The 123,795-nt window shown below is 45.3% G+C and overlaps 3 protein-coding genes and 1 pseudogene across 11 annotated transcripts; 2 read left to right on the forward strand and 2 right to left on the reverse strand.

The window, feature by feature from the left end:
- Window positions 1-7,658: 7,658 nt before the first annotated feature.
- On the reverse strand, window positions 7,659-7,777 carry LOC120593327 (uncharacterized; annotated as a pseudogene).
- Window positions 7,778-14,258: 6,481 nt separating this feature from the next.
- DLGAP3 (DLG associated protein 3) lies at window positions 14,259-67,856 on the forward strand. 3 transcript variants are annotated; one of them, XM_039850961.1, is made up of 12 exons: window positions 14,283-14,475; window positions 33,796-33,878; window positions 35,345-36,502; window positions 40,829-41,034; window positions 41,353-41,425; window positions 51,552-51,765; window positions 52,016-52,329; window positions 52,728-52,813; window positions 64,417-64,901; window positions 65,820-65,911; window positions 66,188-66,331; window positions 67,009-67,856. In XM_039850961.1, exons 3-12 carry the CDS (start codon window positions 35,396-35,398, stop codon window positions 67,225-67,227), a joined length of 2,940 nt encoding a protein of 979 aa, XP_039706895.1. In that variant the 5' UTR covers window positions 14,283-14,475; window positions 33,796-33,878; window positions 35,345-35,395; the 3' UTR covers window positions 67,228-67,856. The 3 variants fall into 3 exon arrangements, with proteins under 3 accessions (XP_039706896.1, XP_039706895.1, XP_039706897.1); XM_039850962.1 differs by lacking the exon at window positions 33,796-33,878 and having other exon boundaries at window positions 14,259-14,475; window positions 67,009-67,227; XM_039850963.1 differs by lacking the exons at window positions 14,283-14,475; window positions 33,796-33,878; window positions 67,009-67,856 and having other exon boundaries at window positions 35,396-36,502; window positions 65,820-65,986; window positions 66,188-66,326.
- Window positions 67,857-72,020: 4,164 nt separating this feature from the next.
- Window positions 72,021-79,425, forward strand: SMIM12 (small integral membrane protein 12). Of its 6 annotated transcripts, none has more exons than XM_039851087.1 (3): window positions 72,021-72,168; window positions 73,593-73,796; window positions 74,776-79,425. In XM_039851087.1, the coding sequence occupies exon 3, from the start codon at window positions 74,781-74,783 to the stop codon at window positions 75,057-75,059; it is 279 nt and encodes a 92-aa protein (XP_039707021.1). In that variant the 5' UTR covers window positions 72,021-72,168; window positions 73,593-73,796; window positions 74,776-74,780; the 3' UTR covers window positions 75,060-79,425. The 6 variants fall into 6 exon arrangements, with proteins under 6 accessions (XP_039707021.1, XP_039707023.1, XP_039707020.1 ...); XM_039851086.1 differs by lacking the exons at window positions 72,021-72,168; window positions 73,593-73,796 and adding exons at window positions 72,180-72,393; window positions 73,323-73,525; XM_039851088.1 differs by lacking the exon at window positions 72,021-72,168 and adding an exon at window positions 72,193-72,401.
- Window positions 79,426-114,935: 35,510 nt separating this feature from the next.
- On the reverse strand, window positions 114,936-122,687 carry GJA4 (gap junction protein alpha 4). 2 transcript variants are annotated; one of them, XM_039850985.1, is made up of 2 exons: window positions 122,589-122,687; window positions 114,936-121,493 (listed from the first exon to the last, which is right to left on the reverse strand). In XM_039850985.1, exon 2 carries the CDS (start codon window positions 121,474-121,476, stop codon window positions 120,478-120,480), a length of 999 nt encoding a protein of 332 aa, XP_039706919.1. In that variant the 5' UTR covers window positions 121,477-121,493; window positions 122,589-122,687; the 3' UTR covers window positions 114,936-120,477. The 2 variants fall into 2 exon arrangements, with proteins under 2 accessions (XP_039706919.1, XP_039706920.1); XM_039850986.1 differs by lacking the exon at window positions 122,589-122,687 and adding an exon at window positions 121,589-122,522.
- Between the last annotated feature and the right edge of the window lie 1,108 nt (window positions 122,688-123,795).

A 123,795-nucleotide genomic window follows, 5' to 3' on the forward strand; every position in this document is an offset into this window, starting at 1 on the left:
TAAATATTAACATACAATATTATTCTTTTAAGAATGTCATGCCGATGTTCTATATTAAAGTTTATGTTTATTTAGTACTATCAATTGTATTATCTTTTTTAGCTTCTTTTTTCCCCAAACATAATTATAGCTCTAGATCAAGAGCAACAGAGGCATACAGGTGTTCTTTAATAAATTGTAGTGTGTGTGTGTGTGTGTGTGTGTGTGTGTGTGTGTGTGTGTGTGATATGCAAGGCTCTTCAAAGTACAGAGACCCCATTTGCCTCAATTTAAGGAGGCTACTGACTGAGCCCATCTGGTTTCTTTCCAAACACCTGGTCTGTCCTAAGAAATTACAGAGTCTCCTAATGTTGAGAACAGTTTTTCATTTCAAATATTTAATCTTATTGTCCCCATAAGTGGGAATAGCTAACACTTACTGAGTGTTTCCTATATCTCAGGCTTCATTCTAAGTATTGTATATTGATTTACTCATGAAATGCCCAATATTTACTCACAAAAACTCCATAAAGTAGGTACCACTATTATCTCAACTTTACAAATGAGGATAGAAAGGTTAAGGAAATAATTCAAAACATTGAAATAGCCCAAGAATTTCAATACTTTGGTATTAAAATTTCTCTCTTGAATCTTGGAAAAGCACAAAGATCCAATGCAAACTATGATTCCCAGTTCTTGTTTCAGATAATATGGTCATCAAATCTCTCTGTCGATTCCCAACGTTTCCTTGGCATTCTGATCCCATAGTTCCAACTGGGTACTAGAAATAATCTCCTGTGTGTCCCACAGGCTTCTCCAACTCACTGTGTTCAAAATCACACTCATAATTTTCTCTTCCAGATTTGCTTTTCCTCTTGTGTTTTTTATTTCAGTGAATGGCACCACAATCTACTCAGTCATCTGAGCCAGTCTCTGGGGCGATCTCAGGCTCTCCCTTTCTTCTCCCACCAAATCCTCCTTACTTAAACATACATTTTCATGCTGATAATGTGTGCTGTTTCTTGATTAGGACTGATTATAGGAATACATTTACTTTGTGATATATAAATTAAGTGGTATACTTATAAATTTATGCACTGCGTGGGTAATATATATGTCTGCATATGTATATGCATTCCACTTGCAATTCAATAAAATTATTCAAAATTTTAATCTATTTTAAAAAAGGAAAATGTACTTTACAAAATTATTTTAAAAACTGATTTTAAATGATATAAATGTAACAGAATGCCATGGTTGGGTATGAACTAAGGTTCAGGTGTTTCTGAGAAAGGTGGGGCAAATCCTCCTCCCTTTGTATCTACTGAGTCATTTATATCTACTGATTTACTCAAGGCCTGAAGAGAAGTCCTGAACTCCTTTCAGAAATATATAAATATGATTGATGAACTAGAGTGACCCCAACAGAAGCCTGATGATAGTGAAGGATCCACTGAGAGAGAGCTACAAATGGAAAAAGTTGCTGAATATATGAATCCGTTCTAGCAATAGATCCTAAGTAATGGAGAGGAGTGCTGGTTCCAGGTACAAGATAGTGTCCGATACCAGAGGACTTTCTAATCCAGACACTCTGGTGGCAGGTGTGCAACCTAGAAGACATGCATTATGAGCTTGAATTAGAAGAGTTAAATTACTGATCTCTAAAACAGCGGTCCCCAACCTATTTGGTACCACGGCCTGGAGCTCCTATGAGAATCTAATGAGGATGATCTTAGGTGGAGCTGAGGTGGTGATGCTAGTGCTGGGGAGCGGCTCAAATACAAATGAAGCTTCGCTCACTAGTCCACTGCTCACCTCCTGTCTGGTCCAGTTCCTAACAGTCCACAAACCTGTACAGGTCTGCAGCCCAGGAGCTAGGGATTCCTGCTCTAAAACACCATGCAGCCAAGTCAGCCTAGTGTGGTTCTCCTACTCTCTTTCACTGAACATTCCTCAGGAGAATTTCTTTCTTCCAAGGAATGTAGACATGGACTTTCTGCCTTGAGTGTAATGCAGTGTCCAGTTTCATGGCCTTCAGGCTACAGTTGAATTCCAGCTCCACCAGAAAGTGGCATGGCTGAGTTCCTGCTTCACTCATTCCTAGTGGTGGTGGTGGTAATGCATCAATAGGAATGGAGTTTTCAGCAGGAGTCTGACTCTTGTGGAGTCATTAGGGCCCGTGGTTATGGAGTCCCTGCCTGGATGTCCATGACAATGAGAAAATGATATAACTAACAGCTGAAGCAATTTTATTGCAGGACCTCTCCAACTGAGCATAACATAGAAAAAGCATTCTCTCCATTTCACAAGAGATAACTTTAATCTCAAGCATCAAGCCAACACAGCAGCATTTCAATTTCACTAACAATGGCACATGGCAATAATGGGAGTCAACTGCCAGTGTGGAGTGGCACTTCCACTGAGCATGCAGATTTCTGGCTTGGCTAGCCATGGCCTAAAGGCCCCACTTTTTGCTTGCTTGCAAAAATTCTGGGTTTGAAGCTACCAAGATTTAGTTGTGAATGCTAACGGGGTGACGTTTGTATTTACCAACTGACAAAGTTTGAGTTATCTGATTATCTTTCTGAGATTTCCTGTATGTGTGTGTAAACATATATATATATATATATATAAATCTAGTCTAAGTCCATACTATTGTTAGAGTGCTGTTTCTTAAAACAAATCTGATCATGTTAGTCATGCTTAAGTTAAAACTCTTCATTGACTTCATATTGCTCTGGAGTCCAGCTCCTCAGCCGGGCTTACCAGACCCTTCATAATCTGACTCTTGCCTATATCATTAATCTCATCTTCTGCCACAATCCCCATAGTACTTGGATTCCCACATTCATTGAGTGTCTCTTACTTCAATTTTTCTATCACTATTTTTGAAGTTACATACTCTATTTTTATTCTATTATTGGTTACTCTAGAAATTTTAACAAATATACTTAACTTACCAAAGTCTGAAGTTAATCAATCTCTTTATTCTCCTCCTCTCAAATACAAGGGTCTTAGACACTTTAATTCTATTCTTTCCTTTCCAGGGATATATGCTATTGTCGTCATGTTTTAATTCTTTAAAAAAACCCAGCAGACCTTATTATTACTGTGTTATACAGTGAAGGTTTATTTATATGTATCCATGTAGGTACCCTTTTCTTTGTTCTTCATTTATTCTTGCATCCTATATCTTCCACCTAAGATCATTTCTTAAAAGAGATTGTATTTTGTCAAAGAATTTCCTTTACAAGTTTCTTTAGTGATAATCTGCTAATGGCAATTTCAATTTTTTTCCTCTCTGAAATGTTTTATTTCATCATGATCCTTGAAAATTGTTTTTAACTAGGCATAGATTTCTAGGTTGACCGTTTCGTTTCCTTAGCACATTGAACATACCATTCCACTGTCTCCTGGGTGTCTGGTGTTGCTTTGTGAAGTCCATTGTCAGCTTGTCTATCTATTGCTTTTTTGAAGGCAGCTGTCTTTCCTCTGGCTGCTTAAAAATATTTCTTTTTATCTTTGGTTTTGCAGTTTTAATATGATGCTGTGGGTGTAGATTTCTTTCTACCTATTCTACTTGAAATTTTGTTGGTAATCTGTAGCTTGATATCTCTATCAGTTCTGGAAAATCATCAGCCGTTATCTCTCCACATATTGCCTTGTCCTATTTGCTCCCTCTTTTTGGGGGGCTTCTGATTAGATATATGTTAACCTCTCTCTCAGAGCTTTATCTCTCTATGATGCCGTCTGCATATATTTTTCAGCTCTCTCTGTTCACTGATACTATTAGCACCTGCATCCAATTGGCTGTTCCACCCATTTATTCAGTTTCTAATTATAGTTACTATATTTTTCATTTCTAGAAGTTATATTTAGTTCCTTTTCTTATCCGCTTGGTCATTCTTTAAAATTCCTTATTCTTTGCTCATATTTCAAAATTGTCTTTTATTTTTTAATGAATCTGAGACACACAGAATTAGATGAGTCATAATCCTTGCTACATGGTCACTGTCATCATTGGACATAGACCTCTTATGTTGTGTATGAATGTATGTATATATTGTTTATAAAAGAATGTAATGAATACCTACAAGCCTACTATCTAACCCGAGAGCTAGAAGAGCTACCCGTTTGCTTCTCCCAATCCCAGAACTCTGTTTCCCTTCCTCAGATTTGTAATTATTATTCCCTTTCTTTTTTTGTTTTTATAGTTTTACCAAATATATATGTGACCTAAATATAGTGTTTGGTTTTAGTTACTTTTGAACTTTCTGGAAAGAGTATTATGATGTATATAATCTTCTAGGATTTTAAGAAAATTTGACATTATATTAAATAAGGTTTATCCATATTTTTGTATGTTCTATATAATATTCCATTGTGTGACTATTCCATGATTATTTTATCCATTCTTATGCTAATGGAAATTTTGCTTGTTTCTAGTTTCTTTCCCCCCACTGCAAATAGTTTTGCCATGAACATTTTTGTGTGTATCTTTTGATAAACATGGACAGAAGTTTCCATTGGGTACATAACTAGGGGTGGAATGCTGGGTTGTAGTGTATGTAGGATGAGTAGTAGAGCTACTGGCATCCAGTCTGGTTGATTGGTCAGACAGCTGTTCTGATTGGTCAGTACCCATGTGGTTGGTGTTGGTTATTAGTACTTTAAATATTATCATTGAGGATCTGTGAATGGTGGTAACCTTTGTAAGCTAATGACAAATTATTTTTTAATGGTTGTTCTAATTTATACCTCCACCAGAACTATGTGAAATCTTGCTAATCTACATTCTCTCCAACATTTGAAATTGTCAGATATCTTAATTTTTGCCTATTAGATGAATGTATATTTGTATCTCATTCTGGTCTTGATTTGTATTTTCTGTTTTCTGATAAGTTTGAACATATCTTTAAGTGTATGTTGGTCATATGTTTTCCTCTGAGATTTCCCTGCTCATACATCTTGCTCATGTATCTTGCTCATGTATCTTTCTCATGGATCATATATTTTTCATGTACTTGATTGTTTCTCTTTTTCTTATGGATTTGAAGGAGCATATACAGAAATTTAAAAATTCTTGATACCAATTCTTGGTCAGTTATACATGTTACAAAAATCTCCACCCTATTTGTAGCTTATCTTTTCACTTTCTTTAAGATGATTTATGCATAGAAGTTCTTCACTCTAATATAGCCAAATGTATCAATCTTTTCCTTCCTAGATAGTGCTTTTCGTATGTCTTGTTTAAGAGAATCTTCCTAATCCAAGGTCGGAAAGATATTAACCCATACTTCTGTGATGATTAATTCTATGTGTCAATATGACTAGGTCATGGGGTGCTCAAATATTTGGTTAAATATTACTTCTAAGTATGTCTGTGAAGGTGTTTCTGGATGAGATTAACATGTGAGGAGAGCAGATTGCCCTCCCTAAATGTGAGTGGGCCTCATCAATCCAGTGAGGCCTGAATAGAATAAAAATGTTGAGTAAGAAAGAATTCTCTCTGCCTGATTGTTTTCAAGCTGGGCCATCATCTTTTCCTGCCTTTGGACTTGAACTCCAACTGGAACTTACACCATCTGCTCTCCTGGTTTTCAGGCCTTTAGACTTGGACTAGAACTCTGCCACTGGTTCTCTTAGCTCTCCAGCTTGCTTATTGCAGATCTTGGGACTTCTTAGCCTCCATAATCACATGAACCAATTCTTTACAACAAACCTTTATATACGGATATATAAATTTAAATGTCTAATTCGCAACTCTTAATAGAAGTTATGCTAGGGTTCTCCAGAGAAACAGAACCAAGAAGAAATACACACACACACACACGCACACACACACACACACACACACACACACATATATACATATACACACACACATACACACACATATATTTATTATAAGGTAGATTTATTAAACATATCTTTAAGCATATATTTAATGTATATTTAAATATGTAAATATATGCAAATATCCATAAATTATATATTTTAATAAATGTAATTATATATTTTATAAATATATAAAATAAATTCTGTAATATATAGTTGTATATTTTATAATTATATATTTATAAAATATTATAGTTCCATTTATTAAAATACATAATTTGTAAATGTTTACATATATAAAATACATATTAAATATTTACTTAAAGATATATTTAATAAGTGTGCCTTATAATAAATATATATGTGTGTATATATATATTTCCTATTGGTTCTGTTTCTCTGGAGAAATCTTGCACAACTTCTATTAAAAATTTTGAATTTGACATTTAAGTTTTTAATCCAACAAGAGTTGAATTTTGTGTATTGCGTGAAGTAGAAATTAATTAATTACTTTTGTAAATAGATAATTTCCCCTCCTTCTCCATTTATCTGCCATGCCACCTCTGTTATATATCTAAATTTCATATATAAATCTGTTTTCGAACTTTTTAGTCTATTGTGCTGATCATTTTGTTTCTGAGCCAGCACCACATGGTCTTGATGCTATCTATGCTTTCTTAACAAGTCCTGATATCTGATAGGGCAAACCACATTTCTTTATTCTCTTCTTTAGAAGTGTTTAGGGTAATTAATGAGATTTCTTGTACCTAGTTTGGAACTTTTAATACTATTGCAAATTAAAAGTTCCCTGGATCCTTGAAAAAATGGTTATTTTTCAAATCTGTACAGAAAATGTACAAAATGAGTTGAAACATTTTTTCATATTAGAAAGTGAGTAAATTACCAATATTTCTGGGGTTACAAAAGACCCAGCCCATAACTCGATGAGGCTCCCTTTGGTCAAAGATGGGAAAAACAGAGCATAAATAGAATGATAACTTTAATAATTTAAAATATATAAAATATGTTTAAATCCATGAGTTTGGACTGATACTAACAAAAACTCCTCTTCGTCATCTTTGGAATATGCTTGTGAAGCAAATCATTGCTTTTATTTGATTATCTTAATTTTGTATTGAGTTAAAAAGACAAGTAAAGTACATCTTAAACATATAGATCTTAATATATACAATCTAAATGTACAGATTGATATTTACATTTATATACATCTATGTAACTAACACTCAGAAGAATATACTTAAGAATAGTGCTTCTCAAATCTTAGTGTGCATATGTATCAACTGGTGAATTTGTCAGAATGCAGATTCTGATTCAGTAGTTGCTAATGTGGGAACTCAGATCCTGCAGTTTTAGCAAGCTCCCAGGTGATGCTGATACGGCTGGTCTGTGGACCACACTTTGAGAAGCAAGAATATAAGTTCTTTTATGTTGTAGCATGTAGCACTAGTTTGTTCTTTCTTATTGCTGCATTATTTCCATTGTATTGATATTTCAACATTTATTTACTTATTTTACAATTGATGGGCATTTGTGTTGTTTCCAGTTTGGGATCATTATGAATTAAGTTGCTATGAACATTCTTATACCTGTTTTGGATGGACATTTGTATTCATTTGGAGAGAGACTATATCTAGGAGTAGAATTGCTGGGTCATTGGGTAGGTATGTTTAGCTTTAGTAGATATCGTCAAACAGTTTATCAAAATGGTTGTATCATTACACTCTTACCAGCATTGTATCAGAGTTCTAATTACTCTATATTTCATTAACACTGGGTATTGTTCTTTTTATTTTTTTATTTTATTTTGTTATTATTTTTTACACCTACAGCACCTGCTCTTCCTAGGTGGTCTCCCATCCAAGTACTAACCAGGCCTGACCCTGCTTAGCTTCTGAGATCAGACAAGATTGGGCATGTTCAGGGTGGCATGGCCATAGATGTTCTTCTTAAAATATAGCCATTCTGTTTGATGTGTGGTAGTATCCAGCTGAGGTTTTTGGGTCACTAGGAGATCTTCTTTTGAGAAGTGCTTACTCAAGTGGTTTTTTTTTTTTTTTTTTTTTTTTTGTTTTTGTTTGTTTGTTTTATATCAATTTGTAGGAATTCGTCATATATTCTGGACATCTGTTGCAAATATTTTTCCCAGTCTATGATTTTTATTTTCACTCTCTCAGTGGTGTCTTTTGATGAACATTAAGTTTAATTTTAACAAAATCCAATTTACTAATATTTTTTCTCCAATATTTAAAAATTATAATAAAATACATATAAAATTATAATTTTAAGTGTCTATTCAGTGGTATTAAGTACATTCATATTGTTGTACAACCATCACTGTCATCCATCTCCAGAACTCTTTGCATCTTGCAAAACTGAAACTTTATACTCATTAAACAATTACTCTTCACTCCCTTTTTCCCCTTCAGCCTCTGGCAATCACCATTCTACTTTCTGTCTTTATGATGTTGACTACTCTAAGTACCTCACGTAAGTGGAATTATACAGTATTTGTCTTTTTATTACTGGCTTTTCACTTAGCATGTTTTTCTTTGCCTCATGCAATATTTTTTGACCTAAAATTTATTTTGTCTGATATTCATATAGCCACTCCTGCTCTTGCATTACTGTCTTTTCTTGTGTTTAGTTGCTTTTCTTGCAGTGAAACATTTAAATTCTTTTCTCAATTCCTTTTGTGTATATTCTAGAGCAATTTTTTTTTTGTGGTTACTATGGGGATTTTATTTAAAATCCTAAAGTTATAGCACCCTATTTTAAATTTATATCAGCTTAACTTAAATAACATACAAAAATTCTGTCCCCACCCCTTTTGGTTGTTGATGTCACAAAATCACATCTTTATACATAGCGTGTCACAAAACGTAAACTAATAATTCTTTTAAATGCAGTAGTCTCCTAAATTATGTAGAAAACAGATTTGGAGTTATGAACCAAATTTACAGTAATACTAGCTTTTACATTAATTGTTTTAAAAAATGTTTTAGTCTCTTAAATCATGCAGAAAACAAATAAAAAATACAGTTATAAATCATTGTTATAATAATACTAGCTTTTATAATTGCTCAAATATTTACCTTTATTGAGAGCTTTATTTCTTCATATAACGTTGAGTTACTTTCTAGTGTCTTTTTATTTCAACGCTTGAGCATTTCTTGCAGGGCAGGTCTGATAATATAGGATTTTTAATGGACAGTTTTTTCTTTTAACATTTAGAATACATTGGCCATTGTTTTCTGACCTCCAAAGTTTCTGATGAGAAATCTGCCTGTGATCTTTTGATGATTCTTTGCATGTGACAAGTCACTTCTTTGTAGCTGCTTTCAAAATTCTCTCTTTGTCTTTGAAAGTTTGATTATAATTTGTCTTAGTGTGGGTCTCTTTGAGTTCATCCTACTTGGAGTTCATTGAGCTTCTTGGATGTTTACATTCATGTCTGTCATCAAATTTGGGACAATTTCAGCCAGTATTCCTTCAAATACTATCTCTACCTCTTTCTCTTTCTTGTCTCCTTCTAGATCTCCCACAACACATTGATCTCCTTGATAGTGTACTATAGTTCCTGTCAGATGTACTTAAAGTAGTTCCTCAAGGATAATGTATAGCCTTATATATTTATATTAAAAAAGAAGAAAAGCTGAAAGTTAAGAAACTAAGTTACCAATGTAAGCAGTAAATTAAAGAATAAGTAAACCCAAAGATAGTGGAAAGAAGTAGATAATAAAAATAAGAACGAAAATAAAGAAATTAGAGAAGATACTATGGAGAAAATCAGTGAAGCTAAGAAATGGATTCTTTAAAATGATTAATATATGGACAAATTTCTGGCAACGAAAATTAAGAAAAAGAAAGAAGGCGCAAATAAATATTGTAAAAGAGGGCACAATTACAGAGGAACCAGAGATTCAAATGGTAATAAGAGAATTTTATCAACTACTTTATGGCAATACATTTGCAAACTTAGACAAAATAGATATATCCTTAGAAAAATATAACTTATTAGGACAGACTCAAAAAAATAGAAAGCCAAAAATAGTTTTTTAAATAGTTCTATTTTAAAGAAACAATAGTAAAACAAAACAAAACAAAACAAACAGCTTCCCATAATGAAAACACCAGTCTCAGGTGGCTTTATTGATATGTTTCACCAAACTTACAAATATCATATCATCCAATCTTATACAAACTTTTACAGAGAAAAGAAAGATATATAATACCCTCCCAACTCATTCTATGAAATAACTTACATACCAAATCCTAGATATCGAAGACAGGAAAACGTTAGGCTTTTTTTATTTATTAATATAGATGCAAAAATCTAAAACGAAATATTAGCAAATTAAATCCAATGATACTTGTGAAATAAATCATAAGGCTGCTTAAGAAAGTTTGGTTTATCTCAGGAAAGTAAAATTTAATATTAAGAAATACTCTAAATGTAATTGATCTCAACAGATTAAAGGAGAAAAGTATATGATCATGTCTAAAGATGAAGAAAAAGACTTTGATACAACACACTTTTGACTAAAACTCTTAGTAATTTAATTAATAAATTAAATTAGTAAATTAAAAATAAAATGGAACTTCTTATAGCTGATCAAGAGAGGTCTCCAAAAATCCTACAATAAATTTCTTCTTAAAGAAGAAATATCAGAATATTAAAGTTATGAGCAAAACAAACACACCTACCATTGCCACGTCTATCTAACTTTGTACTCTAGGACCTGGCCAGCACAATAAGATAAGGAAAATAAATCAAAGGCAACAGAATTATTTCATTTTTCTAAATTTATATAATATATAAACATACATATATATAGTCATTTTATATTGTGTCTCATAATTCTAATAGGTGAGTTTCTGCTATTTATTGTTTTTGTTGGTTCTTGTTCTTGGTGCCATGTTTCCTTGTGTGTTTGGTGTTATCCATGTGTTTATTTTCTTTGGAACTTTTTCTGTAGAAATTATTTGAGGCCTGAGATGAAGGTGAATTCCTCTAACAAGGATTTGCTTCTGTCAGGCACTACTAGTCTGGGACTATTGTATACTAAATTCTTGATTTGAGGTTTTTCAGATCACCTAAGTAGAGTAAATTTGATTGCAGATGGTGTGAGGTCTAACTTGTAGTTATGGATTCTCAGGAGGTGATTCTTCTCCCTACACTCATTGCTATTGACAAGGTTTAAAACAGATTATTTTTCTTGCAATTTCCTAGGTGTGGGAATGGGATGAATTTTTTCTTGTTCACCTGTACATTAGAGTAGGGAGAGCCCTTTAGGCTTCTAAGTTTATGCAGGGGAGCATTTGCCCAACTTGGGCAGACCTTGTGCTTTGTCTTCTTTCCCACATGCCCTGAGAAATTATGAAACCGAAGTTCAATTTCATCTGTTAGCAAATACCCCTGTATCGGTTATTTATTACCACAATATTGTGGCATACTACATCATTCAAAAATGCAGTGGTTTAAGTTAATAAGCATTTATTATTGCTCAAGAGTCCTCAAATTGGCTGGATGGTTCTTCTCATTCAGCGAGTTGCACTTAAGTATTTACAGTCAGCCGTGGTCAGGTATATATCGCTGTTGCTCTTGGCTGGGCTCTCTCACATGTTTGGGGGTCAGATGGCTATCAGGTGGCTTGGCTGGCATAGCATGGCTCTTTTGCACCTTGTCATTCATCTTCCAAAAGCCTATTTCAGGCTTGTTATCACAGTGGAGGCAGGAGACCAACAGAAAAGGAAGTATGTACAAGCCTCTTAAAGCTTAGACTTAGAACTGGCACACCATGACTTCTTCCACATTCTATTGGCCAAAGCAAATCACACTTCACTTAGATTTAAGGGGTGAGAAGATAGAGTCCACCTCTTGATGCAGGGAATTGCAAAATCATTGGCAAGGGATATAGATTCAGGGAAGAGGTGAATTGATGCCATTTTTGCAACCAATGTATCACAGCCCCCTGGCTAAAGTTAGCTTCAGTGTTGTGCTTACTTCTCTGGTTCTGCCTTCACTTAAATTTTGGCTGGAGTGATTTTTATTTTCTTGCCAGCTCATTGATGCATTTAAGATTTAAAAATATGTTTTATCTACCATTTTTTATCATTTATCACATTTTCAGTGAGAGGATCAACCAAGCGTATAGTCTGCCACGCTCCTTGATTGACATTTTGATGAGCTTCTGATTGTACATGTATGGCTCTCTACCCTAATTCTCTCTCCCAATCTTTGAGACTCTACTCAAATACCTCCTTTATGCTTCTTTACTTCTTTGACTGCCCCTCTTTATCTAGGCAGAGCTGGGTATTGCTTGTAGACTCTAAAAGTATTTTGTGCCTATCTCTATTAAGGCATTGGATTTCTAATACAGCAATCATAACTTGTGGAATGCAGGACCCTTTGCTAAAAAAATTATTATGAATTTTAAGACAGTGACAGCAGAGCATTAAACCAAGAGTGGGGCCCTTTTAAATGTGGGCTCTATGTGACTGCACAGTACACACTCCTATGAAGCTGGCACTAATAGTAATTATTGGTTTACATCTCCATCTCCCTTATACATCTCTGGATGGGTGTGAGAGAACACTATCCAGGGTAAGCCTTTCTGCTTAATCTTATGCCCCAACAGGCTAGCACGGTGCCAGGTACAATCAGTAAATGGCTGTTGAATGAACAAATGAAAACGACATGATCCTAAAACACATGAACTCTCTGATAACAACTTTAAAAAGTAGAAAACCACATTAAATGTCCCTATCCATTCTAAGACGCTTTCCAATTTCGGAATACTTAACAAAATGCACATCTTAGAACTGAGAAAACACAATTAGCATCCTACATGATGGCCATTCTTAATGCTTCATGGAAAGTGACATGCTTCCTTCAGTTTTAAAGTGGGACCTTAGGACCAGCTTTCTCTTATTTTCTCTGGTATCTGCTCTTAGCTGATCCTTGGGCTGGGAATTATTTGCCACCTTAGCTTATGATTCAAAAGTTTTGATTGAACTGGTTTTGTAGGCAGCAGGATAGGTGACCAGTTTGCCAATCTCCCACCAGACTTCGAGGTTTCCTTGGGGGAAGGGTTCTCCAAACTCTTTTATGCCATTTATGTTCTGTGGTATCTTTAAACATCTCCCGGGGGAGAGGAGAGAGGGCTTGACTCCCAGTTTTAACTCTTTGAGGCCTGTAACTACCACTTTCTGTGTCCCGGTTTTCCTCCTTTTATACAAGGAGGAGAGCCAGTGACCCCAAAGGGGCACAGGGAGAAGGGAATTGTTGGGCGAGTGCTGAATCAGAACTACTTCAAGGTCTGTTCCTAGAAAGGAGGACAGCGGGTCTTCCAAACCCACACCCCACCACCCAAAAGCTTTCAAGATCAGAAAAGGTGGAGGAGGGGAGAGAGGAACAGGGTTTCAAGGATGCACACTACTCTCCACCCCAACTTTCATCATCTGAGGCAGTGTTCTCTCATACTCACCTTGAGAAATCAGAATCTAGAACAAGCCCTTTCCCCACATCTTCGGCCCCTCCCCTTGCAGCTTTTCGAATGAGGCCCCCTCCCCCCTATTACAGCATCGCTCTGGGCGCCAAGACGGATTCAAGCCAGGAACTGCTGCAGTCAGCTTTCCTCCGCCTCTCCTGGCTCCTGCAGCCTGTGTCCTGGCTCTGCAGCCTCCGGCTGTGCCTCGGACAGTCCCCTTTCCCTCTCCACCCCGCCCCCGCCTGACACAACCCCTGGTTCAGAGCCTAGAGGTGGGCGGGCACAGGTTGGGGGCCCCAGCAAAGTCGGCAGGTACTTCATCACTGGAGGTACCTCGGCTGTGCGGACAATGGGTGGGGGACGCCCGTCAGTGGCTCGGAGGCCAGACACAGCGCCCCACCTTGGCAGGGGCTGGGGCAGACCAAGGGGGCTACTTGAACCGAGGCCAGGAGCTGAAACCCGGTAGTTGACCGGGAAAATCTGAAGGAGAGTCTCCCAAGCGGATGTGTCTGGGGGGCTGTGTGTGACATTCAGGGTGTGACTCCCTCGATGGGGCGTGAGACCGTCTCTGTGAGACTGTGAGATTGTCTCCCCAACAGCCCGCCTCTGGCCTTCGGTCCCCTAGGTCAGTCGTGCGTGGCCGTGACACTGGGTGCCTGTTCCTGGGTCTCCGGCAGACACTGACCCGGTGGACCCCCAGGAGGGGACGCTTATTCACACCCCCAGGTCGGCCTCCCCAGTGCTGTAGCTCAGAGAGGCGGGCGCTCCTTGGAGACCCGGGTGGCTGCCCAGCGGCTGCGACCTCGGCCTTCCGGAGTTCGGTGCGGGGGCGGGGAGCTCGGTCCCCCTCCCTCTCCGGACTCCGGGCTCGGCAGCCCTGCGCGGGGGCGGGGGCGGGGGCGGAGCGCGCGGGCGGGATCCCCCCGCCTCTTCTTCCTGGTCCCCGGGAAATCCAGCCTCCGTGGCTTGGCCGCCTCCCGCTCCCGCTGCTGCTGGGCGCTCGCTCGGGGCTCCGCAGCCCGCGCGGCCCCTCCACTGGGGGCTCCGCAGTGCCGGGCCCCATCTCTACCCACCTGCCCGCCGCCGCAGCGCCCTCGACCCGGGCTGCCGGCACCATGTAACCCGGACGGAGCCCGCGCCGGGCCAGGTAAGCCGCGGGGAGGGGTGGGGAAGGGCCGCGCTCGCCGCGCCCTCTGCAGCGCCCCCCATCCTCGGCCTGGCTGCGGCCACGGCGCCGCCCACGCTCCGGGCTCCAGCAGCCTTAGCACCCGGCCCCGGGAGGGGCGAGGGCTGGGCCTCCTCCGGCGTCCCCTTCCCCGCCCTCCCCTTGGCCTGGCGGCCCGCGGGCCTGACCTGAGGGACGGGCGGGGGGACCACGCGGAACAAGGACCGGCTCTCCTGGTTAGCGCCGCTGGGGCTCACTCGCCCCAGCCCGGCCAGGGCTGGCAGGAGGCTTGGGTCTGGGAGGGAGTAGCCAGCTGGTGGGGGGGTGGGGGGTGGGGTGGAGTGGTGGTGTTGGGGAGATCCGGAGAGAAGTTTCCTTTGCAGGTGTGTGTGTGAGTGCGTGCGTGTCACTGTGTGTCTGTGATGAGTGTGTGAGTGTGTCACCCTGTGGGTCTGTGGGTGATTGTATGTGCCAGTGAGTGCATACAGTGAGTGTGTGTGTCATTGTGGGTGAGTGTGTGTGCGTGTCAGTGGGTGTATGCAATGTGAGTGTGGAGGGTGTTACTGTGTATGTATCTGTGGACATGTGTGTGAATGTGTGTGTTGTCGCCGCATGTGCCTGTGTATGTCTCTGTGAGTATGTATGTGAATGGATGTGTGTGTGCTTGTGTGACCCTGTCTCTGTGAGTGGGTCCAGGTATCTATGGCCTGTATGAGTGTCAGTGTGCGTGTGTATCTGTGTATGTGTGTTGGCTGTGTGAGAATGCATCTGAGCCGGATTCATTCTGAGTCACCCACACATGAGCTTCGTCACCCCTCCCCCAGGGGATTCCTGGTGGTTGAGGGACTTGGGACAGGGAGATCAGACTTTTCAGAGGTCAGATCATCCCCTTTCTCCAGGAACTCCTCTACTCCCCCCACCCTCAGGCAAGAGCTGCATTGCATGCCTCACCTTGGTCCCCACTTTCAACTACCTCAGGGGGTACTTTCTGCTTTGCTCTGGTTGTGTCCTTGCTCTATGCTGGGGCCCCTGGTGCTAGTGGGGCGTGAAATGAGCTGAAGTGTATGCTTCTTCTTGGGGCCTGGGAACTTGTGTCATCTTAGTAATGTTTCTCCAAGAGATGTTTAGAGCCAGGAGCTGAAGAGGCCAGGTGGAGGCTTTTGCCCTGTTCTTAGTTATCAGAGTAGGTGGCTGTCCCCTAGACTTCCAAGCCCTAAATTTCCAAGTTGTGGGTTATTGATTTAGCCTACTGGCTTTAGGTGGGTCTGTGCTGAAGCTCTTTGAAGTAATAATAATTAAAAAACAAAACAAAACAGTGCCCTTATCTCAGTCCAGGGCTTTTGAAAAATGCTCCCCTCTCAACTCCTTCTTCTTATCTCCCCAACATCCCTGAGAAGCAGGCAGGCCAAGTTAAACCATATGAAATTACCAATACTCGACTGTTTTTGTCTTTCACCTACAAAAACAGCAATTCCATGTAGTTCAGCCTAATATATAGATGAGGATGTTGAGGCTCGAGAGGTGAATTGCATTTCCCATAATCCTACACTGCTAGTCAGTGGTACAGAAAGATTCCAATCCTTCTCTTCTGATGACTCAAGGAGCTAGGCTGGGCCAAGGTTAGAGAGTGTTACTCCCTGCTGTGCTATCTCTGACGCTGGGGGCATTGATCACTACCTCTGCTCAGCATCCCCTGAGTGCTAAGGCTACTTCTGCACCCAGCTGCCAAGGCCTAAAAGGGAGAGAGGAGGAGAGGAGAGGAGGAAGGGAAGGAGAGGCTTCGTGAGTTGGCAGTGAATCAGGGTCTAAAAAGGGAGCTGGGAGGGCTAGGGTGGCAGGTGTTTCTAAAAGGAACATGAACATAGAATGAACATCCTCAGATACCACCCCCGCATGTCTGACCCCCGCTGCCCCACTGATCTGACAAGCAGCAGTACCCACTGCATTTTATGCCAGGGGCTCATGTTTAAGGAGCGAGCTTGTATGTAGCTATAGAATGATGGCCAGGGGAGGAACCTTATAATTAACTCGGTTCAACCTCTTAATTATAAAGTGAAGACACCGAAGCCCAGAGAAGGGAGGGGACTTGCCCAAGGTCACACAGCAAATTTATGGGTTCTTGGCTAGTCTCAGCCCAGGAACTTTACAACCTCTCTGTTGCTTTCCATTCCTGGAAACCCCTCTTTCCTCCCCATGCCCATCAGAACTGAGCAGAGGAGATTTGGGGAGAAGAATTAAAGATTCAATAAGCCTAAGGGGTACAATCTTGTACCCCTTTCCAAAAAGAGGGAGCTGCTGATGTTCCTGGGATGGGGATTCCTAGCCATACTTACCACCAAGATAGGCCATGAGCTTGTCTTAATTCCTGCTGGTGAGGGGCTGGAGCTGTTACAGGCCAAACTCTCAGACTTTCTTTTGTGGCAGTGCCTGGTTTCAGTTGCTGCCTGGCACTTCACATCATCTCTCTCTAGCTGATGTTGGGGCTTGAGCTGGCTGAGCTCCATTTTCCTTCATGCCACCTAGTTTCTGATGCATTTTGCCTCTAGCTTACATGACAATTCCTTACTTTAGGGTTCCTGTTCGGAAGAGAAGCTTCTGGAGCTTGTCTGACTTTTGAAGGTTGTCTGTAGTTACTGTTAAACCCTTTCTAATTGAACCTTCCAGGAGTCTGGGGTAAATGATAAAGAAAATTGTTCCCATTCGACAGATGAGAAGACTGAAATTCAGAGAGAGGCCTCTTGTTTGGTTGGTTTTCTTTTAATCTACTAAGATCAGTAGAGGAGGTTCTTGGAGTGAGGGGATAAAGGGAGCAAGTGACGACAGAAGCTTTTGTCTAGAGGGGACTTGTACAGACCCCCTTCCAGTGTCTTACCATCCCATGGTCAGGAAACCTGTCCAGAGTCTGATTTCATTTCCATTTGGTGGATTCAAAGCTTTGTCTTTCAGTGGGGCTTGGAAGAACAGCTGTGTACCCTCCACTATACAAGCATTATGTCTTGATTCTCTCTCTACCCACCCTCCCTCCAGTCTGAAGGCTGCTGGCTCAGCGGGCCTCCTGCTGTCTGGGGAGTCTGGGTTTGAGCTGGGGTGAGGCAGTGGCACCATCGTTATGGTAACGAGCTGCCAGCTCATCGTTGTTAATAACTTGTCAAGTCCCTGGGCTCAAATGTGGCATGCCTTCCCACGAGCCCTTCTCCCCATGTCACAGAAAGAAAAAGTAAGGCTGTTAGGGAGGGGCCTGTGAATAAGGGAGTTTGGGGAGGTTGGTGGCCTTGTCCTTGGGGTTGTAAGTAAAGAGCTGAGGGAGATCGCTTGGGGGCTGGTGTACACACATGATTACATAAGTTTGTGTATGATTGCATGGGCTGTTAACATGTCAATACACTCAGAGCATACTTGTTTAAACCTGTACATGCTAGATGACATGTTCATGTGCTTTTACACAGCAGCCCACATGCACACATGCTTCCAGGCATCAGAACATGTTTGTGCATGAATACTGTCTCTACCATCTGCACATAAGGCACCCAAGAAATCTGGGTTTGTGGGGGTGTCCAGGTATGTGGGTTGGGAGCTGATCTTTTTCTGATGCAGCTTCAAAGTGTCTTGTTAACAAAGGGACAGAATGGTCCCAGGATTCCTTCTTCCTTCCAGTAGAGAGCTTAGAATGGGAGAGGGCTGGGGATGGTGTGGGGGCCCCAAACTTCCAGCTCCCAACGGCCCCTGCCTCTGTGCCCTTTGAGCTCAGATACCCTTCTGCCCCCCTCACTCTCTATTCTTTCTCACCCTCTCCTCTTCCTGTGTGTAAATATTAAAGAGCTGAGCCTGAAGGGCTGATGTAGACATGGGGAGAGAATGAAATTAAAAAGGATTCCCTCACCCCATCCTGACACCCCCACCCTGCAGTCCCCCGCTCCTGCCTCCTTCCTTTTCATTTCTCCCCTCCCCATCACTCAGTGCTTCCACATGTCTCTCCTCCCCCCAGTCCAGATGGGAGCTGGCTCCTTCAGAAAGGGGGCTTAGAACAGGGTGTGGGGAGCTACCTTTCTCTGCCTCCCCTCACCACATCTGCCTACAGGGCTGGGAGCCCCCACGTGAGTATTTCTTTTATTTTGGGGGTGGTGGTTAGGAAGGAAAGTGGTTTTTAGAACCAGCTGTGAGTGGCGTTGTGAGGCGCAGGGCTGAAAGGAGGTGGGTGGGGTCCTGTCTCTAGGCTCCCTTAGGGAAGCCTCGTGTCTGGGTTTCTTTTCTCTCTTTGGACATAGACTGAAGGAGGGGTACCAGATGCCTCTGGTGGATGGAAGCGAGTGTGAGAAGGGCAGGGGAGAGGGGCTTCTGTTCTAAACAGGGTGTGTGTGGTTGGTAGGGTAAGCCTGTCCTTTCGGGCAGGCTGGGTTTCTGGCAACGCGCCCCGCAGTCTCTGGGAGCTGTCCTGAGTGCTGAACGGAACTCGGAGGGTTTTTGCGCCTTCGGAACTGTCCTGGGTCCTGAAAGGGGCCGCGTTGGGGCCCGATCATTGAAAGGCGGTTGTGCAGTCCTGAGGACTCACTAGAAAAATTCTCCCAGATGACCCACTTTCCAAGGACAGAGTTCTGGATGGAAAGACAGATTTGAGAGTCTTCCCTATGGCTTTAGGCCTCACAGGTAATGATGATATTTGGGAAAGGGACTCCTTTTTCCCCGGTTCAGTTTCCCCACCCTTTCCCAAACCACCCTAATGTTAGTGTGGGAGTAGGGATGGAGGATGATATTGTGGCTGTGACCTCTCTTCTCATAGATAGTTTTTAGTAGAACAAACTTGGGTGTACTGGCACCAGCCTTTCTCCTACTGGGTTCAGGCTCAAGGCAGCTCTAGATTAGGAGAGCTCAGGTTTTACTGGTTAGGCCTGGGGTAGATAGAGCTCGAAAGTTCGGGATAATTTTTATTGACTATGTGGCATCCCACCATACTTTGGAATTTAGAACAGGGAACGGTAAAATATTCTGCAAGCCCATCTTATGCTCTGTCCGCCCAAACCACAGCTCAGAGTAGCATTTGGGAGAGGCTTTTGTTGGGGAGAAAGATTTCCAAGTAAAGGATGCAAGGAGTGGGCAGGATTGTTCAATATCATGGAGCAGAGATGAAGGAGGCTACTGGAGATGGGGCAATGGGAAAAGAGGAAGATCTGGTGGAGAAAAAAATATTCAAATTGGGGGATAAGGTCTGGGTTTTGATCCTCAGTTTCCTTGGAAATTTTTCCTCCACTAACCTAGGGTCAGGGTCATCTCAATTTTCTGGGTTCTTATACTCTGTCTTTGTAACTCTGAAGGGAATAGAGCAAGGAGTTATTTCTCCAGGTCCCTTCCCTTGTCATCCCAGGGGATGAGAGCCAAATGTCAGGACATGCAGATGAGACTGTGGGGGAACAACAGGCAGGAAAGGTTGATGGCAGCTTCACCTCCCATCCCCAAGAGCACAATCAAATATTCAAATGGGATCCTTCTTGAAGGGAGAGGAAGGAAAGGTTTTCAAATGATATTGGGCAAAAATAGGTGTGGCAGGAAGTTCAAGAAAAGGAGTGGGTATCTAGGGACCCCAAACCAAACCAGTTCATCCCTTCCCAAATGTGACTTCTAGTTAATAAGGAACCCCTCACCAATCATGTTTTTGATGTAACTTATCAAGATGATTCCTCCCATTCTCTAGCTGCTTGGGAGGAGCTGAGTTTGCCTATGCTGTGGGTGCTGGGAGGTGGTGGGTGTGGGTGTGGGTGCCTGTTTGGGGAGGGGAGGTGTTTGTGCTCCACTCAGCTCTCTTGGTTACATAACAGATTTGATAAGACTTTACTTTGGAACTGCTGCTACTGCCTGAAGCAGTTACCCTTCCACTCCTACATGGAATGCTGGGTGTCTACCCCCTTCTCCCTGGCCTCTTGGAGAGTCCTGCTATTCATGATCCAGTGTTCCAGCAGCTGCTTTCCTGCTGGGAGATGTCTTCAGCTTGGCTCCCTGCTCCCTACCCAGCTCCTGTTTTTTAAGTACTTGCTTCTTTTGTTATCTTGAGCCCAGGTTACCCCCTTTACATTTTTTAGCCTGCAGAGCTATGCTTTTCTTGGCAGGGCCCTTGGGTTGGGATGGGAGGGGTTCACTGAACATGATGAAGCTGCCCTCTATGGAAGAAAGAGACATCCTAGGAGGTTTTTGAGCCCAGGGATAATTTTCTTCATTTCTTTCTTTACTCCAATAACTGTTTCGGAGTCTGAGAACAGTGGACCATACCCAGAGGTACTGGGAGGGAGAACTCTGGCCTTGATATTTTCTCTTCATTTTCCCTTTTAGAATTAAAAAGGTTGTGTATATACGGGAGGTGGGGACTGCCTCTTGGGCATATTCTATTGATAATAGGAACAACTTCCAAATGGAAAATTGGGAGACTGGCAAGAGGAAAGAGCAAATGCAAACTTGTGATGTCACTTGGAGAGACTATGGACTCCTGGCTTTGTGCACAGAATAGAAGCCAGAGGAAGGGCTGGATATCTCTGCTATTCCAGTACATGTGGGCATGTGTATTTCTGCCTGTGAGTGGATATATCACTGTGTATATGCACGTACATATGTGTGAGTGTGCTGTATGAATGTGTACAAACACGTGAGTTTGTATATAACTGTGGACACATATACATATGTACATGTATGTATGACTTATGTATGCATCCATGTATATATGTGACTGAAGGTAATTTCATAATTAAACCTATGTGTGTATGTGCATGTATGTGAGTGTAAGTATGCATGTGAATGTATATGCAGAAATATGTCGGCATATGCTAACACTGGCCTGATTGCAACATGTGCACCTCACTCATCCAGTTTAATAACAGCCTGCAAATATTCTTTTTTCCATCACGTGCCTCATCCAATGCATGCATTCATTCAACCAGTATTTATTTTATGCCTGTGATGTGCCATGTACCGTGCTGGACACTGGAGATGGTCCTTGATCTCAGGTAACTTACAATCTAGAGAAAGTATAGAAACTGAAACCAAATAGGGAGAGTGTTAAGGAAGGTGAAAGGGCATAAGTGTCCATCACGGGCACTGGGGACCTCTGACAGATTGGTCAGTTCTGGAGTGGGGAAGGGGGGTGTTTGGTAAGGGATCCATAGGAGGGGAAGCCTTTGAGCCAAGGCATGAAGGTTGAACACATGTTTACTAGGTAGGCAACTGTAGGAAAAGGTGTTTCAGTGACAAGAAATGTCCCAACTGGTCTTCCTACTTCCACCCTTGACAGCCTCTCCTCCATAGATTCTCTCCCTAAAGGCAGCCAGAGAAAGATGAGGTCATGTCTTTCCAATGGTTTTCCATCTCACTTGGAGTGAAATCCAAAGTACTTAGCAGGGCCAGAGTGACATAAATGCTGTGAGTAAAATAACCCCTAGTGACCAGCCTGGTCTCAGGTGCCACCTCTACACAGGCTTTTATTCAGTTCTGCCTTGAGGCCAGTGTACTAGCTTTCCCCTCAGCCTGAGATGCTCTTCCTCAGATACCCATGTGACTTCTCCCTCAGTTTATTAAAGATTTTGTTCAAAAGTCCTTTTTTTTGGGGGGGGGAAAGGCCTCCCCCAAAGTCTATTTTAAATAGCCCCTTGTCATTCTATTCCCTCACTCTACTTAAAATTTTTTTTCCCCAGCACTTACCACCTCCATTATTTCATATATTTGTTTATCATCTCTCTTTTTCCACTAGAATTTTCGTGAGAATGGGAGCTTTATCTGTTTTGTGCATTGCTGTACATAGTGTCTTCAGAGGAGTCCCTGGCTTGGAGTAGGCACTCGATACATATTTGTTGAATAAACAAATTTTGGGTAGATCACACTGGCACCCAGTGGGGAGAATGGATAGAGCTAGGTCAAGATGCGAGGCAGGGAGACTAGTTGGGGACCAGTCATGATAGCTTTGGTGAGAACTTAAGACAAGGGTGGCCTGATATAGAACATTGGCAGTGGAGGTGGAGAAAAGGAGATAAAATGTACAAAGCATGCGTGCACACACACAGACGCACGTGCACAAGTATATATTTTAGCCAGTTAAATCTACTGTCTTAGCAAGGGAAGGCTTAGGAAGAAAATAGAAGTGCCTTTATATGCACATGTAGTATGTAATGTTGTGTATGACAGTTGTCTCCAACCCCTGGGCGGTGGACCAGTACCAGTCTGTGGCCCGTTAGGAACCAGGCTGTATAGCAGGAGGTGAGTGGCAGACAAGTGAGGGAAGCTTCATCAGCCCCTCCCCAGTATCAACACTTCGGCTCCACCTCAGATCATCAGGTATTAGATTCTCATAGGAGCATCTGTCCCTGGTGCCAAAAAGGTTGGGGACCGCTGGTGTATGACACCCTCCAGCTAATCCTGGCTGCCGTTCTCTCTTCCTTTTGGATTTTGTCACCACCCCCCCCCCCCGACATATGCCTACCCTTGCCAGTTAGGCTGCAGGGGGCTGTCATGTACGGGTCCTTCTAGTTCCATTAGGTTAATGATACAAGGCTCCCAACTTAGGGAACAGGGGTAGGGAGCAGGGTCTTGAACAGTGATGGGGGGAGGCGGGTCTTAGGAAGTCAGAGCCATAGAGACTTAGAGACACGTAGAGGCATAAGGACCCTGAGAAGAGTGCTCAGAGCCAGCAAACTCAGGCCTGGCCCAGGCTTCCTGAGGCTGGACATAGTAAGAGGCAGGACAGCATCCTTAACATACATGGTCTAGCCCCGCCCCTTCCCCTCTCTTCCTCGCCCTGCACCACTCCCACTCCTCTCTCCTGATAGGGTGGGTGTCTTGGCCAAATATGGGCTTAGTAGGGAGTGAGTGGTCCCCCTCCAGGCTGTGATGTGAATGTAGGTATGGAGGACACCCAGTGAAAGGGGACCCAATTTCCAGAGGACAGGCTGAGGAGTTGGCAGTATGGGAGGAATCTCTTTCAGTCTCAACTTTGGCTGTTTTCTTCTCCCCCAAGAGAGCTTGGAGAATTGAGCTTGTGTTGCAGAACGAAGAACTAAGTTTAGACCTAAGCTGGATCAATCAGCTGCTAGTGTGAAGGGACTGAGACTTGGAATGTGGGGAAAGCTGGGATGAGAAAGGTGAACGAAGTGGGAGTTGTGGGTCAGCCCCCTCCCCCCCAGCCACTCCCTGACCTGGGGCGGGGGGAGGGAGGCGTCAAGACCGGTGATCCTCTGTGAGAATTCCTCTCCCAGACCGCCAAGCCTGCGCCTGAGTTGCCTCATTTCCCGGAGGCCAGTGCTAGCGCCCCTTGCAGGTTCTAGGGTGTATGGGGGTCTTCTGCCAATCTTCCCTCTCGTCTGGACTAGGGGCTGGGGCGCTGCATCCGCTCTCTCCCCTCCCACCTGGGCTCTGAGCGTGGGGGTTGGGACAAAACAGCCGCCAGAGCCGCCCACCTGCCCGCGGTGTCATGGCAACGACTCTGCCCACGTGGACGATGAGGAAAGGGAGAAGAGAGGAGAGGAGACATCACGACAGACGTGAGAATGGCGGGAGGGGGGTGGGTGTTCCTCAGAGTCCTGCGTACTGGAGCCTCCACCCCTCCAGCTTGGCCAGACCTTAGCTTCTTTCACCCCAGGGCCCCCAGGGCATGGTGGGGCTTGTGCTCCAGTCCCGGCCTCAGAGTGTGCATGTCCTTGGGTGTCTTGAGTATGATGACCTTGGTCTGCTGTGCTGGGGACCCCGGCGGGTCCTGAGGAAGATGGGGCTTTGCATGTGCAGACCTCTCCTCTCCCCACCCTGCAAGTCAGGGATGGTGCCTGGGGCCGAGGGGATGAGAGCCCGACCTACTTCTCCATTTTCTCACTATTTTTCAAAAGGAAAATGACCCACTTTTCAGCCAATCGGACTGAAGCCTGTTCCCAGGCTGATTGTCTTAGCCCCCACTGCCCAAGCCTGTACCCCATCCTCAGCTTATTAGCCACGTGCTGGACCCACTTCCTGAGGGAAGCAGGTGCACTAGTGTGGAGGGGTCCTTCCCTGCCATCTGTGCCAGGCTGCGGAGGGGTCTGTTCTGACTGGGGCAAGGGTGGGCCTGGGCCTGACTGATCCTACATCAGCTCCACTTTGGGCAGACCCCATCGATGGCCACAGTCCTGGCACTTTGAGTGTCCTGTCCACCATCCTCATACTCTCCAGGACTCACCTCTTGGAGGGGCAGGAAGGGCTGAGGCGGGGCGGGGGGTGGGTGTCGGTGGGAGGACTGTACTCCTCCTCTCACTTTGTGTTAGTGGATAGTGGTGGGCTGTTATCCCAAGTTACTCTATTTCCTTGTGGAAAGGGAGAGCCATGTCTGTCTGTCTATCTGCCTGCCCGAGCTCCTCCCAGAGGATCCTCCTAGAGGGTTCTATGCCTCTCTTCCCAAGCCCCTTCCCCCTCTCTAGGATATTGGTCTGGGCCTCAGAGCCCCCTCCTTCCTTCAGCTTTATTGGCCTGGCTGGCTTGGGGGGGTAATTAGAGATTTAATTATTTAGTTTCTCCAGCTCAGTAGATTAATTCCATCCATCACAGGCAGGCTGAGCCTTCTACCCCTCTCAGGACTGCCTGGCCAACCCCCGAGGGAGGGTGCATCATTGCTCACCTGGGCCTAGTATTGGATCTGGGAACAATGGATAAAGTTCTTGTTGGGGGAGGATTTGGTGTATGACATTGAGCAGATGTGGGTGCCCAAGTGATGTGAAACAAAAATGTATATCTGTTGTATGAGGATGAACGTGATCATGTATATATGATTTTATATCTGTGCAGCTTCTGTGTGCCAAGCACTGGTATCCATTGGATGAAAATGTACATGTGTGTGAACCTTGTGGAAACAAGTTTGTGTGTATCTGTGCACATTATGTGATAATGACTATATATGTGAGGTCAAATGCCGTAAGAGTTCTGTTGGATGACTCTGCATGGCTGTATCTGCCACTGAATAAAAACACGTGTGGTCTATTGTGAATAAGCAGTCTTGGGAACATGTATGCCCATGTGAGAGGGGGGGATGGCAGGGGTGGAGGTTTCCTGAGGCTGAGTGATGAGTCAGGGCACACTGAGGGTCCACCTAGTGGACTCATCAGACCAGTTTAAATGCTACTTTAAACCTGTCAGGGCTTGGTCTCTTAGTGGTTGAGGGTCGGGGCTTGACTCAGACCCAGGTTCAAATCCCTCTTCCACCACCTATTGTGACCTTGGGCAATATTCTTTACATTTCTAAGCTTCAGTGTCCTTGTCTGTAGAGTGGGAGTAATAATGGTACCTCATGATAGTTGCAAGGACTATACAAAGAAGTGCATTTAAAGCATTGAACAGAATGCTTGCTCAGTCGTAGACATTCTGAGCCTCAGACTTCAGAGCTGAAAGGCACCAGAGGTTGTCTGGCTTGAAATGTGGTCAGTGCTTGAATCCATCATATACCATCCTCCAACCTCTGACTGCATGCTTCCCTGGACAGGACAATCCCAGCTCCTCGGGGAACCCAAATCACAACTGGACCAGCTCTGCCTGCTGCAGAGTTCTGGTTGGTCCAGCTGCAGGGAGTCATTTCCCTTCTGCCTTCTCCTGTTTCTCCTCCCTTCCCTATGCCCCAGCTGAGGGATACTTCTCCTTGAAAGCTCAATCACTGGCCCTGAACTTATTCAACACCTACTATATAGCCAGGTCTTGTGCATACAGAGATAGATCAGATGAATCCTTGTTTTTAAGGAGCTCACAGCTTGCAAACAAATATCCTTATTGTGTAGATATGGGACCCAAGATGAGGTAGCAACTGCTGGGCCCTGGGATTGATAGGGAGGATATTCTTAGGGAATCTTTCTTGGAAGAGAGGACCCCTGAACTGCACCAGAGGGCAAAGTCGAGAGGACAGGCCTTCCATATGGAAGGATATCACATTCTGCGTTGCCTTCTCTCCCCATGCTCTCTCCCATTGTAGTCTTGGCTTCTGCTAAGCCTAGAATCCAGACATGAGAGCAAGGGGCTAAGATACCCTGGAGGCAGAGCTGAGGGGTGGGAGGTGCCGCCACCTGAACCTGGCATTCAGCCAACTAACCAGCTTCGTGGGCCCCTGGGAGGCCCAGCCCTGTGCTTGACTCCTCTGTGGGAGACGCCCAGAGGAGAAGACAGGCCCCGGTGCAGGTAGCCCCTGTCCCAGCTCACAAAGAGACCTTATTGGAAAGTGTGCTAACCCAGGAGGCAGTCGTAAGCTCTGGATTCCAAAGGGAAATTAGACATTTGAGCCAGAGGGTAAGAAAGGCTATGGGCCTATCTGGCTGAGAAGCTGTTGCCCAGTGGACCTTGCCATTGGTGTGGGATCCTACCTGTTGTCCTCTGATGGCCCTGGCAAACTTAGGTCTGGCAGCACCTTGGATGCCAGGGCAGCACCAGCCCAAATCTCATCAAATACATACAAATGAAAGAAGGTGCTAGGGTGCTAAAGTCAGGAGAAGCCAACATAGGAAGACATATACGCTCATTGTCTTGGGTAGGTCAGTTATTTACTCATTGCCACAACCTTAGGAGGTAGTATTGTTACCCCTATTTCACAGATGATAAAATTGAGGTTTAGACAGATAAAACAAGTTGTTCGTGGTTATACAGATAGGCTACAATATAATGGTTGGAGACGATCGATCGTCTTTTTAGCACTCAGCAGTAAGGTCACTGGGCCTTCCCTTCCAGATCCCTGGAGTTGGAAGAGAGACCACTAGCCCTAGCTGAAGGAGTTGGCGTGGTCTGCAAATCAAGGCCTCTAGTTCTCTCAGATGCCACCATCTTTGGCCACCAGGACTGCTCTGCTGTCTCTGGCATGCTCAAGGGGTGGGAGGTCTTCGAAAGGCATGGATTTCTATTACTGAATCCTCCAGGAGGTCTCTGAAGCCTCTAGAGGGAAGGGAGTGGAGGTCCTTCTGTGAGCCGTTGGGCACAGGAATAGAGTGGACAAGGGCAGCAAGTGAAGACTTTCATTCATGCAATAGTCGTTTTTGAGCACCTGTTAGTGCCAGACATTGTTCTAGATAATGAGAATACTACAGCATGTAAGGCAGACATAGTCCCTGCCCTCCTGGAGCTTATATTCTGCTATGGGGAGACATACTATAAACATGTAATAAATAAAGAAAATAATTTTGAAGAGCAATTAGTGCTATGAAGGCAATGAAATGGGTGATGTAAAGCATACATGGAGGATGGGGCTCAACTTTAGTTAGTGGTCAGTGAAGGCCTCTCTGAGCTGACACCCAAAAGATGAGACAGAGGAAGCCATGGGAATATCTGGGGCAGAGTGTTCTAGCAGAGAGAACATCAAGTGCAAAGCCCCCTGAGGTGGGATTTTCAAAGAGATTATAGGTAGTGTGGGTTATTCACAGACTGAGCACTGTCCAATGAGTTCAGGAGATGGATTTAGACTTGGATCTGCCTAAATGTCTCAAGTGTTTTGGAGCATTTAAGCCCATTTTCTGTAAAATTCCTACCCTAAACCCCCAGGAAGAGTAGATTAAATAAAGTAAAAAAGGTGAGTGAAAAAGACCCCAGACCGTCCTCCTTCTATTCTTTCTCCATTTTCTGGGGCAGTGAGAGTAGAAGGAGATTTTCCTCTGGGGTCCTAAGGGCACAAGGCATGCTGAGTCTTTAGCAACAGGGATGGGTAATGGGGTTGAGAGAGGCCACTGATGAGGACATCAGCCCAGTTACAGAGATTTTGCCAAAGGCTGCTGGGCAAAGCCAGTGTTAAAATGGCCAAAGGGGCTCAGGCAGAACTGGATGCAGGAGGAAGTGGGTGCTAGGGGAGGAATGCCTATCCATGGGCTCAGGAGTGTGGGCTACAGGTCAGAAGTTCTGTGTTAAGGCTCTCCAGTAGCTAGCTCTTTAACAGTAGACACACAGCCCCAGCTATTCAAGCCACTGTCAGGATGGAGGTGGGGGGAGGGTGGAGTGGAGGACTGGACAGGGAAACTGAGGCCGAATTCTGGCCATTCTGGTTAAGTGAACACAAAGAAAGGGGATGGGTAGGCAAAACCCGAAGCACTGGGGTCCCAAGGGCACACATAGGTCACCCACAGGCCTGGAAGAGCCCAGGCCTACAGCAGCAAAATGAGTTCCAGGCCTCACCTTCTGTAAGTTCTGCTATGTTGGAACCAGTACGGGGATGACCTCATAGGCTCCAGTGTGAAGGGACATCTAGATAGGGCTGATCCTCAGCAAGAGAGCAACTGTACCTCTTTGCTGCCATCTGGACAATCGTGTCTAGCTCGTAGCTTTCCCAGACAGCTTCGTGGGGAAGAAGTGAATCAGTTAATATTTGCTTTTTGAAATCATAATCTCTGTCCAAGGCATCACTTTGTGTCAGCCTCCGAAACGCAGGCGTTTGTCAGACACACCTGGATCCCTGGGTGCTCAGGAGTGGACAATCTTGTGTGAAAACTGCTTTTCTTCAGCAGAGTATCTTTGGTCGTATATGGCTGCCCCAGAAAGATTAAGTGACCTAACCAAGGACTCACTGTAAACCAATGGAGGAAGTCATGAAAATGAAAGTACAGATAATGATAGCTACCTTTATTGAGCATTCACCATGGTACAGTACTAAGGGGTTGATATGCTTTACCTTGTTAACAGTCACATCATTAGTACCTTTCTGATTGCCCTAATAGCATCTCCATTTTACAGATGAGAAAATAAGTGAAAGGAGGTGCATCGCCTGTCTAAGTAGTAGTTGAATGAAAGGGACTTGAACCTAGAGAGTCTGACAACAGTCTACACTGATAACTGCTTTGATCCAGGGAGTTTGTGAGTCGCCTAGGTCTCAAGAAAGCAAAATCAACTGATTTGGTTGGGCAGGGCCCTGGGGGCGAGGAAAACACTCTGATTCCTTTTCTCTGTAGCCCTTTTCCTTCCCCCATTTTCCATTCTTTTTCTGGAAGGTAATTGCTTGGGGCACTGACAACCTCCTGGCGAATTACACAGCTGGTTTTCCAGTGAGGTTTGTAACAACAATCCCGCCAGCCTGGCAGCCCCCAGCAAGTTCCGGTTTAAGAAACTAATTGCTGGATTGTGTAGTTGGTGCTAAATTGGGTAATTTCTTGGTGACGGCATATGTGCCACTTCTTCCATTCCCAGATAGATTCTAGCTGCATCAGAGAATTTGTCACACAAAGCAACCTCCAAAACTCCCTCACTCTCCACTTGCCAGCCAGCCACAGGCAATTGCAAAAATGGCTGCTTCCCTGGGCCCAGGTTTCACTCTGTGGACAGCTCACTGTTTCCTGGGGTAGTAGAGAGATGACTTGGTACAGTAAAATGGAGAACATAACACCAGCACCCAGAGTTGTCACAAGACTTCAGAGATCTTCCTTTATTCTGTACTTCTCTGACCTTGGACTTGGAACGAACGCAGTACTCACCACACAGGGGAAAAGGCTAAACCACACTCTGGTTAGCTCTAGAGTGTGTAGTATGTGTGAGGTTTTAAAATTTTTCTTTGTTTCCTTTTTTTTTTTTTTTTTAAATTTATTTTATTACTGTGTTTACTTCAGAATGATGTTTAATAAATTTGGCTTCTCCGGGCTGGCAGCACAGGTAGAAGAAAAACTAAAGTGTTGAAGTGAGGCCACAGTGAGTTTGACTGCTGGCTTTGCCACAAACTCTGTGACCTTGGGCAGGTCAGTTCGCCTCTTCAAGCCTAAGTTTCTTCTTCTGTAAATTGAGAAGGGGGTATAATATCTGTCCCTTGGAATAGTTGTGGGAATTAAACAAAATGTCATAAGGGAAAAAGGATCTTGTTCTTTGTAGGCTCACATTTCACTCAACAACCACCTGTCATATGCCAAGTATAGTTCTAGGGGTTAAGGATAATGCAGTGCATAAAATGGATGAAATTCCTGCACTTACATGGAGTTTACATTCTAGTGGAAGAGACAGACAGTCTCTGCATCACACAAATTGAAAATGGTAGTGATTTAAGAGTTATACAGGTCCATAGTGCCTTGAGAGCAAACAGCAGGGGGATCTGACCTAGTCAGGGAGGCCAGAGAAAGTTCCCCGAGCAAGCAACAACCGGGCTGAGATCTGAAGGGTGTGTAGGAGTTAGCAAGGCAGGGGTGGGCGGGCAAAGCTTTCTGGATAGGGGGAATAGGCCTCATGGTGGGAGGGACCCTGGGACTGCAAAAAGACTGGCCTGGCTGGAGCAGAGGAAGTAAGGAGGAAGATGTAGTGAAAGGATGTTGGAAGAGTAGGGAGGGCCAGACCCTGCAGGCCTTGTTGGGCAGGTTACGGCATTTTATCTTAAGAACATCAATAAGCCAATGAAGAATTTTAAGCAGGGAAGTGACATGATCAGATTTGTGTTTTCAAGTGACTATTTGGATTGGAGCAGGGTAAGAACAGAAGCAGGGAGAGAAGTTAGGAGCTTTTGCAGACATCTAGGCAGGAGGTTATGTTCTGAGATAGTTAGATTAGTCAGCAGTGCTTTCTGCTGCAAATACAGAATATCTGGCCAAGCGTGGTTTAAATAAAGAGGCGTTTATTCCTTACCACATTTAGGCCTGGGGGAAGTCAACTGCTTATGTTGGTTCCATGACTTAATGATTCTAGGACTAACATTTCTGCAGTTCTCTAGGCTTTTCTCTCATGGTGTCAAGACAGCTACCCTAGCTCTGGGCATCATGAGTGTATTCAAGCCAAGAGAAGGGGTGGGGAAGGATGGTACCAGCAAGCTCCACCCCTTTTTATCACATAGGCAAAATCTTCCTCAGAAACCCTCATCTGATTTTTATGTATGTATCATTAGCCAAAAGCGAATCACGCGGCCTCTATTCCAAGGGAGGCTGAGAAAGGGAAAAGGAGGCTGAGAATGAGTTTTAGCTAGTTAGCCAACAATGATTTGGTGGATCTGGAAAAAAATGGGCAGATTTGTTGTTAGGAAGCAAAATCCAGAGGACTTGGTGATGAATCGAATTATTAGTCCCTTCCTCACTTGTTTTTCCTTCCTATTGGTTATGTTTAGTAACGGGATAGTGTCAAAGGGATGTGATGGTAAAACATAATATATAGGAGGAAGCCTAGATAATTAAATCTATATCAATTAAGTCTTTTCTTTAGTAAATCCATAAATTGGATATCTCCTTCCCTCAGTAATTTGGATTTGGTTGTATTGTTTACTATTTGGACACAGGGGATTTTGGAAACCCAAAATAAAGATTTTACATAGAGATTACATTGTATAATCTGTATAAAGTAGTTTTATATACATTGTATCATTTGATATTAAAATCCTGGGAGATAGGTAAGCAGATATCATTAGGCTTATGGAGGGTAGGTCACTTGGCTAGTGTGGCACATACCTTCTCGTCTCAGAGTTTGTGCTTTTCCCACTAAACAGTGCTGCCATATAGGACATGGATAAGGGAGATGAGGGTGGTTTGTCTGGAGAGAAGCAATTACAGGGGCCCATCCCCTCTGAAACTAGAGCTTAGAGAACATCGATTGATGCTAAAGAGACTGAAGTTTGATAAGATCTTGATGAGGGCTCAGTGGCTCAATAGCAGTATCAGTGGGGCTTGGTGGAGGTGCGAGTTTCCTGGGAATGTCCACCATTGGGAAGCTCAGCGTGAGGCGCTAGTTTGATGTGACTGCAAGCAAAGCAAATAGGATGGTCTTGGCTTCTGCCAAAGTGGGCTTTTATGCTGTGAGTCACAAATGGGTCCTGCCTGGGGCAGGAAGAGAAGGACCATTCCATGGGCAAAGGACCAGAATATCAAAGCATCTTTCCAAAGGAAGGAGATGCTTCCAGGTGCTTTTCCAAGGACTGCTTGCGAGGTCATCTTGGTCTGAAGTCACCTTCACTTCCCCAGAGAAGGGCAATGGAGGAGAAGAATTGTCACCTAGAGCAAGTCAGTTGATATCCATGAGGTCATCTCAGTTTTTCCCTAGTCAAGATAAGGAACAGCTTTTCCAGCCCAGGCCACAAGGTGGACTGGGGATTGGGCACGTCACCCTCTCCTTTATGGAAGATTCCCAGGAGACTCCACAATCTTCTTCACTGCCTCACATTCCTCAGGGTCAGGAAGTTCTTCCTGATGTCTGTGTCTCTTCCACTCCTATTAATCATGCTTGCAAAGCTAGCTCTTCTTCCTGCTGTCCCTGTGTCTAATAATGGCATCATTAGTCTTCCGGTCATGGCTGTTGCAAACTTCAGTCGCTTTCTTTTCTTACTCTCTCTGTCCCACCTCTTGACAGTATTTGCCAAACCCTAAATGTCTGCAGGAACTGTCCTACCCCACCCCTCAGAATTCCTTATTTGCCTACCTCTTCTGCCTTTGTACCTACTGTTTCCACCACTGGGAATTCTCTCTCTCCCTCCATATTTGTCCGTGGAACACATAGCCATCTTGTTCTCTATCTCACACTCTTCTCTGGAAAGTCTTCCTCAATTTCCCTCTATTTCATCTAGTCTTGCCCTCATCCGTTCTAGTCTAACATCTTGGTAACTCTTTCTAGCACAGTCATTTATTCATCTACTTAGTGAACCTTTATTAAGGACTTGCTCTGGGCAAAGCCCTGAGTTAGGTGCTGGAGACCCAGAGATAAATAGGATTTGGTTCTACCCTGCAGAAGACCACATTCTAATTGAGGAGACAGAGACCGAAACAGACAGTTGCAGTGCAGTATGATAGCTGCTTTCATGGGGAACCCAGGGTGTTAACAGAGAGGAATAACCCAGAATAAGAGCACGGAAAGTCTTTGAGGGAAGGTGGGCTTAATATGAGTAAGTGGGAAAGAGTAAGAGTTAGGGGGGTGGTGGATGAAAGGAGATTCTAGGAGGAGAGGCCAGCTTGTGTAAAAATACAAGGACCTAAAATCACCCTGCAATGTGAGAGGTTGTTCCCCTATTAGACGATAAGCCCCTCAATGACAGAGATCACACTTACATTACCTCTATGTAGTTCTTATTCAGAGTCTTGTTTATGGTAGCTGCTCAACCAATTTTTGTGAAATGGAATTATATTTGAGGGCAATGGGGGAAAAAAAAATGCAGTGGATCAGCTCCATGGACAGATAACAGATACCTGCAGTTGGAGGTAGTCCAACTTATAAGCTCATTTGCATGTATTTGCATAATTCAGCCAACCTTATTTCCCTGGGGGGCCAAAGGCTCTGCATCGTGGGGGATTCAGTCAGTCTCGGTTTAGGGGTTTGGGAAGGGAAACAGTCAAGGCCAGAGACTAGTTCTCTGAGGACTCTGGGAGAATCTCTTCCCCGCTTTGCTTGCCTCACTATCCTTTCCTTTTCTATCAGGAGCTAGTGGTCCTGAGCCTTCTGACGTTAGGATTCTGCCTGGCGGTGGGGATCCTGACACCAAGGATGGGACACCCTGGATGGTGAGTGGTAGGAGAATCTGGGAGATGGGGATTAGATAGAGGTTCTAAATGAGAATAACTTGGGTTCAAATCTTGATTCAAAGTGACTCACCCACTTACTGGCTTTGTAACTGCACCTTTTGAGCTCAATTTTCTCATGGGTAAGTGTGAATAATATGGACCATAGGATGTCAGTGAGATTAGAGAATATTAGGTAGGCACAGTACCCTACTGGGTACTGGTACCATAGCAATTGCTTGGGAAGTAGTAGGAGATGAGCTATGAGCAGGAGCAGGATCTGGAAGCTTGAAACACGGTGGGTATGGGGAGGTGATGGGGTGCAATGGAGGATGAGTCTTGGAGGGGCTTCTGTTCGGAGTCTTTGAAGCTGTCATCCCCTCCTAGTCAGCAGATGGCCCAGGAGCCTGGTCTGAGATGAGGGAGGGCGCCGTCTGCCAGCATCTCAGTCCCTGTTCCTCCTGCTGTCACCCCCTCCTGCCATAGCTCCTGTCCTGGCAGCTCTGGAGTCCTGATTGGAGGCAATTCTTGCTGAGAGCTGACCTTTCTGTCCTGTAGTCTTGGCAAGCCTGGGATAGGGGCCAGGGGCACTGCTTCCAATGTTTTCTCTCCATCACCTCCCTGCCCTGCCAGCACACTGTTCCTGGGAGAAGGAACTCCTGGGTTCCAGTCCCAGTGTCGGATTCAGATACTGCCTTGTGCAGCCAGCGTTCCTCTTCCTATGGTTTCTCCTCTCTTCATTCCCCTCTAGTAGAATGGGGGTGGTGGGTGGGGGTAAAGAGCAAAAGTGGAAATTTCACCGGGAAATATTTGAAACCCGGAAGAGGAAAGGAGTCATGTCAGGTTATTCCTTCCTATCTCACTCTTGGGGGAGGGAGAATGAGCCTGCAGCCAGATGGAAGGAACAGGGTTTGGAAGGAAAGGGAAGGGTTTTCCTTTGTAATCAAGATGAATATGTAGATCTGGGTCCATATTCTCTTTGGTTATTGCTGCTGGGAGCTGTGACCCTGAGGCCTGGCTCTTCACAGCAGTGGAAGTGGGTAGGGATGGGAAAGAGGCGTGACTCTGGATCGATGTGCCTAAAGTCAGCCTGTTAAAAGCTAGTTCACCTAATGACTGGTTTCTCTGAATATTTTTTACATCTGGTTGGGTATCCTTTTATTTTTGGTAACCTCAAGACTTAAAAAAAAAAAAGGAACCGTTTGGCTGAGGGCATTTTCTCTTGTGAATAAGTATTTATCAAATTTGCAGCATTTGATGAATGATGGTTTTATTGTGTGCCTTTGTGAGTGTCTTTGTCTAGTATGACTCTTTTAAGGACTTTAAGCTTATTTGTGGAAAGATAGTACAATTAATCACAATAACTTGATATGCATTACCTAAAGGGCTATAAGACTACCTAATAAAAGATAGTTTAGGTGAAGTGGCCTGTTGTTTAACCTGAATCCCTTTTCTTCCTGTTTTTCCAGGAGGTTCCTGGGGCCTGGCCCCCAACACTATGAAGAGCCCTTGCTGAGGCCATGAGGGGTTACCATGGCGACCGAGGCAGCCATCCCCGCCCAGCCCGCTTTGCTGACCAGCAGCATATGGACGTGGGCCCAGCTGCCAGGGCCCCATACCTGCTGGGCTCCGGGGAGGCCTTCTCCACCGAGCCCCGCTTCTGTGCCCCGAGAGCTGGCCTGGGACACCTTTCCCCCGAAGGGCCCCTGAGCCTGAGTGAGGGGCCATCTGTAGGCCCTGAGGGAGGGCTAGGGGGGACCGGGGTTGGGGGGGGTAGCAGCACCTTCCCCAGGATGTACCCCGGCCAGGGCCCCTTTGACACCTGTGAAGACTGTGTGGGCCACCCGCAGGGCAAGGGTGCCCCCCGCCTGCCTCCTACACTCCTGGATCAGTTTGAAAAGCAGTTACCAGTTCAACAAGATGGCTTCCACACGCTACCATACCAGCGAGGTCCAGCAGGGGCTGGGCCCGGGCCAGGACCGGGGTCTGGCACTGCCCCGGAAGCCCGCAGCGAGAGCCCCAGCCGCATCCGGCACCTGGTGCACTCTGTGCAGAAGCTCTTTGCCAAGTCCCACTCTCTGGAGGCCCCGGGGAAGCGAGACTATAATGGGCCCAAGGCTGAGGGAAGAGGTGGCTCTGGGGGAGACAGCTACTCTGGCCCGGGCTCCGGAGGCCCCCACACCTCCCACCATCACCATCACCACCACCACCACCACCACCACCAGTCTCGGCATGGCAAGAGGAGCAAGAGCAAGGACCGCAAGGGGGACGGGCGGCACCAGGCCAAGGCCGCGGGTTGGTGGAGCTCCGATGACAACTTGGACAGTGATAGCGGCTTCCTGGTGGGTGGGCGGCCCCCTGGGGAGCCAGGTGGTCCATTCTGCCTGGAGGCTCCAGATGGGTCCTACCGTGACTTGAGCTTCAAGGGGCGTTCAGGCGGGTCGGAAGGCCGCTGTCTTGCCTGCACTGGCATGTCCATGTCACTGGATGGACAATCGGTCAAGCGAAGTGCCTGGCATACCATGATGGTCAGCCAGGGCCGGGATGGATACCCAGGGGCCGGGCCAGGCAAAGGGCTCCTGGGTACAGAGGCCAAGGCCAAAACCAGGACTTATCACTATCTGCAGGTGAGGCTTTGGTGGGGGTGGGGAACAGGGTCATCGGTCCTTGTAGTGTTGTTACCCAGTAAGCTGTGCAAAGAGTTGGATGGGAGCCAGCTGTCCCCATGATAGAGACCTGAATGCAGGGAGGCTCTGCTCTGGTTCACTATTTTGGGACCTCAGTTTCCCCATTTGTGCAATGAAGGGGCCCTTCTAGTCTGACATTGTATGTCAGTACCGAGACGACTTCCCTTTGATCTTCTGTTTTGGACAGGCTGCGCTGGCCCGTTTTGTGAAACTGGAGGCAGAATGAGGTTGAGGGTAGGCAGTGGACAGGACAATGTGATGTTTTCTGGCTGTAGCTCCCCTGGAGATTGGAGGTCAGCAGTTGGAAAGCAGCTCTCCTGCCCCAGGCCTTCTCCGGACCTCTTTTCTTCTCAAATTTGGGTGGTCCAGATATTGTTTGAATATGAAGGTCGGTTCCAGAACGTGCCTCTGCTGGGATTTGTTTTTCTGGGGTGCCAGTGATAGCATGCCCACGAGGCTGTGGGAGAGCCCTGGGTTTTTTTCGACGGGGGGATACACTGAAGTCTGAGCCAGGTCAGGGCTTCCAGGGAGTGGATGATGCAGCTGATAGCTGGCATGCTGTCCCCATCATGTCCCACCTCCTCTGTGGTCTCTGCAGGTGAAGCTAGAAGCTCCGACCCCTTCTTATGGAGCCTTCATCCATCTCACACTGTCTGCTCTCCATCTTCTTCCTGAGTTGGGGTCAGGGGCTTGTCTCACCATCAATCTTCCTTTTCTCTCTCTCAGGCCCCCCTTCCACACCTGCCGTGTTTTCTTGAGCCTTTCCATACTTTTAGAAGCGAAAGACAATACAAGTTCTAGAAGTCCAGCAGACTTAGGGTTATCCCCTAAACTCACATTTCACATAGTTACTCCATAGTCATTCATTCAGTGAGTATTTCCTAGATGCTGTGGATACAAAGATGAAGATACAGATGCTGCGTGTGAGGAGCTCCCTTTAGAGGTGGAATACAGTATGGAATACGGTATGATAAGGCTGTAATAGGAGAGAGCAGTGGGCACCATGGAATCACAGAGGAGGCACCTCACCCACCCAGGTGGTCAGAGCAGTTTCCGGGAGGAATTTCCCCTGAACTGAATCTCAGTGCAGAGTGGATTAAGGGTGTTCTGGGAAGAAGCTGCAGCACGTTCACAGGTATGGGGATTGAGCTTGCATGTGTCTTTTGGGTGTCGCTGGCCTCACTGGTAAGTTATTTGCATGTTAGAGCTCTCCTGGGTGGGGAACTCACGAAAACTCAAGGGAACAAGTGGGCCACGGTGGAAGCAAGAAGGGGTGGGAGACAGAAGGGGAGGTTGGAGACTGCTAGGATTCAGGACTTCTGGGTTCGCCTTTTCTTGCTCCCTGCCTAGGTAGAGAGGTTCATTAAGCCGGCAATTGAAGGGTCCAACAGACAGGGCTAAGGAGGGAGTACTGACCCTTCCCCCATAGCTGAGCCGTTGCCATTTCTGGAGCCTCTCTGCCATTTCTGGAGCCTCTCTGCCACTCCGCTGCTCCCTGTTGCTACTCCAGGGCTGCCCTGACCTCCCTGGGGGCTTCCTTTTTAATATGCACCTCACAGTGTCCTGCAGAGGAGCGAGGAGCTCCGCAGTGGCTACAGAGTGGGAACCCTGCAATGTGGCAGAGTGCGCCCTGGCTGTTCCATCTGCTGGCGTGCCTCTGCCTGCCTATGGCTCCTCCCTGTAGAATATGGGGAAGGGGAATGGTTCGTCAGGGTCTGGGGTTCCAGGGCATCTTAAGACTTGGGAGGTCTGAGCCCATTTAGGGGAGAACGAAGGGCCACACGGACCCTCCACACAGCCTGGTGCTCCCCTGGCACACAAACAGGGGAAGCCGGCCCCATCAAACTGGGTGGATCCCCAACCCTTTTATCGAGACCCTGTTTCTCTTCCTGGGCCCTGGCTCTCCCTCAGTCTTCTGGAACTCCTTTTTCCACTAGGAGCCCTTGTTCCTTTATGGAGCCTTGTTTCCTCCCTGTGTTCCATCTTTTGATCGAGTCCTAGTTCCTCACTGAGCCCTAGTCCTCCCTGTGGGTTCCTTTATGGGTCTCTGTTTGCACACTGATCTCTGTCCCCTCACCTGGTCTTATCACCAAAGTCTCTGTCCCTCCCCTGAACCCTCACCCCACTGAGAGTCCCAGCCCCAACCCTATTTACTTGTTCTTTACAACAGGTGTTCTAAATCCTCCCTCCCGGCCCCAGCCCTCTCACTCACACCTTCATTTATACTCATTCTTTGTGGTGTAGGACTCCCTCACCTTCCTGTCAGCCCATCTGTAGACTCATATAGATCCCCAGCCACCCTCATCCCCTTACTCTTGGCTCAGAGGAGGTGCCAGGACTATTCATCCCAGGCTGCTGCCTCCAGCAGGGCTTGAGCCCATCTCCCCAGGATCTCCTCCATCCCTGAACTGTCTGTCTTCCTTCCCCACATTTTATAGACTATCTTTATCTTTACTGGCTCTTTTTCTCATCCTGAAAACATGCCCAAGTCTCTTTCCCCTTTCATCTCTTATCGTCCCTTCATATCCAAGTTCTTAGACCATAGACTCCACTTCTTCACTTCCTTTCATTCTTCCCTTTACTACAGTCTGACTTCCACACCCCTGTTCGTTCTCTAAAACAGAGGTCCCCTGTTAGGAACCAAGCCACACAGCAGGAGGTGAGCGGCGAACGAGCAAAGCTTCATCTGTATGTGCAGCTGCTCCCCAGCACTAGCATCACCACCTCAGCTCCCTCTCAGATCATCAGGCATTAGATTCTCATAGGAGCACCAGTCCCGGGTGCCAAAAAGCTTGGGGACCGCTGCTCTAAAATGTATTGGCAGTGGTCTCTTGAGAGCTTTCCTTGAAAGATATTTTTAAATGCTTATAATAATAATAATAATAGTTAACGTATATTGGGCACTATGTGTGGTACTCTGTATTGCTCATTTATCCTTGCCACCAACCCTGTGATAGAGACATAATTATTACCAATTCACAGACAAGGAAACTGAGGCTTAGGGATTAATCAGTTTTGCTCGAGTTCACCTAGCTAGCAAGTGATGGGGGCAGAATTTGAACATACATCTGTCTTAACTCTTGAGCTTGAATTACTAACCTCTGAATGCACTGTGGCATTTGACATTATCAACTCCTTTATTCTTGAAATGTCTCCTGTTTCCATGACATGGCATTCTCCTGACTTCCCTCCTACCCCTCTGCCTACTCCTTCTCAGGTGACTTCACAGGCTCCTCTTCCTTTCTTTGCAGTCCCTTTTTAAATGTCAGTGGATCCCTCCCCAGCTCTTTCTTTTTCCCCCTGGGCTGTTTCATTCACGTCTATGGATTCAGCTGCCACCCATGACTCCCACATGTCTGCCTCCATCCCAGATCTCTTCACTGAACTGCAGAACCAAACATCCAACCACCTGCTCGACAGTCCTCTGCCAAACTCAAGATGCTCAACCCTGAGCCTGTTACCTTCCCCTCAAACCTGTTTCTCCGGGAATCTATGGCTCAGTGAGCGACAGCACCATCCCCCAGGTCCTCAGCCAGCAGCCTCCCAGTCATCCTTAACTCCTCCCCGCCCCCACACCCCCCACATCTAATCAGGCTCACTGATGCTCCTTAACACCTCTCATTTCCATCTCCTCTTCCCCCTCATTGTCATTGTTTTAATTTAGGCCTCATCATATCTTACCTGGATAACAGCATCAGCCTCCTAATTGGTCTCTCTCCCGCCACTTGAGCCCCTGCTCTACTCCTGGCCCTTCACAATCCATCCTCTGTTCGGACTGTTGGAATGCTCTTTCAGAAACACAAATCTAATGCTACTTCCCTGTTTAGAACCCTCTGTGGCTCCTCGCAGAAGAGAGAGAGGAGACTTGGAGGATTTAGGATATCAGCAAGTTATGCGGATGAAGGACAAGGAGGGGTGAAAGGTGACCGCGGTCAGGTGATGATACTTCATGACTAGGAGTGAGGTTGACACAGGTCATTTTTGCCTCTGATCTTCCGTCTTTTGGCACCTGTCACGTCACCCCTTGCCCCTGACTGTCTGGGTGGCTCTCAATTAAATAGCAAAAGATCCATGCAAGATGGTGAGGCATCTCATGTAAGGAAGGGGACTGCCTGAGACCTGCCTCCTGCTCGGAGTCTATGTGCTCTCGAGTGTGGTCTGCTTGAGCCAGGGCAAAATGCCGCCCACTGGCAGCAGGGAGACGGGGTCCTGGCCTGTAGGTTTAGTAGGGATGTGTCTGAGAGACAGAGGCCGCTGTCCCTGCAGGTGCCGCAAGATGACTGGGGGGGCTACCCCACCGGGGGCAAGGATGGAGAGATCCCCTGCCGCAGGATGCGGAGCGGCAGCTACATCAAAGCCATGGGGGACGAGGAGAGTGGAGACTCGGACGGCAGCCCCAAGACGTCTCCCAAAGCAATGGCCCGGCGCTTTGCCTCCCGCCGCTCCTCCAGTGTGGACCAGGCCCGGATTAAGTAAGGATTGGTGTCGGGGTGTGGGGCGGAGTGGGAAGTGGATACCGGCCGAGTCCCTGAAGGAGATGTGTGTAGAGTCCATTCCCTGCTTTGGATTCAACAGGGGAGTCTCGCTCTGCCTCATATAAAGAGGGTTGTCCCTGTGATAGCCCCTATCTGAATGCCTCTTTGGGAGAATCTCTTTACCCAGGAGTCTTTTGGGGGATCTCTGGGGGCTTCTGAAGGACAGAACCTGCTCAGGGACCCCAATGCTCTCATGTCCCTCCCCCACTTCCTAGCAGACCCCTATTCTGAATCTGGAATTTTGACCTTTGCCAGCTGCTGCGTTCCACCCCGGATCCACCCCCGGAGTTCCATCCCTGGCTACAGCCGTTCCCTCACTACCGGACAGGTAAGGAGAGGCCCAGCATGCCTGAAAGGAAGGGTGGGAAGGGGATTCAGTCCCAGCTCAGCCTAGGCCTTAAAATCAGAGGTCTGGCCATGGAGAGAGTGCAGGCCTGATTCTGGCGGAGCTGGGAAATCTGGCTTGGGACTTCTGGAGCTGACTCAGACAGGGGGTCTCTGAGTCACATCCTTAAAAACCAAGCATCCTCCTAGTGATGAGCATGCAAGGGTAACCTCAGTTCTCTCAGATTCCCCAGCCCTGTCCTGGCCTGATTGCTTCTAACCCACCCCATGCAAAAGGCAGGATCGATTGTACAGACAGGGGACAGGCAGAGCTGCAGTCTCATAGACGGTCTGAGCTAGAGTCCCCCCAACCTTCCCCCTGCCCCACCTCTGTAACCACTAGTAAAACAAAAGCCTTTCAATGCTTTTGTTTTCTCATCTTTAAAATGACAATAGTAGTGGTATTTATCTCACAGGAGTATAGTGAGAGTTCAGTGAGAAACACTAGGTACAAACACTAGATACCTCTGTCCCAAATTGGTATTTTATAATTGTGAGTTCCATACCTAAGTGTAGACATTCCCTTAAGTAAATGGAGGCAAGGCAGGTTAGTAATTAAATGAATGAGATGGGTTGGAATTCTAGCTCAGCTACTTACCAGCTGAGTGACCTGGGGCAAGTTACTTGACTTTTTTGAGCCCCACTTTTCCTACTTAAAAATAGGCATCATAATAGTGTTCTTGGCACATAGCCAGCACTAAATAAAGGTTAGCTATTTTTACTGTTTGCTGGGGGAAAAAGCGATGGAAGAAGCAATGCAAAAGACTGTCCACATTGGCTCCTATTGTTTGCTGCTGCAGTCTCTCAGCATTTCTTTGTTACATTTCCTGAATCAGGGAATCTGATTGGCACAGCTTTTTTTTTTTTTTCACATCAGACCAGGCTGTGTTGCTAAATGCACTGATTAATGCTTGGTTCTTATTTTACCTGACCCATCAGCAACATCTAACACAGTTGATGACTCTCTCCTTCCTGAAACACCTTACTCAGTTGGCTTTGAGGACACCGCACCTTCTAGATTCTCTCTCTGGCGACTTATTCTTAGTCGGTGCCTGCAACTCTCCAGGATCTAAACACTGGCGTTTTTTCAAGGACTTAGTTCCTGGACCTTTCTCTACCTTCACTTCTTAGGTGAGCTCATCCGTGAGCTCATCCAGGCTCATGGATTTGAATATTTCTGAATGCCTGATGACTCCCAAATGTATATTTCCAGCCCAAACCCTCCCATAAATACCAGGCATGTGTATCTAATGGTGTATTGAAATCTCACTTGGATGTTTAGTAGACATCTCAAACTTAATAAGTCCAAAATTAAACTGCTGGTACCCTTTCCCCGCCAAATTCTCTCCTCCGTCCATTGTCTTCTCTATTTCAGATAATGGCAACTTTATCTCTCCAGAAGTTGTGGTCTAAAAGCCCGAGTCAGTCTTGATTTCTTTCTCTCTTCCTTGCGTCTCACATTCAACCCTTCAACAAATCCTGTTGGTTCCACTTTCAAAGTGTATCCAGGATCCTATCACTTCTCACCACCTCCACTGCCACCGCTCCAATCCAAGTCACCATATTCTTTTGTCTGGACTATTGCACTACCTTCTAGTTGGTCTCCTGCACTTGCCCTTGCTCTGCTTAATTCTCTCTCAGTACAGCCATTTAAAAATGATCATTTAAAAATAGTATCACGTTTACTTAAAACCCTCGCCTTACTCAGAGGAAAAGTTGAGGACTTTACTATGATGTATAAGGTCCTGCATGATCTGGCCCTTGCTACCTCTCCTAACACTGTTCCCTTCCCTCACTCACTCTAGCCACACTGGTCCCCTTTCTGCTCCTTTTTATACCATAAGTGTGCTCCTGTCTTAGGGCCTTTGCATTTGCTGCTCCCTCTGCCTGGGTCTCTCCTTCCCAAGTACTCCCATGGATCTCTCCTTCATTTCTTTCTGGTTTTTCCCCAGATATTATAAAATTTAAATTTTAGATCACTACTCCCTATTTCTCTTCTCTGTTTTTTTTTTTTATTATTATTCTTTTTAACACTTTATACTATCTAGCATCATATCTAACATTATATATTTCTCCTGGGAGGTATGGCTTAAAATCTTTGCTTTATAAAAGAGGAAACAGGTTTAATGCACTAGAGATGTCATCCTATTATTTATAATATGCTTCTTGCCCTTAACTCTATTTTTTGTTTAATATTTTCCCAGAACATCTTTTTCCATTTTTAAAAAACATTTTTTCTCCTTATGTTTTAGGTATATCTTTTGTGAATAGTTTATAGCTAGATTTTATTTTATGTATATTCTGACAATTGCTTGAGAGTTTAGTATATTTGTATTTATCGTTATTTACTGATATACTTGGATTTATTTCTATCATCTTACCTTGTGCCTTCTATTTATCCTGCCTTTTGGGTGATGCTTCTCTACTCCTTTGCTGACTTCTTTTGGATCAATTAAGTTTTCTTCATTTTTTTTCTCCCCACCAAATCTCACACCGGCTTGGCAGTTATTATTCTATTATCATCTTTTATGGTTACCCCTATAATTTTAATGTGCATATTTGACTGAGCAAAACCTAAAATTGACATTTCCTTTTACTCTTTTCCTGAAAAATGCAAAGACCTTAGGACATATTAATTTCGATCTCTTCTTCTCTTCTTACATTACTTGTTGCCCAGTATTTTAGTTCCACCTTCCTTTTTCCGCTCTAGATTAGTCTTTATTATTGTTCTTACATTTTATGCTATTAGCACTTGACTATATACACTTACATGTTTACCCCCCTCACTATACCTTCTTATATTTCATTCCTTCCTTTTAAAGTACATTCTTTAGAAAATTTTTTTCAGTGAATGTCTGTTAGTAGTAAAATAAACATAATTTAGTTTATTGTAGAATTCTAGATCAACATTTATTTTCTCTCGTGTTTTGAAGATATTCCTTTGTTATCTGTCTTCTGTTGTTGCTATTGAGAGTCTGCCATCAATCTAATTGCCTTTTTAGGTAATTTTTTCATTTCTCTTTGATTGCTGTCAAGATCTTGTCTTTGATTTTGATGTTCTGCTGTTTCACTATAATATGTGTGTGTGTTCCTTGAATCTGAAGATTCATGTCTCTTATCATATTAGGAACATTCTCTCATAGTTACTGTTTGCTGGTACATCTTTCTCCATCCTTTCACTTTCAGTCAGCTTGCTTTTTATCCAACCTGATAATCTCTGTCTTTTGAATGGGCGTGTCTTGTACATTCACATTTAATGCAATTATTAATATGGTTGGATTGTCTCATGTAATTTTTGTTCTTCTGTTCTTCATCTACTGCTTTCCTTTGCATTAAATACATAAAAATTTTTAGTGTACCATTTTAATTTCTTTATCGTTAATTCTTTTCTATTATATTATTTAAACTATTGGTGGTTGTGCTGGGAATTACAATGTATATCTTAACTTATTAAAATATAATTAATTCTGATAAAATATAGAAGCATTGTTCCAATATATGTCTTTCTTCTCTCCCTTTTGATGCTATTACTGTCATATACATAATTTGCACGTATATCAGAAACCCAACAGTTATTATAAACCAATGATGGCATTATAGTTGCCTTGTACAATCTTATTTCTTTTAAAGAAGAGGAAAAGTGAGAAAAATATCTTTATATTTACTCACATATTTACCATTTCTGGTGCTATTCATTTTTTCTTGTGATTTTGAGTTACCATTGGGTTTTGCTTCCTTTTAGTCTGAAGAACTTCCATTAGTATTTCTTGTAAGATAGGTCGGCTGCAAATAAATTCTTCAGTCTATATTTATTTGGAAATATATTTTCAACTTCATTTTTAAAGGCTAGTTTTGCTGGATATAGAATTTCTGGCCGATAGTTTTTTCTTTCAGCACTCTGAGTATATGATTCTATCGCCTTTAGAGGTCATTGTTTCACATGAAAAGCCAATTGTTAATCATATTGTTATTGTCTTTTATTTGATGAATTGTTTTTCTCTTCCTGCTGTAAGATTTTCTCTTTGTCTTCCGCTTTCAACATTTTGACTGTAATGTGTCTGGATATGGATCTCTTTATGTTTAACCCACTTTAAATTCATTGAGCTTCTTTGATCTATAATGTTTTTCATCAAATTTGTAAAGTTTTTGGCCATTATTTCTTCAAATATTTTTTCTTTCCCTTTCTCTCTTCTTTTTCTGGGGTTTCTGTTACATGTATATTGGTATACATGATATTACCTGATAGGTGTCCAAGTTCCTGTTCATTTCTAGTCTTTTTTTCCTTCATTCTTCAGTTGGATAATTTATACTGCTCTAGTTTCAAGTTTACTGATTATTTCTTATTCCAAGCCCTTCTAGTGAATTTTTTTCTCAGTTATTCTACTTTGCAGCTTTCAAAATTTTATTTGGTTCCTTTATCTTTTTTAAGAATAATTACGATTTTCAATTAATTGAATCATTGTTGCAATGCTTTCCTTTAAATCTTTCTTACAGTTCTTGAACATATTTATGTATTCTGCTTTATAGTCTTTGATATATCAAACATCTCAGAACATTTGTATTTTTATTTGTATGTCTTGTAATTTTTTGTTGACTATTGAACATTTTAGGTAACATATTCTAGCAACTCTGGATTCTTACTTTACCTCTAGAAGATTGTTATTGCTTTGTTTATCTCTTAATCACTGAACTGTCTTCCCTACCAAATGTGGACTCTGATGTCTCCACCAATATTTTTCTGTCTTCTTTTTATTTTTAAGCCTTATTTCCTAGAGGCTAGCCCTGTGTCCGTATAGCTTTAGTGTTCAGCCACTATTGGTTAGAGGTTATGCTCAAAAGCCACTAAGACTTCTCTCTGCTTATGGTTCTATGTATGGGCTGGGGAGTACAAACTAAGCTGTTTTCAGGCTTATGTTTCCTCTGCATGTGTTTACAGGCTCCACTGGTCAGGGAATTGTGGATGGCTCAGGGCCTCTCTGGTTTTGTTGTGCACGCACCCAGTTTCTTGTTAACCTAGGATATGTACAGAGCTTATCAAACTGCTTATGCTTGTCTCACCCCATGAAACTCTCCATTAAGTCCCTGGTTAATCTGACAGTTGATAGCTTGTCCCAAACAGTGCCCAAACCTCAGCCTCTCAGTGCTGCTGGCTATTCTTCTTCTTGACACTCTAACTGACAATGCTGCAAATTAAGTGAGGCCCCTTTGCCAGTGACAGTGAAGCAACTGGTTTTTGCAGTCTACCCTACCCTTATTGAACTATTGCACTGATAGAGCTAGGAGCTGGGGTAATGGGAGCAGCCCCAGCAAGGATACCCCCCATTCACACTGTTCTTACTCAAAGTTTAGTAATTTTCAAGAATAAATATTTCTTTGATTGATTTTCAGAGTGATGAAGTGGTTGTTTTTGAGTTTTGTCCAGCGTTATAGTAGTCTTGGTGGGATAGAATTTGGTGTCCTTTCTCTGTCATGCCTGAAGTTGGAAGTCTAGAAAATTCTCAACCATCATTATCAGTTCAAGTATTGCTTCTTCCACATTCTATCTATTCTCTCCTCTGGAAGTCCTTTTAATTGTATGTGGTACCTTCTTATTCTTTCCTCCTTGTGTCTTACCCACTCCTTCATATTTTCCACATTTTTGCCTCTCTGTGTTCCCTTCCAGTAAGTTTCTCAGCTGTATCTTCTGATTCACTGTTTTTTTCTTCATTGTCTCTCATCTACTATTTACTCATTAATTGTGTTTTTAACTTCACTGACTTTTTTTTTCATTTCTATAAATCTGATTTGGTTCCTTTTCAAATATTTATAAAAGCTTTTCTCCTCCCCTTATGTTTTTAGTTTTATCTTTTAAGTTTAAGAAATCTTAACATAGTTTAAAAACTAATCTGTTTTAACTAAGGTAACACTAGCTGCTGTTACAGGTAAACTTTGAATTCTCAATGGCTTAACTCAATAATAGTTTAATTCTTGTTTATGTCACAGTTTGTATTAGTTCTCTATTGCTACATACTAAATTACTTCAAACATAGTGTCTTAAAACAACAAATATTTATTATCTCACAGTTTATGTGGGTCAGAAATCCGAGCGTAGTCTAGCTGGGTGCCACCTGGATCAGTGTCTCACAAGGCTTCAGTCAGGGTGTTGGCCAGGGTTGCAGTCATCTCAAGGCTTGACTGGAGGAAGATCTGCTGCCATGCTCATTCACATGACTGTCATCAGGCCAAAAATCCTTGCTGGCTGTTGGCCAGAGACATCAGTTTTCTGACATGTGGGACTCACCATAGGGCTACTTGCAACATTACAGCTTACTTCTCCCAGAGCAAAGGCTCTGAGAGAGAGTGAGAGATGTTGTCCAAGATGAAAGCCACAGCCTTTTTGTAATCAGATCTCAGAAGCGACATCCGATTGTATCTTCCATATTCTATTCAGTACTCAGTAGGAGGGGACTACATAAGGGTATGAATGCCAGGAGTTGGAAATCATTAGGGGCCATGTCAGAAATGGTCTGTCTCTCAGTCTAATATTGGCTCATCTTTAATGGAGGTTTATCTGTGAGAATCCTGAGCAGCTTGGGTTAGGAAATATTTTGTAATTACTTCTGTTAGACTGTTCTTGGTCTGGGACCATTTTATGTTAATTTTTAATGGGGGGGTGGTTCTGATTCATGAAGGCCCATGCAGACACAGAATCCTGTATCTATATGATTAGCTTGTGGGTATACATTCTTAAAAAATTTGTTTCTTTTCTCTTTCCCCCAGTGCCTAGACTATAAGCTAGCTTCTTTATCATCAGTTTGTACTAATAATTGATTTTTCTTCTAGTCTACCTTTTCATGAAAGGTTTCCTACTTTTATACAGGTTCTCATTTCCAATTCTACGCTTTATGGGCCCAAAGCCTTACAGTTGCACCTAAGTGGGTGTTAAAACCTAAGCCCTTTGGTTACTGAGACTAGCAACCCCAGCCCCCACCTTCCACCTCCACTGGGCTGTTTGCAGCATTGGCTCACATAGTTAATATTCTGATTTTCCAGTCTCCTCTTTGCTTTTGTCCCCTGGGGACTTATCTCGCTTTCTTGTGAGCTCAGCTATGCATATAAAGCAACGTTTGTTATATTTTATCTGATGTTTTAGATTGTTTTGAAATGGGAGGGTTTTTTAAGGTTATCTAAACTAAATGACATATATAAGGTATATAGAATGTTGCCTAGCCCCTAGTTGGACCCACCAACTCTATCACAGAAACTTTTCAATTAGTCCCAAACAAAGTATTTTTTTCTAAATATCCCACATCCTTGGAAATTTTTATTGATTGTGAGTCTGGTTTAGAGAAAGGCTAAGTTTCTTATTTCCCAAGAGGATTCTTTGACTTTGACTCAGCAGGGGCTGGCGGGGAGCAGAGTGGAAAGAAGTCTGGGGATAATAGGAGAATTCACATAGTTGTAATATAGTAAAGATCAACTCAGGCACAGTATTCCTCTGAGAGTCTATGTCATTCTGCATTTCCCTTGGGTCCTGGTCTCTTGTTGGAATTTCAGCTTCTCTTGGCCTGTGGAGATGGAAGGTGTGTGGCCCCAGGGAGTTTCTCATCCTCCTTCTATCTGCCTGGTATAAAATTAGTTGTGGGAATAGCATATGGTTGGGATTTCAAGAGCTTCAGAACCCCTGGGAAAGAGAGGTCTCTGAGAAGCATTTTCATTGTGATTTAAGAACCTCCTGCTACTAATAATAGTAGCTGATGTTCATTGAGCATCTGCTATATGCCAGAGATTCTGCCTAGTGCTTTACACACAGAAGAGGGATGAAGGTACAGAGATAAGCTGGAGCAGGAGTCTTTTCATTCCTGGTGTCTTGATTTGACACCAGAACACTCTCTGTTGGGGTTAGATCAGCAATTTTGTGCTCCACAAGGGACACTCTGGACTGGATTGGTTCTAGTTGGGGAGTATCCTGAGCTTGGCCTAGAAATGGGAGTTAGATCAACTCCCAAGGTTCAGGAAATACTCTGCCACTGCTGGTTCTTGGTACTCCAGAGGCCTAGAGATAGGAAACTGAGAGGTAGATTCCTAGGAGCCATGGTGAAGCCACAGCTGCCACAGGAGTGTGGCTTATGCCAGTTAAACATGGGTTAGCATGACTTCCACAGGATCTTGGATTGAATTTTCCATGGCCTATGACTTCTGTATACTTGTAATAAAGTTCCTTTAGAAAAAACTGCAGAAAGAAGTCCAGACAGTCCTTTTCCTAGAAGCTACTGGCCCCACATTGGAACCACGAGGTCTGAATCTTCAGCAAATTTGGCTCTGAGCTTTGCAGCAGCCAAAGCAAAGAAAGGCATAAAGTTAGAGAGCCCTGGGTTCAGATCCTTGAGGTGGGCCTGAGTTAATGTCAGTCTAACAAGTTCCTCAGGAGATTCTGATGCTCAGTCAGCCTGGCATGAGAGCCAGAAAACCTGGCATTTAACTTTGGTCTTACCACGTTCAAGCTGGGCATCCTTGGACAACATCTGCCCTCTCTGAGCCTTAGTTTGCCCATCGAATCAAAATTCCTCCTCAATTTTATGTAGAATTTCGTGATATGTTATGCTTTGGAGGCTGAATTAATGGAAACATTGAGCTGCATTTCACACATGGATCAAGCCACTCTTTTTGCATATAAATATGATTCTATGAATCTTTCTTGGGAGATGTCACAAGATGCAGCCATGAGTACTTGCTGTCACATTTGGTATGTGGATGCTACCGAGGACCTTGTCTGTGACTTCATTCTATGGCCTCTACATTATCACTCATGGGAGAATTTCTCTTGAGCTCAGGGAAAGCAAGAGTTGTGGTTCTCATGAGCAGTGGCCTGTGTTTCCCAGGCAGACCTTAAGACCTTTGCATGCTCTTAGTCTGTGAACTAAGAGCTTGCTATATGCCAGTATCTGCACCAGAGGCCTCTCATGTTTTTTTTTTTGAGTCCCCCAATAGTCCATAAAGATGATACCATTATCATTCCCATTTGACAGATGATTAAACAGAGGCCTAAAAACTTTAACTTTCCGAGGCCACACTGCTAGGAAGTAGCAGAGGCAGCACTTGAGTCTAGGTAGGTCTCACTTTGCAACCCGTGCAGGCAATCCCAGGCTATACGCCACGGTGGTTTGGCTGCTCTGAAGCTCGGTCAAATGTACACCCACACTGTGCTCTGGGTATAGAGCTTACCACTGGACCACCTTCTTTTCTTACCTTTATTTTTGCTTTGTGTCAGTTTTCTCATATAATGCAAATGAAGTTGCAGCCTCTGTGGTATATTTAGTTTTAGTGCAGTGTTGTGTGACATGGTTCTGTGAACAAAATTTTTGTTTTGCTTTTTTCTTAGTTGCTTTAATTTTTTTTTAACATCATGGATTCTGCACCACAAAATATCGGAAACAAAAACAAGAACCTCATTCAGCAATGGCTGAACTTTCCTCAGAGGAGGAGGGCAGAGAAGGAACCAGTGGGCCAAACCAGAACACTAGTTAGTGGGCAGAAAGTGGAGGGAGGCTTGGAACACTTGAAGGTTGGTAATTTTTGCTCTGTCACCCATTAATTTCTGTCCTGCTGCACGATTGTTTTCAATTTTGCAATGCAGTGGATCATAAATAGTAAAATAAAAGGTGATCTTCCCTGCAGTCCGACCCCACCCCCATACTAGGTAGGAGGGTGGCTGTCAGGTCCCTGGTCCTCTCCATTAGGGTCTAGTAAGAAAAATGCGAGGGGTTGGGACTAGGTGCAGAGGAAGATGGGGTGGTCTGAAGGCTAGCATACAGCCAAACATTTGGGAGAGGTATAGATGGGGTGGAGGGAAGAGTATTTAGAGGAAAGACGGGACCCACAAAGCGTTTTGCAGAGCAGCACAGAGCAGAGGTATCTCCATTTTTCTTTGCAGAGAGCGAGGGTTTCTTTTAGTCTAAATGCAGAAGAGTTGCACAGAAACACAGCCTCTGCAGATCTAGATATATTTCTATGACAAAGTGCTTCAGAGAATCTCCACCCCCCACCCATCCCAGCACGCCAGTAACTGTCTTCTCCGCTCCTGTCCCCAGCTCAGCGAGGAGCTGAACCAGCAGCTGGAGGCCGTGTGCGGGTCTGTGTTTGGGGAGCTCGAGTCTCAGGCCGTGGACGCCCTGGACCTGCCCGGCTGTTTCCGCATGCGGAGCCACAGCTACCTCCGGGCCATCCAGGCCGGCTGCTCTCAAGACGACGACTGCCTGCCCCTCCTTGCTGCCCCTGCCTCTGTCTCAGGGAGGCCCGGCTCCTGTGAGTACTCCGAGTCTGTCCCCAGCCGGGCCCTAGGTTGGAGAGCGCCCTGGGTTCTGATTCTGACCCTGCTCAGCTGTGCTGTGCGACCTTAGGTAGATCGTTTGCTTCTCTGGGACGGGTGATGGGGAGAACCCCCTTGGCTCTCTACGAGGCAGCAGGCAGAGTCCTGGGCACCGCGTCGGTAGCTGGCCACAGACACTTGCAGGGACGCGTTTCTCACCCGCTGTCTCTGCGTTCCCGGCCACAGCCTTCAACTTCAGAAAGGCCCCGCCCACCATCCCGCCGGGAAGCCAGGCCCCGCCCCGCATCTCCATCACCGCCCAGAGTAGCACCGACTCCGCCCACGAGAGCTTCACCGCAGCCGAGGGCCCAGCCCGGCGCTGCAGCTCCGCTGACGGGCTGGACGGCCCCGCCATGGGCGCGCGCACCCTGGAGTTGGCGCCGGTGCCACCTCGGGCCAGCCCCAAGCCCCCCACACTCATCATCAAGACCATTCCTGGCAGGGAGGAGCTGCGGAGCCTGGCGCGGCAGCGGAAGTGGCGGCCGTCCATTGGGGTGCAGGTATGGAAGGAGGAGGCGCTGACGAAAACTCAGGCCCTGGCCGGTCGGGGATGGGTTGAGGGGCCTTCACTGGGGCCTTCTGGAGACAAAGACCTTTTCCTTGACTTGCTCTGAGAGCAGGTGGCCCCTCTGTCTGGTCATTGATAGGGCTACTCCAACCAGCCCCAGTCCTTGTCCCGCTTCCTGGCGCCATCGTCCCTACTGCTGAATGGAGAGTGGTGCCCAGAGGTTGCCACCTTGACGCCTCCGACCTCCTGGGTGTCTCATCTTGTTTAGGAAGATTGTCTTTACAGGATCTGCCAGCTGGCTTGGGGCTCAGACACTGCTGGCCCTTCTCCCTGGAAAGGGCTTGTGCCCTGGCCTAGCCCTGGCCACTGACTCTCTAACCTTGCCACCAGGTGGAGACTATCTCAGACTCCGACACGGAGAACAGGAGTAGAAGAGAGTTCCACTCCATAGGAGTACAGGTGGAAGAGGACAAGAGGTAGGTCTGAGTGAGGCCATCTCAAACTTCCTTGGGGAAGAAGGGGAGAGAGGGCTGCATAATGGCCTGGTCTCCTTGTGCACACTGCCTCTTCCTGGAGGAGACCAAGTCCCTTTAATGGCGAGCAGCCACGGAAGTTATCCACAGAGATGTCACCAGGATGGTTATCAGATCTAAAGTCAGTTCTACTTGTACCCATGCCTGTCCCAGCTGCACTGAGGTGGATAGGAGATGTAAGTAGTTGAGGGAAAGGGGTGATACAGAGACGTAACAGGTAGGTGCTGAGCAGACCTCCAACAATTGTCCTTTATAGAGGGTAACAGGATTTTGCCAATCCCTCATTACTTCCTGTGGTATACAAATATGTGAGCTCAGAAAGAAACAAACACGAAGATTGCCTCTCAGAAGGCCCTGGCAGCTATAATACTCCTCCTCAGTTGGCTCACACAAGCATTTAACCAGTTGGGGGTACTTATTATATGCCTGAGTCTGTGGTGTACCCGAGATGGTAGAATTACCAGCGGGCACCATTCTGGCAATAGGTAACCTCATTAACATTGCTTCCTTAATTTCCAATGGAAAAGTTGGCATTGTGAGCTCTGGAGGGAATACTGGGAGAAGTCACTTTGTTGTTGAGTTCTTGTGGGAAGACACTTTCTCTAATGTCCATGTGGCAGTGCCACAGTGGCTCGTCTGTCTTCTGGGTTGCAATGCTACCAGGGCAGTGACCCTAAGTATGGTGTCTTGCTTAAGAGTTTCATGATAATCTGCGTTGCCCAGGCCATACCCACTGGAGGAATAAAACTAGAGTGCTAGTAGCAGTCCCTCACAGCTCTGTACCTAGTTGTCATTTTTAGCCTTTAGACCTCCCCTAAAGTTCCCCCAACGATTTCTGGCTAAATAAAAATATGTACCAAACACCATCAGACTTAAGAGTGGGAATTGAGACGATATCCTCTAACGTCAAGAGTGGTACACTCGACAGTGAACTAGAATTCCCATTGAATGCACTATTTCAAGAAAAAGAAATGAAAAGAAAACTGGTTTCGTGTATGTGCCTGATCAAATCTTCTTGGGGTTCTTATGGGGGTCACCATTTTCCCCCATTCTTCCTCTAGTTCTCTGCAGTTCCACGTGCTCCTGAGGCTGTAAATGCCTCCATCAAGGGGGGCAAAAAGTTGCTCTTGTTGCCCGCATCACAGCTGAAAGCTGCTGTCCTCCAAACTCTTAATATTCCACAAAGATCATAGAAAAGTAGCACTTTATGGCCAACCTAATTCCTCAAATCCATGACTTGAGTTTTTGAGAGATGGGGTAGGAGTCATGGATGGATGCAGCTCTGTGTTCAGAACCTTGCCCTTCCCCACTCCGATGCTGTCCCGTGGACCATAAACTAAGCCTTGTGTGCCCCTACTCACACCCTCATAAAGATTCTTGGTCCTTGATCCAGATACACCCCTGGAGTTCCCCCATTCCTTCTAACAAGCCTGAATCCTGGGAATAGTGCAGTAGACATTCTACTGAGATTCCGGCTAAATCAGCAAACTTTGTCATTCATTCGCTGAGTCATTCAGAAAGTACTTATTAAGCATCTGTTATATGATAGCTCCTGTTAAATGCTCAGGGAAACATCAAAGACATGACTCTTGTCCTCATAGAAGTTATGGTCTAGAGGAGAATCAAGGCAATGAATAAATCATCTACGTCTAAAAATATGATGGTATAATATGTAAGGGAATATTATACATTATGGTGGGAAAGGGGGAAAAAAAGCAGGAGCTAAGAGAGAAGAGACCTTATTTAGGTTAAGCAGGTGACATTTAAGCTGAGATTTGCAGATTGAATAGGACTACTCAGATGGTGATTGAGATTGCAGGGGGGAGTGTTGGGGGCTGGGGTGATCTTTCCAGGAAAAGGGAATAGCATATGTGAAAGTGCTGGAGCAGGGAAGGGTTTGACCTGAATCAGGAACTGAAAGTTTCATCCGGCTAGTGTGGAATGGGATGGGGCAGTGGCAGGGGCTAGGTCATGTGGAGCATGGGCATGATAAAGAAGTAGAATTTAATTATAACTAATGAGCAGCCATTAAAAGGTTAAAGAAGGGTGCGACATGATCTAATTTATGTTAACAAAAGATCACTAGCTGCTAAGTGGAGAATGAATTTGAGGGAAGTGATAATGAGTATGGGGAAGCTAGTAAGCAGGATTTTTCTATCATCCTGAAGAAAGATGATGATGGTTTTTCGCATTATGGAAGATCTTGTATTGGGGATTTTTTTCCCCTCTATTGTAGTTTATAATTGGGCACTGCTCATGTATGAGGACAGTATTAAGTTTTGTCCATTAGTTTTGTATTTTAGTTTTGCTGTCTCTCATTAGGATTCATAGTTTATCTGAACATCATAATGGGTTTTCTATATAGTCAGTTATTTTTTTCTGCAAATGAAGATATTTCTTTTAAACCAGTTTTCTTTTCATTTTTTCTTGTAATAGTGCATTGAATGGGACTTCTAGTTCACTGTCAAGTGTATCACTCTTGACGTTAGAGGGTATCGTCTCAATTCCCACTCTTAAGTCGATGGTGTTTGGTACAGATTTTGATGAATACTATTTATCAGGTTGAGGAAATTCTCTTCTATTCCTAGTTGTCTACGAGTTTTTATTTAAACAATTTTAAAAATAGAAAGTAAGAGTGGAAATTTACTGAATGTGTTTTCAGAGTCTACTTAGATGATCATAGATTTTTTTTCCTTTCATTTGTAATGTGAATTATACTAAGTGATTTTCCATGTTGACCTATTCTTTCATTTCTGGGATAAACCCTGCTCGATACTATTATCAGTTTGGAGTAAATTTGGCTGTGAGTACCAGGGCCTCAATAGTGTCTTAATGTTTTTCTCTCTCATTTAAAAAAAAAAAAAAAAAGCCTGGATGCAGAAGTGCAGTGTCAGGACCTGAGGCTTCTGTCTTGCTGCATTTCCACCCTTTGTGTATTATCTCATATCCAAGTTGCTGAAGTTCAAGCTCCAGCTGTTCTGTCTCCATTCTGAGCAATAGGAAGGAGAAAGCAATGAGGAAGGATGCAGCCCTTCCTTTTTTAAAAAGAATTCCTGACAGACACCACACTTTCACCTACATCCTATTAGCTAAAACCTCTTTACTTGGTGGCATCTAGCTGCAAGGGAGGTGGTAGAATAGTCTTTTAACTGGGAAGCAATGCGCAGTGATTCAATGCACTATTATAATACATGATTATAGATGAAAATCAAGGTTCTTAAGGCTATAGACAAAGAGAAGAATAGATTTATGGAACTCTAGCAGTTTTGGTCATGGAGTTGCTGTATTTTTATATACCTTTCTGGATTTTTGAATAGCTATAACTTTATTTAAGAATTTTATCTCTATATTCGTAAGTGATATTGGCTTACTATTTTGCTTTTATTGTTGTTACTCAGTTCAAGTATTAAGGTTATGCTAGACTCCTAAAATGAGTTTGATAGTGTTCTCTGTGTTTCTGTTCTTTAGAACAATTTTTGTAAAGTAGAAATTATCTATTTAAAGGTTTGGTAAAGGTTGCTTATAAAACTATCTCAACTTGATGCCCTTTGTGGGTAGGAGAAAGTTTTTAAACTACAGCCTCAGTTTCTTTAGTGGTTATTGATCTATTCTGGTTTCATTTTCCTTCTTGAGTTAAGTGTGATGATTTATATTTTTCTAAAAAATAGACCAGTTTACAAAAAAATGACAGTTTTCAAAATTTTGGCACCAATATTCTTTATTGTAGTATTCTAACTTTATAAACTTTTATTTTATCTATAGGTTATACCCCCTTTTTGTTCCTAATACTATATATTTATGCCCTACATCCATTTCTTGATCAATCTTGCCTGAAGTTTGTATATTTCATCATTTAAATATATTTTTTTGAATTATATTTTATTAGTCTTTAAAAAAACCAGCTTTTGGTTTCGGTGAGCATCTCTGTTGTTCCTTTCTCTTTTATCTTTAATATTTTCTTCCTTCTAATACTTTTATATTATTATATTCTTTCTTCTACCATCTTTGTCTTTTTACAGCTTCTTAAATGCTATTTCTTACTTTCTAACATGTTTTTAAGGCTATAAACTCCTTCTAACTATACTGCTATAGCTGCATCTCATAGTTTTGAGATGCAGTGTTTTCATTGTTTAGTTTGAAATAGTTTGTAACTTTCATCATAATTTTCTTTTTAATCTATGAATTATTTCGGATATATGTTTTTTAAAGTTTTCAAATGTGTTTATTGGGGGAGAGATCTACCTTTTCATTACTGATTCCTAAATTTGCCACATAGTGGTCATGGTATGCATTCTGTATATTCCTTAGAATTTGTCGAGGCTTTCTCCATCATATCTACATATATATGATCAGACATATAAGTTATATTTTTCAAATGTCTACCTTGATTTTTTTTTTTTTTTGGATGTTTGATCTGAGAGAGGTATGTTAAAATGTCTCACCATGATTTTGGACGCATCATTTTCCCTAGTAATTTTATTAATTTTTCCTTTAGTTTGAGAAGGTGCTATTTAGAAGTATTTAGGCTTATGATTGTTGTAGCTTCTTGGTAGGTTGGCCCTTTTATTGTGAAATTTGTTTCTTTTTATCTTTATCAGTGGTTTTTGCCTTGAAGTTTATTTTGCTTGATTTTATTGCTATGGCTTCTTTCTTTTGGTTAATTTTCCAGTATATTTTTTCCATCCTTTTATTTTCAGCCTTCCTATATCCTCCTGTTTTAGATGTGTTGCTTGTAAGCAATATGAAACTAGAGTTTAGTAGACATATTTACTCCATTTATATGTCTTTTGATTACTGATTTATTTTAAAATTTTCCATTTGATAGGCTTTTTCTTTGCTGTCCTCCTCCCTTACTTTTCTGCCTTCTATTGAACTGATCAAATTCACTTTATTTCTCTTCCCTCCACTGGTTTGGAAGTTTATATTTTAGTCATGATTTCCCTCAACTTTTTAACAAATATACTAAATTTCAAATTTTACTAATAAAGTCTAAAATCAGTCAGTTTTTCTATCCTTGTTAGGCACAAAACAAGTACCTTGGAACACTTTCTTAAGTCCCTCCTCCCATCTCTCATGTTATATTTATCTAGTATTTTGATTATTATACCTCTTCATGAAAAACACTCTTCTAAATCAGTTGTTGTTATATATTTTATGGTTTAATAGTTTGGGTTTACAAACATATTTTAACAATTGCATGTTCACTATTGTTTGTTTCTGGCCACTCCTTCCTGATGGGTTCAATTTCCTTTATGCTGAAGTACTTCTTGAGCTTGGGACCAGTTTTGAGTTAATATCTCAGCTTGAGATTTCTGTATTTCACTGCTAGTACTCATTTGAACCCCACACCCACACACAAAGCAGCCTTAATGTTTTATTTTCTCAGCATCCTATTTCCTGGCCACTTTCCTGAATCATGACATGAATTTTCTAGTCCAAGTTTGTAAGTGAAATGACCCTTCAAGGCTGCTGGTTTTATGCATAGGGTCTCCTTCCATCTCCCCAGGATGCACAGGTTTGAGGTCTCTTCTCTTCAACCTGAGTCTTACCATCCAGCCTCTAGCATATGCCTGGCCTGGTGTTCCTGAGGCTCATTTGGCTTAGATTCCCTCTCACTACTCATGTTTTGAATTTCCTTTTTGTTTCTGGTACTTGACAATTTCTCTTTTCTACTTTCAAGCTTGGCATTATAGCAAAACCACCTTTTTACTTTCTTTTACCTAGCATTTCTATATGTTTAAGGGGAGGGTTGGAGCTTCCTAAGTTAGTTCGGTCTACAATACTGATGAGTTGTCTGGACTAGGTTTATAGCAGCAGTGACAGAGAAAAGTGGACCAAGTTGAGAAGCATTTGGAGCAAGGTTAGGGAAGGGCAGTGACAGGCAGAGAATGAGGTCTTCCTTGCTCTTGTATAGGTGCTCAGGGAGGTCTTGGTGGAGTGGGCTGATAAGGGGTGATGGTGAGATGGTGTTGGATAAATGTCTGAAGAACTGAATTGCTTGGGACAGGTGATCACACTGGGAATCCAGAGTGGGTGACAGGTGGGGAGAAAAGAAATCTGGCACATCTTTCTGGCCAGGCTCTCTTGCTTGTCTGCTGAAGGCATCCTTGGTTAAACACCTGCACCATCCTTTCTGTTCCTTATGTCCCTGGCACTTTAAGTCTCACTTACCACACACCGTGTCCCAACTGGTACATAAAAGTGAGCCGTGAATACCAGCAGCTTTTCCAGGCAAATATCCAGGACTAGCCCCCCACCTGCTGCCACACCATTTCCTTGGACTCTCTTGTCCTTGTTCCTGTCTTGCTGGACCCCTCTCCCCGCTCTCTCTCTCTCTCTCTCTTTCTCTGTCTCTCCTTTTTAAAAAATATTCAAGGAGGAAAGGTCTCTCTTTTCTGCTTTTCAGGGTATTCCTTGCTAACCTATTGGGTGAAGAATTCAGATTTATTGCCTCTCATACCTGGGAGTTGTCTAAGTGTCCTTCAAGTTGTCCATCATCACTGGTGACTTGGCTTAGAAATATACAGGGGTGGGAGTTGGTGTCTCTTCAGTTCTATCTCCACTGCACGCCCACCCAAAATTCATTGGTCCACAGATACTTATTGTATCTCTATTACTTGTTAATTACTATGCTGGGCACTGAGAATATAAAGGCGAGCAGAACCAGACATAGTCCCTGCCTTGTGAAGCTGACAGCCGTGTTCTTCTAAGAACCTCATAAATGATGTAGAAGTAACAGCTGTAAAAAGTGCCACAAAGGAGAGATATGTATGCTATGAGAGTGCATAATAGGGGCCCAGCTAGAGAGGTCAGCCATAGCTTCCCTGAGGAAGTGACATTTGAATGGAGATCTGAAAGATGAACAAAAGTTAACTAGATAAAAATAAGAGATAAGAGTGTTGCAGGCAGAAGGACCAGCATGCACTAAGGCCCTGTGGTGAGAGGGAGTATAATTAAGAAACAGTTACCAGCCCTGTCTTAGGGCATCCATCCTACTTTCTTCCCAGACCCAGCACACTCTGGGCCATGATAAAAGAATGCATCAAATGTTCTTGCTGAATATTAGTAGAATGTTCCTGGGGCCCTTTGAGAACATAGAAACCATGTGATTTTTGCCTCTAACTCTCTCTAACTAGGGAGGTCTCCTGTATCTTCTACTTCTAGATCCCCCCCAACCAAGATCTTATTTTAATTTCAGATTTAAGAAAAATAGAACAAAATGAAATAAGTGAAAAATATCAGAACATCCAATTAAATTTGATTATTGAATAAACAATGAATAATTTTTAGTATAGGTATTTCTCAAATATTGCATGAGACATACTAAAAATGTATCTGTTATTTATTTGAAATTAAAGTTTAACCGAAGTCCTGTATTTTATCTGACAGTCCTACTTATACCCACTTGTGCCTAACCAGGACCCCCTGGAGAACTCTGTAGGAAGGCCAGCCTACCCCCAAACGCCTTTCTTGGCATCATGGTCATTTCTGGCTTTGGGACCTTAGGAAGGGAGTGTATGGGAAGAACAGAGCCCCTTGAGTTCTGGGAAGGAAGCTTCCATCTCATGAAGTTATGTTACGAGAACAAAAAGCAAAGAGTTGCTGACAGACCACAAGACCTGGGCATGGACACTGCCTCCATTTCTCAGTCATCACTTCCAGGATGGTTCCTGACTCATCATCATGACTCTTCTTAAATCTCCCATCCTAGCCCCACCTCAGCATCACTGTCATAGTCCCCAGGCTGGGCTTGGGGACTCTTGATTGATTGTATATTTAAGCTCCTAGATGCTCTCTCAAAGAGGGCACACGTACAATGGCTGAGCCTTGCTGAAATGTCCCTGCCCTTCCTCTTCCTTGCCCACTCCCTCTCCCATGCCCTCCAGCCTGCTGCCAAATGCTCCTGGGCAAACCTCTTGACAACTTCTGGATGTTGAGCATTCCTTGGACACTGTGTCTCTCGGGATGAGCCAGTTTTTTCCCAGAGCTGCTTGCATTATCCCTTAGAGAATCAAAATAGAAATGTGTCTTGAAGTAACCATGATAACTACTTTCAGAATCATCAGGAATGTGATCATTGTCAGCCTAAAGAACTAAAGAAGCTTCCTCAGCCTTGTCAAAAGGCTTGGGGAGAAAATATTGTGAAAGGCATTGTTTTGAAATAGTGATTAAACTATTTCATTCATAACTGAAACCAGTTTCTATCCCATGTTTATAGCTATTGGTGAAGGCCACAGCAAATACTGCCAAACCCGAAACTAAATAGTAACATAAGCCCCGAACTTCACTACCCTGAAAATGCATCTGCTATAGTTAGGATGAGGTTTGGCTGTGAGTTACAGAAAACCCCTAAATGACAGTGACTTAAATATGATAGAAGTTTATTTCTCTCCTGCTTAGAAGAAGTCCAGAAAGTCAGTTGAGGGCTAGTAGGTACTCTACAGTGTCAAGACCCAGGCTCCTTCTATCTTATTACTACTCCTCCATCCTTAGTACTTGGCTTCCATCTCATGTTCCAAGATGGCTGCTTGAGGTCCAGCCATCATGTCTGCATTCTGGTCAGCAGAGCGGAGGAAGAAACAAAGAAGGGCATGTTCTCCTTTTAAGAACATTTCCTGGACGTCTCACAGTTCTGCTTATATCTGTGAGCTAGAACTTAGCCACATGACTACAACTAGCTGCAAGGGAGATTGGCAAATGAATCTTTATTCAAAGTGGCCATGTGTCCAGCTTAAAATTGTGGGATTCTGTTACTAAGGAAGAAAGGAAGAATGGGTTTTGAAGATGATTAGTTGTCTCTACCATCCTTTCTTCCAATCAACCAACCAGTCAACCAACCAACCAGCCAACCAGCCAGCCAACCAGCCAACCAGACAACCAGCCAACCAACCAACCGCTCAGCTAACATCATGTCTGAGCAACTGCCCTATTTAGTAAGGGAGACAGACATGCAAATCACTAACTGCAATACAATGTGATATGGAGTATAAAAGAGGTTTTATTCAGAGCACTGTGGGAGAACAGATGGAAATGATCAATAGCAATCATAGTAATTAATAACTACAATGCCCTAGCTGGGTTCTCAGTGCTACAGTCCCATGATTTTATTTGCCCGGCTCTCTTTCTTTTTAGCAAGAGCTACACTCCTTCCTGCCTCTTGTAATAGCTAACATTTACAATGGGCAGGCCAGGTGCTGTTCTAAGTCCTTTGCATATATTACCTCATAACAATGTTTTGAGCAGGCACTATTATCATTTTCCTTTATAAATGAGGAAACTGAGGCACAAACCATAGAGCTAGGTGTTGGACCCAGGCAGTCTGGCTCCAGAATACACATGCTTAACCACTCTGCTAGGCTGCCTCCCCTAAAGCTGTTCATTCTCTTTCCTTTCTCCAAATCCCCACCCTCAAATATCCAGCAAACAATCTCCCTGCTGACTTCATTGTAATAATGGAGGTGATCTAGTGGGACCTCTCTCCACCTCTGGACCAACCCTCAACTTACTTGTATCTCTTCCCTTGTTTCCTCTACCAGTCCTGCCTCAGGGATGAGGCATCTGTCTTCCTGTTTAAAGCTGCCTCCTTCCTCAATCCTTGGGGGCCGGTGGAGTGTCACAGTTTAAGATCTGGCCTCTGCAGCCAAACTGTATTAAATTGATAAAAAAAAACTCACTTGACTGTTCTGAGCCTCAGTTTTCTCATCTGTAAGTAGAGGTGATACTAACACCCTTATCATGGGACTATTTGTGAGGATTGAGCATGTTTATTCATGTACAGTGCTTAGCTTAGCATGTACTAAGTGCTCAGAGGGTGTGAGTTATTATGTATCCCCCTTATTTCTGGTCTGTTGGACTACTGTCTCGCTCTTCACTATTTTCAGTTGATTTTTCTTTACTGGCTGTATTAGTTTCTGATTGCTGCTGTAATAAATTTTGTGTTTGTATTTCTAAGTAATATATAACCATATATATCATATATTTTATATACACGCACATATATATTAGATGGCCTAGATGGAGGGTGAGTGACTTCCCAAAGGCATGGAACAACAAGGCCAGCATTGGATCTCAGGGCTGCCTCCTGGTCTAGTGCTCTTCTGTGCTGTACTGAGTGGAGGCAGAGGTGTCTAAAAGGAGGCTGATCTAATAGTCAAGGCAGCGGGTGATGCAAGTCTTGACCAGGACAGCACATGGCATGTGCCAAGGTGAAGACCATGTGAGAGACAATGCAATATGTTCTTGCTTTCCCTTTTTGGGTGGGGGTTGGGACATAGGGCTCGTTGGAGACTGCACATGAGTGCATCTCTCTTCCCCGGGTCCTGGAGCATCCTTCTGGGTCTGGTTTCTATGGCAACAGGCTCCCAGCAGGCAGCCCGCCAGCTGGAGGGAAGCAGGCAGGCAAGGCAGGCAGGGAGAGAAGGCCTGAGCAGCAAGAGGAAGCCTGAAGTCGTGGGAGTTGGGGGAATCTCATGGGATGCTGGAAGGGCCCCGAGAGCTGGCCACTACCAAACCCCTCTCGCCTGATCATGCAAGGGTGGAGGTTGCTTAGGACACGTGAGCCTTTCTGTTATGGTTCTTGAATTTCCAGACCTCAAATTTCTGTTAACCTCTCCTCTCACCCCCATATCTCCTGACTCCCACTTCAAATATTGTCTGACCCCAGCCTCATGCATCTCAGGAGTACATTGACTTCTTCATAGAAAAGAGCCCCCATTCTGAACCTAGGAGGGGAAAAGAGCAAGGCCAATTGACTTTCTGTTTTGCATATGATTTACATATTAATTCAAAGATAAGAAATTTCCAGGCCTTATGTCATTCCTGCCAACAACTTAATTCAGCTCCACTGGCAGCAGCTGACTGTGTCTGGCCAGGTTCTGGGCTTAGCCATGGGGGTCCCTGGAGGAGAAGTCCTCCCAGCTGCAGCCACTTCCTTCCCCCCACCTGCTCCAGGGTAGTTCTTCCTCATGTTCTAGCAGCTGATGCCTTGGAAAGTACTTGGGCTGTGAAGCTAGTGGCAGCCCTGGGTCCAAATCCTGGTTCTGCTAACTTTGTAGCTGGAGGCCCATGGGCCTCTCTGAACCTTAATTTATTCATATCTCTGCAGAGCTGAGGACATACCTGTACAGCTGGTGTAAGTTAGCAAAGACATAGTTTTGTTAGAATGCCAAAATACTTTCGTATTCATTGGTAAAGAGCCACCACCCTGGCCCTTCCATGGCCCCTCTGGTTCTCCCCCTCCAATCCAGCTTCTGTCCAGGCGGTGCTCTGGCACTTGGGCTGTGTCGGTTCTGATTGGTTTATGCTGTTCTGCTCATGGAGTACAGGTTGTTAAATATTTTAAGTATCACCTTGTCGGGAGACACTAAAACAGGTAGGTATATTATGTGCCCACATGTTGCAAGGAATGATATATTTAAAGGTCCTGGATTAATGTCCATCACTTTGTAGGTTTCCTTTCTCATCCATTTTTCTTTTGCCCTGGGGTCGGGGTGAGGGTGGGGGTGATACTTGGCAAGAGCAGAGATGATAGCTACCTCTCTCACCAGGCGGGCGAGGTTCAAGCGCTCCAACAGTGTGACAGCCGGCGTGCAGGCAGACCTGGAGCTGGAGGGCCTGGCGGGCCTGGCCACAGTGGCCACAGAAGACAAGGCCCTACAGTTCGGACGCTCCTTCCAGAGGCATGCCTCTGAGCCCCAGCCTGGGCCCCGGGCCCCCACCTACTCAGTCTTCCGCACGGTCCACACGCAGGGCCAGTGGGCCTACCGTGAGGGCTACCCACTGCCGTATGAGCCGCCGGCCACCGATGGGTCGCCCGGCCCTGCCCCTGCCCCAACCCAGGGTCCTGGGGCTGGCCGCCGTGACTCCTGGATGGAGCGCGGCTCACGTAGCCTCCCTGACTCAGGCCGCACATCCCCATGCCCACGGGATGGCGAGTGGTTCATCAAGATGTTGAGGGCGGAGGTGGAGAAGCTGGAGCACTGGTGCCAGCAGATGGAGCGCGAGGCGGAGGACTATGAGCTGCCGGAGGAGAGTAAGTGAGGGAACTCTACTTGGAGGGATCATGGCTGGGGGTAGGAGGGGCAGCAGCATAATAAGAGAGCTCTTTGGTTGGATGTGAGGACACTGTCCTCACGATTTGGTTCTCTAGTGTCAGATCTTGGTGGGTCCCCATTGGCAGCAGGGCATTCTGGGAGTTCTTGGAAGGAAGCAGGTAGCAGCTTCAGAGGCCAAGGCTAGCACTGGGGAAGGTGACCAGGCAAAAGGGCTGGACCTTCAGGAAATGGCTGCCAGTCCAAGCCAGGAAGTCCACGGGGGTCAAGGGAACTCTTGGATCTGGGCTGGTGTGGGGCTCTGGGCCTGATCCAGATCCTGGGGCCAGGACTTCAAGGCAGAGAGGGAGGCAGTGTACAATGTCAGATCTTGTGTGAGGCATGGGTGAAGGAGATTAAGCCAGGAAGACATGTTCTTTCCTTGCAATTTAAGTCTGAGGGGAAATACAGCCTTGCCCTAGAATCCCCAAGTTGATGGGGGTAGTGACTAGGAAGACGGGTGTCACGTACATGAAATTATTTAGTAATTCTTAAAGAGCCAAGGAGTCATACACTGGTAAGTGACAAAGTTCAGCCAGTGGGTGGTCATGGAGCTAGTGCCTGGCTAAGGCTATAGGAGTAGGCTGGGGCTGATGTCCATCTGTTCTCTGACATGGGAGGGAAGGACACAGGAAGATAAGCACTCAAGAAATGTAGGTTACATGAAGGATACAGTCTTCTTGGTGAAGTGAGATAGGGGCTGCTTGTTAGGAAGCTGAGGATGCTATGGGGGGGCGGTAGGAGGAGACAGTTACAGAGTGCCAGATAACAGAAGGGTCAGAGTCATTCAGGGGAGACTTCCGGGAGGCTGGGGAAGGAAAGGCATCATTCCCTTCCTCGAATCTCCTTCTGCTGTCCAGTCCTGGAGAAGATCCGCAGTGCTGTGGGCAGCACACAACTTCTTCTGTCCCAGAAGGTTCAGCAGTTCTTCCGGCTGTGTCAGCAAAGCATGGTGAGTGCCCACGGGTATAGAGCCTATTGGGTGCTTGTACCTGGTGTATGACCCAGTGTGTGTATATGCCTGAAGGTGAGACCGGGTGTTTGTGCCCAAGAGAGAGAAGCCTGGAGTTTCTTGTCTCCTAGTCTCCCAGTCCCCATCCCACTCTTTCACGGCTGGCTTCCTGACAATGAGGGTGGGTGGGGCTCTCTGGTCCCGGGAGGGGCTCTCTGGTCCTGGCTGGGACTCAGATCTCCCTGTCTGCCTCTCTTCTGTCTCCTTCCTCTGCAGGACCCCACTGCGTTCCCTGTGCCCACCTTCCAGGACCTGGCGGGTTTCTGGGACCTCCTGCAGCTCTCTATCGAGGATGTGACCCTCAAGTTCCTGGAGCTACAGCAACTCAAGGCCAACAGCTGGAAACTCCTGGAGCCTAAGGTTGGGGGAGGCCCCCTTAAGCCAAGAGTCCAGACCCTGGAAAATTCCCTTCCCCAGAAAAGTGTGTGTATGGGGTGGGGAGGTGGGGAGTGTGGACAGAAGAGACCCATGGGCAGCAAAGGCAGTCCTGGACAGGTGATTGGTGACCATCTTCTTCCAAAACGACCACACTCTTGGTCACTGCTGTCTGCCAGAACCCCCTCGGTGGCTGCAGCCACCTTGGACCAGCTGCAGTTTGAGGGAGCAGAACTAGAGCTTCCTGAAGGGTGGAGTGCCCTCAGCTCGGACTTAGGCACAGAGAGGACTTTGAGGGTCCCCTTAGCCCTCATCAGTAGATCTTTCTGTGATGGGGTTCAGAAGCCTGGTATGTGAACCTCCATTGCCTTGCGTGCCCCCCCCCCATCTATAGTAAAAACATCCAATTCCACAAGGGAGCGAACACTGATGCCACTTGTGGAGAATGGCGCGCACGAGGGCGTACTCGAATCAGACATTTTTTAAAATTAAAATGTGGGGTTTGACCTTGTCGGAACAGGTACACCTGGGGCTTCAGGCTTCTTTCTACCTGCTTCCACATGGCACAGCCGCAGGTTAATCCCTCCGGACAGTGGAGGCGTGAACTGGGAAGTCGAGTGGGACCCCACTCCCAAACTAATCCTCCGCCCCTCCCACGGCAGGAGGAGAAGAAGGTCCCTCCGCCGATACCAAAGAAGCCGTCGCGGGGCCGGGGCGTGCCGGTGAAGGAGCGCTCCCTGGACTCGGTGGACCGGCAGCGGCAGGAAGCGCGCAAGCGGCTCCTGGCGGCCAAGCGCGCCGCCTCCTTCCGCCACAGCTCGGCTACCGAGAGCGCCGACAGCATCGAGATCTACATTCCCGAGGCCCAGACCAGGCTGTGACCCACCCGGCCCGCTCAGCTCGGGCCCGGGCCCGCGGTTTTCTACCCGTACTGTACATCCAGCGTCGAGGTCACTGTGAACGCGGGCCGCCCTGTGCGCCCGCCCCGCCGGCACCGCACGCCCCGGCTCCTCCTGCCCGTCACACTCTCGGGTTTTTTACCTTCCTGACCCCACGCGAAGGCGCCCGGGCTGGGCTGGGGGCCGTGCCTCTCTGCCCTGCGCTCCCACCTGGACCCCTTCTCCCTCCTGGTCCGACGCTTCGTCCCCACCTCCTCCCCATGGGCACCATCTCAGCCATTACGTTCCCCCACGGGCCAGGCCGGGCCGGGTCCCCCATCTGGGCTCTGCGTCCCTCCCACCCCGCGGGGCTGGGCTTCGTGGGGATCAGCTTCGTGGCTTTTTATGAAGAATCCCGAACCCCGCCTAGGAGCCCGCCCCACCCTCAGCCCTCAGCCCACCGGGCCCAGGGACCACGGTGGCTGGACCAACCCAGGACCAGGGCGCCTGGGCCTCTCCCCTTTCTCAGCTTCTGGGGAGGGGAGATGGGGGCTTCCCCTCACCACACCTGTGGCTGTTCCCACATCCCCTTGAGTATCCCAGGAAAAATAAAACGGCAGAACTGCACTCGAGCCAGCTACTCTCTCCAGAAGAAGCCACCTCTGCCCTGTGCATGAGGGACACGGGGTGGAGGGAGAAGAGGCCGGGAGCCCAGGCTCTTGGTGTGGGGAGAGTGGGGATTGCCTGGGGGAAAGATTCGGCCCCCTGGGGGCCTTGGATGGATCTGAGTCCGCGTGGAGGGGTCCAATGAGGTGGAGAGGGGAGGGCTTCCACCTTTCCACTGGTTTCTCTTTCTGCCTCCCAGTCCTCCAGGCTTCCTCCAGAGGAGAGCCCAGAGCCCAAACTTGGCACATAGCATGTGCTCAATAAACAGAGAGTGTGGTTACTCTTAGATATGGACAAATACTGGTTTCCCTTCCTCTGAGGGCCCAATGTTCTCTCTGCTCCATTCATTTCTGATCGGCAGAAAAATGTTCAATTTAGTGCTTCTATATTTTCTGATGCCTCCTAGGATGGGCAGTTTGTTGGGGGCAGAGAACAGAACTTTCCCGGGAATCTAAATGGCAACCCAAACCGAGGGGTGACGGCTAATATTTATTGGATGCTTACTGTGGGTCAGGGAAGGGGTGAGTGCATTACATGCATGTGGCTCATCCTCAGGACAGATGAGAAAGCGGAAGCTCAGGAGAGGTTAAATGATCTGTCCGAAGTTACTGGGCTGAGTGGTGGACCCAGGTCTAATACCAAACCATGAGCTTTTTTTAGCTCTATTGCCTTTTGAGTCCAGAAAGGGTTTGATGGCAGTGCCCACCCAGAAAAACCACCTTTCCAGTCCTTAAACAGTCCGTGGGGTTGATATTTCACCCTGAGGCAGGAGGAAAAGCCAGCTGGTTGGCTGCTCTTGTGAGCCACACTGGACTAGCCAATTCTCATTCATTTATTCAACAAACATTGATTAAGAATCACTGTTGGCATCCAATACCAGGGAGATGGCCTGAACAAGTGTAGTTTCTACCCTTATGGAGCGTACCATCTTATGGGAAAAACAGGTAAACAGCAGTTAAAATATAAGGGTGAGTGCTGGAAAGATGACGAGATATTAGCTGCTGGAAGGCTGAGGCTGTGAAGAATGTTCCAAGATCAGACAATAGCTGTACAAGGGCTTGGAGGAGAAATAGGCGTTGGGAGTGCAGAGGTTTGTTCATGCTGGGCAATTTAAGGAGGGTAGGCCTGGGTCCGAGGGCTGTGGGAGCCGTGGAAGGGTTTTGACAGAGGAGTGGCATGAACAGATATTTTGAAAGCTGGTTTGGGAGACCAACTGAAAAGCAAGAGATCATACACATACTCATATGAGACCACTGGAAGGTGGAGTGGGCCCTCATGTGATCCAAATTTCCAAAAGTGAATCAGCTTTGGGCTGACCTCAAACAGATTCCTGGGCCCTGTCCAAGACTTATTGAACAGACTCTGCTCTCAAATGAGTTTCTAACAAGTGTTCCAGGTGATTCTGATGGGCAGCTAGGTTTGGGACTATTTAGATTGGATGACTGTCCAAAAGTTTTCACTAAAAATGATCATCTGTCTGTTTCCTATAGACTTGCCAAGCTATTGGGGAGGGTCACTTTACCTCTTTGAGATTCAGTTTCTCATCTCTAATATTGGGACGTGAGAACCGAACTTGACAATACTCAGAGCAATCCTATGAAGCAGGTATTGTTATCACCACCATTTTACAGATGAGGAAACAGAGGCTTGGAGAGGCTAAACAACTTACTGCAAATCATGAAGCTGGGAAGTGGCTGAGTCTGAGTTTAGCCCTTTACATTATAGAGCTGTTTATGGTTCTAAGTCTTTTCTCAGAAACTGGGCCAGCTTTCCCGGGACTGTACGTATGTGAGAGTGGACGTGGAACAACTGGTCAGCATCTGCAACCGTGTGGGCATCTTACTACAAACATGTCTAAAATTGCCCCACAAGGGACTGATGGGATGTAGTCTCCTTTGGGTATTGCGGCCTGGGTAGTTGTACCGAATAAGTGAAGGATTAGATCCAGTCTCTGTGCTTGATTTGCTCCCAGTCTGGCCATAGCCAGGCACATAAACAGAAAGATACAGTACAAAGGGAGGCCTGCTCTCCCAGAGGGGCTGATGAGACTAGCAGAGGGAGCCTCTAGCAGCCAGGGAGTCTGGGAAAGCTTTTTGTAAGAGAGGCCTTTTGAACCAGGTTTTGCAGGATGCATTAGAGTTTTGCAATCAAGAAAGAGAAGGGAGGACATTCATTTCAGGCAAAAGGACCAGCTTGAGCAAAGGCATGGAAGAGTATGTGTGGGGAATGATGGGGAGAGCAGAGACTAAAGAGGATGGGAGGAGATGTGGCTGACAGGGACCCATGGTAGTTGGGGAGTTAAGCTGGAAATTTCATTTAAATTTTATTTAAGTTTTTGAAAGATCCTTTGGCCAATAGAATGGGAATGTACTGGAAGAGGCAATGGAAGGCAAGGAGACTATTGAGGGAGTTGCTAAGGTAATCCAGGTAAGAGATGATGATGATGATGATTTTGAGAGACATCCAGGAGGCATGGATGCTATATGTGAGCTGAATCTTGGGAATAATGCAATGATATAGAGGTCTTGAAGATGTCATTTATGTTTTTGGCTTAGTGAATAAGTAATGCCACAAATGGACATAAGCTATCACGAAGGAGAAATAAATTTGGAGTATAATGAACATACTAGTGACCATTTACTGAGCACTTAGGAAATGTTGAGTACTGTGCCAAGCACTTTATATTCATTGGGTCAGAACAACCCTAAGGGGTGGGTACTATTATTGTCCTTTTAAAATCATAAATAGCTCTTCTGAGATTAACAGGCAGCATAGCCAGGATTGGAACCCACAGCTATCTGATTCCTAAGTCTTGAGCCCCACTCAGTTCTGCCTTATGAAACTGCTAGCCATCACTTGAGACTCAGCTCAGGGGCAGGTTCCTCCAGGTGACCTTTCCTGATTCTTCCTGGGGCTCCTCCTCTGTGCAGCTTGTGTATACATCTGTCACCACATTTCTCACACTCAATATATTGACATTTTATAGACCAATCTGCTTCCTCATCGGTCAGAGAACTCCTCAGAGCAGGGATGGTCCCGGTTATTTTTTTGCATCCCTGATGCCTAGCACATGTTAATTGCCTCACTGAATGCTGGTTATTCTAGGTAATTTGTTTCCTTTTCCTCTCTACCTATTCAGTTAGTGAACAAGTTCTGCTAATAGTGGTTTCCTACATATTTCTTTATACTGTTCTTTTCTCTCAATTTCCACTGCCAGAACTTAGCACTGAGCTCTTTGAGATCATAGAGGAAGGGTATCTAACCTAATAGTGTAGTCCAGGCAGCTTCTATAGGGGTGTCCCTAAAGCTTGAAAAATGAGTCAGAGATACATTGGTAAAGAAAGATGGGAAGGGCCTCCAGGTAGAAGAAAAAGCACAAATTAAGGCACAGAGGTGTGAAAACAATTTGGTCTGCATGGAGGAATAGAAGGGGTTTAGCATGTGTTACTAAAGATAAATAAATATGCCTGGCTGAGATTAGCGGAATGAGGGTGAAAAGGCAGCTAGGCAGGATTGTTATGGAGCTTGAGCTTTGATGTTTTTTTCTGTACGTGATAAAATAGGCGTCTGTACAGGGAGCAGTGGGGACACAGAGGAGTGAATACTTATACCTGTGGGGCCAAGTAAAACTTAGGCTTTTCTATATTTCTATTATTCGTAGACTAACAATACCATTTATTCCCCTGCTAGCTATGTGCCTAGTATAGCGCTTAACGTACATTATCTCAACTAACCCTCACAACATCCTGTGCAATAGGTGTTATTGCCTTTACACATAAGAGGGAAAGGAGGCTCAGACGGATTAATATTGTTCCTAAAGTCACAGCTACAAAGATAGCTCAGGTCTGAAGAGTTCTTAAGCACTAGACAATATTCTGCTAAAGAGAGCTTCTTGAGGTCATGGATCATGTCTTTTGTGTGTATGTGTTCTCAGACGTAGGTCTTAGATAAACATCAGTTGAATAAATGAGTGGATGACCTTTCACTTTCTCCAGGCCGAAAAAAAGAGAAAAATCACGTGGTGACGTCACTGGGGAACAGCCTGACCGCCAGGGGGCGCTGTGAGCGTCTCAGCGCAGCGGGGCTCCATTGCGGACGCCTAGCTAATTCCGGTCCTTTGACTGGATCTCAACCAATCCCTGCGCTTCGAGAGAGCAGGCGGCCGGTGGGCGGGGTCCCAAGCGGGGCCCCGCGGGCCGCTGGGAGCGGCCGCGTGGGTGTTGCTGGCCAGGGAGCCAAGGGCGGGGGCCGGACGGAAGAGTGCGGGCAGCGGCTCAGGTGAGCACGCGGCTTCAGCAGACAGTTTCCTTTCCCGTAGCGGCTGCCGGGGCCGCCCGTTGCCGTGGCGACGGCTCCTGGTCTTGACCTCTGAGTTATCGGAGAGGTGATCGCCAGTGTCCGCTCCGGCTCTGGCCTGGCCTGACATCTACCTCTTTCCCGGGGCTCGGAGGTCGAGTCTCGGCTTCCAGCTGACCCCCTGCGGCCAAAGCTTCTCGGCCTTAGGCACGTGGGTGAGGACGGACGTTGCTGACAAGGCCGCGAGCGTGGTAGAATAGGGGTAGGGGACCGGGAGATCAGCAGAGGGAGAAGAGTAGATACTTGGACCCTGACCTCACTTGCGCTCCCGTCTCTGGACTTGGCTCTATTGACGGTCAGGGTTAATCTTCCTTTCAGATCTCCTCTGTCTTATTAGCAATGATCAAATCTCAGACTCTGTGATTTCGGGTCTCATTGGGCCTCCAGGGCCCTGGCATAAGAGCAGGTTTCCCGGCAACCCAGTTGACCTTTACCGGACGCTTAGGTTTCCTCCATGCGGGGCTGGAAATAGGCGTCACAGTATTTGCGAGACTTTTTTGTCTCTTTCATTTTAATACCCTGAGGATGACTTGTTAGAATATTTGGCTTCTTATAATCAGCAGAGGCACCTGATGTGTTCTTGCCACCTTTTGAGGGTGGGTGAGTTCAACAAACTTTTTGGGAGTATTTTATGCCATGCCAGGTGGGAGGAGTGGGGGACAGATAGGGCACAGTGGGGCTTACAGACATCGTCCTTGCCCTCTTGGAGCTTAAAGTGTTTTGAGACATACAGACAAGTGGGGTAGGCCAGCACAGTGTGTGACACAGAAGTGGTTCTAAGTGTTGAATAAATGAGTGAATTGACTTATTTGAAAATGATTAGAATGTAAGCAGGAGGATAGAGACCTTGTACTGCATGTGAGAGATAATAGTTGTGGACTCATACTTGATACGTTTTAAGAAAAATTGGAAATCTGAATGGAGAGTTTCTTTTTAGGGAAGTATTTACTTTTAAAGGGAATTTTCTTAAAAGGTGAGAAAGAAGATGGAAAGTGTTAGGTTGAGATTCTCCAGGGTTGCCACTTTTAACAACTTCTGAATCTTTTAATTTCACAAATCTCTGAATATAATCTTAGAGTTTGGAAAAAAAGACGCTCTTCTAGGTAGTGAAATGCCAAACTTGTGAGAAAAAATTGCAGAAGCTCTCCCCAAATCCAAAATATGGATAGAAACCGTACACCTTTCTGCAGTGTGTTCATTCCACTAGAAAGAGCACGGGCTTTGAAGTTGGAGAGGCCTGAGTTCAAAATCAGTGGCTCTATTCCTTCTAGTGATTTGGGTAAGTTATCAATGTCCCAGAGCCTTTGTGGCTTTAGAAATCTGAGCTTATATTTCCTACTTCATAGAGGTATTGTGAAGATCTGGTGGAGGAGACCAGCATGAATTGTCCAGCAGAGTGCCTGGTGCTAAGGTAAAGGACCCAGAGGGGAGTCTTGGAGCTGATGCAGTTCTTTCCCTGAAAAGGCCCATTAAAGTCTTAGGTCCACAGAATGCTGGGATTCCTTCACAGAGAATTGGAACCAGAGAGAGAGAGAGTCATCTTATCCTTGGTAAGGTTATATAGCAGAGATAGAGAAATAGCTACAGGAACTCAAATGGAATGATCTTTTAATTGTTAATAATGGTAGTAATCATTATTGGGCTATTAGAGTGACCCAATATGTGCTTTTTTACATCATTTTGGTGGTGTCTTCATTTCAGGAGACCTTGGTGAGCATTCCACTTCCTTTTTTTTTTTTCTGCTGTGGCTTGTATAGTGTTTTTTGTTTCTGTTTTTGTTTTTCACAGAATTTTCAAGTCCTCGTGTGTCCAGAGTATATGTATAACGGATTGGTAATATTTTTAGGAGCTTATTATGCAAATGCGAGAATATGGGTTTGGTTGAAGAGAGTGTATTTTGAAAGTCTTTTGGCCAGCAGATTTGTAAAGTATAGGTTTGTCTCATTGTTAGAGAAATCAAGTTCACAATAGGGAAAAAAAACATTATTTATCTTTAAAATCTAGAATGGCTGGGTAACAGTTTGGAGTTACCCATGTATACTTTACGTGAAGCAAAGTAATTACTCATTATCCTGGAGCCAGGAGACCTGCAGTGGGATTGTGGGTGGTGGGGAAAGGGTGACTGTGCTCATGGAGAAAATTGTGTAGAGCAGAGAAAGGCTTCTTTCCCATTCTTGAAAGGTTAACAAACTGGAGGAGGGCCTGGGGTCAACAACAGGATTGAAGCTTTATTACATAAGGCCCGGAGGTCCCCTCGTGGGAAACTCTGCCATTCACAGCTGCATAATTGTCATAGAATATAGTACATAAAATGGAGAGTCTTTTCCCCTTCCCTAACTACTTAATCTTTTGAAATTTCCTAGATTGTTTCAGGGACCCAACTGTTGCATAAAGCAAGCTACCCTCTTGTGTTACTCTTCATGGGGTAGATGCTCAGTAAATTGTGCCAGAGAGCCCTGGTAGGTTGTCCATATTTGGTGGAGAGGAGGTGCTGGTGTTCCCCTAATGCTGCCTTGTGCTCCTCTGCAGATGTCATGTGGCCTGTGCTTTGGACCGTGGTACGTACCTATGCTCCCTATGTCACATTTCCTGTGGCCTTCGTGGTCGGGGCTGTAGGCTACCACCTGGAATGGTTCATCAGGGGAAAGGATCCTCAACCCATGGAGGAGGAGAAGAGCATCTCTGAGCGCCGGGAGGACCGCAAGTTGGATGAGCTGCTAGGCAAGGACCACACCCAGGTGGTGAGCCTTAAGGACAAGCTGGAATTTGCCCCTAAAGCTGTCCTGAACAGAAACCGCCCGGAGAAGAATTAATGAAGGACACAGGGCCATATGGGTCCTTCTGTAGGCTGTGTGACTGGTCCCACCACCATGTTGACCCAGCTCCAGAACTCATATCAGATTTGTTTTGTCGCTTCTGGCCCCTCCAACACCACCCAGCCACATGCATACTGGCTGCTCTCCTATGACCAGGCAGACGCACTAGCAGCAGAGAGGCCAGTGAAGAAGAGGGCCCTGGAAGGTTCTGGCCCACAGGTTGCATCTGTCGTATGGTGGCTACAACTGCCCAGGCTTTTGCACTTTTAGAAGCATTGCTGGGAAGAATGTTATGAAATGAACATTGTCTCTTAGTCTCTGCAGGGAGAGAATTTGGCCTCAAGCAGAAGTGGCTGGGGTTGGGATGTTGCCTTAGGAGGGATACCACATGTCTGGTTCTTGTTCGCATGGGAAGAAATCAAAAATCCGCCTGTCTCCCTTCACTAGTTTGCCCTGTCCTTTGTGCTCACTCTTCCTGAAATCCTGTTCTATCAGCTTAGGAAGGGGATTCCTTGGGGAAGGAGAGCTTTTTTTTTTGTTCTTGGAAGCCCAGGCTGTTCACCTTGGGGCAGGTGAATTTGCTCAAAAACAATCACCATCTTTTACCCCTGTTACCATATAGTGTAAAACCTGATTAAAGTGGCATCTGAGAACCTTATTGATCTAATCCTATCTTCCAGATGGTGTTTGGGATCTCCTTGGGAGTTATGCAAGTACAGGTGTTATAGCGTAGGATAACACTGGCCTTTAACTAAGGCCTCTGGGGCCTTGGAAGCTTTGTTTTACAAGTGTGGTTGCACTGGGTCCTGGAGGTTGTGACTCCTGGAGGTGCAGGTTCCCAAGGGCCTTTCTGTCCTGATAACATAGGCATATTGGACCTTTCAGAGTCTAAATTAGAATAGACTCTTAACAATTGCTATCAAATTTTCCAATTACATGCACACACTTTTCCCTATAAAAGTAATACACATACATTAAAGGACATTTGGTAGGGATTTTTAAAATCACGCACAGTCCCAGGGCTCTAGTACAACTAAAAAGTTAACATTTTGTTATCTTTCTCTAATTCTCACATTGCTTTTTTAGATAGTTGTCATTATTGTACATTTAATTTTATATTTTTCACATAATGTTTAATATATTTTCCATCTTATCACATGGTCTTCATAATTATAATTGTTTTTAATAACTGCATAATTGATCAGGTGGAAACAGCATAGTTTGTTTTAACAATTTCCTTATTGCTGGACATTTGGGCTGTTTCTGATTGTTCACTAGTATAAGCAGTGCAATGGATACCTTATATAAGGCTTTTCCTGCATTTTGGACTAAACGGTAAGAACAGCAAATGGCATTTTGGATGAAATGGGATGAGCAGTTTTAGGGGTCTTGGCACATAATACCAGATGTCTTTCCTAAAGGGCTGTAGGAGCTTATACTAAAAGCTACCACTTAAGATGCTGCTGGTGAGGTTGGAAGGGGAGCGAGAGCAGAGGCCAGGAAGAGGCAGAAGCACCTATTGCTTCATGAGGTTGACCGACTTAACCTAAGTGAGTAAAGGCAAGTAATGCTCATTTGATGAAGAACAAACTGCCTTTAAGAAGGCGAAGAGTGTTTGCCCGGCTTCATATCAAGATTTGAGGCCTGATGGTGTTAACAGGTGGTGCAGGTAGAATTCCTGAACAGGTAGAGATAGTAGCTGTGGTATGAGAGGAGCTGGGAGGATGTGGGAGTTAGTGGCCAGAGAGAGGTCAAGTTGGTGGCTTTCCCTCGGTCGCTGAGACCCACTGGGAGTGTTGAAATGAGCTGCTGTTGCTTCTCAGGGACGAAGTCTGATGGGGAGTGTGGGGGAGGAGTGTCTGCCACTGCTTCTGAAAAGGATATGCCATTGCTCCGCTAGGTCACAGGCTCGGGCTGATGGGCAGGCTTCATTGACAGACCAGTGCTGCTGCCGTGTGGCAGTGCTGAGCATGACCAAGCCTGGGATTTCTTCCCTGGGCTTCGGAGTAGCAACTGCAGATGCCTACAGGGGTCAGTGAGGTGGCTTAAATGAGCCGGCCAGGACGGCACTGGAAAGCACGGGCCTGCCTACAGGGGGCAGTCGCTATTCAGCATCTTCCAGTTTGTGCTGCTTGCTCAGTGGTATCAGGTTTTTCAGGTTTTCTTCTAAAAGATGCTAGAAATTCAGATTTTTGTGTGTGTATAATCTGATTTCTAAATGTCGACAATTCAATTTTTAAAAAACTTCGAAGCATGTTAACATACCCGTAGTGTATGTTTGATAGCAATTGTTAATTTGACCTAGTGGCTGCCAATTTGCAAATAATTTTTCTTTGGCAACCTAACAGTTTGTGGTAAATATTAAATCTCAGGAGTGGTTTCCTTTGAAACACTTTTGAGCATCCTGCACATATGTAGTGTAACATCAGCCTAAGCAAAACATTAGAGGACCGAAAATTTTGCTACAGAAACTACCGAAAACATGTCCCCGTAGACTGAGACATTTTTGGGTTTTCAGTTACTTCAGAAAAACCCTATCACTGCTGGTGCATCTCCTCCCAGTGTCTGCCCGAGGAAGGCCTCTCTTTGGGAATCTGAGTTGCTCCCCACTTCCTATCTTGATTTGATTGTGCCCCCTTTTAAACAATTTCATTTCCTAGGGCTTGCCCTCACTGAATTTCTGCCTCCAGCAAATCTATCAATATTCTTAGTTAGCTTTCTTTCCCATGGGCTGGCTGAGACCTGCTGCTTGGTGCTCTAAGATTATGTGTGCTCTCTTGCCTCTGCTAGGTGGCATTAAATAGCAGGGTTGATGTGGATGTGGGCAAAGGCAGGTCAGGGTTGCTGGGATGAAGCAGGAAGCTGGGCACGGACTGGTGTTCTTCCATGTTTGCCGGCTCACTTTGGCGGCATGTGACCCTCTCTTGGATTGGCCCAATGGTCATGGTTCACTGAAGCACTTCGGTTAGTGGATGTGCTTGAGGCTTTTTGTTTACCCCACCTTGGGTCTCTTCTCAGCCCAACGATGCTGGTGGCTTTAGAGCAGGTTTACCCTGAGCATGGCAGAAATCACTTCTGTTCCCTCAGCAGCCCAGTGTTGCAGTGTCTGGTGCTTTTCCATTCTCTCTGGAGCCTTTCCTGTGCCTGTTGCTGTGTTAGCACAAATCAGCTGGGCAGCTGCCAGTACAAGCCTGCCAGGGAGCCCTTTGACTCCTGTCAGCTTCCCAGGGTCTCAGGCTGGTGGGGCTGTCGGCTGAGTGAAACACTGTGCATTAGTCTCCCCAGAGTCACTTGGGAGCCAGACAATGAAAACGAAAAAGCTCCTATCTGGCCTCACTTTTCCTTTTCCACTTTGGCATGGGTCTCCTGGCACTCGTAGAGTGGTGAGCCAGGGCACTGTGGTAGACTAAAAGTAAAGTGGGTTCTAGAGTCTGACAGACTTGAGTTATGAATACTGCCGCAACAAGTAGCTGAATGACCTTGGCAAGTCACTTAGCCTTTCTGAGCCTCAATATCCTCATGCGTAAAATGAAATAAGTACCTGTTTTTTGCTGGGTTATTGTGAGAAAGTAACATGTAAGATTCCTGGCAGAGTTCATGGCAGCCAGTAGGTTCTCAATAAATGTTAGCTGCTTTAATTTTATTGCCAGAAATGCCTCCATTTCCTGCAGTAGCTGCATGTATTCTTGTGATCCTGGTGAGGTGGGGATGGAGGCAAGAGCCGCCTTTGCTAGGAGAATGGTCACAGGGACCCTCACCAGGATCACAGGAAGGACTGTCTCGCATAAGAACCAAGCTGGCTGGGAGATCGTAAGCTTCAGACCTGTGTTACTTAGTCATAGTTCCACTGGTGCGGTCTGCAAGGTCAGAGACGAGAAGTGGGGAGGAAGGTGTCGTGGGATGCCCAAGAGAGTCATGTATCGGGAGAATAGGTAGAGGACTTGGAGGCAAGACAACTGGGTGACCTGAGACGTTCCCCTTCACCTCACCTGGCCTCGGTGTCCCCACCTGCAAAATGGGGGTACTGATATTGTGTTCCCTGCTGATGGTGTAGAAAGGGTGTAAGAAGAGTGAGAAATCAGTTTAGAGAGTGCTTTGAAAACACGCAGGTGCTATGTTATATCCCAGTAAAACCTTGCTTTTATCGAATTGAGGTCGCAGCCAGTCTGAATAATGAAATAGAAATAAATGCTCTTTTATTCCTTTTCTGTATGCGGTCTCAAAGTATTTGGTAAATAGAAGTCTTTGGGGAATTAACTTTAAGAGTTAAAGAGGAGTAACTAGTAATTAGTGTATCAGTTCTAGTGGTGCCTCTGATGTAATTAAAAAGTTTGTTCTTTTTGAATTAAATTTGTTAACAGTAGTTACCTGTTTGTCACATCCTTTTTTACATAATGCAAAGGGAAACCTTGGCTTTGTTTTTTTGTTTAAAAATTCCACAGGGGTCTCCCAAATATTTGAGATTTTAAAAGATTTTTATTGGCAACCCCATAGGGACAGCTTTTCTGTCTAGAAGGGTACAAAGTCCTTTGTGCCTTTATACCCCTCTCAACCGTCCTGGTTCTCTTACTTCCAATCCTGGCTCCACTGGCTGTTTCTATTCGCTTTTAGGCCTGAGCTGCCAAGCGCAGCCGGAGGAATTTGTATAACCCTATTGCCTGGTGCTCTCCACTTATGGTTTCTGGGTACAATCTTCAGGTGTTTTGTTTTTTCAACAAGCTCCCTAGCTCCCCAGCCCCATCCCCGCACGCCTCCTCACCCTTTGCCGCTTGCTCTCCACCTCCATCACTGCAGTGATGAAGTCATTTTGCCAAAAGCGTCTATAATTTCGTCATTTTGGTCCTTGTCATACTGTAGCTCTTTGCAGTGTTCTGCACTCTTTGTGGAATTCTGTTTTGATAGCAGTACCTTCGCAGGGTCCTGTCCCAGCTCTCCCCTCATTCTCCTGAAATGTGCGTGTTCTCCCAGCTCATCCTTGACTCTTCTTGCTGGATAGTTTTAGCCTCATCTATGGCTTCAGCCACCACCTATATCTACCTTGATGACTCCTAAATATCTATTTCTGGTTGTGAATTTCCCCTCAAACTCCAGATCATCTCTGCAACAGCTTACTATACATCTCTGTCTAGATTTCCCACATATTCTGATGGTTAAAAGTGTTGACCTGGGTTTGAAGCTTAACTCTGTAAAGTAGTTGTGTGGCTAGATAACTTCTCTAAACATCATCTGTAAAATGGGGGTGATTCTGCCTACCTCACAGAGTTGTGAAGATTGAGAGGTTTCTCCTAAAACACCCAGCATGGTGTTTGGCATACAGTCCGTCTTCTCCATCCTGTTGCTCACGTCATTTCTGACTCTCCCTGTCCCCGTCATGGGTTCCATCACCAATCTGCGGTGACCTGCTCCTTCTGTATCTGGAATTCCTCCTCTGTTCTCCATCTTACTTCCTGCTTCAGGCCTTTGTCCACTCTTGCCTAAATTTTTTAAAAAATTAATTAATTTATTTTTTATGGTGACATTGGTTAGCGAAATCCAATGTTTCAGCTGTACACTTTAACAGTAAGGCATATATATATTTACACTGTGTGTTTACCTCTCATAGTTAGATTTCTTTCTGTCACCGTGTATTTGACCCCCTTTACCACGTCTACCACTCCCCTCCCCGCTTCTTGCCTAAATTTTTGATCTCCTGAAAATTCTCTTCATTTCTGCCAGCATTTTCTTTCTAAAACACATCTTTGATGAGATCACTCCTTAAAGACCTCTGTGGCTCCTCTCTCTCACCAGAGCCTCTTGCATGCCATGCAAAATCCTGCAACACCTTGCCCCAGCCTCCCTCCCGTCACTCCCAGGGTAGATCCTAATTTTTCCCATTTCCTGAACATGTCATGCTCGTTGAGTCCTGATGCGTCCGTATGCACTGTGCCTCGTGCCTCCCTGGTTACCTGGCGAGCTCCTATTACACTACAACATTTAGCAAATGTAGGTTCGTACCCACTCTCCTGGGCAGAGTCCTTGCTGTTCTAGCTCTGTGTTCATTCTGCTGCTGCAGCATTTGTTACAAGGCACTGTGATGGGTGTGTGTCCACTCCCCCACAAGACTGTGAGTTCCTTGAGGGCAGGAACAAAGTCTCCGCCTCTGACAGAGGGCCTTGCACAGAATCATTTTTAATAAATGTCGAATGAATGAAGAAGCCCCTGAGTGTGATTCTGGGATGGAGCAGGTGCTGGGGCTGAGTGCAGAGACAAGCCTCTTTCAAAGATGGGGAACATGGCTTCCAGGTGTGTGCTTTGAGATGCTGGGCAGCCTCGAGCTCAGGGCAGCAGTGTTTTGCTACAGCTTTGCCTTCTCCAAGGCTGGTAAAGAGCTAAACCCAAAAGAAGGGCTGGCTTACATTTCCCAGGGGAAGCGGGGCTTGGGCCAAGGGCTGGCCTTCCCCACTGGGTAGGACATGGACCAGCATAGCTCGTGATGAATTTGACCCTGATGACTCTGTAGTGGGGAACAATGTCCTCAGGAAAGCATTCAGGAAACCCTTCGTGTAGCAGTGATCAAAGCTCTGCAGCAGTCCAGCAGGGTGGGTGGGAACACTCCAAGGAACCTGGCAAGGCCCTGGGGTCAGTGCCCAGGGGACTATTTGATGCCCTTACCAGGTGGGGCTCACCCTCAGCCTCAGCAGACCGCCGGGATGACCCTGTGGGATACGGAAGTCCTGGGAAGGTGTGGGAATACGTGGAAGCCTGAGGGACTGCTGTTTCTGGAGTGTCTCTGCTTTGTCTCCCTTTTTCCCTTAGCATCTTCACTCTGGCTGAGGCCTGAGAGGGTAGGGTAGGCTGGTAGGGCGAGGTGGAAGGATGCTTTAAAAACAGATGCGGCAGTCTTTGTTTTCCTCATTTCATCAAGAAGCTGGTGTAAAACTTCTTGTATTTGTATGAAGCCCTCTTCTCATTTGCCCCTCATCCCCAAGGAGTTCAAATGGAAGGCAGAAGAGTGCTGGTTCTCGTTAGGCTGACAAAGGAGATCCGATGCCCAGAGCGGGAAACGGCTCACCCAAGATAACACAGGGAATTCTTGGCAGAGCTGGGCTTGCAGCCACCCGTGCTTTCCTCCCCTTCCTAATTTGCATCTTGTCATCACACCAAACCAAGGTCGGCTGGCCTGTAGACCGGTTGACTTGATGAGGGAAACACCCTCGAGTGCCAGCTGGCCATCAGGCACAGAGTAGGCACAGCTACAGCCCCTCTGCTGGCAGCTCACATAACTTAAACCTCTGATGGAGGCTGCAGCCTGCTTTTCCTGCCCACTTCCTGGTTTCATTTTCCCAATGCACAGACCAAAGATAAACCTTTGAGGTACCTCTGCCCCTTTGATGCTCTCCAAGCTGTTTTCCCCACGTGTGGGAGGGTAAGAGGTCACAGTCTTTCCCACGGATAGAGTCCTGTGTTTATAATTTGGTTGATTGATGACAAGGTAGATTGTTCAGCTGCTATTGTCCCTAAAGGCCTGTCCTTGGCTGGTTTTTGCCTCGCTGACATACTTTGGGGCCTGTATGGGCTCAGATCCCAGCCCTCTCTTAGGCCCTCCGAGAAACTCAGTTCTGGAGTTAGACTATTTGGGTTCAAAGCCCAGCGCTGCCACTTAACAGTAGTGTGGGCTTTACCAAGCTACTTAACTTCTCTGTTTTAATCTCATGTGTCAGATGGAGCTAATATATTACTTATCTCAGGGTTATTGTAAGGATTAAAAGAAAACTCACGCAAGGCATTTGGAACAGAGACCCATATAATTAGCACTTAGGAACAGTTGGTTATTTTGATTAGTAGTATTTTTCCATCCCATGGATTTATCCACACTTTAAGACTCTGGTCTCTCTCTGGGCTCTAAAAGGGGGAGCCTGAATGTGAAGGGGAAACAGGCCTACAGTAATGCTGTGGCAGAGGCTGGGGAATGGTGAGGTACCTTGATCTTTAGCCCAGAGGCCCTTTGGTTCTGCTATTTGATGCTTCTCTGCCTCTTGTTGGCCTCCCCCACTCCCCTATCCCTTCTACACTGCCTTGGAATCTTGTGGCATCCCCAGTTCCAGATAGGGGCTATATAGAGGTAGATGCGAACAAAACCAACTCTATTTTTGTATCCTAGAGTTTCTACGCTGTGATCTTTGACCAACCTTAATGTCCTTAGCAAAGCATAGGTTCCTTAAAGTATTTCCATAAATATTTTTGTTAGTAAGAGCTCGAATGGCATGACAGCTGAGATAAATATAGAACGGGTCATAGTATTGATCATTAACAATCTATCACAAGATCACTAGGAGGTGTGACCCCTGGCGTGTACTGCATTCTTTGTCTTGTCAATCATTAGTGCCTGAGTTATACTATTAAAAAAAGTACTGTAACGGGTGTTAGCGGAAAATTTGTGCAGAACTGCTGGGCCATCTGTCTGTTTCCACTCTATATTCCTGTAAGTAAATTACCCTATAATAAATTCTGTTATATTCTGTGGAATTGCCTGCTTTGTTTGTCAGGCTTAAGATACCTTCTCATTACGATGGCCATTACAGCTTTGCCCCACCATCGGACAGGTCCACAACACCGCAACACTCACAGCTCTGCCTTGGTTAGCCTACTGATCAACTTGCAGGCAGATGGAGATTACTGGAGGAGGCTGTAGAGGCTGAGCGGCTGAGTTGAAGGGGTTCTCTGCCTGGTTACTGTGGCTCTCAGAGCACCAACCCATTGTGAGGATCAGCTGGGAATGTGTGGCAGACCCCTCCTCATGGTCCCCCAGACAAAGCAGGGGAGGTTTGTTAGACCTGCTGGAACAGGGTACCACAGACTAGGTGGCTTAAACCACAGGAATTACTTTTCTCACAGTTCTGGAGGCTGGAAGTCCAAGATACAAGGTGGGGCGGGGTTGGTTTCCTCTGAGGCCTTTCTCCTTGATTTGGCAGATGGCCACCCTCTTGCTGCCTCTTCACATGGCGCCCTTCTGCCCAGGAGGTCCTGGTGTCTCTCTTTGTGTCCAAATCGCCCTACGAACACACCAGCTGGATTGGATTAGGGCCACTCTAAGGGCCTCGTTTTAAACTAATCACTTCATTAAAGACCATATCTCCAAATACAGTCACATTCTGAGGTATAGGGATTAGGGCTTCAACATACGGATTTTGGTGCAGGCCTATAGCAGGACAGACAGGGCAGCAGCGTGCAAGGGCCTGCCTCTGGGGAAATCTCTATAGGGGAGAGTGGCAGCAGCCGGAGCCTTGGATGTGGGGTGCTCAACCTTCTCAGGCAAGGCCCAGCTGGCTGGTCCCTGGCTGCTTGCCTGGTTCTGGGCTGAGACTGGTGCTGGCTCCTCCTCTTCCTTTCCTCAAGAGGCCTTAGGGTGGGAAGTAAACTCCAGAGGCCAGAAGGCTCTGCCAGCTGATTATCCCTGTGGTCTCTGGGGTGAAGGAACAGTCAGGGGGCCCCAGGCACGGTCCAGTCCTTCCTTTACCTTATCAGAGCCTGAAGCCCTTCCTCTAGACAACTGTTATAGGTTGGCCATGGCCCAAGCTCTCCCAAAGCACACTGACTTTGAAGGGGATGCCTGGAGCCACCCTTGCTTTAGCTGAGTTCTGCCTCTCTCTTCCAGGTAGGAGTGGTAGAAATAGCACTGAGAATCCAAACATCACTCTTATTATTTTTTTCAGAAGATTTACCCGCCTGATTGGGTTGCTTCAGACTGATACCATAGTAAAGCCTTTCCCTGCTGAGCTCATGTGTTTTTTGATAAAAACTGTATGCGGGGTGGGGAAGTGACTCAGAAGTTTGGTGAGATTCGCATTTGCCACAGATAAAGAGAGAACACCTGGCCTTGCCCTGGAGTACTCCGCCCCGCCTCCCCCCCTCCCACTTTCCAGCTAGAGAGCATTTCAGGGGCCTCTGATGGCTCATTGCCCTTCCCCAGCTCTCAGTGCCTACCTCTGAGGTCAGCAGTGTTGTTTGGTGGCTGCTGGTTCCCCCAGGGTCCAGGAGTCTGCAGGGGGAGGCAGGGACAATGATGCTTTGGGTCAGGCTGCCCCGCCTCCTGCCCAGCCAGTTCCCAGGATTGCAGAGGTTCCCTGCTTCTTGGAAAAGGCTGGAGGGCCATCACCTTGTTTCTCCTTTGGACCTTGTTAGTCTCGGGAACCTGAGGCAGATCAATCCCAGAAAAGAGAGGGGAAACCTGCTTGCTCACTGAGGTCCTTCAGCCTAAGTGTTGGGCTGGGTACTTCACTGTATCTCATTTAATCCTCCCAAGAGCCCCACAAGACAGGAAGTGTTGTCTTTATTTTTATACAGGAGGAAACTGAGATTCAGAGGCTAAGACAGGACCTTCTAAGTCACAGGTGGAGAAGGTGACCGTGCTGGGAATCGAGCCGGGTCTGCTGGCTTTTTCGCTCTTCTACACTGATGAGGTGGTCCTTCCTGATTTCACTGCCCTTTGCCTTTCTTTCTTCCCCTAGGACGGTGGAAGGAGGAGGGTGGGAAAGTCACCGAGGGCTTCCTCCTCTCCTTCCTCCCGTCTCCGGAGACTTCTTTGTTTTCCCTGATTCCTGGACACTCTGGGCCTGGGCGGCCCAACTGGCTGAGTTGCAGCTCTCAGATCTCCAGTGGCTAGATGGGATGAATGACTTCTCACCTCCTGACCTGTCCCTGCCTTCCATACCAGCTGCCCCCTCCCAAGTTACCACAATGACCTGAGCCTGATTCAGCGCCTGCTCTATTGAAGTAGAGGACAATACTCACAGAGGCAGGCTGCTGGCAGGGTGGGTGCAGCCCCTGCCTCTCTCCAGAGTTGCCTCTGGATGAAAACAAGGTCTTTGAAAAGTAACCTCACAGAGGGATCCGATCGTAGATTCCTGACTGGACGGGTCATGGTGGGTAGTCAGGTCCCAGGTGGATAACTTCTTTAGTGAAAGGTTTTAAGCCAGTGCTGTTCATTGCACTTGGGCATCTAGGTTAACACACTTTTGAAATGCCAGAAGTAATACCCCTCGAAGCGGGTATTAACTCTCAAGAGAGCACGTAACCTTGTTAAGTATCCTGTAATCCCCGCCTCGCTGTCTCCAATCTTCCTTATGTCCCCTCCTTAATTTCTAATGCATAAAAGAAGCTGCAAAACTGTTGTTCTCCAGAGTATCTGAGATCTTGCTCCCCAGCATATGTCATTAGTTTGGCTCAAATAAACTCTTATGGAAATTCTCTAGAGCTTTGATGTTTCTTACGTCGACACTTCTCCAGCACCAGGATGTTGGGGGAGGACTTTCAATGTCTGAGACAGGGAATATGGGTTCTAAGGGGGTGTGAGTGGAGGAGACAAATGGTATCTTTCCCTTTCCGCTGTATCTAAACCTGTCCCCCAGTGCCAAGCAAGGCTGAGGGTGGTAGGGCTCTGCTTCTCCTTAGCTGGGTGGCCCTGGGCCAGTGCCTTGACTTCTCTGCACCCTTACCTTTCATAAGAGGATTTACTACCTCTGTTACCAGGTGATTGAGGGGAAGGCTCTTAGCCTAGTGCCAGATCCCACAGAGACACGCAGCACATCAGCTCCCTTCTTGCCCCTGCCTTCCTGCTGGGTGGTAGGCGGTGTTGATCTCTTCGACCAGCTTCTGCTGCCAGGCAAGGTGTGTGGGGAGGCATGACCTGGGAAAGCCTTTTTCCGAGTCCAGCTGGAGCTCCCGGAGAGAGGAGGCTCCTGTCTCCCTGCCTCCCTGCTGTCTTGCTGTGCTTCGCTTTTTGCGACAGGGAGGAAGCTGAATTGTGATTGTCCATTCTGGGAAGATAAGTTTGAAGGGGTGACTCAATAAGCATTTGTAAGCCAATCGAAGGTTATCGTTCAGATGACCAGTGGATACCAGGAAGTGTGTTTCATGCGTACCAGAGGGATGCAAGTAGACATTAGAATGCCTCTCTTAGGTTGAGATCCTGGAATTGGGCGGGGGAGGGGGTACTAAGGAAGGCAGTGGAATCTTTAAAAATAGGTTGTTCTGTTCTGACTGGGCTTGGGTGGGGTTTGGCCAAGAGGTGGAGGGACTAGTCGGAGGCCAGCAGGGAGTTCACCCTTGAATCAGAAGTCAGATGAGACTGGTGGCTTCCTTGGGGGAGCAGTTTGAATACAGTAGGAGAGCCTGGCAAGGGGTGGGGGGAGGTAGGGGCGACAGGGAAGCCCTGTTTCTGCCCCTGCCCCTGCCCCCAGCTCTGCCTTGCACAGGAAGTGGGCCTTCACAATGTCAGGATACAGGAAGCTATCGGACTATTGAAGGCCACTTCCTTGTGAGCTGGTCATTCACATACATTTGTCACCAGTTATCAGGGCTTTTGGGCTCCACCATTGTCTGCAGGGACTGCAAAAGGCTAGGGGCGCCAGCGGAGGCTCTTGGATACAGAATGCACTATTGTGCTGAACTGGCAGCACCCCCTGGGGTGGGGAGGAAAGTGGTGGGTAAGAAGGGGAGGCCCGACTCTCATTGTCATTGTGATCGCACAATGGGATTGGGGGGTGGGGGTCGTCTCCTGCTCATGGGAGCCTGAACTTCTGGGAGAAGGGAAGGCTACAGCAGGACCCTGGCTTCAGGCACGATGCCAGATAGAGCTGGCAAGGTGCTCAGGACTTTTTAGCAGCAGTGGGTTTCCAGATCTCTGCCAAGAGCCAGTGTGATATAAAATGGGGTTGGAGTCAGGCAGACCATGCTCTCCCACTATCAACTGTATGACTTTGGGCAAATTGCCTCACCTCTCTGGGCTTCAGTCCTGCTCCCGTAAAACAATAGTCACAGCTACCTCCTAGGGGCGATCATCACTTGTGATAATCTGTTGAACTTCTTCGCTTGGTACCTGGCATGTAGTAAGCATCTAAGAAATGTTAGTTCCTTCTCCACCCTCATCTCCTTCCCTTCCAGCTCACTTCTGACCCCGCTGTCCGGTCCTCCAGTGAGTGAGTGAATCAGCATGTGCAGGGGGGATGAAGAGGTGTTTTAATATCAGCCCAAACAAAGCAGAGCTCTGCCATCCTTTATGCCAAGAATATCAAATCAACGGTTAATTATCTACACTAATGGACGGCATAGAAGTAGATAATTTTTCTTTGGCCATGTGCCTTTGGCCTTACGTGTGAATCCGGGTGTGTCTGAGTTCTAGAAATTCACATTAAGCCAAATAATGAAGTTGAAACTCAGGAAGACGTGAGTTACAGAACTGTCTGACAGTCGGTAGCTTTGTCCTGCCCAACCCTATCCCCCTGGTGCCGGGAAGGGGCACGTTTTTCCTCAGCTATGTGATGAAGTGGAAAACCATGGACTTTGGAGTCAGGCACTTGGGTTCAAACCTTGACTCTGGCCCTCACTAACTGTGTGGCCCTAGGCAAGTTATTAGACTTTTTTTGAGTCCCAGTCCGTTCATTTGAAATGTGGGGATACTTTTATTTACTTTGCAGGGTTTCTGTGAGGGTGAAATAAGGTAATGCATATGCCTGCCACCTAAATATCTTTTCCTTTCTTTTCTTTCCCTTTCTCTCTATCTCTGTCACTTGAGCCGTACCCTGAACAGAGAGCCCTCTCTGATGGGTCCTGGCACACGAACATGGTTCAGTGTTTGGACTTCAGAAGGTTTTACTGTCCCGCCCACCACGTGAAAGAGCCAAGACTGCACTGTCCAATACAGTAGCCACTATCCATATGTAACTATTAAAAGTAAAATGAGCTAAAATTAAAAATTGATTTCCTCACTAGCCACATTTCAAGGGTCCAATAGCCACATGTGCTGTATTGGACAGCGAAGAGAGGACATGTCCACTGTTGCAGAATGTTCTTTTGGGCAGTACCGAGCTGGAGGACGTGCTCGACTGTGGACTCTGATAAGCAGAAGGAAATAAATTATGGGGAGAGTGGATTTCGGTCACCGTGAGTTGAGTCAAATAGTGGCCCTCTACAACTTAGAGTGTCTGTGGGGTTTGGACTCTTTGTGTGGCACTTTTCCTCTATCAGAGGACACTTGGGCCAACACTCAAATGCCACGGACCTCTGAGACCGGGCTGGGAAGGCCGCTCAAACAGACCCTATGCTCCAGGTACGGTCATCGCCAGGCCTCACAAGTGAACACAGTTTGCTCTGTGTTCCACGCCTGCATGCAGGTGTGAATTGTGGCCGCATAGGCCTGCGGGAGCCACAACTGCGGTAAGACTATTTGTTCCCAGGTTTGTAGCTCTATACTTTCTTCCCCACATGTCTCCCCTCCTTGACGTAGAACCAGAACTATTTACATGACTGGCCCTGCCTTGATGTCAGTCACACAATCTCTTCCCAAGCATGGACTGTGTAGTTCCTGCATGTGACTCTAAGTCTCTCCTTAATCTTCAGGTTTAACTGCAGGTGCTGGTCCCACCACCCAGCCTGGCCTGGTCCTTGAGCACTGGCAGGCCACCGGGCTCTGGAACTAGCTTTGTTGCCAACAGCCTGGTGTGCATGACTTCTGGGCATCCCTGGACTTGGCTGTTTAACCCAGCTGCACTTTCCCTGCTTATACAGTTTATAAGCGCCGCCTGGCTTCCTGGCACCGCGACTAGCCTCTTAGTGTCCTCCCTTCTCCCCATCTCCCTCCAGAGAGGCTAGGCTCCTAAGCTGTGGACTACGGCCCTGCTCTAAATACACCCATCTCCTGAAACACCATTTCTAAAATTTATCTGCTCAGGACATCGAACTGGCCTGAAGACATTAGTGTAGAGCTGGATCTTGTCTTTGTAGTGGCTCGCCCTCCCTGCCAACTTCCTGTCCTTTCTCATCAGTGTGCACCAATGGTGAAGTCCCAGCATACCTGGCACCTGAGTCCATTGGTGTCGGCCCCATCGGCTTGCCCACCTTGGGCAGGTACACAGACAGTCACAGTAGTTAAAGTTCAGAGGAACTTGACAGGTGCTAAGGTCAGGAGTGGGTCTGGGATACCACATGAGGCCAAATGGTTCCTAAACTTGGTAGAGATCAGGTTCTCTAGCTCAGAGCCTGTTCTGCTCCCCTTGCTTATTTCACAGTCGGTGACCCTGTGGGAAACAAAGGAGAGATGGCTGACTCAAGGCCACAGTGGGGGTCTGAGAAGAGGTCAAGCATCCATCTTGCTTCTGTTGGTCGCAGGTCTCCCAGCCCTTTCCCTCCCCAAGCCTGGGGTCACTCCCTTCCCCCCTGGCACAGAGCAAGTTGTGTTCTTGTCCGCTGTCTGATATCTCCTCTTTTCCTCCCTGTCCACAGGAGTTGTGGTCAGAAAGGTGGACACTAGCAGCTGCCTAGGCCTCACCTGACTGCCAGCTGAGGGGTGGCGGTATCTGGGGAGGTGTCTCAACCCAGAAACAATGTGCTTGTCCATACCATTGTTGGGATAAACCCAAGGGACAGCCTGACTGGTGCCCCCCCGCCCAGTTCTTTGTCCTGCCTATTTTGGGATATATGGGAAAGGGCATGTGAGGACCGGACAGGGCCTTAAGCGAGTGACCACAATCCAACCTAGACTTTTCAGGCAAAAAGAACTTAATAGTTCACAGAACAGCTTCGGTGGCAGACATGAAGGTCACCTGTATGTTTCTCTCTCTCTCTGCCTCTCACCTCTGTGTCTTTATGATGGCTACGACATTTCACTGCAGACCCATTTCTTCCACGTGGAGAAAAACAGGGGTGCTGAGAGCTCCCAAGTCTTATCTATTACAGGTTTTGTCACAGGACCATTTTTGATCCTTGGTTTCTAATTCTAAAAATCCCAGAGAAGAGACACATTGGCCCAGGTACCTGTCCTTTGACTAATAGGTAGTGGCTGGGGAAGGAGAAGTGTTAGATGAGAACATGGCAGCTTCTACAGTGGCCTGTGGATGGGGTCACAGTTCCCAGAGAAGGCATTACAGGGGGAACAGGTATGACAATGCCTCTTGGGCAATGCAATGTGGGTTCAGTCCTCTCTGCTATGATGGCTTCCTACTGGAAGTGCACTGGATTTAGAAGTAGAACCGAGGTGGGGGTCATCAAGAGGATTCCTGCGACTTTGGCGTTGAAATGGACATTAGAGGTGGCCCAGGTAGACTAGGCATTTTGGAAAGAGCATGGCTATTGGAGCCAGAGACCCAGGCTTGGCACTAGCTCCACCACCTCTGCAAGTAACTTGGCCTTTCTGAGCTCTATCCCCCTCTGGGAGTGCGTGCACTGTGACTTTTCCTGGCCTCATCAACCCGTGGCTACAAATGAAATAACATTGACTTTAATGCCCCACTTTTTCTGCCTCATAGCCTGCCATCTCTAAGACCTCAGAGTCTACTGATATCTCACATGTATTCGTAGCCTGGTATTCATGACTGGCCCTGGCCTGCCAGCCACAGAAGGGCTACAGGACCCCTGCAAGAGCCCTTACCCCATGCCCAGTGCTGTCCCGGTGCCCTCAGACCTGCAGACGGACTGGGTGCCAGGCTGCATCATTTTTCCCTCAGTCCTAACTGAACTGGACCACTTAGAGTCCTATAGAGAAGTGGGGAGAAGGTTTCTCTCACCAAAACCAGATCACACTTTGTCACTGGGCCCCCAAAACAGTGTGGCTTGTGAGCCTTCTCTCACATAATCCCCCGCAAAAGGAAGCTTCTCTGTCAGCTCCTCCTCCTTTCTCTCCCTAAGCTTCTGACCCAGGCCTGAGAGCTGGGCTTGGGAAAGCTCACCTTACCCTCTCTTTCTCCAGGAGCCTGCCCTCTGTACGTCCCCCACAACGTCGGACCCTCCTCTTGTGAAGGGATGCTGGGAGGAGGGCTCACTGTCTTTTCACAGTATCAGATACAACCTGACTCTGAATCCTGATTTAGCATCATCTGGAAAACTCTTCTTCACCGGTGTAGCAATTCCCTTTCAGAAGTATTGGTGCGTTGGTTAAAGGGGATGCATGATAGGTACTCAACAAATGTTACTTCGCTTTCCTTAATCCAGGAGTTCTTTGGTCTTCCTTTGGGGAGGCAGGAATGGTAGCACCTCTGCTTCGTGTAGCTGCTTGAGAGGCAGGGGAGCAGGCCCACTGAGGGCTAGGAAGGCCTGGCGTAGCCCTGCTAGGTGAAGCCAGTGTACTTCCAGCCAACCTGCTCTCTTGTGGTCTTTTGGGGTGAGCTCCATGGGTCTTCATTTAGGGGAGTCAAAGATCCGGGCTGGTGGTTAGGTATGTTGGGGTTTGAGCCAAAGGGTCATGGAGAGGTAATCCTGGCTGAGATCTCAGACTTAGATGAAGAGCAAGGGAACAAATTTGGGGTGTCTTGAAAACCCTGGTTTCATGTGGAATACCTCCTGCAGTGTGCATGTCTACCTGGCCAAAAATGAAAGCGCAGCCTCCCTCCCGGGCAGGGATTCCCTCTGTGGCAGTCCTGCTGCGGCTCCCTGACAGATGTCCGCTCAGTCTCTGCTGGAATGTTTCTGGAAGCAGGTCCATCGAATAGGAAAAAGCCGTGCTCTAGATTCAAAGACATCTCCATATGTGGGAATGATAAAATTTTGATAGGGATAGAGGGTAAAAGAAACCGAATAAAGACAGGATGGGGAGAACTGGTTTAAAGATAGTCTCAAAAACAACCTTGAAGATGGTGTGGACAGGGACTCAATGAGGAGATGTGGGAAGGGGCTAGGCTGAAGCCATGGAGAAGTCACTGGAGGATGTCTTCCCTAATTAAATGTTCTGGGTTCTGGGAGCCAGGCCTAACCATCCCCCAAACTTTTTTCCTGTTCTTTGGGAAAGGTCCTCAGAGAAGGTTCTGGCTAGATCACTCTGTCCCCAGAGAAAGCTGGGACCAGATTATTGACCCTTGTATGGAGCATGCAGAGGTGGTGTCCTTGAGTACTAGGAAGGATAAATAATACACTGGAACATTGAAGCTGGCAGCTTTCTAGAGATGGCTTGTGTACTTGAGAAGGCTCTCAGAGCTAGGGAGGTGGCCACCGTGACCAGCTGTGTGTCCATCTAGCCTTCATTTTCCATGAAGAGAGACACAGGACTCCAGGATAAGCCATGTGCACATGCGGAGGTGTATCACCCATACTCCGGGCACCCTCATACACACGCACACCCATGCACATGCAAGGACCCTGACACGTTCATGCCACTTCCTTCTTATCTTCAGTTACTCTCACCCTGGAGAATTTATCTAGGCCCAGGACTTGTCCTCTACTTCTCCGCCCTCACTGCCCACACCCCGCCTTCCTCTCCTAAACCCCCACCCACTGGCCAGCCCCACCCCTGAGAAAGTACAGTTCAGGGGTCCCCAGGGCTGCACAGGAAATGCTTTGCACACTACGGGTCAGCCAGGCTATTTTCTGTCCCAGAACTGGAGAAAGATCGGGCCAGGAGCAGCCGGTCAGCTGTGGCTTTTCCTCTGCCTCAACAATTTGCAGTCAGTATTTCTCTGTCTCTCAGTGTCTCATCCTAGCTCTATATTTCTTTTTCAGTCCTCAAGGTCTTTTTGACCCAATGCCCTTTGCCACCTTTCACTCGCTGATTGCCTGCCTACCTATCCTTCAAAACTCAGCTCAGTGCCACCTCTTCAGAAAGCTTTCCCTGACCCCTCCTATCCAATCTGGACACCCTTCCCCTTTGTTCCCAGAGCTCCGTGCAAGATGCTCTCAGAGCATTGTACTGTGTGGATTAGTTATGTCTCTGCCTCCTGGCTGGACTGTGAGAGACTTGAGTGCAGGCTCCCTGTCTTAATTAATGACTTTGTTACTCGGCTTCTGCACCCACACACTTACATCCACACATACATCTATGTACATAGGCCTCATTTATTCATTTACTTGTATACTGGGAGACAGGATATTGCAGCGGTTAAGAGCCCAGATTCTGGAGTTAGATTGCCTGGATCAAAATCTCAGCTCTGTGACCTTGGGCAAGTTACTTAAGGTCTTTGCGTTTCAGTTCTCTTGACTGTAAAATGGGGCTGAGACTAGTACCTGCTTTCAATGAGTTGTTAGGAGGGTGAAATGAGTTAACACATGTAAGGCTCTAAGACTAGTGCTTGGCCCATAGTAAGTGCTCCCAAATATGATATTAGCTCTATTATTACTTTCACTCATGATTGTGTTGAATTAACTCAAAGAGCAGCTTAAGAGAAAAGGTTTCCTTAAATATGGAGAACAAAAGATGAAAGGATGAGTAATATTTTACATAAAAAGTCATAAAAATTACAATCATCCTCATAAGTTCATTCAGTCCCATGTTATTAATCCTTATTGATTTTGATCTTTTTTGTTAGCAGTTTTAAGAATCCAATTTTTCTTAGAGTTCTACAAATCCTTACCCGATTTGAAGGTATGATCTGAAAGTTTATCAGAGCCTGCATTTTGGAATAAGCATCAGAGTCCTCTTCATGAATCTCTGTGAAGATGAAACATGTTCGCAAAGAGTATCAGAGTAAAATGACGACTCTGTTAATGACAAAGACTTAAAATGACATGGTTAAAAATCTGATTACAATGCAACTGACAAAGAAACTTGCTTTTTTCCTGCAATATACAACATTTAAGATAACTAGAATTATGAATAAAAACATTCTAGCAGGACATTGTGGATTCTTAGAAATTTTATATAATTTATAGAACATTTATTTAACAGTGATAATATATGCATACAAATATAACATAATTATTGTTTCTTATTTGACAATGCTTCCCATGTAATTTTAGTGTATCAAATAGGCCTAATTAGTTTAACATTCCCCTTTTATAAAGAAAGAGAGCTGTCTCTTGAAATGTTTCAGGAAGCCTTCTGAAAAATATCAGCTATTTTTAGGTTAAAAAAAAGATGATTTAATTTTGGGAAAGTTTGTCAAACATATCAAACACAGTTTTAAAACACAAATCAAATCATAGGTCACTGTGAAACAATATCTAGGTATCTAATCATGGGACGAAGACTTTGTAGGCAAATACAGAATGTTAAATAGTTGTAAGCAAAATTTAGCTCTTTTAACATTAAGAAGACTTGGTTTAGCTAAGCATTCAAAGACTGATAAAACAGAGCACGGGAAATAATTTTAATAAAGTACAAAATCTTTGCTTTCTCCTTATAATCTCTTATTAAGAACATACAGACAGTACAGGAAAACTTTGTTCATTTAACAGTGAGAGAAAGAACCCCACTGATTTTGCATCAGCCTACTTTTGATATTTAAATTCACTTATTTAATTAAATCCTCCTTATTTAGCTCAGCCACACATAAAATTCCTTTCTCAAAATTCCTTTTTCACAAACCTCCTACAACTTTTCTTGTTCCTTTTAGTGTGTCTCTTCTTACTCAGAAATAACTAACTTATTTTAGGATAAGCACGCTTCTTTTAATTCCCTCAAAATTCATTTCCATTCCTTTAGCCTTCTTTTACTGAAAACACATATTATTTTTTCTATATGAGTTAGAATATTTAATCCTTAATTTCTCATGATAACTAAAAGGTAAGCAATCAGTATTCTTTAGATTGGCAAATTTATGAGTATGTTTAATAACCTCTGGAAACATAGGTTCTTTTACCAGCAAATACATTTTACAGTTTTTAGAAACATATGCTTCCTCAGCAAAGTACAAAATATATTCATTAACAGATCCAAATTTATCATTTAATTTCTCTGTAAGAAATCAAAAGTGGATAAACTTAGACTTATTTAACAATTAACCTTTCAGTATTTTACCTTATTTGGAAATGATCTAGATATTCAGTGAATTTAACTTGATTCATTATTTAACTTAACTTGGCAGAACTCTAAGGTTTCAAATTACCAAAACATTTTGTGAAACTATTTTTAAGTACATATATCATACAATAATTGCTAAAAAGTTTTATCTAAAAGCACCCTTTTATCCTCCTTACATCTTTTTCTCAAATAGGCCTCAAATTTTAACAAGATCCCTTATATACACATTTATTTGCAACAACAAAAAATTGAAATAACACATCAAAGAATTTTTAACAATTCAAAATTTTGAAAACCAGAGAATCTAGTTAATGCACCCTACCCTAATTGTGCTCTAGTCTAACCTCTCAATGTTTTTCTTTTTTACATTCTTTCCACACAAGTTATTTGCTTCTAATTTTTGATGTTGGGTGTCGGGCTTCTAAAACTCACTGGCAATACTCAAGACCTGTTGGTGCTTCTTTGGGTCAAATAAAAAAGTGGAACTAAAATATATTGAAGTCATTCAAATGCACACAGCATAGATTTCTTATAAGTTACTGGTATAAAGGTAGATGTGAGAGAAAAGACATCACAGAATTTATATCATAGATTATTAAAAATTGGTATACAGTCTGTCCTAGCATAGAGTAGCTTTCTCAAGCTGCTGCATAATGATTCTAAAATTACTAACAAGAAAAAAAAAGTACAAGAATAAGGTTTATGGCTAAATTGACTCCATGCTCATATTATCAGAAGGGTCTCCATGATATAGGCAATAATGACAGCTACATCTAAATCTTCTGAATCTTCAATCTCGGTTTTCCTCTCCTGTGGGTCTTTTTGGAGCAGAGACAGGATATAGTATCTAGTAACTTATAACATTCTTTGTATCCTTTCTTTCTGAGCAGTCGCCAATGTCCTTACTCTATAGTCTCCTCTTATAGGGTATGCCTTGTCTCAGCTTCAGTCCAAGCTCCTGTAAGTTCTTTTCTCCGTCCCGTGCTGGGGTGATCATTCTGGTAGAAGGGAAGGGAACTGAGAGTTAAGTTTGTAAGGTTTTTTTGCCAGTACTTCTGGGATGGCTTGACCAGCTGAATCTTCTTCCTTGGGCATATGAGAGGACTCCGGAGTCAAGGTTGGGTTAAGCTTCTTTGGTGAGTCCATTAGAAGTCTAGTCACAGCTTGAAGCTCCTCCAAGATCCCCCAAAGGGTTTGAACTGAAGGTGATGCTCAAAACTCTTAAGTTGCTACAAAGTAGCCTGGAAAAAACTGTATAGCCCAGAAATCATGAGAAAAACCCCAATTCCAACAAAACGTGGTGAAAGAAAGAGCTAACCTGCTTATATCTTTTTAGTTTATTAGTTCTTAGTAATTATGTTTTGATTACACATGAAAACTCCATGAGACAGCAGACAATAATTATAATTGGCTATTTTTCCTGCTAACAAATTTTGTAACAGAAATAATATGAACTTATTTTTGTAATCCCAGGTAAAATAAAAATATTGTATTTAATGCTGATACTCTAAAGAAATGCCTATTTAGCCAAACCAAACTCAAATTAGTTTTAATATCAAGCATGTTCCCAGATTCTGAAATTCATTTGGCTTAGTTTCTATTATATTTTTGAGAATTTTGAAATATAAATGCTTAATTTCTTTAAGCCAATTAAGTAGAGTTCTTTACAAACCAATTCTAGCAATACTCTCTGGAAGCAGACATACATACACATATACAGACAGACACAACCAGAGACCTGATAGTTTCATTTTAAAATTTCAGCCGTGAGACAGGCACAGTAAGGCAAAAAAATCCACTAACATATAGCCGTTGGAATAAGTTAAGTTTATTTGTTCAGATGGCAAAGGCCTTTTCTTTTTAATATTTGTGAAGACAATTAAGGTTTATAGTTGCCCTTGACAAGGAGCCTTGGAGCCAGAGCAGCTGTTCATGCTTTTAAAAACCAAACAAAAAACCCCCAAACCCTTGTTTTCTATTTTTTTTTCTTCAGTCAGAGCAATTGCGGATGGTAAAGATAGGCAGGCTTTGAACTGCTTCTCGAGTTGCATTTCTGGCTTCCCAAATATTTTTAAGATAAGGACACTTGCTCTCAATTTCTCGAAGAATTAGTTTGTACTTTAGGTTACATCATGGATTGATCTACCCATCCAACCACATCTTCCTAATTTGTTTCTTCCCCTCTGGGTACATAGTTTTATTTTAGCTGAGGGGCGGAGACTTAAAAAAAAATTTCCTACTAGACTCTGAATCTTTAGCTTCCAATTTGGCCAAATTTCTGATTTAAAAAAAAAAAAATTAAATCCTTTCAAATATCTTGTGTTTCAGGCAGGAGAAACAGTAAGAAATTTTAAAGCACTTGGCTAAAATCGCCTTTAGGATCTTTTTAGAGCTTTTTTTTTTTTTTTTAAGTCAATTTATTTTTTAGAAGCTTCTGCACGTAAATCAAAGAATACATTCCATTATCCCCAAAAGGTTTGGGATTTTCTCTTTAAGGCAGGGCGAGCCCTTGAGGTGGACTTAAAGGTTTTCCTTAACGGCCATTAGAGTTTTAAATAATTTTGGCTACACTGGTCCATTTTATTAAAAAGGCACAAGAGGAGGGAACAAAATGTTTGTACACATAACTAGCTAGAGTTTCTGAAGAAGAAACTTTTTGGAAACTTTTAGAGGGTGAAGATCCCATGGTAAGAAAAATTCTCCTGAAAGCCATTGGCTGGACAAAAAGACCAAAGAGATGTTAAGACTATCTTTAAGTCATTTAATTTCTTAGAGACCTCTAAATACCAATTTAAAAATGCCTCTCATTCAGCTTGTTTTACATTTCTAAGATTCTCTAGTTGTGTATGTAAATATATACTAATTTCAGAATCTCAAAAGATCCCAGAGTAGCCCCTGCAATTCCAAATTATCCTTTTCAGAAGTCCCATCAAGACAAAAACTTAGCAGTAGGTGCACCATAAATCCAGCTGGTGTTCCAGAAGGGGGTTGTCCCTCCTCTCCATTACAAAAACTGGTATCAGAAGACCCAAGAATAAAAGCTCCGAACCACAACTGAAAAAGGGAGGTTCGGAACCGAGAGAACTCACCACTGGAATCTCAAAGCCATCTGGGAGATGACAGAGTGCAAAGGGCTCAGATTGGAAGGAATATTTTGACTAGTTGCTAGGTTGTGAGCCCTCTTGTCAAGGATATATCCTCGCATAACAAGAGATGGCTGCTAAACTGCCTTTTTAGCAGGGTGTATTTGGGCAACTGCAGGGCCTGTGTTTACCTGAGGGAGCCATGCAGGTTTGGGGCCACAGTGGAATTGCTTGAGACAGGAGGTTCTGAATATGGTAAGCGGCAAGGGCAAGAGGATGTATTAGTGCCTTATTGCTGCTGCAACAAATTCCTACAAATTTAGTGGCTTAAAACGACACAAATGAATTCTTATAGTCCTGGATGTCACAGTCTAAAAAGGGTATCATTGGTCCAAAATCAAGGCATCAGTCTGCATTTCTTCCTGGAGACTCTAGGGAAGAATCCATTTCCTTGCCTTTTCCAGCTTCTAGAGGCCACCTCCATTCACTGGCACATGGCCCCACTTTCTTCTTTCTCCATCTTTGAAACCAGCTCGAATCCTCATATCATATCACTTTGACCACCACTTCTGCCTTCCTCTTCCACTTTTTAATGACCCCTTGATAATATAGGATAATCTTCCTATCTTAATGGCAGATGACTAGCAATTTTAATTCCACCTGCAACTTTAATTTCCCTTTGCCACGTAACCTGACATATTCACAAATTCTGGAGATTAGGACATGGACCTCTGGCAGGGGGCATCATTCTGCCTTCCAATGAGGACTATTGGTAGTAAGAAGAAGCCTAAGAATAAATATGTCGGACGAATATTTGGAGGATCTTGCTATGGGGTGTGTGTATCTTCTATCTTCCTTACAAAATCTCTAGCATTCAAATGCTTTGTGGAATGTATTTTCTTTGGGTAGTTGTGAAGACATATGGACTCTTGCTTCAAGGGTAGTATGAGGGAAAGCCCCAGGCTTCACGCAACAGAAAGAGCTGGAAGCTGGGTTACACATTCATTCACTCAATCTGTATGTGTCAGGCCAGGCTTATAGACTCATAGCTCTCAAGTCATTCATAGTCTTCTGGAGGAGACAACTGTACAAACAGGTAAGATTACTCTAGCGGAGGAGATCAGTGATGAGGATCTGCACAGATGGAGCACAGAGGAATCACCTGACTCATCCTGGACAGAGGAGAGGGCAGGAAGACTTGGGGGAAGTAATACATCATCTGAATTTGGTAGGATAAGTGGAAATTCACCAAGTGAAAATGGGAAAGCATAGGCAGCCTGGGCCTTCATGATCAAGGGCATGGAGATGAAGTTGTAAGCTAGCATGAGGAAGGTGTGTGTGTGTGTGTGTGTTGTGTGTGTGTGTGTGTGTGTGTAAATAATACAGAGCACAGTTCCTGGCACACAAGTGGCACTCAGGAAATATTTTTGGAATGAATACTTCAGTGTTAATGCCGTCTTATGTCTATTTCTAGGTAGGTCACGGCCCTGCCATATATAACCAAATAGGAAACATCTCCATTTGTGGCAGTCCTACTAGTGTTGCCATGATCTACTAGAGAAGGCTTTTTCAGAGTCTCTCATTAAGAAAAAGAGGAAAGTTTGTTTTATAACTGATCTCCAATGTAACAATAACTCTTCATATCTGAAGAATGCTTCACACTTTACTGAATCATTCGTAATATTTCAACTGATCATTTTTTTCTTTTAGCTGAAGAAGGAAGCTCAGAGAATTAACTAACCTTTCTCCAGGTCCCACAGCCACGTGGCAGAGCTGGGGCTGGATTTTAACATGCCTGCTCCATAGCCAGGCCCTGAGCATCTGCTAATTGCCGGATGTCCTGCCCACTTCCCTCTGGTGCCGAGGCAGCTGGGAGCTGGGCCTAAGTTGCCTAGTGCTACCCGTAACCCCTCTCCCCTTCTTCCTTAGAAGGTGGAAGTGGGCCTTAAGATCTAGAGGGTGTGCATTGTTCAGCTGCACCTGGAGAGTGAGCTCATGTTGGCAGCATCGGGCCGAGGAGAGCCTGAGTGATTCCCTTGGCCCAAGTCCCTGCCTTCATCTTTGCCTCCTCTTCCTGGGAACGGATCTCTTTCCTGAGTCCTGGGCTGACAGTCAGGAGGCCAGGGACCCAGTAAGGCTAGGAAAGTCCCTCAGTTTCCCTGTCTGAAACCGAGGGTTGAGTTAGATTGGGGTTTCCCTAAGTGTGGTCTGGTGAACATCAGTCCAACAGAATATTCCTAAAGAAAGGGTTGCATGGTCAAATAAAGGAAAAGTTAATGACCTTTCTACTCCTGGACTTTCACAGTACATGCTGGCATATTAAAGCCTCTGAGAAGTCCTGAAATGAAGACATCTAAGTTAACCAGTGCCACTCACTTAGCCTTTCTCATAGTCCTGTCCTCATAGTGTTCCATTGAGAATGCATTCAGAAATGGTGGAAGAGATGATCTCTAAGGTCCTCCCTTACCTCTACGTCCAAAATATAACCTCCCCGTGACAAGCCTCCCTGGATGGCAGGTGGTTCTCTGAACATTGTTTTTAAGTCTTCCTATTGCGACTCTATATCTCTCCAATAATTTTTTCCATGTATGTAGCCAGGGTTGTTGTTACTATTATAACCCAGAATTCTGAGTGAGCACATAGTAGATGCTCAATAAATAATGGCCGAATGAATCTATACAACCAATTCTGCCCCATAATTGAGCCTGCTTCCTATTTTCAGCTTCCTATCCCAATTTATTTTGTCTGGGTCCACAGCTACTGAGTGCAGACCATCCATATGGTGCAGCCAGGGAACCCAGAGATGGGTCAGGCTCAGTTTTTATCTATAACGACCCCTAAGTCTGCTGTGGGAGACAGAGTGCCGAGGGAACATGAGAAAGTCCTGCAGCTGAGGAGAAGACTTCTTGGAGAAGGTGCACCTGGGCTGTGTTTTGGGGAATGGGGAGGTCAGGGTGTGAGGGAGAACATCCCAGGCTAAGGAAATAGCACACGCCAAGGGAGGTGGGCAAGCTGGAGCATACTGGCCTGGTATGAGCACAGCAACAGGCAAGGCCCCAAAGTCCATGCAAAAGAGATTGCCTTTTATTCTGTTAGCCTTGAGAGTCGAGGTTTTGAGTAGCAGTGAGACGTGATAAGAGCCTGAAAGGCAGTTTGGTGTCATAGGAATAGCCTGGGTTTTGGGACCAACAGCCAGATGTTGCCACTTATGAGCTATGGCTTGAGCAAGTCACTCGAATTTTCCGAGCCTCAGTTTCCTCATCTGTAAAAATGGATACAATAAAACTTAGTAGGATTGTTGGAAGGATTCGAGATCCAAAGTACTTGGTATATAATAGGCAGCCAGTAAAGGGTAATATCATCATCAGAACCCTGTGCTAGAAAGACAAGCTCCATCGCTAGATGAACCCCTTGAGAGTAGGGACTGTGCCGTTTATCTTGTTATCCTTAGCACAGTTCCGAGGGCAGAGTAGGTGCGAGGTAACGTTCTTGGAATGAAATATGGACGCATGGAATACTGTAGCTGGTGTGGAGGAAGAAATGGTGGTGGGGGGTGAGGCTCCCGGTTGGCAGGAAGGCAGCTGCTGGAGGGATCTGGGCCAGAGATATGAGGCCATCACTGGAGAGTGATGTGTGACTCTGAGGTACTAGAATCCTCGTGACTTGGCAACGATTCCGATGTAGGAGGCGAAGAAGAGCAAGACTTCAGAGGTTCTTGCCCTGTGCAAAACAGACAGAGAGAAAGGAAGCTTTTTATTTTGGACATACTAACTTTGAAGTGGCTGCAGGACATCCCTATGAACCTGCCAAGGGGCTCCAGAGAGAGACTGGGCCATTTTGTCTGGATCTAAGAGTTTGTTTCAAGGAATGAAGGACACGGAGAGAGATTTGCGCTCGAAATATGAAAAGATATTGGAAATTATCTGCCTTTGAAGGTTATCAGATTCCCGTTGACAGAGGTGTATGAGCAGAAGCTGATTAGCCATTGGTAGAAAGCCTAGAGCATAAAGGTCTACTATCTGGCGGGGTCATGTATCAGTCAGCTTTTTCTGGGTAATAACCATAAAATCTCAGTGGTATACAACAATAAGGATTATGGATCACAGGTCTGGAGTAAATTGGAGGTGCTGGCTAGACAGCTCTGCAGATGTCGGATGGGCTCATTCACATGTGTGGGGGTTGCTTGGCTGTCGACTGACCTAGACTGCCTTGGCTGGGTGACTGGCATGGCTCCGCTCTGCTCCTCTTGTCTCTCATCCATCCACTACAGGCATGTTCTCTTGGATTGCTGGAGATGAAGGAGAGCACATGCAAACATGTGAGGCCTCTGGGAGCCTAGGCTCGGAATTGGCACACGATCACTTCTGTTGCATTATTTTTTTGGTCAAAGCGGACCACAAGGCCAGCCCATATTCAAGGGGTAGGGAAGTAGACCCATCTCTGCAGTGAGAAAAGCTACAAGGTCATGTGACAAAGACTGTGGGTCCAGGGAGGGGTAAAGAATTAGGGTCATTAATATAATGCAAAATAGTGGGTAGACCAGTGTTTTTCAATCTAGTTGTCTGTAAACCTGAGTTTTGAACATTTTCCTTGGTGATCCCTGCAGGGTTGGGGGAGACTAAGTGAGTTGTCCTTTCTCCTCTGGACAATTATAAAAGCCTCTTAATGTAGTAAACACTGCTGAAGACTCACTATATACCTGGTTTATTTTAGCTCCTTATGTAATCCCTGTAAGAACCTTTGAGATGGGTATTATTTTGCCATTTTGTTGATGAAAGGACACTGAACCTTAACGAGGCTAAGCAATCAGCCAGTCTGATTTCAGGGTCCTAGCTCTCAAATACTCTGCTCTTTAACCTTCTATGTTTCCATCCCTGGGGCTGCTGGTTGGTTGAACAGGCACTAGGGAAAGGCACAGATCTCAGGAACCAGAGGGCAAGGGAGAGCACAGGGAGGAGGCAAGAAAGCACAGCAGGGCTGATGGACGGAGGATGGAGTGGCAGAAGAACTTGAGGTCTTCTGAGGGGTGAAGAGCAGGTGTGCTCCGAGGGATCTGAGTTTGATATCCTGGAGGCAGAGCCATCCTGAGTGTTGAGGCTACTCCAGGTAGGTCTGGGCCTATGGGGCCAAAGCATGAGCAGAGAAAAACTCATTTGCTTCTTTTTTAAATTGCTAGCTATTGAGTGCCTACCATGTCCCATGCACTGCTCTACATACTGGGGATACAGCCAGGAATAAGATGGACCAGGTTTCTGCCTTTTTAAAATTTGCTTTCCTATGGAGAGAGACAGACACTAACCTTCCAAGCGAATCCATAATATAACCTAGATAGTGGTAAGTGCTAAACGTCAGGTTTCCCTTAGGGGATTTCTCAGAGGGTTCAAGGTTGCCTTGCTGAGGCAATGCACAGGTGAGAAGTCACCTTCCAGTGCTCCCCGTGGGTCTGTGCTGTGTGACTATGGGGTGATAATGACCTAGAAGTAGCATGCCAAGCCTTTTCAGGTTGAATTCTCAGGACAGGGCCCTAGATGCCCTCGGGACAGGAAGCAGGTGTGGAGTTGGACAAGAGCAGAACAAAAGAAGAGCTGAGGGTAGTAAGGGAAGATTGGTGAGGACTGAAAAATCAGAGGTAGGGGTGGGTTAAGTGTGAGAGGATGGGGTCCAGGCTGGACCCTTAGCCCAGAGAACAGCCTGTGAAACGCTTCTCGAACAAGGTCTAGGCTAAGAAACTTAAGGTCCCAAGGATCTGAGGTGCCAGAGATCAATTCCAATGCCAGCTCAGAATATGAGCAGAGAAAAACTCATTTGCTTCTTTTTTAAATTGCTAGCTATTGAGTGCCTACCATCCGGGTAACATCCGGAGGATGGGTTTCGAGGCAGCATTCCACTTCAGTGGAAAAGAGACCTGATTGATTTACAGTGTCTGCTATGGGCACAGAATGGGGGAGGAGAAGCACAGTGCTTCTCTCTGGGGCGTTAATGGGGGTGCGAGCGGTCTACCTTGGTGGGGGGCTCTTTTATCACTAATATTCTCTAGAATTGCCAGTGTACGGTGATGATAAAAAGCAGGGTGAGTTTTGGTCAGTTTTATTGTTCTTTTAAAATCTGCTACAGATAATGCAACTCCTTTCTTGCCCATACCTGGGGTGGACCACTCCCCTCCCTGACCTTGGTACCACCAGCACATAATGCAAATGGCAGGATAGAAGCAGACCACAGCACCGTTTTCTAGCATCTGTCACAAACCTCCAGTGACAGGGTGCACACTCCCTCTTTTCCGAAGATTTGGAATCAGAAGGTAGCGCGCTGCATGAGAGTTGGACAAATCACTTGATTTTAGAGCCTTTTCTTGTCTGCGCAGTGAAACTCTGGGTGTGGCCTCATTTGTATGCCTGCACTGGACACTCTGACGTTGAGTGAGTAGGCCACCAGGGGTCTTGTTTGTTTAAGATCCCCAGATATAGTAAGAGAAATGGTGAAGGGTATTTGGGGATCGATTATATGGCTTATAGATAATAATATTAAGACCTTTTCCCTAAAAGGAGAGGAAATAAATACTGTTCCCACCTTTTGGAGAGGGAGGTTATGGGGGATGAAAGGCTGAGGCGGAAGTGGGAGGAATCAAAGGACGAGGATTCTCTCTGGACAGAATCCGAATTGGTGAGGATGGTGGGACTTTCAATCTCTCGGTGGGTTCAGACCCTGTGGGGTTGGCTGCAAGGGCTGTGATTCTTGGTCCTCTTACTTAGAGCTGAAAAGGGGCCTATGGGACCAGTATGCTTAGGGCTTGGGGATGGTGTGGCCTAGGGGGACAATGGTTACATCTACAAAATGGGGGTGATACGCTTTGTTTTACTAATTGCAGTAGGGGCTGTCAGTACCCCACTCGTGTCCCCTTGGTACTGACTATTCCTGCACCTGCTGTCATGTCAACTTATATTTCTCTGCGTGAGGACATTCTCTGGCTGCAGGAGCATGCTCAGCCCCCTCATAGAGCAGTCTGGAAACTTGGAGAGTTAAGGTTCCAGGAGTAGCCTCAACTAAGGATGGGTGGAAGTGGTGGATAATATGTCAGCTTTTTTGCATCTCAGGGGACAATTTTGTTCTATGCTATATCCTGGAAGTCCTCAGAGGAACTTAGCTCCAGATGCCCACAGCAGTCTCGGCCCACTGACGGACCGACGCACCCTGTGTTAGTGTCCGCCCTTCCTTAGCTCTCCTCCTGGGATCAGCTTCGGAGAAAACTACTTTGCACTCAAATCCCTACCTTGGGGTCTACTTTGGGGGAAATCCAAACTAACATATTAATGGATTTGTTTTGAGCTTCCTGATAAAATATGAGGGGTAGTTATGGCATGTTGATAATGGCTCCCACAGCAACACTAGGAAAATAATACAGAGGCTAAAGACCTCTATGAACATGAAGGGTTATGGGGCTGGCTAGAGCATGATAAAAATAACATGGACTTTATGGTCTGGCAGATGTGGATTTATATCTCAGCTGTGGGCCAATTGCTGTTGTGGCCTTGGACAAATCACTCTGTCTCTCTGAGCCTCTGGCTCCTCATCTGAAAAAGGTGACAGGCAGCAATCTTTGCTTTTCATATTCTCAGTGAGCACTGGAAGTGGTGATGCTGAGAAGGGCTCTGGCATAGAGACTGGCTGTGGAGCAGGTGCCCAGGGGGCGGGTGCACTCCTACTCTCAAAGGTTAGCCCACTGTGCTTCTGAGGTTAGTGATGGTACCTGTGGCCTGGCAGCCTCTGGGGTCTCCCCTTTTTAGTCAAGAAAGACTTAGGGTTGGGTGCTTTAATCCTTGGAGTGGCCAGGACCTCACTGTCCCCTCCTCTGACTCTGAACCTGGTATTCTGGCCTGAGTGACCTCCAGGGTGGGCTTGGCCCTGTCCCTGCCTCAGCAGCCCCAGCTGACAGCCTGGCAGCCAGGCCTCTCTGGGCTTATCAGCTCCCATGTTTGTTCAGGATGGGTATGGGCCTTCTCCCCCTTGGAAAACAAGAAAACATGTTTTGCCAGTGGCGGGGTGGAGTGGGGTGGCCTCACTGGCTTCAGGCCGGCCCCCCAGCAAGGCCGTCAGCAGGCAGGCAGCCTGTTGTTGTTGGAGTGAAGAGCTGGCTCACCAGCCGCCTATTTCCTCCAGCTGGGGAGGAAGCCCCTAGTCTGGGGCCCCAGCCGAACCCCCTGTCACAACAAGGGAACAATGGCTTGGATGGGCTGGGGGGGTGGATGGAAGGGCAGCCCTCTCTGTTCCCTGCTCCCACCAGTGACTGGGACAGGTTGCTGGGAGGTCTGGTCCCCCCTCACCTCCCCACCCCGTCTTGTTTTGCACCTTGTTGGGCATACTGTCTCCCATCCGCAGGGCCAAGGAAAACAGAGGGCTCAGGAAATGTCTCTGGGCTGTTGCTGGGGTACCGCAGAGCTGGGGGAGGGGATGAGAGAGAGACTGCTTTGCACAGGCTCCGACGGTTCTGCCTGGGGCTGTAGCTAGGAGTCATGGATCTGTTTCCCGTGAGCACCCTGCGGACTTTATTTCCCTGCATCTTTGTGTCTTCAGACCCAGCACAGGGCCTGGCACAGAGCCAATGGCAGAAATCATTTGTTGACTAAATCGCTGAAAGATCAAACATAGAAACAGGCTTAATTTCTAGCTCTGCTACCGGGTGGCGGTGTGACTTTTAGCAGGTTACTTAACTTCTCTGAACCTTACTTCAGAGTAGGAAGTACTCAGAGTACTTCAGAGTGTTCAGAGTAGGAAGGATAAGGATAGAGCAACAGTATATATGTATATTGGATTAGTCAGGTAGGTTAATGCTGTAACAACAATATCAATAATAAAAAAACAACTTTTATGGCTTAATACAATAAAAGTTTATTTTGTGCTTATTTCACAGTCCAACTAGGCTCTTTTCATGTTGTGGTTCCATCATCTTCTAGAGTCTCAGGGTCCTCCGCTAGATCTTCTTTATTGTCTAGTAAACAGAGAGCATAGTGATGCAACCTGCTCTTAACTGCCTTGCCCAGAGGTAACTTATAACGCTTTCACCACATTCTATTGGTGAGAACTAGTTTCATGGTACTACCTAGATGCAACGAGACTAGAAGTGGGGTCTAGCTGTGTGTGTCCAGGAAGAAAAGGACATGATATGTGTGAGCCCTAGTAAGCTCTGCCAGAAAAATATCAGTGATTAAAAATATACAACTAACAGTTATTAAACTCTTTCCATGGATAAGATACTGTACTAAGTTCCCTATAGAGGTTATCTCATTTAATTTTCATTTAATTCTTGCAACAACCTTGTGAAGTAGGTATTAATGGAGATGACTCCCCACTTTACAGTTCACAAAACTGGCAACCATTGATCTGCTTTCCCTCATTGAAGTTTTGTCTTTTCTAGAATTTCATATAAATGGAATCATATAGTTTATTGTCTTTGTGTTTGTTTTTTTCACTTAATATGTTTTTGAGATTCATCTATGTTGTTGGTATGATCGGTCTTTTTCATTTTAGCCTTTCTAGTGGTTTTTATAGTGGTATTTCATTTTGTAGTGGTACTTCATTAAGGAAATTTGCATTTCCTTAATTACTAATATTTTTGAATATCTTTTCATGTATTTAAGTTATCGCTTTTGATAAAGTCCCATTTATCAATTTTTTCCTTCTATGACTTGTGCTTTTTGTGTTCTATCTAAGAAAACTACCTAATCCAAGTTCACAAATCTTTACCCAACTCAAGAATTTCTCTTTTTTTTTTTTACTTCTAGAAGTTTTATATTATTGGTTCTCATGTTTAGATTTTCGACCTACAATTTTTGTGTATGGTGTCAGGTAAGAGCTCAGGTTCCTTCTCCCCACCCCACCCCCCCCTTTATGTCCAATGTTCCAGCACCGTTTGATGACAAAACTATCCTTTCTCTACTTATTTACCTTGGCATCTTCATCAAAAATATGTGTAAGTCTATTTCTGTACTTTCTATTTTGTTCTACTGATCTATATGTCTATCCTTGTACCAATACCGCACCTTTCATTATAGAGGTTTTATAGTAAGTCTTGAAAACAATCAGTCCTCCAACATAATTTGTTTTCTAGATCCGTTGCCTTTTTATATAAGTTTAGAATCAGCTAGTCAATTTCTATGTCATCATAATGAATGATCTTTTCTCTATAACCCTAGACTTTTGTAAAGGACTTTTGTCAGGGACCAAAAAGCCTAATGAGATCGTGATCATGATTGTATTTAATCTATATTGTATTTAACTTATGTTGTGTTTAATCTATAAATCAATTTCAGAGGAATTGACATCTTAAAAACAATGCGTCTTATTATCCATGAACATGGTATATCTTTTGTTTATTTAGATCTTCTTTAATTTCTGTCCACAATGCATTGTAGTTTTCAGAGTACAGATCTTGCACATTTTGTTGAATTGATTCCTAGTTTTTCATAGTTTTGATGTTATTGCAGATAGTATTTTAAAAATTCCAATTATTCTTTGTAGTATATAAAGATAAAGTTGACTTTTGTATATTGACCTTGTAAGTTGAGATCTCACCAAATTCACTTATTAGTTCTAGTATCTTTTTATCGTAGATTCCTTAGGATTTCCCAAAGAATTATGTCTGAGAATAAAGACAATTTGACTTCTTTCTTTATAAAGATGTTTGCCTTTTTTTATCTTACCTCATTGTATTGGCCAGTAAAATGTTGAATAAAAGTGGGGAGATCAGACTTCCTTGCCTAATTCATGATTAAATATGGTGTTAGCTATAGATTTTCTGTAGAAATTCTATTAGATTGAAGAAGTTCTCTTCTATTCTTAGGTTACTGAGAGTTTTTAATCATCAATACGTGTTGAAATTTATTAAATGCTTTTTTTTTTTTTGCATTTCTTGAAATGATCATGTCGTTTTGACATTCTAATGTTACACCAGTCTTATATTTATGGAACAATGCCCATGTCATCATAATGTATTATCTTTTTTCTATATCCTTAAACTTTTGTTAGAGACTTTTGTGTCTATGTTCATGAGCGGTATTGGTCTAATGCATTCCTTTCATTTTTCTCTCTCTCCCTCTCCCTCCCTATCTTCCTTCTCTCTTTCTCCTCTCTTCTCTCTCTCACTTCTCTCCTTTCTCTCTCCCTTCCTTTTTTCTTACTTTTCTTCCTTCCTTCTTTCCCTCCCTCCTTCCTTCCTTTCTTCCTTTATGAACGATACTGGTCTGTATTTTTCTTACATAATGTCTTTGTCTGATTTTGGTATTATGCTATTGCTGGCCTCATAGATTGAGTTACATTTTCTGAAGTGTTAATCAAGTGTGGTTTTCCAAAGCTTGGGAAATATGAATGAGGGAAGGGCTCTAGTGGCCTACCTCAGGGCTCTGTTCTGGTTAACATTATAACCAATGATAAGGTGATGACATCTATGGAGTGTGTCAGAGAATTATACAGGCTTTGTCAAGACTCTTGGTTGAAAGCAATAGAAATGAATTATGACTAATTTAAACAGAAAAAGAATTTAATTGAAAATGTAATAGATAACTTGTAGAATTGACCCAGAAGGCTGAGAACTGGACTTGGACAGGATCTACAGAAGGCAAACCCCAGCCAAGATCCCAGTATTGAAATGGTTTGCTTAGTACTCCTCAGCTGGAGTTATTGTAACTGGACACGTCCTACCATGTTCTTGGATTCTGTAGTCCCTGGGTACTCACAATCTGCTATGCACTAAACCCTAAGAATTCTTATGTTGAAACTTTCATACCTAAGATGATGGTATTTGGAGATTGAGTCTTTGGGAGGTGATTAAGTCCTGAGGGTGGAGACCTCATGATGGGATTTGTGACCTTATAACAAGAAACGAGAGAGGGCTTGCTTCCTTGCCCCTCACCGACAGTCCCATCAAGTAGAGAAAGCAAGAAGAGAGTTCTCCCCAGAATCCCATCATTCTGGCATTCTCATTTCCAACTTTCGATCTCCAGAACGGTGAGAAATAAATGTCTACTGTTTAAGTCACTCACTTTATGGTACTTTGTTATAGCAGCCCTAGCTGAATAAGACACCATCATACCACTGGGCTCACCTCTAGCTGCCTTGTGTCTTGGCAGCACATCCTGGAGAGTCTTAGGTAGAAACGTCAAACCCCAGAGAAGATATTTCTCTTATCTGCCTGGGTCTCTGCTTGCCCCATTTTCCTCTATCCCTGCCCCAGGCTCCAGGGATGTATCTTCACATTCTGCAAATAAGCTCATGAACTTTACTCTTTTGAAAGGGTTCTCTGATGAATGCTGTCAGAATCTTTGAGTTCAGTTCAATCAAATTCCACAAACCTTATTGTATCCATTTTCCTGATTCCTGATTCTAAATATTGAGGATGCATAGTCCAGGACTCAGGGAACTTATGGTCTAATAGAGAAGACCTAGAAACCCAGGCTGTCAAAATCCTTGGTTCAGGTTTCTAGCTCTCTTCAAAGCCTTTCCCATGTTGAAAAGCTTGGGCTACTTTCATTTCTTGAGACTCTTGCTATGCTAAATAGTAAAGAATTGTATGGACAGAATTACAAAAATTGTGGTATATTTCAAATATGTGAATATTGAGTGCTTTTAAACACATAATTGTGGTATATTTCAAGTATGTGAATATTGAATGCTTTTAAACACAAAATTGTGGTATATTTCAGATATGTGAATTTTGAATGCTTTTTAACACACGTGCTAAAACACAATTGTATGTATAACCTCATTTGGAAACAATGTCAAAACTCCCACTGATGTCGCTGCTGGATTGGTAGAGTCCTCCTCAGTCTTGGTCTGTCCCCTCATTTTCTCTGCACCAGGTATGTCTGGCTCTGACACTCCCTGCTGTCATCTCAGTCTTGAAGGCCTCTCTAGAGCCAATCCTGGAAAGCCATCCTGGGCTCCTCGGCTTACTGCATTCTGTTCTCAGCAAAGACCAACTACTGTAAGGCAAAGATCGTTCTTCTCATGACTAAAGCTTGGCTTGTGCAACTATGGTTTTAACCTACCATGTGGGCATCTCATCTTGGGAAGTTTTATGGGCTCTTGTGCTGGGCTTGACTTCCTGTGTCTGTTTCTCATTCCCTTATAAGAATTTACCCTCCCTCTACCATCGAGTTCCTGTTTCTAGTTTCAGAGATTACTCTGGGTCACAGCTGAGCTGTGAGGTTCCCTGAGCTTAGCACGTGGCCTAGGTAATCAGGTCCTCCATACCTTCAGGTTCTCTGTGATACTTTGCTCTGCTGCCTCTCCTCCTGTGGAGCGGGGTAGAGCAAGAGATATGTATGGCCTTTTAGAAATTGTATCTTTTTGCACTTAACAAAGATTCCAAATATACAGACCTAGGAAGGCCACTTAATTGCATTAAACTCAGATTTATCTAATTCAATAAATCTAATTTATTGAAGCTAAGAGTGGCTAATGCTGTGGATGACAGAATCTAGATTTAAGAGGGTGGTTCTTGTCAGCTGGAGCAATGGGCTGACATGGACATGATGGCATTTCACTGGTACAGATGTCAACTTTGTCACTTTTATTGCCCAAATTCTCAATTACATAAGCTCATGCTTAGAAATAGCTTAGTGGCAGCCCACATGTAAGAGGCTCAGGGATTTAGCTGAAAAGCTTTCCAATTTGTTTTAGCAAACTAGGATAACCTTGTTTACAAAACGCCTCCACATTGCATGCGAAGAAGCCCAAGAACAATTTTACTTAGGGCTTTTAGTTGAAGTGTAAGCAAACTGAGAATATATGGTTTGATGACATAAGGCTGTCCAAACTCTTAATTCACATGGGAATTTTTTTTGTTTTTTTTGGTGGGGAAATATAAATTACTAAGATAGATTCACGAAGAAGAAAAATTGAATGGACAAATATTATGGAAGACAGTGAAAAAAATTTTAAAGAATGATGTAAAAAAGGCAGTGAGTGCAGATAGCTTTACAGAAAAGTTTATTTAAATCTTCAAGGAATAATGCTATCAAAACAATTGCAGAGCATATAGTCCATCTTCACACTTTAATTGGTCATTAGCCTGGGTATAGAATCCCAGGTTGAAAATCACTTTCCTCAGAATGTTATAGCTTCCAATATTGTTGCAAATTGTTATTCCATTCTGATTCTTGAGACCGTATGTGGAACGATGTTCTCTCTTTGAAAACTTGTAAACTCATCTCTTTGTCTCTAGTGTTCTGAAAATTTTCAGTAGTGTGGACCTATTGGGCTGGATACTCAGTGGCCCTCTCAATCTAGAATTTTCTCTAATCTCACTCCTATTTTTTCTGTTCCTCCTTTCTAGAACTTCTATTAGTTGGACTTCCTTGACTTGTCTTCTAATTGATTTTTAAAAAATATTTTCTGATGTCTATGCTTTGTCTTTTACTGTTTTCTGGAGGTTTGCATAGCTATCTTCTAAATTTTTATTGAAGTTTTCAATTCTGCTATCATGTTTTTACTTTCCAAGAACTTGATTTTGTTGTTTCCTTTGCATATTTCTTTCTTATAGCATCATCTTATTTCATGGACATAATACTTTTTTTAAAAAAATTAAGTTTATTAGGGTAGCATTGGTTAATACAATTATATAATTTTCAGGTGTACGTTATCATTTGACATCTTTATATGCTATTGTGTGTTTACCACCCAAAGTCCAGTTTCTTTCAGCTACCATATATTTGATCCCCTTTACCCACTTCACCCTCCCCCTAAACCCTATATTTGACCCCCTTTACTCAGTCTACCTCCTCCCCTCCCCACCCCACTAGTAACCTACTAGTCTCTAGTCTTCTGCAACCACTAGCCTATAGTCCATGTCCATGAGTCTCTGTTTGTTTGTCCTGCTCATTTGTTGCTTTTAGGTTTATATCCCACATATAAGTGATATTATATGATAATACTCTTTTTTTTTCTTTTTGAGGAAAGCATTAATAGCTTTAAAAATGTTTTATTCTCCATATATAATCTCTATTTCTCTAAAAAACAGAGATTATGTATATCTATTCTTTGATTCAGACTCTTACATATACTTTGTTTAAATGCCCTGACCCTTGGCCATGGTCTCATATCTAAGAGAGGGTCACTAAAAGCTTTGAGTAAATGGGTGGGACCTCATGACTATGTTCTTCATTGCATGGCCATCCAGCTCTCTATTTCCTTGGAGGGGTTCCCTAGAGCCCATATCTTTAGGTCTCTTTTTGGTCTGTCAGAATCCACTGAGAAGACTTCTAAACACCTGTCTAGAGAATATATACCTGGCTTCCAGGATTCTCAATAAAAGTAAAAATAAAAAGGGGAGAATGTATTCTACTAGATATTAAAATGTGTTACATAGCTACACTAATTAAAGGAGTGATAATATCATACCAATTATAGATCAACGGATTAGAATCCTAGCTAGTCCAGAAATAGACTGTTTTATGTATAAAAATGAAGTATATGGTCAAGCTGATAACATAAATTAGTATAGGAAGGATTATTCAGTAAACGTTGCTGGAATCATTAGTCACTGGGGGAAAAAGCACTTTACCTTACATTATGTGATAAAATTAATTTACTTGTTCATTCTTTTATTTACTTAACAATTATTTATTTGTCTCCTATTATGTTCAAGACAGATGAAAATATTAAATATATAAGATGAAAAATAATCTTAGAAAGGGGGAAACAGTATAGGCATAAAATTATTAGAAAGGAAAAACTTGATAAATTTGACTACATAGAAATTAAAAAGGACAAAATAACACACTGAGAAATTTTTTATAACAAATATGCCAGAGAAAGAGTTTTATCTTTACATAGAGATAAAAGAGCTCTATAAAGAGCTTATATAAATTGATAAATAACTTATACAAATAAGTTATTTGTATAAATAAACACTAAAACCTGAGAGAAAAACGGGCAAAAAACATGTACAGAAGAAACATGAGTGCTGAGGAAGTATATATATATATTACTAGTCTCACTAGTGATCAATGCTTATGCATTGAAAGATGATATCATATATATATTTTTTACCTACACAATAATTAATAAACAAAGAAAGTAAAAAATTTTAATAATGCAGGTATGGGTGCCTTGAAATGGGCACTTTCATACAATGCTATTGAACATACAAGTAATTTTATCTGGAAAGCATCTTTCCGTTCATATCAAAAACAATCCTGAGCAACAAATATACTGAGCCCCTTCCTTCTTCAGAGCCTTGGAGCATGCTGTTCCCTCTGCCTGGTATGTTCTTCCCAGCTCTTCCCTGGGTCATTCCTCTTCACCTTTCAAGTGCTAAAGCTCAGCTCCTCAAGGCAGCCTTCCACAACCTACAGTCTAGATCAGATCCTCTTTTTATAGCCTTATCTATCAGCCAGCATTCTGGGAACCAAGTGTGGGGAGAAGGCTGAGAGTCACCTTTCGGTATGTGAATTCTCACTTAATTCCTCTATGTTCTTTATGGTACTCCCACTCTCTACTGTGCATGGTGTTTCTCCATCCATCTCTGTTTAATCTTCTCCAGGGAATAAGCTCCCATCCCTCCACGTGGTGGGAGAAGGGTGGTCACCCATATGCTCAGGATGGAGGGGGGGATCTGGGGGGCCGGCTGCTATCAGTCAGCATTTCTGTTTTCAGCTCCACCTTCTCTCCCACTCTCAGAAGTAGTTGGTGCCTTCACTTCTTGTAATTTGCTTGTGCTTTTCTACACTTCTGATTCATCCATAATGAATTACTTTCATAATCAGAAAAAGCCCCTAACTTTTGAAATTTAAAATTTCATACCTTTTGACCTAATTTCACTTCTTGGAATGTCTTTCTTTTAAGGAAATAGGCACTTTTGAAAAACATTTAAGCACAGGCATTTACACCACAGTACAGTTTATAATAAAGGATAATTGTGAACGATCTAAAAACGCAATATTAGGATCATGTTTAAGTAGACAATGTTAAAGTCATACGATAAAGCCAATGAGTGATATTTCCAAAGATACCCGATGACACAGGAGAAAGGCTTATGATTTAATGTAAAATGAAAAAACGGGATATGAAATTACAGATACACCTTTACTCTGATTTTATTTAAAAATATGCATGGAACAGGCTGGAAGGAATTACTTCTGAATATTAACAAATGTTACCCTGGATGGTGAGATCTCATTGTTTATAATGGTCATGCATTACCTTTATAATCCGAATAAAAATTTCTACATATGCAAAAGAGAAGAAGAAAATAGAAAAGTTAATGTAATCTTAAATTGCATTATTAATAGAGGTAGAAGTTTTGAGGTAAGAGAGGTGATGATCTGGATTCCCATCATGTCTAGCACCCAGGGGAGAGTAACACATCTTAAGAGGAAAGTAGACAAAGGGCAGGTTGGCCAGAGGCTTCTGAAAACCAGAGTCAGCCGGAGGGACAGGAAAAGAGCAAGTTCTGGACAGGCCTGGTGGCTGTCTGCGTGTGGCTGCAGTGCTTGTTTGGGAAGAGCAGAATAGTTAAGCCTCGTGTGGTGCTTGGGGTCAGTCAAGGCTAGTGGGAGAAGCTGTAAGGTGGAGAAAGAAGTTCCAACAGTCCTGTGATGGCTTCCTCTTCTTGCAAACATCAGTGGTCATGCTGAGATTTGTGTGAAAAGGAAATGAAGGACCCCCCAGTCAAGGTACTGAAAGTCAGTGGGAAAATCATGAGGTCAGCAACCCAGTGGTCAGTGAGCTAGCACATTCGATTGGGAAGAGGTTTTGACGTCACTCAGCCCTACAGCTCTCTGCTTTGTTTATACATGGCCCGAAATGTTCACATGCCTCCATGGATCACAGATAAGATGACCTTGGGTTATGCGGAATTCCCAGTGCACTCCACATAACCCCATCCCTTTTTTTCTACTGAGGAACGCAATGTAAATTCAAGTGACTGGGATTTATCCTATTGTAGAAATAATCTTGAATCTGTTCTGATTCACGAAAAATAGCATATCACCTGTGAGCTTCGGATCAATGATTAGTGACAAGTTACTCCATGCAATGCTCCTTATACCCAATTGCCACATACCTATTTCTCATTCAACCCTTCTATTTCACAATGGGGAAACTGAGGCCCAGAGAGGGGAAAGGAGCGTAGTCAAGTGAGTATGAGGGATGGGAGGCAGGAGCCAAGTCTCCTATGGCCCTTTTTGTGACTGAGAGTTGCCTGTTCCCAATTTAGATTTTGGTGGCGTGGGGGACAGGCTGGTGGGAGGACAAAGGAGGTAAAGGAAGAAGTGAGCTGTGTTCCATCCAGGCCACATTATCGAGGAGATGCTTGAGGCTAATACATACTTAATGTTCTCCTTGGCCTCCCCCCACAAGTGCTTGGAGGTAAGGTGGGGCTGGTGGGGTGGTGGTATGTGTTGAATTGTGCCCCCCAATGGTATGTTGAAGTCCTAACCCCCAGTACCTCAGAATGTGACCTTTTTTGGAAGTAGAGACTTTACAGAGGTGATCTAGTTAAAATAAAGTCATTAGGGTGGCCCTAACCTGATATGGCTTGTGTCTTTATAAAAAGAAGAAATTTGGACACACACCACACGGAGAATGCCATGTGAAAATGGAGGCAGAGATGGGGGAAATGCTTTTATAAGCCAAGCCATGCTAAAAATTGCCAGCAGCTCACCAGAAGCTAGGAGAGAGGCACAGAACAGATTCTCCCTCACAGCCCTCAGGAGGAGCTAACCCTGCAAACACCTTGATGTAGGACTTTCAGCCTCCAGAACTATAAGAATCAATGTCTGTCACAGAAGTGACAGTCTGTGGTGCTGTGTTACAACAGCTAGGAAATGAACAGGTGGGAGAGAGCTACAGCCACACCTCATGGCATAAGTCTTCACCCTACTGCACTGCCCCCCACTCCACTTTGTGTGGTCCCATCCCCACTACACTATCCTCACCCTTAACCCTCCAGCCCATTTGCCCTTATGTTTGTGTGGCCAGTAGTCTAGGACCCAAACCCAACCTTGCCAAAAGTCCAAGTCCCTGGGCCCTGGACTGACCCCAGCCCCAACACCAAAAGTTGGTGAGCTTTGAGGGAGGGGAAGGATGCCCCCCTCACTCACCTAAACCTGTTTTTTCCCACCTTTGCAAGTCAGAACAGGTAGAGAATACCAGAAAGGTAGGCTCCCAGGGAATATCAGGTGTGGCTGGCTCTAAGATACCAACTTCTAACCAACAGATCTGGCCTCTCGCCCTGGCTGGGGTCAAATCCCTTAGAAGAGGACCTCAGCCTCCTGGATCATGCCCTTCCAATGTGTGAACAGCCTACTTTCTGCCAGTCTAACTCATTTTACAACCAAAGTGAATGCAGGGCTAGGCCCATGGGGATAAAAATATTTCTCTGGCAATTCTTAGAGACTCACTGAGGAGGTGAAATAGACTCATACAAAGCAGTGGTCCAGATTCCTGAGAGGTAAAGATCATCACTGGCGACTAGCTGAAGAAGTCAGGGAGGGCTTCCTGGAGGAAGCAACCATGATGCCCTTGCTGGAGAAGTTGAGTTCAATTTTATTGCATGAGTACTAGGATCCAGGCACACTCATATACTTTCTCTTATTTTTATTTCTTGTCACTCGAGAGGCAGGCAATGTTATCTGCATTTTAGAGATGAGAAAATAGACTCAGAACGGTAAAATGATTGACTTAAGAATACTTGGCTTTGTACACATTAGAGGCAGCATTTAAATTGAGGACCCTCTGATGTCAAAGCTCACCTTACTCTTTCTTCTGCATTCAGGCTCTGCCTTTTCCACAGTACAGTAGTGTTTAAAGGACTGATGGGGTTTGGAAGCGTGGAGGAAGAGGCACTCCACATTGGCCAAGGAGAAGGGTGGGAACATACCGGGTGAGTTTGGGGAAGCATCAGGAGGCTAATCTATTGGATCTCAGGAATTCAGGGGACTAAAGCTGGAAGAGTAAGAGGGCTGGTAACTTACAAGGCTGAGCACCCAGACTTGATGGGTAAGTAGTGAGTGAATGACTTCTGTCCGGGGAGAGGGATACAGAGCTGGAGTTTCGGAAACCTGTCTTGATGGGAGAGGGGACAAGTTGCCAACCTGCTGTAAAGGCTCTCAAAGAGAAGTATGTGGCCATGTGAGATGGACCCCATTCCCCCTTCTAAGCCCCAGATCTTCCTGGGTAGGGGAGGACAACCATCTTGTCTCCGAGGGCCTCTACCTGGATCACCGTCCACATGGAAGGTCAACTCTACCAACACTGAGCTCAACCCCAGCTATTCCTCCCTTTTCCTAGAAGGCTGCTCGGGTCCTAAGCACCACCCTCAACACCCCTGACCCTTCCCCTTCTCCACGTCTTTGCACAACTGTTCTCTCTGCCCAAATACTCAATGTCTCCTTCCCCTCCCTAGATAACTCATATTAACTGGTCAAGATCCAGTTCAATTGTTTTTTTTCCTGTAACCTTTGTGACTCAGAGGTAAGATTTGAACCCTCCACAGTCCCTTCCACCTCTCTATACTGCCATTGTCTGTTCTCACTGAGTGAGTTTTAGGTACATGGGAAAGAGATATGATACAGGCCCTTGAGCTGCTCCTTCTGGTGGGCAGACTAGAAAGGGCCAAGGCAGGACGGGGCAAGTGATCCAAACCTGCCTCCCCAAGTAGAGGAGGAGGTGGGATGAGGTGCAGGGACCATCTGAGCTGGACTTTGAAGGGCTTGGCTGGCAGGCAGGCTTCAGGAGCATAGTGTTCAGTAAGGAAGCACAGTGCATGGGGCACTGGATGGCCATGGGGAAGGATGGGGACAAACACTGCTTTGGCCGCTGATTAATGGGCAGATTGAGGGGGCTGAGGCAGTGGGGATGGGAAGAAGAGGATGGTGCCTGAGGCATTTCAAAAAGTAGAATATTTAGGACTCAGGATGCTGAGAGGCAGGATGTATGAGTTTGAGGGTTTAAGGTGCCAGCTGGAGTTGGGGTTGCAGAGGCCAAAGACAGATTAGATTATGCAGTACAGAAAAGAAAAGAAAGCCTGGGCAAAGCAAATGCACCCCCCCAACCCCGTACCAACTCCCACCCTGATTCACATCACGACAGCTTGTGATCAATCTACACACCTAGCTTGTGATCAAGTCCTATTTATTTTATAAGCATAAACAGTGGAACTAGGAAGGAGTGATGAGAACAAGACACCAGTCCCTTTGACAGGGCCAGATCCAGCACAGGCTCTGTCTGTGTGTGTGATCAAGGCCAAGCCAGCAGCCTCGACCAGCCTTTTCCTCTGAGGAGAGGGCGTGGGGACGACCCGGGTGGACAATCTTCCACGATGGTGGGGGTGGCGTAGCTTGGCTCCGAGTCCCTCTGAACCAAGTGTAAAAGGCCAGAGAGCCCATAACACCTTTGGCTAAGAGCACCCCAAGCTGTCTATACCTGGGGCAAAGCCACATTCTGGAGGGGAAACCATGCTGTCCTCTGGTCATGAGAAAAACCCCAGGTGTTCCAGAACAACCTACTGTGTGGCCCTCTGGCCAGCAAACACCCACCCACTCCCCTGCCCCAGTCATCTCTGCATATCCTTAAAAGAAAGGGCACCCAAGGCAGCCGGACTTGCCAGGCCCCACTGTTGGGTGACCTAAGCCCCAGGCCCCTACAAATACTGCTTCTTGGGAGCAGAGCAGGTGGAGCTACTGGGGGACTTCCGGCTACTCTGGGGGGACAGGCCCGGGAAGAGGGGGGGCCTGGAAGAAGCCAGCCTCTCCTCCGTAGTGAGGTTGGCCCAGTTTTGCTCACTGGATGAGAGCCCACTGTAGGTGGGGCATGGCTCGGAGGAGGGCTCTTTGCCTATGGGGAGGTAGAAGACCTGGTCAGCGTAGGGTTCTGAGGTGGTGTCCTGGGCTGGAGGCGCATCCTGGCCCTGCCGGGCTCTTAGCCCCCGGATGAGGTAGCGGGACAGCAGGTGCACCAGCTCCAGCAGGTTGAGGAGCAGGGAAATGAGTCCGACCACCTGCATGAAGATGATAAAGATAGTCTTCTCCGTGGGGCGTGAGACGTAGCAGTCCACGAGGTGGGGGCAGGGTAGTCGATGGCACACAAACACAGGCTTCATGGTCCAGCCATAGAGACGCCACTGGCCATACAGGAAGCCTGCCTCTAGCATGCTCTTGCAGATCACGCTGGCCACATAGGTGCCCATCAGTGCCCCACGGATTCGCATGCGACCATCTTCTGCCACTGAGATCTTGGCCATCTGACGCTCTATGGCTGCCAACGCCCGGTCCACTTGTGGGTCCTTGTGCGGCAGTGCCCGAAGCTCCCCCTCCTTCTGCCGCAGCCGCTCCTCACGCCGAGACAGGTAAATGACGTGGCCCAGGTAGATCAAGGTGGGAGTGCTGACGAAGAGGAACTGCAGCACCCAGTAGCGGACGTGGGAGATGGGGAAGGCCTGGTCGTAGCAGACATTGGTACAGCCTGGCTGGGCTGTATTACACTGGAAGTCCGACTGCTCATCGCCCCACACCGACTCACCGGCCAGGCCCAGGATGAGGATTCGGAAGATGAAGAGCACTGTCAGCCAGATCTTGCCCACCACAGTCGAGTGCTCCTGGACCTGGTCTAGCAGCTTCTCAAGGAAGCCCCAGTCGCCCATGGCTCCTGGGCCTCCGTCTGCAGGGAGAGAGAGGAAACTATCAGCATGGCATCCTTCTCGGCTGTCCTAGCAACAAGCCTACAAGGAGGTCAGCCACAACCTATTTACCTACAGAGAAACTGAGGCTCAAGGAAGGGAAGGGATTGGCCTGAGGGCTCACACCCAGTAGGGTTGTCAGGACCGAAAGCAGATCTCTGGACGATGGCTGCTAAGCTCTGACAAGGGTACAACTAGGGTCCTGTCTAGTTACATATCTGTATCCCTATTGTTCCCGGCTGCAGTCCCAGGATGACCACAGTCCCAAAAGATCTGGATCAAGTTGAGGCTCCTGAGCCTATGGGAACAGAGAATTTATCCAAGGTCACAAAGCCCTGATATGCCCCTCCTCCTTTCTGCCTAGGACAGGCTGTCCCGACAAAGGGGAGTGGTGGTGCTATCTTCAGCTTCCCAGGGGGCCCAAAGCCTTCAGTCCCTGCTCCCCTCCTCATCTTACTCTGACCTTTGAGCTTGTGGTAGGAGGCGTGTTAGACCTTAAAGGCAGCACCTTGCATTAGCTCCACCTGCCAGCAGTAATGACCCCTGCAACTTAAATATGGATGCTTGATCCTGTCCCATTTTTCCATCCCTCCTGCCCTGCTCCCACACATCCCCTAAGCTGTTGTTGCTAAATTCTGGACTCTTGAATTGTCATAGCAGGGTGGAGGCACAGGCTAAAGTTCCCAGAGCATCTTGGGGGCAGCGGGAGTCGGGGGACGGAAGGGAAGGGAAGGGGAGCAAAGCAGTTTGGAGCCCTGCTCTGGAACCAGACCTGGGTTCCAATCCTGGTCCCTTATACAAACTGGGACGTTGCTTAAATTAAGTGATGACTTCTCAGCACCTCGATCTCCTCTCGTGTAAAACAGAAATAATATTTCTGCCTTCTGGGGTTGTAAGGACACAATGAAAGAAGATAGGAACCTGGCTTAGCGCAGAACCTGGCCACAGGCAGGCTGGCTGAGTGCTCATGCGGTGGTTCACCCCCTGTCCGCCCCACTCCTTCCCGCAGCAACCCTCAGCCCCTGACAGGTGGCGCCTTCCCCTCCCCCCACCTGCCACTCCCAAGCACAACTCACCGCCTGCCTGCCAGGCGGCCCAGGTGGCGGTGGGGACGCACGACTGCGTTGGCCCGAGTGGTGCTCGCGGGAGCCCTGCTCGACCGCGCCTGGTGGGAAGCTTTAAATAGCACGACGGGGCGGGGCGGGGGCAGGAAACCCGCGGGAGGGCAGCGGGGAGCTTTTCAGAGCTGGCGACTCCCTTCAAGCGACTCTCAAGGATGGGGCCTGGGAGGTGGCTTTCGGGGTTAGGGGGTGAAGGGGGGTTCGCTCCTCCTCCACTGATATTCCATCCAGGTGGTAAACTCTCCTAGCCCCGTTTCTCTGGAGATAGAACAGTTCTCCAAGATGAAGTTTTTCAGGGCGGTGGATTTGAAAGGATTAGAGCAAGAATTTGGTGATCCGGGCAACTGGCCTGAGGGGCTGTGAGGATGGGCAGACGGGGATGAGAATGGGGGTGGGGGGGAGTGTGGCGGAGAGACTGCTCCATGACGTGATTGGTGCCAGATCCTGTAGCTTGATACAGTTAGATGCGGGCCACAACAGAGATTGCTTCTTTTAAATCCTCTCAGAGACTCTGATGGACCCCTCCCCTATGCCCCACAGGAGCTGGTTCCAGAAACAGGCATCTCCCTAACCCCAGTGAACCTGTAAGGTGTTTACCCCTTATCTGGAGCCAGGTCAAGCCCCAGCGCCGGATTCATCTTGCATAATCCTTTAGCGCTTTCCACGATGTGCAGAGCCCTGCTCTGGAACCAGACCTGGGTTCTAATCAGCAGAGGATATTGCAGACATCTTGCTGCTCAAGACCTGCCTCCTATATAAGTTCTTTTAATAAACTCTTGATGTAATTAATGCTGGAGTTGTAAGCCTCTCTCTTTGGTCTCTGAGCCTGGGGAATTTTACAGAACAGGGGCTCCAGGGAAGGGCCTCTCCTTGACCCTGGGGGCGTATTGCCCTTGCTGAGAAGAAATAGGGGAGACCACTCGTTTGTTAGGTGGCCATAGCATGTCCTGCACTGGGCCAGGACTGTGCAATCGAGGCTCACCAGGACACGAGTTGCCTCCCTAGACAGGGCAGGTGGGGGCCGAGGTCTGTGGTGGGGAGGGGTCTTAGCCTAGCCTGCATCCTTGCAGAATTCTCAAACACCCCTACTCCTGGGCAGCTACACAATCGGAGGTCACTAAGTAACTCCCATGGGCCACTTGACACTAGGGAGGGGCGATTC

The sequence above is a fragment of the Pteropus medius genome, unplaced genomic scaffold (genome assembly GCF_902729225.1).
Source record: "Pteropus medius unplaced genomic scaffold, Ma_sr-lr_union100, whole genome shotgun sequence".
NCBI classification, from domain to species: domain Eukaryota; kingdom Metazoa; phylum Chordata; class Mammalia; order Chiroptera; family Pteropodidae; genus Pteropus; species Pteropus medius.

What these genes read in the sequence shown, in the direction of transcription:
- DLGAP3 (XM_039850962.1), top strand. Translation starts at nt 35,396, where the DNA reads ATGAGGGGTTACCATGGCGACCGAGGCAGCCATCCCCGCCCAGCCCGC. An exon ending in CTCAGGGAGGCCCGGCTCCT is followed by an intron (nt 51,766 to 52,015) that starts GTGAGTACTCCG and finishes TCCCGGCCACAG; the next exon opens with CCTTCAACTTCAGAAAGGCC. An exon ending in GGCTGTGTCAGCAAAGCATG is followed by an intron (nt 65,912 to 66,187) that starts GTGAGTGCCCAC and finishes CTTCCTCTGCAG; the next exon opens with GACCCCACTGCGTTCCCTGT.
- GJA4 (XM_039850985.1), bottom strand. Translation starts at nt 121,476, where the DNA reads ATGGGCGACTGGGGCTTCCTTGAGAAGCTGCTAGACCAGGTCCAGGAG.
- SMIM12 (XM_039851086.1), top strand. Translation starts at nt 73,408, where the DNA reads ATGGATAGAAACCGTACACCTTTCTGCAGTGTGTTCATTCCACTAGAA. An exon ending in TATTCCTTCTAGTGATTTGG is followed by an intron (nt 73,526 to 74,775) that starts GTAAGTTATCAA and finishes GCTCCTCTGCAG; the next exon opens with ATGTCATGTGGCCTGTGCTT.